Source organism: Erpetoichthys calabaricus, chromosome 9 (assembly GCF_900747795.2).
Source record: "Erpetoichthys calabaricus chromosome 9, fErpCal1.3, whole genome shotgun sequence".
Lineage (NCBI taxonomy): Eukaryota > Metazoa > Chordata > Cladistia > Polypteriformes > Polypteridae > Erpetoichthys > Erpetoichthys calabaricus.
This window is the reverse complement of record NC_041402.2, coordinates 136,229,705-136,351,600: the sequence shown is the minus strand read 5'-3', so window position 1 is coordinate 136,351,600 and position 121,896 is coordinate 136,229,705. Positions and strand designations below refer to the sequence as shown.

The 121,896-nt window shown below is 38.7% G+C and overlaps 2 protein-coding genes across 12 annotated transcripts in view; both read right to left on the bottom strand.

Moving 5' to 3' along the window:
- Positions 1-3,071: 3,071 nt before the first annotated feature.
- inpp5e (inositol polyphosphate-5-phosphatase E) lies at positions 3,072-60,890 on the bottom strand. The gene is made up of 11 exons (XM_028810209.2): positions 60,695-60,890; positions 49,170-50,340; positions 36,691-36,814; positions 26,691-26,788; positions 25,631-25,755; positions 23,490-23,609; positions 20,180-20,287; positions 12,817-12,978; positions 10,833-10,948; positions 9,608-9,744; positions 3,072-5,583 (listed from the first exon to the last, which is right to left on the bottom strand). The coding sequence occupies exons 2-11, from the start codon at positions 50,012-50,014 to the stop codon at positions 5,451-5,453; spliced, it is 1,968 nt and encodes a 655-aa protein (XP_028666042.1). The 5' UTR covers positions 50,015-50,340; positions 60,695-60,890; the 3' UTR covers positions 3,072-5,450.
- Positions 60,891-75,617: 14,727 nt separating this feature from the next.
- The window catches only part of sec16a (SEC16 homolog A, endoplasmic reticulum export factor), a 257,384-nt gene continuing 211,105 nt past the window's right edge, over positions 75,618-121,896 (bottom strand). For 7 of the 11 annotated variants that reach the window (XM_028810200.2, XM_028810203.2, XM_028810202.2 and 4 more), the window contains 4 exons: positions 120,408-120,476; positions 117,964-118,023; positions 116,763-116,840; positions 75,618-77,402 (listed from right to left, as the gene is read on the bottom strand). In XM_028810200.2, the coding sequence (XP_028666033.1) occupies positions 77,334-77,402; positions 116,763-116,840; positions 117,964-118,023; positions 120,408-120,476 (276 nt within the window). In that variant the 3' untranslated portion in view covers positions 75,618-77,333. The remainder of the gene's footprint in view (positions 77,403-116,762; positions 116,841-117,963; positions 118,024-120,407; positions 120,477-121,896) is intronic. The other 4 variants (XM_028810204.2, XM_051932345.1, XM_028810205.2 and 1 more) reach the window with 2 other exon arrangements.

Here is a 121,896-nt window from a genome sequence, read left to right as displayed (position 1 = left end):
CCCCCCAACATGCTATTCGGTGTTAAGTTGTGCATATCCTATGAATCTTCGAACAAATCCGCCACCTCACCCATTTTTTCAGCGGGCACAACAAGCACAACACAGGCAGATCTTTTTTTTTTTCCCCTCTCTAAGCGCTGGGTAAAGTATTAATTAGATAGATAGATAGATACTTTATTAATCCCAATGGGAAATTAATTAATTAATTATTACTGGAGGATCTCTTAAATTTTTAGTCTCACATGAATTGCTCAACTGATGGAGTTTTCCCGACACGTTGGTTCACGTGGGTCTGCTTTAAACCTGGAATTATTTTGTAAAGACTTTTTATAGAAGGTAAAAAGCTCTGTAATGTTTGCACGTTCACGTCTCGGTAATCTATAAAAAGTTCAATTCAGACTGGACTAAATTTACAGAAGTCTGGTAATAATTACTCATTGATTCCTGGGATCAAACTAATTCCGTCAAAATAGGGCTTTATTCAAAGAAAATTTTGCTTGCAGTAATGATGGCTGCACGTACACCATATTTGTCAAAGCAATATTTGCAAATGGTAAATCTAATTGTAGATAGCACTTTGACACACACATACACGGTGAAGTACGCAGCTGCAGCCAGGACAGTTAACTAACTGTATTACGTATGTTAGCAATGTCTCCTCACAGCTTCTTGAGACTAACTGTGGATGGATGTTGGCTTGTTCATGGTCTCTGTGGAGATTGCATGTTCTCCTCTATCGCTGTGGCACTTCAGTTTTTCTGCCATGTCCCAGATACGGGCAGGTTAAGTTGACTGGCATCTTTAAATAAGCCTGGCACACCTGCGTATGCCAAGTGATGGTCTGACACCCCATGTACGGTTTGTTTCAGCCTCATAGCCATTACTGCTGGGATAGGCCGTTGCCCACCAAGATGATAACCTTGTAACAAAACTGGGTGTAGTGAATGGATAATGTGTGAAAGTGAAATGCAGGACCGTGCCACTCTGTTTGGCTTTACACAACGCTAGAGCATTCTTCACAAACCTGTTCGTCATCACAGTGAAAGCACACACACATTTCAAAGACTCAATCCAGTTTTAAGCCTCCCTAATATAATTCTGGATCACAAAATGTGCAAAGCTTCTCATCCCAGCAGCATCAAGTGCAAGGTAGGAACCGACCTTTGGAATGACAGATAAAAACCGAAACACTTGGGGAAAGACCCACATAGTCCATTAGTGGACTGGGATTCAAAACCCGCCACACTGAACGGTGAGGAGACAAAAAATACTAAATGTAACTAGCAATGACTTGACTTGAAATAAAATCACTTCATTAGAGGCCGTGGTGGTCTGCTGCCTTGTGCTAAACTATTTATTACCTTTTCTATTCCAGGCTTTGCTCACTTGGTGGAATATCAGCATTAAAGCCTACTCTCTGAGAGCAGTCCATACTAACAGGTTAGCCTTTATTTCCTGGTGTAGTCTTCTCTAGTACCCACATTTATTTTGTTTCCTGTTTCCCAATAAAGAGAGAAATAAAGAAAGAAAGGCACAAATGACATTTTGATTTACATTTTTATGTATAATAATTTATATAGTAGGCTGGTATTTTACAATGTCAAATAAGTACAAAAAGCTCCATAAAATGTAAAAAGAAATTCAACATCTCAGGCACTGACATGAATGGAATTAGCTTGACACACTTATCGAATGAAGAATAAATAACAAAACAGTAAGGAATGGTTGGTTCACCTTCTGCTGACAGATGTATTTTACAGGGACGCCAATCACAACATTTATTTACAAGAATTCTGATACAACGCTGCCGGCCAGGCAGCAGCACTGTACCAAACGCAACAAGCGTAAGACGGCGCCATGGAGTGGTTGAGGTGTTGCATGTTGACTCGACATGCAAGTAAGAATTTCACCGTACTCTACACACATGACAATACTACAAACGTTTGTACCGCTACATAATACCATACAATACTGAAATGCGCAGTTTCATAACTAGTCGTTCTTCTGTCACCTCCCTCAGTTACGTGTTGGTAGTACAGTGTAAGAAAATGGCTGACAGGAATGTGTCTCCAGCAGCGCATGTTGATCAGATGCTTTGTGAAGGAGGAGATCCCTGCAGCTGACATTCACTCACCTAGAGTGTTGATTTGTTGCACTTTAGTTGGACATTTAAGTAAGAATTTCAGTGTAGTTGCAACAATACTGTTACTGCTACTCGAAACTTGCATATAGACACAGCTGAATGAAAATGAAAAACCGATGTGCGCAATGGTGGTCATGCGATAAACTGCCTCTGGCAAGAGTGTAGAAAAAATAGACGTCACTTAACTCCGATGCTCCCATCTAATAGTCAGGGTTTGTTCTTGGACAATTGTGAGTTGCCTTTTGTGTGGCTGGAAAGAACTCCGTTACAATGAGATCTTCTAGAACTGGCGCTAAAATGCATTATTTTGGATGGGGAGTTTGTAGAAAACTAAGTAAGCTGAATATCCTAACAATCTTCATTGACTCGTGAGATTTAATATTCGGTTTACTTTTGGAACACTCTTTGCACAAACATCAATCTGTCTCCAGTCACTCTCTCTTTTATGTTTTGATTGTAGTTAAGTATGCATAGGGTGGTCCACATCTAATTATGCAACTTTTAATGCAATGCAGGAAAACAATGCAAAACAAAAGAATTGTTCGAAATATCTTGTAATAAACGAATGCAGGGCAAGTGCTGCCATCTATCGGCAACAAAAATAATGTTTTGTGAATTCTCTATGTAGTAAACTTAAGTTATAACGTAATGAAAATTGCATAATTAGATCTGGACCACCCTGTATTACTATCCTGCACTAATTTATGGCCAGCCGAGTTGAGGCCGTTCATACTTGTGGCCAATGATGTGTTTACTTTTATGACTGATTTCTGCAGTCCCACCACACTACACAAGCTTCCTCCCATGAAGTATCTCTGGCCTCAAAGTACCAGCAAATAAACAATTTTTCTTTGTGATGTAATGAACACCTTGAAGCACCAACACATGAGGGACGAGCATCCATGTTAAAGTGACAAGTAGTGACAAGTACCGGTGACAAGCAGCAGGTGCCTCTGACTGACACGCGTCCCAAATGAGCCATAAGTTGGCACCTGACTGCACTTGCTTATTTCCTCCTCTCCATCACAGTTGGACTATTGCAATGGTGCAGTGCATCACAGCTTTACCACGTGATCATTGAAAGCTATCAAATCATATTTATTATGTTCAGGATACTCAGCAGTGAGTGCCTCACAAAACTGAACCCTAGGTTAGTAAGTCTGGTCGAGGTAAACTGTGGGCAGAGATGGCATGTTGTGTTCACGTGGGTTTCTTTCATTGCAGAGATTCGAGGTTTTTAAAGTTGTACTGTGATTCTGGGGTCCTGTCCAAGCTTTTCGTTCATTAGGAATATGACATTTACATTAAGTTTAGAACTGATCTAAATTTTGAGATCACATATATTACAAACTTCAAATTTTTTAATTACGATTTATTTGCAAACCTTTTAAGGTATTGTAACAAACTGTTTAAATCTAAAGTTAAAATGTACAGATCATGATATTCATTAAGCATTAGGAATCGTTCATTTATATGGCATATGAAGTTGTATGGTCACCATTCAGAATTGCACAGAGAGGGGGAAATTGTGGTGTCACCACCTGTCCAGGGCTGGTCAGTACTGGCCTTGTGCCTTCTGGGAAAGGTGTCCTGCAGCGCAGAACACTGGCTTGAGGACTGCATTTAATTCTTGAGCTTTCTAACATTAACATTTCGTTTAAGTATAAACAGAGGCTCATGTTGCTTATTTGTAAGTGCGTCAGTAAAGTTGTCGGGCTTCTCCATTTCCATTGCTAGCTTGTGACAAATTTTCATTGGGATCTGAAGTTGGTTTATTCATTTATTTCTGCTCTTACTGTACGGTAGGAATGGGGTGAGATTTGGCGTTTGAAGCTTGCAAGAATGATTAAGCGCTTAACTAACCAAAATGATCAATTCTTTAACCAAGGAAACGGTTTCTCTTTGAAATGTATTGAGGTGGAAAAAAAAAAATCTATATGCGGTTATAAAAATACATTTTCTCAAACTTAGTCCTGTTTTATTTATTTTTAGTCATGTTTCTTTCAGTGTAGCGTTACCTTCTAGAGTGTTTGTTTCTTCTAGAAACTTGATAAATAAATAAATAGAGACAAACTAAATACCCTCTAAACTATCACTGAAATAGATTCATGGCACATTTAAAATGCAAATGTTAAAAATCCTCTTCACCATATTTACAAAATTTGGTATATTTATTTTAAAAGTGCTTAGAAATATTTGATGTCAGATATAATTCTGTTCCCATTTGGCCCATACATTAACACTGTAACACTGAATAAATGATATTAGTGTGTGTGTGTGTGTATAACAGACCTGTACACAGCATTACTAAGGGCCTTAATGTGTGAGGCTGAGCAGGTTTGCAGCTCTGTAGAAATGGGCGAACAAGACACTGCGCTAAATTATTATTGACACCGTAGATGTTTCTCTTCATTCCGTTGTTTTATGTGACAGTATTCTCTAATCAGCTAACATTATTGTTATTGATATTTAATTTAACAATTTGTTTTTTCTTAACTCCAAATCTTGTGTTTTTCCAGACTAATGCCAGTGACTCTTTACCTTTTCTTCTCGTGGTAGTTGTGGTGGCACAGCGAGGTTCTGCTGTGTACTGTGGACTAGAGCCCTGGTGTGTGTTGTGCAGCGAGACAGAACACATTTACAGAAAACCGAGTTGAGCGCGTGTCACAAAACGTACATTTACACGTATACCACCACTTGTGATGGAGCAAACTGTAGAGTACAAATCCGATCATGGTGAGTTCCCTATAATAGTTACTGTGTACTTGATAAGAATTAAGTGGCTTTGATTACATATGTGAACTGACAACTGGAAAAATAAAATCTTAGAACAAGCATGCTACATTAACCAGTAGTTTTAAAATGGACAGATTCACAAAAAAAAAAATATTACGAAATTAGGTTGTCTGAGAGAGGATTTTTCTTATACCCTGAGTCCTGTTCAGAGAGCACCCATTGCAGCGAACACCACTAGTGACATTCAAGTGAAACGAATTAGAAACAGGCCAAGGTCCACTGCCAGGAATGCTCGTCACTGGAGGAAATCCAAAGACGTAGTGCTTAAAAACAATCGGACAGATTTTGCCCTAAGACTTAGAGTTGCAGTTCAAAAGGCTGCATTTGCAGTAAGGCTGATCAGTCCTGAAATGTAAACATGGGAATCTTAACATGAAACCTTTTTAAATATATAAACCTTGCTTGGATGAAGTATATAAAGAAAAATTATAAAAAAAATAAAAGTTAATGCAGCAGTTCCATTGAGCTGGCACACATGGATCAGTTCTGTTGTGTACCAATGGCTGGTAAGCTAGGAGAGTGTACAAAAGGCGCTGCTTTTCTGGTTTCGCAGTGCCTGCTTGCGTTGAAGTTCTCGAGAAATCCGCCTCTTGATCCCTTCCAGGTAGATGTCCCTGTTGAACTGGCCAGCACCAAGGGGAATGCTGAAAAGACACAAAACCGGAAAGGCAGACCATTTACTTGAAATAAGTTAGTGATTCCAATTTTTGTGTAATCCTTAGTCGCAGCAAAAGAAATTTAGACTCGAGTTTTAAGTTTATAACTACACAACATGATCCAATTCCTATTCCATAACAAAGGCAAGTACTGTGGAGCCTTAACAGATGGAGTATGACACTTTGAAACAAATTGCTGCTTGGATTGAGACTGGTCTTGGTGTGAAGCTGAAAGCTACAGTTCTTATAGTGAGAAAGTGAAAAGTAAAAATCAAAGATGGATGTTTATCTGTGGGACTAATGCTGCATTCCACTTAAACTGGGAAGTTACTTTGGAGCGCCTCATCAACTCTGATCTCAAATTTCAAGATGGCTGCACTGTGTTATCAACAGCAAGTAAAAGCTGTAGTAGTATATGGTCTGTTTATTAGCACATCTATCTGTCTCTGTCTCATTAACTCAGTCATACATACAGTATTGTCCCTCTTGTATCTGTGGCCATGTTAGTTTTCCAAATGTTTTAGTAAAACAGTCATTTCTGGCTCTGACATCTGTAAATGGAAAGGAACAGATCTATATTTGGAGTTATTACACTGAATTAACTAGAATGTCACTTTCAAATGAGGGTGGTATCCATCTGATTGACAATCTGGTAGTTGTACTTTCCTACTAATGAATATACAGTAAGTTTGCACCATGGGTATGAAATGTTGAAAGGCTGGGGATGGGCTGTGATGACATGAATGTCCTGAAAGCCTGGGCTCTACTTAAGTTCTTGAGATCATTCACCTACTCCACAAGCCAGCTTTAGCTCTCCTTTCAAAGGTTTTCTTTGACTTGTGTTCCATGTTGGGGTCTACATCTTGCACTCTCTTTCCCAGCTTCTCTACATTCTTTAAGTCTGTGTAAAGTGTGCAAAATAAGAAATGACCATTATCACACAAAATAGCAAACTTTTCCACTGCACTGAAAAACAAAAAATTAAAACCCCTCATTGTCTCTGTGTGTCATGTTCAGTCCTTTTCTTTTTGCTCTCAGTACCTCATTATATAGCCCAATGGTCCCAATGAGTGCAGTTTCATTTTGGATTTAACCCCCCACCCCCCCCCCACCCCCCAAAGCAATTGATAGAAATTTAGAATATCCTTCAGTCTGAGCTGGGACATCGTTGGGGGGGTAGGGGGGGGGGGACATGAATGAAGTATAAAACCTAAAGTATGTTCCCGTTTAGTGCTGACATCTGTCCATTACAATGTATAATGCATCCTGACTGGGCTCAAGAAGCCATCACAATCAAATAAACTGAACCTGCGCACTTTATTCTGTTATATAAAGGTATATGCTGGAGTTAGGCTTGAGCACAATGTTAATTTCACATTTTTAAACAGTACTGGTATTATCCTTTCTTTTTGACTTGTTGATCTTGATCTTGAAGCACTGAGTTCACACCGAGATTTTCAAATGTTTGAATTGGCAGCCACTGCTGGGCTGCTCTGACAGCAGATGAAGCGGTGGACAGAATGGATACCTTGTAGGACAGGGGACCAGATTCCAGATCCTGGAAAAATGACTGACCCTGTGGAGTTAATACATTCACCCCTCATCTCCTTGGATTTTATTAAGGTTTCCTTCCATATCTTCAAGCCATATATTAGGTTAAATGGTGATTATAAACCATCTCCATATTAATGAGAGTTGGTGTATGTATAGTTTGAAGTTTTGCATCCATTTTAGAGCTGGTTTCTGTCTTGGGTCCAAAGCCATGCTATAAACACTGAATGGAAAATGTGGACTCTTAAAATGGTTGGATAGAGTTGGCCTCAAAGAACAAATCTTGTACATAATATAAGTAGTGTTTCTAATGACATTGAAATTATAATCAAAAGAGAAAAATTGATGTTGCTTATACACACAGACACACAATGTCAAGTTTTAGAACATCCCCATTTTTTGTTTTCCAGTTTTATTGAAATTTTATCAGTTCAGGCCCAGTAAATAACCTGCAAAGGTACCAAGTTTAAAAAGGGAATTAGGCTACTAAAAATGTAAAAGAATGTGATTTTCAGACTTATAAACAAGGCCCTTTTCAAGGAACAAGCTTTTCTGCAACACAAGGACCCTAAAAGTTGATGCAAACTGCTTGTACGACAGACACCTCATAGGACAACAGTCTCAAGCACAGCTTAACAGTTTCAGAAGTAAGCCAGTCTCACGGTCTATGCTCTAATTTCAGAGTACATTGAAACATGATATTCATTTTTTCACATGTATGCAGGTTAGAGAAAATCGGGGTCTTCTTACAGCCACCTGACATAACAAACCTGCAACTTTAAGTCATCTCTCCAAGACAGGTTGACATCACGAATTCTGGAGATGATCACTTAGTACCGTGTTCAGCTCTTAACCTGTACTTGTAACTGTTACAGGAACTGGTTGGCTGGTAACTCTGCCAACGGAGGAGGGAGGCAGGCAGGCAGGACGGAGGTCTTCTGGGAGGTAATCTCTACAAACAGAGGCTGAGGTTTTAGAGCACCTGATTCTAGGAGTGACGGTTTTGCCCTTGGGACAGAATCTCATAAAGAGTGCGGCCTTTCCAGTGCACAAGAACGCCTTTTAGGACATGTGGAAAAACTTCTGTCCAGAGCTGACGTCAACTAAGTTGTTACAATCACATAAGCAAAGGTGTAGCAGTGCCAGCTGAGCCATTCATTTATTTTGGTCACATAACATTTTTCTGTTTGTACTAAACATTTGCTGTAAGTGTACAGTATATACACGTGTGGAACTGTATTATTGTTCCTGAGAGTGACGACTCAGTAAGTATAGTGCTTATTTTCAAAGATCACAGAAGTGAGGCGAGATACAGGCAGTGACCCCTTATGTGCAGTTCTTGTTTTTTGTCATTTCTAGACATCAGTTTCGTCTCACTTTAGGACTGCTGTCTAAAAGTATGAAGGACCAACAGATAAAAAGTGAAGGTAACTGGTTTTAAGTAAACGGTTGTTGCATAACCTTCCCACATAATTTTCTACCTGTTATATCACTGATGTTCTCCAGCACTCCTGCCATCTCCTTTTGCTATGAATAATCAACATGTAAACTCTGTCGTGTTGTGGTGCTCAGTACATTTGACACTTGTGTAAGGAGTTGTAATGGATGGGGAACAGACAATCCGTGAGGAGTACTGTAGCAAGTGTTTTGTTGTAACTTACTGGCTGGCTGGCTGACTGATCAGTTATCGGTTTGTTTTCTTTAGTATACCATAGCATTTTTATAAATTAAATCTGTGTTTCATTTATATCACGTATTGAAGTTATTTGTAGGGAAGGCAGAACCAAATAGTGCATTGTTGCTTCCTGAATTTTGTGTTGAACAAGTTACAAATATACACCGATACCACATGAGTAGGTGTCAGGCTTGCATGCCAACCATCCAAGAGATACACTTAGGGGGACGAAGAATAAAAAAAACAAACGGGTCGTCTTTTTAGGTTCTACCAGAGCCACATGTCAATTTTTTCAATACACCATTAGAATAGTGAGATTTAGGAGACTGTGGGTTAATGTTATTTAAAAGTTCATTGACTCTGCCACTCTGCCCTGAATAAATGCGGTAGACCATTGATGGGTAAGTTTATTTGAATTATGTTTCAGATTTTATGTTAAATGGAAATAGAGATGTGACTGTAAAAGGATTAGTTTGCATCGACCTTGTGGACTGAGTGTTACTAATTGACTGATTTTATTATGGATTAAACATCTCCAAAATTTAAAATCTCTCATATGTAATCATCGTTATATAAAGGAAAATATCAACAACTTCTGTACCCTCTATAGATGCACGGAAAAACAATCAGTAATAAATTAATTGAAACAAAATGGAAAATTGGTTTAACTAGTAGACAAAGAAGGTTATACAGATGAAGGTATCTCAAGGGGTTTTTCAATAAAATGCTTACTTTAAGACGTCATTACAATATTTTAGCTGCTGCTGATGATGATGATGTACTTACTTGTCCCTTCCTGGCCTCAGTTTAACCTGAAACACTCCCACCACCGGTCTGTGATCGGATGTTTTAATCGTTGAACAGCAGCTATACTTCACCACCTTAATGTCATCTTTATGGCGACTTTTGTATAGAACACGATCCTTTGCAATGATTATTGGGAAAGAAGAAAAGTGAAAACCTGTGTCAGTGGTTATACGAGATGAAGCAAAATGCATAACTACAAATTTAAGCTGTAGGATTAATATGTAGCTCCAGCAAGTATGAAAATTAACCTGATGATAAGTGTCTGCTGAAGGAGACTGACAAAACATAATCTTTCATCATTCATACAATTCAAAAAATACAATAAAATTATAATATTATGGTATGATGAAAAAGATTGCCACTGCACATATTATTTTGGACCAGCTTTAACCATTTACTCTAAAATAAATATGAGCACATACATAAGCCGCCATCAGAAAAAACACTATACTGGAACAGAGACAGTAAGGCAAGCAATTTAAAAAAAAAAAAAAAAAAAGATTTTAATAAAATATATCAAAAATACTGAAGTTACATTTGAGATGGATTTGTATAACTAAAACTGTGCCTGAAACAATAAAAGAAAAAAAAAAGTTTAAAATGGAGCTAGTAATAAAAATCCAAAATAATGAAGCAAACTTTGACTGTCAACTTTGCAATTTTCTATGTGACATCATCAACTTAAATCTGCTACTTAAGTTTTTTTTTCAGCTTTTCTGAAGGTCACCAGGCACATTTTCATGTTGACAACTCAAACCCTGTGCTATAGTTTGGTTGTTCTTTATAAAAAGTCGCAGACCTGCCTCGCATTGCGACTGTCGTACCTAAAGTGTTGACTGAGCTTCAGTTAGTCTGTAGTTTATCATGGCTCTGACCAATGCTATAGTGAACTTAGTGCTACAAATACTACATTTTAGTAACTTAGTAGCAAATTACTGAAAATGTATTATTACCTTGCTAAGAGTGTTCTTATTAAAAAAAATAGAATAATAAATGGGGGGAAACTTCCCAAGTGCCCAGTTGGGTGTTTAGTTCCAACACCTTCTTTTTTTTTACAATAGTTTACACTACTTATGTTGCAGAAAGTAAAAAGCTTCAGCCAATCTAATGACTGCAGAGGGTAGGACAGTCCCTTTTAAAAAGTTAAAAAGCTTTTTTGGTGTCTGGTCAGGGGAGAACTATGTCCTTTTTTTGTTGTCCTTACTGTGTATGATGGTATTCTTTGCTTGGTAGTGCTGTCATAGATGTCACATCCAGTATCAAATTTGTATGTTGGTGGGAACTGAATCACAGCCTCATTGAATCCTTTAAAAACTGAACCTATAATTAAAAAAATATACTTGTTAGAATATTAGCTTGTATGCGCCATACAGAACTTAACAAAAAATGCATAAAGTATTGAGTAGCACGGTGATGAAGTGATTAGCAATACTGCCTTACATATTCAGTTCCCTGACTTGAACTCACACACCTAGTTGCTACCGGCATGGATCGGTTTTTCCTCCCAAATTACAAAGAAGTGCAGGTTCGGTTGATTGGCAGCTGCAAACTGGCCGAGTGCAAGTGCGTTTTAGTGAGCCCCGTGCTAGAATGGGATTCTCTGCCTTTTATGCAATGCTTGAGAGAAAGACTCCCAATGCCCAAAGAATATTGCTGTCCATTGAACTGTCTGCCATCCTGTGAGCTCACTTCTTCCACAGGAGGGTTATGGCGCGCTGAAGCGTGTTAAGTGTGAATACGTATACCTAGATTTGAAATAGTTAAAATGGTAAAAAAAAAAATAAAAAAATTGTCAAACACGTATGACTTTCAGATTTGGGCAGAAAAACAGAATTTGACTGACTGTCCTGCTGTATTCCTTGTTCACCTACAATTATGTGGACACACAGCACCATCTTCATCTGGAAACACTATAAATGTAGGTCTGATCATCAGGAATTTTGTAGAGATGAGACTCCCCTTTAGATACTTGTGCTATAACAGCAATATCAGTCAAGGAACTGGTCATAGATTGCTTGGAGCAGGAGTTTGATGACATATTTGCAGCTGGAGATCCACAAAGGGAGAAAAAAATGAGTCACGTATCATAAAGTAGTTTTTATTCCTGTCCGAGTCTTGGCTATCAAATGAAAACACCATCAACAGACACTTGGACATAAATCCAGCATATGCTAACTTAAGAACATGTACATAATAAATAAACTATACAACCCCATCCCCCCCCCCTCTTGATCATACTGACTTAGTCACCTCCCCCCCACTGAATGTGTTGCTATATATTGCCTTTGATTCTTGTAAGTCTAAGCATTATCCTCTGATGAAGACCCCTGGTAGGGGTTGAAAGCTCAGGAATAAAAACTACTTTATGATACGTGATTCATTTTTTTCTCCCTTTGTGGATCTCCAGCTGCACACACACACACACATATATATATATATATATATATATATATATATATATCCTCTTTAATAAAATCCCTGTGTGCATCCAGGTGTCTGTGTGTGTCTTCTGGTGAAGTGCGCATGTGCAGGGCACGGTGCGATGCGCGATATTACTGTCAGAGAAAATTACAGGCATTTTACGGAAATACAAACCAGTAATACTGCGAGAGGAAATTAAAGGTACACAATACAGTGACTCATATTACAGCCACATACAAGCCAGTATTACTGTCAGAGAAAATTAAACGCATATTACCGATGCGCACGCCTGTATTACCGCCAGAGAAAATTAAATGTATATTACGGACGTACAAGACAGTATTACTGTCACAGAAAATTAAAGACACACAATACATGGCGGCAGCCCACGAAGAATGGTCAGCTCAGCAAGTAAACATCAACAAAAGAAAGGCTGAAAAACAAATAAAAATATGACCAACAAACAGAATGAGGTCAAAGTCCCTTGCCATTTAATATAGACTGTTCCTACTAATGTTTATGCACTACTGTTCTAGTGCCCGTTATTGTAACGGGCTTAATGACTAGTATATATTTAAATAAATAATATTAATCAAATTCTGGTCCTTGAAGTAGTAATGTAAAAGTGCTAACTACTGTACTAGCATGCTACACATACAAAAATACCTTCTTTATTAACTGAGTGGAAAATCTCGTTTTATGGTGGGGTCAGATTAACATGGTTTTGACAGGACAAAAATAATAAGCAGTAGCTATGAATCATATACCATCTTTCATTTCCTTGGCCAGCTGATCGTACTGCAGAAGTCTACTCATGTCTGAGCCGAGGTCTTCTTTCAAAATGACATCAACTGAGCCACGATCTTTGCTGAGTCGGAAGTTAAAGTCACCAAACCAGAACACCTCATCATAACGGGATGTGACATCAGCTATTCACAAAAAAAAAAGAAAAAGTTTTTATTTTACATTATTTATTTATTTATATATAAACAATAAATGATGCAATCTAAAGATCTTTTGAGGTTGTGTTAAAAGCTAAAAATTCTAATGTCATTAAATTAATATGAATTATTATTTTGCCTTCCAAAAGACTAATACACAGTATTCAGAATTATGACGATACACTTATAATGAACAATAGGAAAATTAAGCAAGATATTAGGTCACTGAATATATAAGGAAGGGTGTGAACTTTTTGAAATACATTTTACAAGAGTAGCTCTTTTAGGGCGGATGTCGACTTTTGTCGACAGGAGGGGTTGAGGGCGAATGTCGACAAAAGTCGACATCCAGGGATAGGGGGCGACAATCAGCTGTTAATGGCGACAAAACTCACTGTCACGTCGCAGGCATTCCCTCTGTGCTTGGAGGAATGCTAGACTCGTTGACTCGGCAACTAATCCTTGCGTGTGCGTGAGTTGCGAAATGTAAACAAAGGCAAGATGGCATCGACATGTCACAAGGGAGCGAAGCGAGTGCAGAAAAGAAAACACTCGGCAGACCATGTTTTGCGCATTATCGCGGAGTCGGACTCTGATTTTTCAGAATTGGATTTTATTGACAGCGATCAGGAGATCGAACAAGAGAGTGAGAAGCCGGCATCAGCTGATCGGACACCAGCCGATGCCACGCCAGCTGATCCGCTGCCAGCTGAACAATTCGTGCAGCCGATGCATCTACGGCAAAGTTCGCGTGGGAGGAATACAGAGACATTGATCCGTGGGCTACCGGACTTCACAAGACGGCATGGCTTGCTGTTGGACACGACAGATCACCAGCTGCTGAACTACTTCAGGCTGCTCTCTCCTGATGCTGCTTTTCAGCTACTGTCAGATGAGACAAACAGGTAGGCAGAGAAATTTTTTGAATCGCGGGCTGCGCTTGCATCGCATTCTCATTTTTCAAAGTGGAAACCCACAACAAAAGACGAGATGAAGCGCGCTGTGGCATTACAAATAGAGATGGGACAGAACTGGTGATATAACTTCAGAGAGCATTGGTCCAAACGTGCTTTGTCCCCTGGTGGCTTTGGACAGGTTATGCCGCGTGATGATAGGTACATGCTGCTGCAAAGTTTTATTCAGAAAACTTGGTGGCAGTGGCATGGCACGATGGCAAACGGGTGACTTGTCTCTCTACAGTACACACTAACAATATATGTGAGAAAGTACAGCAACAGACAATTGAAAAGTAGGCACCAAAGCAACACGTATTGTAAGCAGTGCAATCTGGCAATGACTGAAATTGGCTGCTTTGAGCGAGATCAGGCTTTGCAGGACTTTGCTGTGTAAAATGTATGCGATATGTATGTGAAATCATAGAGTATGCAGGCTCATACAACATGCAAGACAGTAACATTTGTCAAAAGTAAATATTTTTTGTTGATTTCAATTGCTTTGTGTTTTTTTTTTAAAAAAAGTTAGTTTTTGGAAAAATATTCAGCCCTGGGAGAAAAGAAACAAAAAAAAATTAGCCCTAAAAGAGTTAAGCAGTGTTTAGTGCATATTTCATGGAATCAATATAAACTGGAAATGAGCTTGAACATGTACAATACACATTTGTGAAGTTGTTTCACATAAGCTTGAGAACCTTGGCAATAACTTGGATTTGCCAGAGCCCAAGACAGTGATACCATGGGGTCTTGTGTCATGGAACTTTGTCTAAAATCATTATGGGTGAACAGACCCGTCTATTCAACAGATAGACACTGACATTGATACTTTTGAAAAAGGGAACTCCCCAAATACCTTTAGTCCATCTTTGGTCTACAGAGGAGCCCAGGCTGTGAACACAAGGACATTGGTCTACAACTGCAGCGCTCTACCAAATTTGAGTAAAGGATTTTTTCCATAATAAAAAAAATACAAGGTGTGTATCTTATGGACAGTATATGATGGCAACCAAATTTTCAGCAATGTTGAAGATACATGCTAAAGTAGGTGGAGCACCAACTATCAATAAGGCATCCACATTACCACATTTTTATTTAAAATGATGATTTTTAAAGAAAAAGGATCTCTGTTCATACTAGTGCTTTCACATAGTTTATGAATTTCTCTACACATACTATAATGACCGAAAATGCATACGACATGGCCATTCACCTACACTGGGCATGCATGTATGGGTAAAGGATATGTCCTGCATGTTAGACATTCTTTTGCAGTTTGCTTTTACACATTGAGAACAGCAATTGCAAATATGAAAAACAAAAAAATCTAATTGTTTTGTTTGGACTGATTATGAAGTAGGATTTACAGTAATGCATGAGGAGAAAGGGGTTGAGAAAATGTAATGAGCAGCATGATGCAGTCAGGGAAAGGCAACACAGTAAGTATGAACTAATCAGAGCGCAATTAGAGTCGGTATTTTCACCCATCCACATTACAGCACTGAGCTGGTGTTTTTAGAAGGATATGGCTCTGAAGAGCACTTTCAAAAGTCTCCATTTTCTAGGGTTTAAAATTCATGGGAAGTGTGGACAAAAGGCAATAATAGAGGCAAATGTCTGCATTTTAAACAAACTTGCAGTAATGTGTAGAAAGAAAGAGTCAGAAAACTGGCTGGCATGAGTACACAGGTCAAAGAGGTCAGCTTATAAGTAACGTTGCTGTGTACACAGCAGGTGTTAATGTCTTGTAATAATTGCTCAGTGCTGCTCACAGCGACATATTTCCGTTATAAACACAAGCAAAACTTGTCACAATAGCTGTCCGTATTATTTGGGGGATTGGAATGATTATAGCAAACAAGTCCTCTGAGAGCAAAAACCATGACACAGGGTTGTACAAAACATTTCTTTTTGTGTTCTTTCACCCTTATGTGACAAAAAAATTAACTCTTTATTAGTTTACAGCTTAAAAGTTTGTGAAGCCCTATTATACTTTAAAAAAAGCAAACTTTTAAAATCATTTTTACTGGCTTTAATAAATTATAATACATTTAAATAATTCTAAGATAGCCAGAAAAACTGTGCTACATCTTTTGTAGATCAAATCGATGTTCTCTATCCTACCCATCTAGAGATCAAAAAGTGGTAAGATTTAGAATTCCTAAAGATTAGCAGAGATTCAACACGCAACATTAAGGGCAGCATTCATAATAGCCTGTCAAATTCGAATGAAATTCTGGCCAGGTCCTTGTAAAGTGACAGTAAAAAAGCACATCGTGTTTCCCACTGTGTTATGGCAGATGGACTAGGATTTTTCCAGTTCAGTAAGATAAGGTTAGAAGCTAGTAATGAGGGGCAAGTCACCACAAGAGAGTTTTCAATACACAGAGAGGTCCTTACAGGTGTTTAACATCAAATAATGCTGTTAGAGTTTCAGGGATATTGTGATTTCAAGATTACCTCATAACACAACCTAAAAATCATGTACACAAACACACTCTTCATTCTATTTGCAGTCATACAATTTCTTTCTATTATAAAAAAAAGTCTTGGAAGGTTGAAAGGAGACGAGACGTGATTTTCTCAGAGAGACACTATCACGTCCTGCGAGTCTTTGTGCCAAGAGATTTAACCACGCCCGGGTCCGGAAATAAAGAGTAGAACGTCGTAAAGAATTCAAAAACGTTGGCACAATACACATGCAGAGCAGGTTTGAGATAATGGAAGTACAAAAATTCGAAAGTCTCAAAAAAAAGGATAGTAAAGATCGCATTAGCGTAAACAAACGGAAATTATTACTTGTGTGGCACGTGACTGGGTGTGGCACCCAGCCGGCCGCCTATATAAGGGGCCACCTCCCTTCATTGAGGGCTGGAGTCAGGTGAGGAGAAGGACGAGGTCTGGAAGGAGGCAACGAGAGGCCTGAAGAGTGAGAGAAAAAAGGCTTAATATGAGGCCTGGACTTTGGGGGAGTCTTGGGGTGTGTGTGCACTTTTTCGACTGTAAATAAACGTGTGGTGGTGCAAAATACCATATCTGCCTGTCTGTGTCCGGGGCTCGTTCCACACTTGGTGAAATAACGGAACAGCAAAAAGAGATCGAATATATTGTTCAGATTTAAACTTTAAGTCGGATAATTGTAGATTGTATAATTCGTGTTGCCATCAGTGGGAATAAAAAAAAGTATTGTTTCTTCCCAATGAAGAGGCATATCCGCGAGAATTAAAAGATTTGTTGTTTGGTGAAAGTGAAATCCCACGAGAGAAATCATTTTTCATTTGTGTGAATGCTATTGTCAGACACATTTCTTGTAGAAAGAAAGAAACGATATTCACTCACGGGCAGTTATACGTTGCGTTGTCACAATGTAATTCCAAACACAGAATTAAAATTCAATGCGATATTGATGAAAAGGCAAAAGTGAAAAGAGATGGTTGATATAACAAATGTGCGCTGTGCGAGACGCAGATCACGCAGCACAGCAGCAGGAATCCAGCAGCTGATTGAGCAAAGAGGAGGTATAACAAAAAACTATTTGTTCCCCATTGTATCACCGTTTAAGAGGGGGTTTTGAAGGAGCGAGCACACCACCTTGGGGTGCGTTCATCCCCCCTCTTCACAATGCGAGCAGCAAAGATGCGAAGCGGCTGGCACGTAGCGCAGGCTGGGGGGGTTGGCAAGAGAAGCAAGCAGGGGGCAAAGCCACAAAGTATTTTAAAAGGAGCAGAGCAAAAAGAGGACTGTACATACTATTGACAAGTTCAGCTAATGTGGTGTCAAATTATGTAGTTAGTTAGGGCCATATCATTCTCATGAAGAATACTTTGGAGAAGGTTAATACAAATAGTCCACAAATGGTGAAAGTTTAAAAGGTATACTCCACCCAAAAATGATTTTTTAAAATATTTTACTTACCCCAGTTATTATGTAGTGATGGGCGAGAACATTTTTAGATCTCGTTTTCATGCATTTTAAAAACAACAAGGTTTTTTGGTGTAATAGCAGTTTATGGCGACCCATAAGCCAACCGCAAAGTACCAAAAATGACAACAAAAAATTCTGACGTTACTTGTGCCATAAAGTCCACACGTAACGTTGTCCAGCTGTATGGTCACAATAGCCCAAACACATGTATTTTTGCTAAAATTATTAAATAAACCATTACCAAAAAAGCTTTCTGTGAACAAGCAAGGAACGTGCTCAGATGTGAATGAGCATTTGAATTGAAGACCCCCTCACCATTCACTACTGTTACACCAGAAACCCTGCTACCTCCATTCTGCATGAAAACAAGAGGTTAACATTTTTTCCTGGTCATGCCTGCATAACACATAGGGTAAGCAGCACTTACAGTATCTCACAAAAGTGAGTACACCCCTCACATTTTTGTAAATATTTTATTATATCTTTTCATGGGACAACACTGAAGATATGACACTTTGATACTATGTAAAGTAGTCAGTGTACAGTGTACAGCTTGTTTAACAGTGTAAATTTGCTGTCCCCTCTAAACCGCTGGCAACAAATGTGAGCACACCCCTAAGTGAAAAATGTCCAAATTGTGCCCAATTAGCCATTTTCCCTCCCTGGTGTCATGTGACCCATTAGTGTTACAAGGTCTCAGGTGTGAATGGGGGGCAGGTGTGTTAAATTTGGTGTTATCCCTCTCACACTCTCTCATACTGATCACTGGAAGTTCAACATGGCACCTCATGACAAAGAACTCTCTAGATCTGAAAAAAGAATTGTTGCTCTACATAAAGATGGCCTAAGCTATAAGAAGATTCCCAACACCCTGAAACTGAGCTGCAGCACGGTGGCCAAGACCATACAGCGGTTTAACAGGACAGGTTCCACTCAGAACAGGCCTTGCCATGGTTGACCAAAGAGGTTGAGTGCACATGCTCAGCGTCATATCCAGAGGTTGTCTTTTGAAAATATGAGTGCTGCCAGCATTGCTGCACAAGTTGAAGGGGTGGGGGGTCAGCCTGTCAGTGCTCAGACCATACACCTCACACTGCATCAAATTGGTCTGCATGGCTGTCGTCCCAGAAGGAAGCCTCTTCTGAAGATGATGCACAAGAAAGTCCACAAACAGTTTGCTGAAGACAAGCAGACTAAGGACATGGATTACTGGAACCATGTCCTATGGTTCTGATGAGAACAAGATAAACTTATTTGGTTCAAATGATGTCAAGCGTGTGTGGCGGCAACCAGGTGAGGAGTACAAAGACAAGTGTGTCTTGCCTACAGTCAAGCATGGTGGTGGGAGTGCCATGGTTTGGAGCTGCATGAGTGCTGCTGGCACTGGGGAGCTACAGTTCATTGAGGGAACCATGAATGACAACATGTTCTGTGACATACTGAAGCAGAGCATGACACCATCCCTTTGGAAACTGGGCCGCAGGGCAGTATTCCAACATGATAACAACCCCAAACACACCTCCAAGACGACCAACTGTCTTGCTAAAGAAACTGAGGGTAAAGGTGCTGGACTGGCCAAGCATGTCTCCAGACCTATACCATATTGAGCATTTGTGGGGCATCCTCAAACAGAAGGTGGAGGAGAGCAAGGTCTCTAACATCCACCAGCTCAGTGATGTCATCATGGAGGTGTGGAAGAGGATTCCAGTGGCAACCTGTGAAGCTCTAGTGAACTCCATGCCCAAGAGAGTTAAGGCAGTGATGGAAAATAATGGTGGCCACACGAAATATTGACACTTTGGGTATAATTTGGACATTTTTCACTTAGGGGTGTACTCACTTTTGTTGCCAGCGGTTTAGACATTAATGGCTGTGTGTTGAGTTATTTTGAGGGGACAGCAAATTTACACTGTTACACAAGCTGTACACGGACTACTTTACATTGTATCAAAGTGTCATATCTTCAGTGTTGTCCCATGAAAAGATAGAATATTCACAAAAATGTTAGGGGTGTACTACCTTTTGTGAGATACTGCATATTTAAAAAACATTTTTGGGTGGTGTATTCCTTTAAGACTTCCAAAGTTGAAATAAAATATTCATTTCAAGATTTCTTTCCAAAACACAATAAAATGTATGGATAAAAACTGTAGCTGTTTACTAGAAATAAAAGGTGTTAAAATTAAAACCTACATAATCAAACCTGAAATTCATGTCATTTTTTTTAAATGAGTATGTGTAAACTTTGCTAATTTTATGGTTTTAATTAATAGTGGGAAATTTGGCCTAAATCTGAGAGAAGAAAGGGAACTTACAGTTACAGGATCGATAAGGATTTGTATCAGGAAGAATTCTGGGAAGAGTTAAAGCTTCTATGATCTTGTTGTAGTCCAGAATTCTTTCATACACCTTTGAGTCTCCGGCTAGAGGGCAGAAAACAAAATACAGCAGACCCCTGAAATGATCTGTTCAAACTTTATACCTCTTACACAAACATTATAATAACCACATATTTCAATTATTGTAACATAACCGAGCAGAGTATCATTGGAGAGTATACATTTCAAACCACCATGAAGTTTTTCTTTACCGGTCTAACTTAAAACAGGATGACTTCATCTTAATAGTTCCGTATAAATATATTTACTTTGAGGATGATAGTAATAACAGAAAAGCCTTGTTGGGCAGGTCTAAAAAAGTACATAAAAGCGAAATGAGCATCAGCCTGAAACTGAGTGCTGAATAACAATATTGGGATACAGTGATCCCTCGCTATATCGCGCTTCGCCTTTCGCGGCTTCACTCCATCGCGGATTTTATATGTAAGCATATTTAAATATATATCGCGGATTTTTTGCTGGTTCGCGGATTTCTGCGGACAATGGGTCTTTTAATTTCTGGTACATGCTTCCTCAGTTGGTTTGCCCAGTTGATTTCATACAAGGGACGCTATTGGCAGATGGCTGAGAAGCTACCCGGCTTACTTTTCTGTCTCTCTTGCGCTGCCTTTCTCTGATCCTGACGTAGGGGGATTGAGCAGGGGGGCTGTTCGCACACCTAGATGATAAGGACGCTCGTCTAAAAATGCTGAAAGATTATCTTCACGTTGCTATCTTTTGTGCAGCTGCTTCCTGAAAGGACATGCTGCACGGTGCTACGCATACTTAAAAGCTTGAAGGACACGTATTGATTTTTGAATGAAAAACAAACTCTCTCTCTCTGCTCCTGACGGAGGGGGTGTGAGCTGCCGCCTTCAACAGCTTTGTGCCGCGGTGCTTCGCATACTTAAAAGAAAAAACAGCCCTATTGATTTGTTTGCTTTCCTCTGTCTTTCTGACAGACTCTGCTCCTGACGCGCACTCCTTTGAAGAGGAAAATATGTTTGCATTCTTTTAATTGTGAGACGGAACTGTCATCTCTGTCTTGTCATGGAGCACAGTTTAAACTTTTGAAAAAGAGACAAATGTTTGTTTGCAGTGTTTGAATAACGTTCCTGTCTCTCTACAACCTCCTGTGTTTCTGCGCAAATCTGTGACCCAAGCATGACAATATAAAAAATAATCATATAAACATATGGTTTCTACTTCGCGGATTTTCTTATGTCGCGGGTGGCTCTGGAACGCAACCCCCGCGTTGCGAGGAGGGATTACTGTACACGTGTAAATCAAAGATTTATGCTTTTATGACTTGGCGGGACTTAGGGACTGAGTGCAATTTCTACTATTTACTACTTCGTAGTTTTAACTGATTTACCATGGGGCATTTCCATTTTTTTTCTGTCTTTGAGGTTTGTGCTCAGATATATACATTCAAGGTGAGGAATTTGATTGCTGCTCTGGCTTATGGTTCTGCAGGAATTAACATAGATGGAAATTGCAGGGTTGGGGATGTGTGCTGGTTCTAGGAATCCCCTTAATAAATCATTCTGGGCACAGTAACTATCTACTGAAGCAGCCGTCATCTGGTTATAACACATGCCAAACTCATAGTCATTGCTCAAATTTTTGTTAGAAGAAATAATCTGGCATTGCAGTTAATAAGGTTGCCTCTGCACTGGCCCATCTGCTTGAAGATAATACTTGAGTCACAGATGTGGTGATGGCAGGGACTGAAAACAGAGGCCACAGTATAGTGGGTCATGGCTGTTTGCAGTGAGTCCTTGAGAAAGTACAACTATTTAGGAAATGATTTTTAAGAATCATCTTTGTAATGCATTATGGAAGGTGTTAAGGGGACAAGAAAACTATGTCCCCAAGTAGACAGACCACATCACTTACAATCCATCCTAAATCTAATTTTCCATTGGAGTATCTCAGAGGCTATCCTGTCCCGGCAACACTGGGTGTAAGGTATGAACAAAACTTACCTGCTCTTACACCTATACTCACTGACACCATGCCAATTAATGTAACATGCACATCACTGGGATATGCGAGAAAATGCAAAGACAGGAATTGCATAAGTTCTTTGTAGACAGTCTAGCGGCTGTGAGACACTCCGATTCAAACGGTCTTAAAAACAGTGTTTTGTTTATTTTATTGAGGGGACCTCAGGAACACACCCAGCCCAGACTCAGCTCGCGCACACACACTCTCACACCCAGAGACACATACCATGACAGTTCACTGCAGTCTGATTCAGCACTGCTAAAGCAGTGACTTGCTGTGAAGCTGAACCCAAGTCCTAGGAAGTAGGAGTAGCAGCACTAAATACTGTGCCAACACATGTATAGTAGGAATGTTTATATTTGCAAACACAGATTAAAATATTAAGATTCCAAAAATTCACCAACTACAGTTTTCTTTGTAATGATGTTTTGTTCATTTAGCTTATAATAAACAAAAATACAGCAGGGGTGTCCAACTCTGGCCCTGGTTGGCTGCAGTGGTTGCAGGTTTTCATTCTAACCCTTTTCCTAATCAGTGACCAGTTTTCACTGCTAAATTACTCCTTTCCCTTCATTTTAATAACCCTGTTTTTAAGGATTCAGTCCTCTGAATTGCTTTGTTTCTTCATTAAAAGGCAGCCAAACAGAAATGAGATGTGAAACGAGCCAACAGATAACCAGCTAAATTGGAATGTCAGACTCCAGCCAATTTCATTCCAACCAGTTTTGTAATGAGAAGCCAATTCTTGCTGTTAATTAAAGCCGTCATTGAATATCTTGACTTGTTGCTGCTCTCATTCTGCCTCAGCACACTGTTGATTTTCTGTTTTTTTTTTATGACCACAGTCAAGATGTTTTGGTGACCTGAGCAGACCTACATGACCGAGACCTTCACCTTTCTTTATTTTCAGGTGAGCTGGTCATGTGGTGGCTTGTTTTGTGTCTCATTATTGTTTGGTTGCTCATTAAGGAAAAAGAAATAATTAAGGGGTGTGAGTCACGTCAATTAAAACTAAGGCAAAACAAGTTAATCAGCAGCAAAAACCACTCTTTAATTAAGAAATGGTTAAAAAATGTGGCCCACCATGACCAGAGTTGTACACCCCTGCAATAGAGTAAAAAAAAAAAAAAAAAAATTATAAAAAGTACAAATTGAAAAAGTGAAATATTTCATGGCTCAATTTTTTTCTTCCATTTCTACTCTGCCCATAATAGCATACCAAAAATTAGCAACTTACACGTGAAATGAGAAGTGATAAACAGGAACGATGTACCAAAAAAGGTGAAGCCAATTCCAATGGCTCCTTTAGTTTTGATCTGAGAGATGATCCGTGTTGTAACGGTTGCATGTTCTACTTCTAAGAAGAAATATAGTATCAAACAAAACCACAAATAATTAATGAAATCCTTAAACAAACATTGCTATAAATGTTGCAAGAAATCTCCATAATTAAATAACAGACTCTCATATCATTTACCTCAAGTATCTTTAGTTACATGTTTAAATTCCTATTTCTGCAATTTGAAGTGGGCTCCTTAGCAAAAGCCTAGAATTGTAAAAATGTAAAACATTCGAAGTAACATTTCCTAAAACTGATATTATGGGTCCCTGGTTAGTGGCTTCTAATTAATACCATAAATATTAGCCAAAAACAGTAATTCATATGTTGTCTTAATTGCTTCTAGTAGCTTGCATTTTAGAGAGATAATCCGCTCACTTTCTGCTGACCTGGGCAAAATTAGCCTTAAATCAACAAAGCGTTTTAATACCGTTTAAATCTCACAAGTCTGATTTTTCCCTTTTGGCAAATTGTGGAAAGATTTCAAGTTTATTTCTTTGATTTGGTATGCTGTACATTATTTTGTAGATCAGCTAAACATTTCTTACTTTAATATATTCCAAGTTTAGAATCTGAGACAATAACTGTTAAAACAGTTTTGGGGGCTAAATACTTTTTCAAGTCATTGTATATCTCAGGAAATGAGTGCAATGCCAGGAAAGACAGAAACGTATCTTCATTGTAGCCCAGGTGCTAGACTAACATTTTGCATTACGGAGTAAAATAAAGCAACAGATCGACTGTAATAAAGTAATATAGAAATGCAGGCTGACAGATTGTCATTTAGAGATGTGAACTAAAAGAGTCTCCATGTACAACAGAAAATATGTAGAGGCAATTAGAAACTTGAGAGAAATGCAAGGATGAACAAAACTTGTTAAAAGGTTATTATGGAAAATGATGATGAAACAAATTAATGGGACCTGAAAAAATGCTAGAGGAGCAAGTCAAGCTTAAAAGGAAAGCTAATGAGAATGAAAAAACAATGCAAAAGAAGAAAAAGAGTTTATATTTAGACCATTACAACTTGCCTGAAGAAGGGGCCTTTGTTGCCTCGAAAGCTTACATATTGTAATCTTTCTAGTTAGCCAATAAAAGGTGTCATTTGGCTTGACTTCTCACCACATCCATAATGGCTAACACGGTACAACACCCTAGTATTTAGACTATGTCATTTATTGATTAAATCGACAATTTTGCCATGGCACAGTTTCCCATTTATGATGGTAAGATAAATTAGTCCAGCCTTAATGAACAAGTGTTGTTTTGCAAATTTAGATGAAGGACAAGAATTTTTATAAAATAATACCTTATTTAAGTGTAAGAGGGCATATTTCTACACATTTCTTGCAAAAAGGACTAACCGTTTGTAAGAATGTAAATAGCTATGCTAATGTACTTGTATTGGATAAACATGCAGAGAGAACCCATTACCTTCAATGACTGACAGAATCCGAGAGAGACAGACAGATGATCTTCAGCACAGGAGTCGACTGCCCCATTTTTGTACATATACAGGTATTGCGTTTTCTAAAAGTTGACAGTTTTCACTGAGCAGCAATAAAATCAGGCAATCGCATTTAAACAACTTGGTGCATTAAACTGCCTACACTCCCAGCAGTGCCCTAGACACCTATGCTTTCTTACTCGTATAACCCAATGCAAAACTGTGCCACCAAAAAACTTTTGCTCATTTTGGAAGCTGGGAATACTCATGATAGGGATGGATGTTTCATATTTTATTTTTCCCAATCAGTTATTCTAAAACATTTCCAATATGTCAGTACTAATCTGTGCTGTATTAAACAAGATCTGACTTACAATTTAAATGTCACATCATGCAAATCAAACTATTGAGTTTATACACATGTACAACATGTTAGAAATTCTTTTTCATCTGTAAAAATAAATGCCTACAGTAAAAAAAATGACTAACAATTATCAAGTCTTCTCCTTCTAGTTTTCTTACTGACCCCTACCTGGTACTCAGTGTTGACTGTTTAGTGCTGTGATAGCAGAATGTGGCATAGCAGACGTACCTGAACAAAACCAGATAAGGTCTCTCCTAATGAACAGTGTCATGTAAAGCACTCCATGGGCAGCAGTGTACAGCATGACATAGTAAGGGCCTAGCGTTTCTTGGAGACGAATTTCCCATTCTCCTCTGTAAAATAAGAACAGCAGCCTTAAGTATTACAAACCTTATGCATTTCAAACATTCACTTGCATCCAAAACTGTGGTCAGTCTGTAACTTTAGGAGAACAGCCAATTCATATAAGCAAGTGTGCAAAGTAATTTACTGGTACGGAGACTACATTTTCTACTCATGCCAGAATGAACAACTTTGTTAAGTATCTTTTGTTATCTTCTTTTTTTCTGATAATAAAAGATTTGCAAAACAGCTGTAAGTTAAAAGATTTTCAGAAACATTAAATGTGAATGCACACTTGTGTCACTATTAACAGCTAGACAATGTGTTATTGTAAAAATCCATAATTTAACAAAAAAAATCCAACAAGTCTCTTGTTTATATAACAAGTTAGGCCAATACAAAGCTTAAGCGATCCATTGCAAAGTCACTGTAACAATGGATTATAGTCGTCAAAGGAATAAAAGTAATAAAAATCAGTTTATCAAAAAGCATACACAAACATGACCATACTGGTGAAATTTATCAATATTAGTCTCCTAGAAAACACAGTTGAGTTGGCAGACTAAGGTATAAACTCAAACCAAGAAGCTACACAGTTTAAAATCCAACCCAACATTAAGGGGAATCAAAGTCCTGCAGCTATACTGCGTCACTCAATCATAAAATCCACCCTAAAAGCTTCCTTTATAAATCATATTTCTGTTTTGTGTGGAGCTCCCGTTCTGCCATGCTGATTAGAATCTCTAAATTGACTTAGTATAATTGTATGTATGGCAGCACCCTTACTGGAATGAAGATCAGGAATCCCTTAAGCCTGAATTGAAAAAATCGATTATGAAAATTAATGGATATACAATATACAAACTACATTTGCTTTCAACTCCTACTAAAACTGGCCAATTTAAAGATGAATATTTAAAAACATAGTTATTAATCCTTACTATACCTGTCTGAACAACCTTCTTGGATCCCAATAACATAAAAGTCTTGTGCAAAATCATTGTCTGTGGGTAAGAGAAGATCATCCAGATTTTCAGGAATTTCCTAAACAAAAACATTTAGGCAGATTTAAACCCATATAAAGAAACATAACAGTTTAATGTTATATTTATCAATGTAAAATATTTGTGTTCTTATGGAAAATTAGGTCAGTAAATGCTTATATTATACCAAAGCAAGTCATGTTATTACATTTTTTTCCAACATAAACACTGAAACAAATGGTCACCCTTGCCTTATCTTTTCTTAAATGGCGGGTTCAATATTCTTACTCACATTCTTCAGGTGTTTTTAGGTAAATTTTATATAATTAGTTTAATAATCTTTATTCTTTTTTTCTGATAAGTTAAAATTACTACAGTTTTAATCATGTACAGTACAACCCAGAATTAGATTATGTGGAATGAACAGATAGTTGAGAGTTAAAGGAAAATGTAATAATAATTCTTTGTATTTATATAGTGCTTTTCTCACTACTCAAAACGCTCAGCAATTGCAGGTTAAGGGCCTTGCTCAAGGGTCCAACAGAGAAGTCCCTTTTGGCATGCGGGATTAGAACCGGCAACCTTCCGATTGCCAGTGCAGATCCCTAGCCTCAGATTGATTCATTAAATAAAGCTATACAATATCCAGTGTCAGAGAGCACTGTGGCGCAGTGGTTAGCGCTATTGTCACATCCTGAGTTTAAATCCTGCACCAGCTGCTGACTGTCTGGTACTTGCATGGTGATCTGTGTGGGTTTTCCTCTGGGTGCTCTGGATTCCTCCCACACTCCCAAAAACATTCAGTTTCATCAGACTGTTAGCTCCAGATTTTTTAGGTGTTTACATGGTTACTGCCCAAGGTTCTTCTCCCTTGTATCGAAATGGATTAAGCAGGTTTAATAATAACTGACTTATTATCCAGTATCCATATGAAAAGTGATTGCTCTTGTAGAATCAAGCAGAAACTTGCGGAAAAACATTGTATGCTTTTAAAAAAATGTTAAATTTGTGGCTTGAATAGATTATTCTAGATTATTATGATTTACTCACTTACTGGGTTTAATTTCCTGATTCCATGTCTCGCTGAGCCACAATAACTGCCCCTCTAGCACTGTTTGCTATCGAGTTACCTTTAGGTATCCCATTCCATTGTCAAAGATAACTATTGTGAAGCTGGCACATGTAACTCCAGGTGAATTGCTTAGCATGAAGCAGCATCGTCTTGTTACATTATCATTTGATCATTGATTCTGTATTAAAAATTGGTCTTGTGGCGAGTTGCAAATTATTGCAAGATGTTTCAATGATTACTGACCCCGTGCATCATGTCTTTACCTGCAGATGAACTGAGGTGGTACCTAGCAGACATGCATTTGCATTATACCTTGTATATCAAAAAGCCAATTTTTCTGATATTTACAGAATTATTTTGATTACGGCAACAGTGACACTGCCTTTAAGCTGATACTAGTTTTAGAAACAAAGAGTTTACACATTAAAAAATATATAAAGTATTCTGTAAGAATAGACAGTTAATAAAAGGCAAAAAACAATTGATAATAAAGTGATTTTGGCTTGTCAAATAAGAAGTATGATTAACTGACAAGTTCTATAAGCCCAACCAAAGCAAGAATAAAATAAGAAAAAGGCACTACAGTTTTGTAAAGCTTCTTAAAGTAAATCTTTACAAAAACTACATACTAGAGCTATCCTAATTTTAACAATTGTTGAATAGGCACTATATTCAATAAATGCATTTTTTTTTTTTTTTATACGTTGCGCGTGTTAAAGTTGTCTGTGAAGGGCTCCCTGTTTAAACGCGGCTGCCAGTCGTGAACTGGGCCCTTCGTCACACAGCATTATGATTTTTTATAAGGGAAACAAAATTACGAAACAAAACCCTTGGACATTGATTCGATAGGAACGGCCTACACGGAATCACTGTCCGAATAGTAATTATGTCGTGGTGGAGGAGCATTTCTGCTTCTCTCCGTTCACAGTCCGTCTCGTTTTCATGATGCTGTTGTTTCCTCTCACAATCTCTTCTCAACCTTTCTCCAATCTTGCAGGTTGCTTTGTGGCAATCCAAAGAGTAAGGAAGAAGCAATGTTTCTTTCTTGAACTCCAAACGGCGACTGATGGAAAATCACAGAAGTGTGTCCGACTTATATACTCTGACTGCCGACTCCAAGAAGTGGGTGAACATTCGATTTGGACGAAGTGCTGCCGATAGAAACACAAAAAAACACAGTCTCGACAACGAAGCAGGTGTCGACGCCAGATCTAAACACAAAGCATGGTGTCGACAGTGTTTGTAAACAAAAGTAACAACCAAGGTGTTGTGTATTCAGCCAGTACAAACAGCACGTAGTCTCCTCTAGTTCAATCCTCTTTAATCACCACACTCCAACCTCATCCAACGATCCTCCCCCTCACTTCCTCTCCTCCTCCATCACTACTGCCCTCTACTGAACACAGCAGGAACACCACACAAGGCAGTGAATTCGCAGACAAACAAAGATCAAGATCCAAATGAAGATTATATATAAAGATAATGTTAACAGTGTTTTCCATAAAATATTTTAATATTTCAATTAGTGGGTGGCATTGGTTGCTGACCTGGGAGTGCTGTGCAATGGTTCCTCTTAAAGAGGTGGCACCAACACCGTATCCAGTGCCACCAGGATAAGATTCAGCTTCCCACAAATCCTACATTAAGTGGGTTCATAAAATAGATTCCTTGGAGATTGATGGGTAACTACAGCAACTGTCTTTTTTTGCAAAATATTCTAGACTGAGAGTATCAAGATTATACATGAAGACATCATAATGATACATCAGTTCACAGAAGTCCTGCAAAAATCACTTCTTAATATAATAAGTTGGACAGCTTCTGTTGAACATAATTCAGAGAAACATTTTATAACATATGATATGAAACACTGAAAAATATGGGACATGGGCATTTTACAACATGTAAACATTTTGTGCTACTCCAAACACTTCCTACATACCTACAGCTGTTTCTGATGTAAATCAATTAAACTGCCCAGATGAAACAATGTAAAACCTGTTCATAAAATGCAGTATTTGAACATTTGGACACAATTACTGAACTCTAAGCAACTTTACTACAAATGATTTATTGTTAAAGACAGCCTATAAAGGTAATTAACTTTATGCAAAATATACATTTTTTATTATTTAAAGCATGCATGCATTTAGTATTAAAGTATTTTGTACCTCTTCACTTTTTTATGTTAGATTTTAGGAAGCATTGCCTGTACCCTAAGAATAAATATATGTACACACACACATTTTATACTTTTTTGTGTGTATATTCAGTTAGGTCCATAAATATTTGGACAGAGACAACTTTTTTCTAATTTTGGTTCTGTACATTACCACAATGAATTTTAAATGAAACAACTCAGATGCAGTTGAAGTGCAGACTTTCAGTTTTAATTCAGTGCGGTGAACAAAACGATTGCATAAAAATGTGAGGCATCTAAAGCATTTTTTAACACAATCCCTTCATTTCAGGAGCTCAAAAGTAATTGGACAATTGACTCAAAGGCTATTTCATGGGCAGGTGTGGGCAAGTCTGTCGTTATGTCATTATCAATTAAGCAGATAAAAGGCCTGGAGTTGATTTGAGGTGTGGTGCTTGCACGTTTGAAGATTTTGCTGTGAATAGACAACATGCAGTCAGAGGAGCTCTCCATGCTGGTGAAAGAAGCCATCCTTAAGCTGCGAAAACAGAAAAAACCCATCCGAGAAATTGCTACAATATTACGAGTGGCAAAATCTACAGTTTGGTACATCCTGAGAAAGAAAGCAAGCACTGGTGAACTCAGCAACACAAAAAAGACCTGGACATCCACAGAAGACAACAGTGATGGATGATCGCAGAATCATTTCCGTGGTGAAGAGAAACCCCTTCACAACAGCCAACCAAGTGAACAACACTCTCCAGGGGGTAGGCATATCGATATCCAAGTCTACCATAAAGAGAAGACTGCATGAAAGTAAATACGGAGGGTGCACTGCAAGGTGCAAGCCACTCATAAGCCACAAGAATAGAAAGGCTAGATTGGACTTTGCTAAAGAACATCATCTAAAAAAGCCAGCACAGTTCTGGAAAAACATTCTTTGGACAGATGAAACCAAGATCAACCTCTACCAGAATGATGGCAAGAAAAAAGTATGGAGAAGGCGTGGAACAGCTCATTATCCAAAGCATACCACATCATCTGTAAAACATGGTGGAGGCAGTGTGATGGCTTGGGTGTGCATGGCTGCCAGTGGTACTGGGACACTAGTGTTTATTGATGATGTGACACAGGACAGAAGCAACCAAATGAATTCTGAGGTGTTCAGAGACAAACTGTCTGCTCAAATCCAGCTAAATGCAGTCAAACTGATTGGGCGGCGTTTCATGATACAGATGGACAATGACCCAAAACATACAGCCAAAGCAACCCAGGAGTTTATTAAAGCAAAGAAGTGGAAAATTCTTAAATGGTCAAGTCAGTCACCTGATCTTAACCCAATTGAGCATGCATTTCACTTGTTGAAGACTAAACTTCAGACAGAAAGGCCCACAAACAAACAGCAACTGAAAGCCGCTGCAGTAAAGGCCTGGCAGAGCATTAAAAAGGAGGAAACTCAGCATCTGGTGATGTCCATGAGTTCAAGACCTCAGACTGTCATTGCCAGCAAAGGGTTTTCAACCAAGTATTAGAAATGAATATTTTATTTTCAGTTATTTAATTTGTCCAATTACTTTTGAGCCCCTGAAATGAAGGGATTGTGTTAAAAAAAATGCTTTAGTTGCCTCACATTTTTATGTAATCGTTTTGTTCACCCCACTGAATTAAAGCTGAAAGTCTGCACTTCAACTGCATGTGAGTTGTTTCATTTAAAATTCATTGTGGTAATGTACAGAACCAAAATTAGAAAAAAGTTGTCTCTGTCCAAATATTTATGGACCTAACTGTGTGTGTGTGTGTGTGTATATATATATATATATATATATATATATATATATATATATATATATATATATATATATATATACACACACACATATACATACACATATTATATACATATACATATCTCTCTATTATAAAAAAATCTTTGGGAGGGAGACGAGACGTGATCTTCTCGGAAGACAAATTGAAGTCCCGCGAGAGACACTTCAACTTGCTCCCAGCTCCTAAAACAATGACAACCAACAAGCAAAACATGTAGCTCGCCAGCAGCAGAAAGCCAGCAGATGATCTGACCACTTCTCCTTAGTGTGCGTTCAGCCACCCTAAACAATCCCCCCCCCCCCCCTTTTCAAAACGTGACCGGCAGAGACACAAAGTGGCAAAAGGACAGCTGCTGTACAGGCTTTGAAATGATCGGGCAGTGAGACAAGCAGAACACGCAGCTCGCCAGCAGATGATCCGACGGCATCTCCTTACCGTGCGTTCAGCCGCACCCCCTTCACAACGCAAGCAGCACTATACGTCCTGTGAGAAAGAGTTGTAACCAAGCCCAGGGGCGAAAATAAACGACAAGTATTGTTTTTACAAAAGTTTTAAAGTAAAAGTGAAAATAATGCATATATGACAATTGCCATTGTATATCCGGTAAACCAAACCCAGGGGTGGGCGAGCGAAGCGAGCAGGGGGCTTGGCCCCCTAGTGTGTGTGTGTGTGTATATATAGACACACACATATACACTGCCTGGCCAAAAAAAAAAGTCGCCACCTAGATTTAACTAAACAAATAGGTACGAGCCTCCTATTGGATAATTACTGCATGGGCGATTATCTTTCAGCTGGCAACAAGTTATTTAACCCCAACTGGTGCAATGAGTTGCTTCTCATTTCTTAAACAACCATGTCGAAAGACATCTCGTGGTCGTGGAAAAGATGTTAGTCTGTTTGAGAAGGGTCAAATCATTGGCATGCATCAAGCAGAGAAAACATCTAAGGAGATTGCAGAAACTACTAAAATTGGGTTAAGAACTGTCCAACGCATTATTAAAAACTGGAAGGATAGTGGGGACCCATCATCTTCGAGGAAGAAATGTGGCCGGAAAAAAATCTTGAATGATCGTGATCGGCGATCACTTAAATGTTTGGTGAAATCAAATCGAAGAAAAACAACAGTAGAACTCAGGTCTATGTTTAATAGTGAAAGTAAGAGCATTTCCACATGCACAATGCGATGGGAACTCAAGGGATTGGGACTTAACAGCTGTGTAGCCGTAAGGCACGGGCATATTCCAAGATGACAATGCCAGGATTCATCGGGCTCAAATTGTGAAAGAGTGGTTCAGGGAGCATGAGACATCATTTTCACACATGGATTGGCCACCACAGAGTCCAGACCTTAAGCCTATTGAGAATCTTTGGGATGTGCTGAAGAAGGCTTTAAGCAGCGGTCAGACTCTACCATCATCAATGCAAGATCTTGGTGAAAAATTAATGCAACACTGGATGGAACTAAATCTTGTGACATTGCAGAAGCTTATCGAAACAATGCAACAGCGAATGCGTGCCGTAATCAAAGCTAAAGGCGGTCCAACGAAATATTACAGTGTGTGACCTTTTTTTTTGGTGGCGACTTTTTTTTTGGCCAGGCAGTGTATATACTTAAGTTGTGGGGCTGGTTTGTACTTTGATTACCTCAAAACAATGCATTATGAAATCCAGACAAGGTTAACCATAAACTTAACAGTCAAATACAAGCTGTGGCTCTGTGAGATACACCGTTACAAAATAATTGTTATTCTGATGACCACGTTACAAGAAAGACATAGCAGCACTTGAAGCTGTGCAGAGGAGAGCAACCAAGCACATCATGAAACTAAAGAAGAAGATTATTATGTTTTAATAAATACCTAGCCTGTTCTTGTGTTTTATATAAAATGGAGGTCAAAGGGCACATGTCCAAAAATGAATATAAAACATACTAAATATGTCCGCTTTGAAGTGGCGAAGAATGTAAGAAAACATGCCTTCCATGTTTCTGAGGCACGTTTATGATGGTACAAGAAAATCGATGGTATTATTATTGAGGTCATGATATGTTTCTTGCTTGCTCATCTGCTTACAGCAGCCATAGTAGGTGGAGTTTTGACATTTTCTATAGGAACAGGAATTTCAACATTTGCTGCTTTTGTCTCCCTTTTTCTCTGTTTCATGCTATGGGCTGACTAGTAGTTTTGTAAGTTGAGTAGCTTTTTTACTAAATGGTTGCTCATACAATCCCTATTTCATGCTACTCTCAAAAGCTGACGGTCATTTTTATCACTTGTCAGATCTTAATGCTATTATGTCACTGGTTCAGAGCTTGGCAAGAGTAGCACATATATCTAACATATATAAGCTTCATATGTAATGGAATTTCATACCTCAGGAGGGTCAAACTCAGTACTACACAGGCACAAAGGTTGATTTAAAATCAAATCAACCCTATCCACATTGTTAAATATTTTATTTTATTTTGTAATTATATTTATGTGATCTTCTGACAACTATGAACATGTTTTCATAGAGGTCAAGTCTGTCTTTACTTCTGGAATTACCAAATCATTCAACTCCTTCAGAAATTGAAAAACAATTTAATCTTTCTAGCAACTGAAACATCTGTATATGAAAATTTTGGGGGTACATTTTATTTCCACGGTTTGATAACTTGCTGATAAATTATGAAACGTTCATGGAATAGAGCATGTAATGGTTATACCACAATCTACAACACAAGAGCAATAAATGAAGACATTTATAATGGTGCTTATGATATTTTTTCTATAAATATATATTATTGTATGTGTGTGTGTATATATATATATATATATACAGGTGCTGGTCATAAAATTAGAATATCATGACAAAGTTGATTTATTTCAGTAATTCCATTCAAAAAGTGAAACTTGTATATTAGATTCATTCATTACACACAGACTGATGTATTTCAAATGTTTATTTCTTTTAATTTTGATGATTATAACTGACAACTAATGAAAGTCCCAAATTCAGTATCTCAGAAAATTAGAATATCAATTAAGACCAATGCAAAAAAAAGGATTTTTAGAAATGTTGGCCAACTGAAAGGTATGAACATGAAAAGTATGAGCATGTACAGCACTCAATATTTAGTTGGGGCTCCTTTGGCCTGGATTACTGCAGCAATGCAGCGGGGCATGGAGTCGATCAGTCTGTGGCACTGCTCAGGTGTTATGAGAGCCCATATTGCTCTGATAGTGGCCTTCAGCTCTTCTGAATTGTTGGGTCTGGCGTATTGCATCTTCCTCTTCACAATACCCCATAGATTTTCTGTGGGGTTAAGGTCAGGCGTGTTTGCTGGCCAATCAAGAACAGGGATACCATGGTCCTTAAACCAGGTACTGGTAGCTTTGGCACTGTGTGCAGGTGCCAGGTCCTGTTGGAAAATGAAATCTGCATCTCCATAAAGTTTGTCAGCAGCAGGAAGCATGAAGTGCTCTAAAACTTCCTGGTAGACGGCTGCGTTGACCTTGGACCTCAGAAAACACAATGGGTCAACACCAGCAGATGACATGGCACCCCAAACCATCACTGACTGTGGAAACTTTACACTGGACCTCACGCAACGTGGATTCTGTGCCGCTCCTCTCTTCCTCCAGACTCTGGGACCTTGATTTCCAAAGGAAAAATTTACTTTCATCAGAGAACATAACTTTGGACCACTCAGCAGCAGTCCAAAGGCGAGACGCTTCTGACGCTGTCTCTTGTTTAAGAGTGGCTTGACACAAGGAATGCGACAGCTGAAACCCATGTCTTGCATACGTCTGTGCGTGGTGGTTCTTGAAGCACTGACTCCAGCTGCAGTCCACTCTTTGTGAATCTCCCCCACATTTTTGAATGGGTTTTGTTTCACAATCCTCTCCAGGGTGCGGTTATCCCTATTGCTTGTACACTTTTTTCTACCACATCTTGTCCTTCCCTTCGCCTCTCTATTAATGTGCTTGGACACAGAGCTCTGTGAACAGCCAGCCTCTTTAGCAATGACCTTTTGTGTCTTGCCCTCCTTGTGCAAGGTGTCAATGGTCGTCTTTTGGACAACTGTCAAGTCAGCAGTCTTCCCCATGATTGTGTAGCCTACAGAACTAGACTGAGAGACCATTTAAAGGCTTTTGCAGGTGTTTTGAGTTAATTAGCTGATTAGAGTGTGGCACCAGGTGTCTTCAATATTGAACCTTTTCACAATATTCTAATTTTCCGAGATACTGAATTTGGGACTTTCATTAGTTGTCAGTTATAATCATCAACATTAAAAGAAATAAACATTTGAAATACATCAGTCTGTGTGTAATGAATGAATCTAATATACAAGTTTCACTTTTTGAATGGAATTACTGAAATAAATCAACTTTGTCATGATATTCTAATTTTATGACCAGCACCTGTATATTGTATATTATATATATATATATATATATATATATATATATATATATACATATATAAAAAAGAAAAAACACTGACCTAATGATAGCGCAATGGACAAGGAATGGAACACAAATCTTAATGTAGGGCAATCAATTTCATACAATACTTAAGACAAATATTTATGATGAATGCTATGCCTTGCACCAACACTGCACAATTGTAAAAAAAAAAAAAAATTAAAAAGAAAAAAAAAGCAGCTTTGTAAATTTTCCAGAAGTAATTTCTCCCAAGACACAGAACTCCATCCTGTTATTATTTGCTTACCCTGAACCTTGTAAATAATGATAATGACTAAGGATCTGCACCTAGCAACAAGTGAAGCTTAGACACATGTAGGCATGCACTGTGTATATAGTAACACTTCCTTAACAACAAAGCACAGCAGAAAGGTGATTGATTCAGAACAGGATTCAACTGAAGACATATTTTTCAGCAGTTAAAACAATTCATATCTAAAAAGTGAACATACTTTCTTTCCTTGCATGTTCCAAGTGACAATATAAATTCCCACTTGCCGATCAGGAAAGTATCGATCCAGCTCTTCAGCCCCCAATAATGCACCTCGACTCAGAAGACTGCCCTCCAGAAAACTCCTGTGATCAAAAATTTAAAAAAAAGCTCAAAATAAGATAATGGACAATTTTTAGTTTTAAGATTTGTACATTTTCACAAATCACCTACTGATTCCATGACAGTAAAGCCAGCTACAATCATTATAATTATTTATGGTACACCTCATATTGCTAGCTGATGGTAGGTTGCATTCTGTACTGATAGACAGCTCTAAATTGCCCAAGTCTTCTATGATTTTTGTGTGATTTTGTAAAATATGCAATTGTATACTTTAATCTGTGCTCAAATGTGGATATCTTTATTATTCTGCCGTGTTGCAAGAGGTCAGGAAAAAACATGATGAAACATACATTAGGTCTCTTCATTTAAAGAAATGTAAGTACTTTTAAAATCATTGATTGACTTGTAAAATGAAAACTACAGCTCAGGTGTCACATTGTGGTACCACTAGTGTTGTGGTAATATTTAATGATAATTTATGTTAGGTGTATATAGAGAATAGTCCCCTGGACTATTAATTAAGCTAAACTAAAGTGAATTGAAGTCATAAATGACTGATGCCAAATGTTCCTGTTAAGACAGCAGTAGGCCCGAAGAAACAGACATGTAAAACATATGACTTGAGACAATCATAATTGAATTTGGCTTAAACATGGGTGGGGACAGCACACTGATTTTGAAAATTCTAAACCAATCCAATGATTCATGAAGGCAGAGCTCAGAATAAGGGGCGCTGATATAAATAGAAAAGAATAACAGCGAGCTTGTTAACCTAGTCAGACAGATAGCAAGCCTGTGGTCCCGATGGATAAATTTATGGCTAAAACGTCTCCTATAAAGACCTTTGATAAACATAAAAATGTGTGTCATGTACATGGAGGACACTTCTTGTGTTAAAAATAAACAACCTTAATCTTCCGAAGTCTGTCCAGAAACTGCGGTGATGTCACATCCATCCTGCAACTGCTGCCCTAGATCTCCGGTGACGTATGGTGCTGTGGCTCTGCAAGTGGATATTATATGGGGCTGTATGTGGTGCCTGTCACAGGTAATACGTATTTGAATTAAACTCAGTGTCATCATATCGACTTAAAAGCAGATGCAAAGAACTGCCATTAAACGAGTTGTTAAAGAAGAGCCACTGGAGATGCACTTTTCAGTAAGCAATACATCTGAAACGGAAAATGTGTAGTGATGCGAAATGATGCAACTGTCAAAATGGCAGCAAGTTATAGAAATTAATTAATAAGCTTCAGGTACTGAGCTGTTAAATTGCTAACAGCAAGTATTTTGTTGAGTTTCTTTTGCTCTCTCTGTCTTTTCATTGTTATTTTACAACATTTTTTTTTTTTACACATGAGTAGAAATGGCCCACTGCAAACCTGAGTGTTTACAGTGCACAGATAGACACTCTGTGGGTGAAGCCTTTTAAATGGTGGATTTCACTACCATTCACTACAGACTTTTTAGTGAGTTGTCCCACATACATGACTCGGACAGCAGATAACCAAACTATGTTTTAACTATCCAAGGTCAAAACTGTCCACACAGTATTGATTTTTTAAGCAATTTGCATATGCAGTACAGATATTTTCTTTACCTGCATACTCAAACTGTAGGCTTTCAAAAAGACAGCATATTCCAGAAGCATCAGGCACTAGTCAGAATACAACCAAGGGTAGGCACCAGTATATGACAGAGCACATTCATGCACACACTCTCACAAACTCAAACTATGCCAGTTTTGAGAAGCCAATCAAGCTAACCTGCTAGTCTCTATGATAGGAAGAAGAACTGGAAATAATCCAGCAGACGTCGAGAGAATATAATGATCCATATAAAAACAACTCCAACTGTTACTTTGCTAGTAAATGTTCAAGATACAAATTGCAAAAAAAAAAAAAATCAACAAACCTAAGATTACATTGCAGCACAAATTCGAAAAATACATCTTCTATTACTCTAAGCAGTACGCGTTGTGATGTTTCTCCAGTCACTGCTGTTCACATGTAAATTAAATTAACAGCAAAGCTCAGCTGATCAACAATATAAGCATGAAATGAATTGGAATGTTGATTTTCTCTGCCTAGCTGAAAGTTGCCAAGAGCCTAATCATTCTTTGTGTTAAATAAAGTAACTCCAAATTGATAAAGATGGTATTGTTGTCCTTCATTGTGCACACTACAAGATAAAAAACGTCCGAGTGCATAATGTAGGGACGCTCCAATTAGGCTTTTTTAGGGCCGATACTCGTCACCAAGAAATACCACGTTACTGGATCAGCAGATTCAGATACCATTGTCTTTTTCTTCTTTATCTTTTTAAAAAAACTTTTACGCTAAGCTCCTACATAACCAGACTTGGAGAAACTTTATATTCTAAATTAAAGTGTTAACATTAATTTTTTAAATTAAACTACAAGCCACAGATGTTACCTATTGATTTTTTCTATTAAAAAAACATTTTGTATTTGTATGCTTAATGTTCATTATGTGACTCTAAAAATGCTAAAATAAAAACATTCTCTTAAAAAAACCTTATTATTTAACTAATAAAATATGTAGAAAATATATTTACCCATAATACAGCTGTATTATTGTTTAATTTATTCAGTAATGTAATTATCTGAAACAAAGCTTAACCATTTGTCCAACAGAAAATAAGTATATTCTCACAAATTGATTCAATTCATTGATACTGGCAGTGTAACACTGCTAAAATGTAAATATACATGCAATTCTATGTTTTAATAATTTTTAATCATTAATTGCACTACAGCAGGGGTGGGCAAAGTCATTCCTGGAGGGCCGCAGTGGCTGCGGGTTTTTGTTCCAACCCAGTTGCTTAATTAGAAAACAATTTTTGCCAATAATTACATTTCATGGCTTGGTTAGGTGGATTGGCGATTCTAAATTGGCCCTAGTGTATGCATGGTGTGTGGGTGTGTTTGTGTGTGTCCTGCGGTGGGTTGGCACCCTGCCCGGGATTGGTTCCTGCCTTGTGCCCTGTGTTGGCTGGGATTGGCTCCAGCAGACCCCCGTGACCCTGTGTTCGGATTCAGCGGGTTGGAAAATGGATGGATGGATGGCTTGCTAGTGCTTTAACTCTGCTATGTCAATTCATTCTCATATCCTAGATTTTTTTCCATTCTAAGGATATCATCCAAATACTCTGAAGTGTAAAACGGATGGGTAATTCTCAATCCTTCACTTTTTCTCTTCTCTTTCCTTCCAAGTATTTAATTAAACCAAATAGTGCATGATAAATACACACAGGTGTAAAGGGTAACAAGCAAAATGGATAACTGCTGGTTTCTTTTGTCATTTGCATCTTATTGCTAATAAGGAGCAATTAAAAACCGAGATTGCAGCTGTTTAAGACGTAAATAAGCAATAAGGGTTCAAAATCTTAATGAGGGAGATAACTAAAATGAAGCAGAAGTGTTTCTAGAGCAATAAGTGCTTCTTATTAAACAATTGGGTTGGAACAAAAACCTGCAGCCACTGCGGCCCTCCAGGAATGACTTTGCCCACCCCTGCACTACAGCATTTTTGCTGTTAATATACATTTATTATACTTTATTTTTTCTCAGTGTACCAGCTAGACAGTCCTAATTCTTGAGATGTAATTGATAAATATGGATTAACATTTTAAATATGCAGTACTTGTTTCCTATCAGTATAATCCTTTAAAAAAGCTGGCCATCAACACAAATTGATAAATATACACAAGTCTGGTCTGCAACCGAAATAAAATCTTGCTGTACTTCTTTATGTGCCCTACTTTGTGTCCCAGTAAATAGAAACCATTGTCAATATACCAATAATCCAATTGTCCATCAATCATTCAAAATATGGAACCAATGTATGAAGCACTTTAAGACAGAGAAGCTTTTACCTGTTGCACCTCTGCATTATAATCACCTGTTTCTATCCTCTCAAACATACACAGTATTTAATGTTTGGAAAATGTCTGGGATTAAAACACGTAGGAGATTTGTTTATACATAATGTCTTTGCATCTTATGAACAATTATGTTTCAAACTTCTCATCAAAACAGTTTTTCCACTACTTTCAAATCAGAAACTTTGCTAAAAGAAACCTGCCCAGTTTTCCTCACCTCCTACCCATTTCTATTCTAGAGGCAATACTGATAAGTCTTGAAGACTCAGACAGAATCTCAATAATATATAAAAATATTTTAAAGTCTCTTCCTTTCAAAGATCCCAGGGTAAGAAGGGGAAAGGATGTTTCTCTTAACATTTCAGAAAAGGAGTGGAAGGCAGCCATGCACAGAATACACTCCAGCTCCATATGCGCAAAGCATTCAATCATCCAACTTAAAACCTTTTATCAAGCACATCTATCTTGTTTACAATTGCCCAAAATGTGTCCAGGGCAAGATTCAACCTGTGAACATTGTAATCCTGCTCCAGCCTCACTGGGCCACATGTTTTGGGTGTGCACCAAATTAACATCATTTTGGATAAAAATCTTTGCATGCCTATCAGACAGTCTTGGTGTCACAATCTTTCCTAATCCATTAACAGCTGTGTTTGGTGTACTCCCAGATGGGCTTAAAGTGGAGAAGGGCGACTTGACTGTAATTGCCTTTACCACACTGCCAACATGCAGACTTTATCTTGCTCAGCTGGAAGAATCCCATCCCACCTCGGTTAAGTCAGTGGGTAAGTGATATTCTATACTATTTGAAATTGGAAAAAATTTTAAATTCTAAGAGGATCTGTTCAAAACTTTTTTAAAAATATGGCAAGATCTAACTAATCAAATCTTAGAATAAAAATTTTCATTGGGGAAAAATTCTTTGTTGTTTTGAAAGATTTGCTGTTGTTGTAGGATCTCCTCTCTTTCTCTCGGACGGAGGTTGAATTCTGGTTTGTTAAGTTTGACATGGATTGTATGGAATGTTTTCTTCAAATAAAATCAATACAGTTAAAAAAGAATAAATAAAAAAGCTGTAAATATTATAAATGTTCATGAAGATGTTTATCAAGAAGATACGAGGCCAACATAGTTAAATTCACAAATAAACAAATTTTGATGTTAAGCTAACAAGCCTTTTGCATACTAAGCAGCAAATTTGAATTTTTCTTTATCTCTTCTATCTCATTTTGAAAATGTGAGCTGCTGTACTTAACACAAGCTCCCTCACCGTCCAAATCCTGACAAGCACTGTCCGTGTTTATTAAAGGACAAAATAAAAATGTCTGAATTCGTTAAAAAAAGCTTTTGTCTAACTGCACACAGGACTCCTCCAACAATTCCTTTTTCTCAGTTTATTTCTCCACTTTCTTTAATGTAAAGGCTTTCTCTCTCTCTCTCTTCCTCCCTGGTGAAGTCTGCCTTGCTGCTCTCTATTCACAGGTAGTCTACAGAAAAACAAAATGTGTGCTAGCTCAACACCACACAAAGGAGCATGACAACTAAATTACCATAAAGCTTAGAAAAGCAAATGCTGAAAAAATCATTTTTGTGATTGACCAATTCACAAATTATGTCTTTCTTCAGTGAAAATCAACCGATTTAGAGCTGCAGCCGATCAATCACGGCATCACCAGTAAAATCCTTTGAATAACTAGAACTGAAATTACTTTATGGTTTGCCGACTTTAATTGTACTAATTTCACTGCCCGCCTATACCTTCTTCTGATTTTATTTCTGGGTTAGCTGACCTGTTAACATCTTTCTGTTCCTAATGTCCAAATGCCGCACTATTAGGTGACTTTAACATTCATGTTGATTCTAGGTGGTGTACTTTTGGTGCTGATTTTCTGAGCCCGTTACAGTGTTTTGATCTAATAAAACATACTAATTTTGCCACTCATTCTAATGGTCATACAATGGATATTTTTTCATCGTTCTGTTTCAGATCATAAGGCTACCTTATTTACTGTGCCTCTCATTGTTCTTGCTGCACAATAAATGCAGAGGTTAGAATGCAATTAGTTTACCTTCAGTAGTGGAGTTGTTTAGCAAACAATCCAGCTCTGATCATGCCACTTCATCTGGACTGGAGCAAGTTTCATATTGCCTGCCACTGTGTTCAGCAGCTGACTTTGACAGCCATGATTTTCAGGACTGCTGTGACCTGGCTGACAGCTATTAAAATTTTTCAGTCTGTTTAAAGGAAAACTTGTCCATGCTTTTCATTTGGTTAGTCGTATTCTTCAAATCTGTACCTTTTGATTTGTAAATGTATATTTTTATATAAAATTAGAGAAATATTTTACAACAGTGCCAGAGTAAAGACTGCCAAGATTTTATCATTTGCTTCTTAATCACATACAAAAGTATGCAAAGGAAAATGAACAACAACACAATGAATACACTAGCAGTCAAAGGTTTAGACACAAAAATTTTTAATGTTTTTTATTGAAATTGATCCCCTTTTTACCAAGCTACTGTTATACTGATAAATACAGCCAACATGTTAGTAGCGCTGTAATGGTAGACTTCCTTAGCTTTTCCTTAATTAGTCATGTATAAATGCTAATTTAAACCCAGCCACAGGGGATGCACAAACCAGTGTGTTTCTTTGTGCTGGTCCCTAGCCCAGATAAATGGGGAGGGTTACATCAAGAAGGGCATCCGCTGTAAAATTTTGCCAAATCAATATGCAGACAACAATACAAATTTCCATACCAAATCGGTCGAGCCCCGGGTTAACAACGACCGCCACCAGTACGGTTAGCCAACAGGGTGCTGGCGGAAATAGGGCTACTGTTGGCCGAAGAAGAAGAAGGAGAAGAAGAGTTGGGAGACGGGTCTGGAGGCAGGAGGAGAGGAGTAAGGTAAAGAGAGTGGAACTGAGGGTAGGAACTTTGAATGTTGGCAGTATGACTGGTAAGGGGAGAGAGTTAGCCAATATGATGGAGAGAAGGAAGGTTGATATATTGTGCGTGCAAGAGACTAAATGGAAGGGGAGTAAGGCCAGGTGGATTGGACGTGGATTCAAATTGTTCTATCAGGGTGTGGATGGGAAGAGAAATGGGGTAGGAGTTATTCTGAAGGAGCAGTATGTCAAGAGTGTTTTGGAGGTCAAAAGAGTGCCAGGCAGCGTAATGATTATGAAGCTGGAAATTGGAGGTGTGATGATGAATGTTGTTAGTGCATATGCACCGCAAGTTGGGTGTGCAATGAGTGAGAAAGAAGATTTTTGGAGTGAGTTGGATGAAGTGATGAACAGTGTACCCAAGGGACAGAAAGTGGTGATTGGAGTGGATTTCAATGGGCATGTTGGTGAAGGGAACAGTGGAGAAGAGGAGGTGGTGGGTAGGTATGGTGTCAAGAAGAGGAATGAAGAAGGTCAGAGGATAGTGGATTTTGCCAAAAGGATGGACATGGCTGTGGTGAATACGTATTTTAAGAAGAGGGAGGAACATAGCGTTACGTACAAGAGTGGAAGAAGATGCACACAGGTAGATTACATCCTATGCAGAACAGTTGATCTGAAGGAGATTGAAGACTGCAAAGTGGTGGCAGTGGAAAGTGTAGTTAAGCAGCATAGGATGGTGGTCTGTAGGATGACATTGGAGATCAAGAAGAGGACAAGAGTGAGGGCAGAGCCAAGGAACAAATGGTGGAAGCTGAAAAAGGAAGACTGCAAGGTTGAGTTTAGTGAGAAGGTGAGACAGGCACTGGGTGGCAGTGAAGAGTTACCAGACAGCTGGGAAACTACAGCAGATTTAGTAAGGGTGACAGCAAGAAGGGTGCTTGGCGTGACATCTGGAAAAAGGAAGGAGGAAAAGGAAACCTGGTGGTGGAATGAGGAAATACAGGAGAGTATAAAGAGGAAGGGGATGACAAAGAAGAAGTGGTATAGTCAGAGAGATGCAGAGTGTACACAGGAGTACAAGGAGATAAGGCACAAGGTGAAGAGAGAGGTGGCGAAGGGTAAAGAAAAGGCGAATGATGAGTTGTGCGATAGGTTGGACACTAAAGAGGGAGAAAAGGACCTGTACTGATTGGCTAGAGGGACCAAGCTGGGAAAGATGAGCAGCAGGTTAGGGTGATAAAGGATAAAGATGGAAACATACTTACAAGCGAGGAGAGTGTGTTGAACAGATGGAAAGAGTACTTTGAGAGGCTGATGAATGAAGAGAACGAGAGAGAGAAGAGGTTAGATGATGTGGAGATAGTGAATCAGGAAGTGCAACGGATTAGCAAGGAGGGAATAAGGTTAGCTATGAAGAAGATGAAAAATGGAAAGGCCGTTGGTCCAGATGACATACCTATGGAAGCATAGAGGTCTTTAGGAAAGATGGCAGTGGAGTTTTTAACCAGATTGTTTAATGGAATCTTGGAAAGTGAGAGGATGCCTGAGGAGTGGAGAAGTGTACTGGTGCCGATATTTAAGAATAAGGGGGATGTGCAGGACTGCAGTAACTACAGGGGAAGAAAATTGATGAGCCACAGCATGAAGTTATGGGAAAGAGTAGTGGAAGCTAGGTTAAGAAGTGAGGTGATGATTAGTGAGCAGCAGTATGGTTTCATGCCAAGAAAGAGCACCACAGATGCAATGTTTGCTCTGAGGATGTTGATGGAGAAGTTTAGAGAAGGCCAGAAGGAGCTGCATTGCGTCTTTGTGGACCTGGAGAAAGCATATGACAGGGTGCCTCGAGAGGAGCTGTGATATTGTATGAGGAAGTCAGGAGTGGCAGAGAAGTACGCAAGAGTTGTACAGGATATGTACGAGGGAAGTGTGACAGCGATGGATGCATTCAACATGGAGGTGGGATTACATCAGGGATCAGCTCTGAGCCCCTTCTTATTTGCAATGGTGATGGACAGGTTGACAGACGAGATTACACAGGAGTCCCCGTGGACTATGATGTTTGCTGATGACATTGTGATCTGTAGCGATAGTAGGGAGCAGGTTGAGGAGTCCCTGGAGAGGTGGAGATATGCTCTAGAGAGGAGAGGAATGAAGGTCAGTAGGAACAAGACAGAATACATGTGTGTAAATGAGAGGGAGGTCAGTGGAATGGTGGGGATGCAGGAAGTAGAGTTGGCGAAGGTGAATGAGTTTGAATACTTGGGATCAACAGTACAGAGTAATGGGGATTGTGGAAGAGAGGTGAAAGAGAGAGTGCAGGTAGGGTGGAATGGGTGGAGAAGAGTGTCAAGAATAATTTATAACAGATGGGTATCAGCAAGAGTGAAAGGGAAAGGGTCTACAGGACGGTAGTGAGACCAGCTGTTTTATATGGGTTGGAGACGGTGGCACTGACCAGAAAGCAGGAGACAGAGCTGGAGATGGCAGAGTTAAAGGTGCTAAGATTTGCACTGGGTGTGACAAGGATGGCTAGGATTTCAAATGAGTACATTAGAGGGTCAGCTCAAGTTGGACGGTTGGGAGACAAAGTCAGAGAGGCGAGATTGCATTGGTTTGGACATGTACAGAGGAGAGATGCTGGGTATATTGGGAGAAGGATGATAAGGATAGTGCTGCCAGGGAAAAGGAAAAGAGGAAGGCCTAAGCGAAGGTTTATGGATGTGGTGAGAGAGGAAATGCAGGTGATGGGTGTAATAGAGCAAGATATAGAGGACAGGAAGATATGGAAAAAGATGATCCGCTGTGGCAACCTCTAACAGGAGCAGCCGAAAGAAAAAGAAGAACAGCAGCAACTTACATGATTAGCAGTAAATCATAACTAAAGAAAGGAAATTCTGACCAAATAGCATACTTAATAGCCAAGTGCAAAAGGCTTCGCAGAACTAATGAGAGCTTAATTTGTCCAGCTGCTATTGCAGAGGAAAGTTGTGCAAGGTGCTAAGATTGCTCGCCAGCTTGAAAAATAAATAAATAAATCTCCATTAGGTGATACAGTTGTGCAATGCACTGACTTGGCATAATACATTCAAGGTCAGTTGATTGAAAGAGTATTGCAGATAGAATAATGTGCACTCCAGTTTGATGAATCAATTATTTTGATTGGGTCTGCTCAGCTTCTTATATTTGTGAAATACTGCTTTAACAAATTCAACTTATTATAAGTTATTTCTTTTAACAACTATGTTAAGGGGAAGGGGGATTGCCAGTTATGACCATCATGTTACAGGTGGTGTGGGAAAAAAAAGTTTAAGAACAACTGGTCTAACTGGATAATTTGAGAAGAGATCCTAAATTTAATTGTATGGTCTTTATTCTGCCGCTATGGCAAGCTGGCATATTCTTTCTTCTATAAGTGTCTTTAAATTTTGTGGCTATATGAAGTTTGCAAAGTGAAATACTGTATGTTTAGTTTAGCTCGACATTTTCTATGTTTCAGTTTTATTTGTGACATCACTTATTCACTTGATTTTTTTCCCCATCTAATTACAATATAATGTATTCATCACAATGAATTTAATCCCATTATATTATTTTCCCCTCATTTTTGTGTTGTTTTACTGAACAGAGAGAGGGGTAGGGGACACAGACATGTCACAGGCCAAGGCCACCTGATTGGGTTAATCTGGCCCTGGTGATGTTTCTAGTTATCTGCATCAAGTTGATATTAATAAGCAAGTGGGCAAGAAAGAACTTAAAAAAATACTGGTTAAGAAATATAGAAATAAACACAAATAAAGGTCTTTTCATTCATAAATATCCATTTATTTATAACTAAAAAGCAAAAAGTACAAAAAAGCCAAAGCCAGCTTTTTAAGTACAAACTTTCCTTTAGCACACTAAAAAGTGGGATATCAAAATTTCAGTCTTTGAATAAAGATATTGAGATCCACATCCAAATTTTAGAATCTTAAGAATTTTAAGTTGACTGAATTTTTTAATGTATAAATACAAAACTTACCCCGGTTCATTCAAGCTACTTCATGTTGTTTTAGCTAACTAGGTAAACAAATAACACCGTATATGTATAGAAAAGTACATTTTGCACACTATTTGTATTTATTTCACTATTTTTTATTGAAAGTTTTCTTTGTTTTGAATGTATCCAGTCTGTAAAAAGTGTGACATGGTGGCACACAGCTCCAGTGTCCTGGGTTTAAAGCAGGGTTCAGGCTCCGCCTGTGTGGATGTTACAAGTATTCCACCTATCTGCTTTGCTTTTTTCTTGCGTCCCAAGGCACACGTTTTAGATTAACTGGTAGCTCTAAACTGGTTCAGCATGAGTAAGTGTGCCCTGCAATGGACTGGTAAAGCCTGACCACAGCTGGTCATCTCCTCCTTACACCTAGTTACCTGAGAGTTGCACTAGAAAGTGCTCTAAGATGCTTGTTGAGATAGCGCTAAGTAAAAATGATTTATCATTACTTTCAATTTCACAAAACAATGAAAATTTTAAACTAAATTTACTCTTACAGTAACAGTATAGTTCCAAGCACACCACCACTTTTAGACTTTCAACCACAACCTCTACTGCAAAAATTACTAAAATATAGTAAAATCATGCAGTTCACAAAAATGTTTATTTGGTAGTTCCTGGCTCAAATATGGTGTTTGTAGTCTCAATGATTTTTAACTTGGGACCAGAACAATTGTGCCACAAAGGTAAGACCTTCAGCTTCATGACACTGGGTTTGAAAAACAGCTAAATCAGTTTGTATCTCCATGGCTAAATACGTTTTCTACTCAAACTCCAAAGATGTACACACGTTAGGATAGTCGGTGACTCCGACTAACTTTCTGTGAGCAACTGTTTAAGTACACCCTGTGAAAAGTGGTTTCCTGTGCAAAATTACTGTAGCTTCGGTCTTGCACACATTGCTGTTGGGATTGGGACTGGCTCTGGTTCATTGTGAAACAGAACAGGTGGTCTCTGTAAATAAATGGATGCCCAAAACACTTTCTTCATATATTTGTGTCTAAATCAGGTCAGGTGCCATTTTGCCACTACTGAGACAGCTTTCATATGCGTATGGAACATTTAATATAAATTATATTTGAAACAATAATTTTCTAATTTTGTATTTATAATACAATTCACTGCCCCTAGAAACTCACTGTCATGTCAGTTAAATGATTTTTTGAAACTGGACACGCTGGACAAGTCAGGCTCCTATATTATCTTTAGTTGAAGAGGCCTTCCAATTTGTGCTAATAGTATACTGGTCATGTAGAACAAACATTCAGCATTAATCTAATTGTTAAAAAATGCCATCTAAACATATTCTATTTTTAAACGTCTTAAAAGTACTAGTAAATCTGCCCAATAGCATTACTTGTTAATACACTTACAGGCACAATTATGAAGACTGCCCACAGATACAAATGATGCAAATACCTATTTAAAACATAACACATCATTCACTTTTTGCGAAAACTGCTCCCAAACAGTCAATGTTAAGTATTTTCTTAAAAGGTTGAATAAATGTATAATTCAAACTTAATTAACAGAAAAACAAACTCACCTGTCTCGCATGTCTTTAGATCGTATAGGATTCAGTACACTGAGAGTGGACTTCATGGAGCTGGTGGAACAGGTGTCCGACACCAAACCATCAAGAAGGCGGCTGTCACTAAGGTTGCTGCTCTGTCTTTGGAGAATACTGTGAGCTGCCAGGCCATAATCCACACAATCCTGATCTATCCTATTAGATGTTCTTAAGGCTGTAGATGCCACATTGATTTCCACAGCAGGGAGTGGACCAGCAGGCGGAAGAGGAGACAGCTTTTTTTTATAAGGTTTCCCAGCCAAGCCTTGTTTGGGTTCAAGTGCCACTGTAGGATCTGTACGATCTCTGTCATCCTTTCTAAGACTATAACCCAGCTCCTGTATATTTCTTGAGTCAGCAGCATGAGAGGTAAGCCAATTACCCAGTCGGCCTTGAATGTTAGGGGTGCTGTTTCTAATTTGGAGGCCTGTAAGGTCACTGGGAATTGATTCAGCAGAAGATGAACCAGTCCCTTTAGTACTAACCAAAGTATCTTGGTTGCTCTTAAATTTCCTTCTTCTAGTTTTTTCCTCTAGGGAAGAAGCTCTTTGTAGTCGGGGGTGTTCGGGAGGCTTGGGCATAAGAGGCAATCTTGGTAAGACAGGACTTCCAAGTGCTCCTTGTCCAACTTCATCTGGGGGGAATCTTAAAGTGTCATTTAGAAAATTTTCACAACCAAATTCCTCATTACTCAAAGTAGGTGCCTCCAGCTCCAGCTGCCTTATCTCCTTGGACTCCAAACTCCCTGAATCCTTTTCCTCTTGAGAACTTATATCCCCCAGATGCTGGAGCGGGACACCATTATAACAGTTCATTCTCATCCCTAAACCGACGCTTATTTCAATAAAACAATACAGCCACTGTTCTGATCAACAAAATATCAGGCAGTTACATCATGGATTATGAGGCTGCCACCTTCGAGTAGCAACTGAACAGCTCCATGACATCTGAGGAAGTCTCAGAAGTTCACTGAATCATTTATAATCCACAGAGTCCAGTGTTAAATATTCATTACTTTTCCTGAGTGCCAAAGTATGCAATCAATGAAAACACAAGCAGCAGAGAAAGCCTTTCAAACAGATGCCAGCTCTGGTAGTAGCTGAAATGTGTTATCATCTTGGCCAGCACTCACTTTTTTCATGATTTCCTGCAAGATATGATTATGTACATCAAATTACAATAAAAAAGTAAGTTTTAAACAGCAAAATATAAATAAATGTTCACACTTCTTTCCTAGAAGCAAATGGGAGTTCACTTTTCATTATATCCAAGAGATAAGAAACAACTTTTAAAGCACAATATTCTAATTTCTAAAATTCTGTTATTAAACACATAGTGTGGTATGTAAAACTATATTTTACATTATTATAATTATGTGTCTATCTACTGCCTTTGTCTAAAACAACGTACAATATCCTGATTCATTACAACTATTTACAGCTATTTTTTTTTTTTACAGCATAGGCAAGTTAAGAGATTTTCTCAGGGTCACACAAAAAGTCAGTTATTACCTAAACTCATAAGACTGACTTAAACTCCGATGCTTTAGCTTCTACACACAAAAAGAGTCGTGGGGCTACAAATGAAATTGTATCTTACTAAACAAAATCTGTTAAAGACTGTCAAAAAAAGACAAAACACCTTTCATTTTGTAAAACTTAACTTTGACAAAACACATTGCATTAAATACGTGAACTGAATGTACAAAATTAAATAACAGGTAAGTTGTCGCACTGATTATATTCTTTTAGACGTGTTACAGATTACATCACTTGAGGAAGATTGTTTGCATTTGGAATTAAGATAGATGATACCGGTTTCTATTATTACAGCTAACCAAACACACCCTGCTATTATCTAGGAGCAACTGGAAATTCCAATACATGTTTAAAAATACCTTTGAATGTCGGAACTAATACTTTTGGTTTTGTCCATTTTATAAGTGCAGTGGCATCCTACACATATAATAATAATAATAATTAATAATTCATTACATTTATATACACATACATATATATATAAATACACACACACTCATATAATATATATCATAGTCACGTCCCTGGTAAAGATGAGAAAAAATGGTTATTAAAAAGTCACCTTTTAGTGAATTACATTAAACGCGCACTGAAACAAATGAGCAATCTAGTCTGTAACTGACCTAAATTTATTCTGAGAAAAAAAAAATTCCTCATCAAGAAATAATTTTTAATAAAATCACACATGCATTTAATTCTTTGTAAAACCTCTCTTTTTCAATAAAATAGCATGTACCCTTCTCCTATAACATGTTATAAGGTTGGAGAATATTTACAGCAGGGACTCAGACTTTCCTCTTTACAGATTCTTTCATGATCATCCAAGGTCCTAGGTCCTCTCTTGTGCAGAGAATTGGACCAGACTTAAATTTAAAATCTCTCTGGCATTTCATGGACTTCATGATGCAATTCGCCCTAACAAGGTTCTCAGGGCCTTTGGAGGAAAACCAGCTACAATGGGGATCAGATTCTTTTCAGTATAGCCATCCTTTTTATGGGAAACCCATCTTGAACGTTTGTTGCCAAAATCCTGAACTTCTGTTTCATCTAACCATAGAGCACAGTTTCAATCAAAGTTGCAGTCACGTTTAGCAAACTCCAGGGGATTACAGTTGTGGTTAAATAACAAGAAATGCTTTTTAGTGGCATGACTTCCACATAATCTGTTGGCATGGAGGTGGTTTCTGATGGCAGTTTATGAGACCTGGTGACCCCAAGATGCTATTTATTTCTGTATTTCTCCAACAGTGATCCTTTGGGATTTTTTTTTCTACCTCTCTTACTGTGCATGGGGACAACACAAACTTTGGAGCTCCTCTAGGGAAGTTGATAACAGTTCTAGCTGATTTTTTAAATTATTGCTCTAACTGTAGATATGTCCATTTTCAGGCGCGTAATAATTTTTTTTATAGTTATTCCATGATTTATGAAGGTCAATGCTCATTTCCGTCATTTGAATTAGGTGTTCTCTTATCTTTCCCATGTTGATGAATGAATAAGGGAATTTGACGTCTGTGCCACCACATATTTATATTCCAGTGACACAAAGTCATAGATTACTGCTTGAAAGTTCCTACACACTCTGATGAACTTAAATACAATCAGATAAAAATGGAAAAAAAAATGCTTCAATTAAACTTCATAAGTATTTCTGCTGGCATCAAAAAAATCACAGCACGTGTAGTTTTGTTAAAAAAATTAATATTTCATTTTGAAGGATTATTTTTACTCAGAACAAATTTACTTCAATTAAATAGTTAAATCTAACTTTTTATTACTATTTTTCTTAACCAGGGGTGCCAATAATTGCTAAGGGTACTGTGTATGTATATATACACACACACACACACACACACACACACACACACACACACACACACAGTGTTGTGCAAATGTATTCAATCACCTTGAAAGTCATCATAATTTTCTGCATGACAAAAGATTTGTACACATATTTGTCCAGTCAGTATGTTTAATGTGATGCTGTAACAATACATTTCCAAAGTCAAAATAACCAATTTAATGTAGAGATTTAACTAAAGAAGAAAAATGCAAAAGTTAGTGTTTGCATTAAGTATTTAAACCTCTGTGCTTTGGAAGCTCCATGGTTATACAAATGACAAATGAATCAAACAACACAAAGGTGACAGTCACTTATAATTAAACATAATTAGGTACTATTTGCAAGTCCTTTATATCTCTATGGATATAAAAAGCACCCTTTGTAAGGGCCATGGTCTTTGTTGTACAATTACTGCAGAAATGAAGACAAAGGAACATTCTGCTGATGTGAGAAACAAAGTCATTGAAATGCACAAGTTAGGAAATAGCTACAAAAAATATAGAAGAGTTTGAATGTCCCGTTAAGCACTGTTGGATCCATCAGCAAAAAGTGGAAGGTTCATCACAGTACCCAAAATCTTACTAGAACAGGCCATCCCTCAGAATTAAACATCAGAGCATGACGTCGACTGGTGAGAGACACTACTAAAAATCCAACCGTCACTCTTAGAAGTCTGCAATGCTCTTTAGTTGATAATGGAGTGAAAGTGCACAGGTCCACAATTTCAAAAGTTCTTCATAAAACAGGCCTTTACGTGTAGCAAGAAATGTCCACATAAAACCACCTACGGCATTTGCTACAAAAAGCCCAAGAAAGACCCAGCTGAGATGTGAGAGAAGGTTTTATGGTCAGAAGAGACCAAAATTGAACTTTTTGGCCAGACTGCACAGAGGTATGTATGGAGTAAAACTAACACTGCCTGTGCCTCAAGAAACACCATACCTACGGAAAGGTGAATGTTTTGGTATGGCCAAGTCATAGCCCTGTTCTTAACCCTATTGAGAATCTGAAGCACTATTTGAAAACTGCTGTCCAGAGGTGCCATTCCACCAACCTAGAGGATCTCTATAAATTCTGCCAAGAGAAATGGAGAAGAATCACTTCTGAAAATATACAAAAAGGTTCATACTTACGCCAAATGAATTAAGGATGTTATTGTAGCAAAAGGGTTCACAACAAAGTATTAGTGTGTAGGGCTTGAACACTTACGCAAATATTAACTTTTGAGTTTTTCTTCTTTGGTCAAATATCTACAGGAAAAGGTTTATTTTGAATTTGGAAATGTATTGTTACAGCTTAAAAGTTCACATTAAAAATACTGAATGGATAAATGTGTACAAATCTTTTGTCACGCAGAAAACTAAGACAACATTCCAGGGAAGTGAATACTTTTGCACTACCCTGTAGCTCTGTTGTCCGGGGCTTTATGCCCCTGGTAGGGCCACCCAAGGCAAACTGGTCCTAGGTGAGGGATGAGACAAAGAGCGGTTAAACAAACCTCCTATGATGGAAAACAATTTTGGACGGCGTTTTCCCTTGCCCGGACGCGGGTCACCGGGGCCCCACTCTGGAGCCAGGCCTGGAGGTGGGGCTCGATGGCGAGCGTCTGGTGGCCGGGCCTGCACCCATGGGGCTCGGCCGGGCACAGCCCGAAGAGGCAACGTGGGTCCCCCTTCCCATGGGCTCACCACCTATGGGAGGGGCCAAGGAGGTCGGGTGCAGTGCGAGTTGGATGGTGGCCGAAGGCGGGGACCTTGGCGGTCCGATCCTCGGCTACAGAAGCTGGCTCTTGGGACGTGGAATGTCACCTCTCTGAAGGGGAAGGAGCCTGAGCTAGTGCGCGAAGTTGAGAGGTTCCGGCTAGATATAGTCGGACTCACCTCGACGCACAGCTTGGACTCTGGAACCAATCTCCTTGAGAGGGGCTGGACTCTGCACCACTCTGGAGTTGCGCCCGGTGAGAGGCGCCGAGCGGGTGTGGGTATACTTATTGCCCCCGGCTTGGAGCCTGTACATTGGGGTTTACCCCGGTGGATGAGAGGGTAGCCTCCCTTCGCCTTCGGGTGGGGGGATGGGTCCTAACTGTTGTTTGTGCGTATGCACCGAACAGCAGTTCGGAGTACCCACCCTTTTTGGAGTCCCTGGAGGGGGTGCTAGAGGGCATACCTTCTGGGGACTCCGTCGTTCTGCTGGGAGACTTCAATGCTCACGTGGGCAATGACAGTGAGACCTGGAAGGGCGTGATTGGGAGGAATGGCCCCCCCCAATCTGAACTCGAGCGGTGTTTTGTTATTGGACTTCTGTGCTCGTCACGGATTGTCCATAACGAACACCATGTTCAAGCATAGGGGTGTTCATATGTGCACTTGGCACCAGGACACCCTAGGCCTCAGTTCGATGATCGACTTTGTGGTCGTGTCGTCGGACTTGCGGCCACATGTCTTGGACACTCGGGTGAAGAGAGGGGCGGAGCTGTCAACTGATCACCACCTGGTGGTGAGTTGGCTTCGATGGTGGGGGAGGATGCCGATCAGGCCTGGTAGGCCCAAACGTGTTGTGAGGGTCTGCTGGGAACGTCTGGCAGAGCCCCCTGTCAGAAGTAGCTTCAACTCCCACCTCCGGCAGAACTTCGACCACATCCCGAGGGAGGTGGGGGACATTGAGTCCGAATGGGCCATGTTCCGTGCCTCTATTGTTGAGGCAGCTGACTGGAGCTGTGGCCGTAAGGTGGTCGGTGCCTGTCGTGGCGGCAATCCCCGAACCCGTTGGTGGACACCGGCGGTGAAGGATGCCGTCAAGCTGAAGAAGGAGTCCTACCGGTCCCTTTTGTCCTGTGGGAACCTGGAGGAAGCTGATAGGTACTGGCAGGCCAAGCGGAATGCGGCTTTGGTGGTTGCTGAGGCAAAAACTCGGACGTGGGAGGAGTTCGGGGAGGCCATGGAGAACGACTTTCGGACGGCTTCGAGGAGATTCTGGTCCACCATCCGGCGTCTCAGGAAGGGGAAGCAGTGCAGTGTCAACACTGTATATGGTGGGGATGGTGCGCTGCTGACCTCGACTCGGGACATTGTGGGTCGGTGGGGGGAGTACTTCGAAGACCTACTCAATCCCATTAACATGCCTTCCAATGAGGTAGCAGAGCCTGGGGACTCAGAGGTGGGCTCCCCCATCTCTGGGACTGAGGTCACCGAGGTGGTCAAAAAACTCCTTGGTGGCAGGGCCCCGGGGGTGGATGAGATACGCCCGGAGTTCCTCAAGGCTCTGGATGTTGTAGGACTGTCTTGGTTGACACGCCTCTGCAACATTGCATGGACATCAGGGACAGTGCCTCTGGACTGGCAGACCGGGGTGGTGGTCCCCCTCTTTAAGAAAGGGGATCGGAGGGTGTGTTCCAACTACAGAGGGATCACACTCCTCAGCCTCCCTGGAAAAGTCTATTCAGGGGTCCTGGAGAGGAGGGTCCGTCGAATAGTCGAGCCTCGGATTCAGGAGGAACAGTGTGGTTTTCGTCCTGGTCGCGGAACAGTGGACCAGCTCTATACCCTTAGCAGGGTCCTGGAGGGTGCATGGAAGTTTGCCCAACCAGTCTACATGTGTTTTGTGGACTTGGAAAAGGCATTCGACCGTGTCCCTCGGGGAATCCTGTGGGGGGTACTCCGAGAGTATGGGGTACCGGCCCCCTTGATAAGGGCTGTTCGGTCCCTGTACGATCGTTGCCAGAGTCTGGTCCGCATTGCCGGCAGTAAGTCGAACCCATTTCCAGTGAGAGTTGGACTCCGCCAGGGCTGCCCTTTGTCACCGATTCTGTTCATAACTTTTATGGACAGAATATCTAGGCGCAGCCAGGGCGTTGAGGGGGTCCGGTTTGGTGGGCTCAGGATTGGGTCACTGCTTTTTGCAGATGATGTTGTCCTGTTTGCTTCATCAGGCCGTGATCTTCAGCTCTCTCTGGGTCGGTTCGCAGCCGAGTGTGAAGCGGCTGGGATGAGAATCAGCACCTCCAAATCCGAGACCATGGTCCTCAGCCGGAAAAGGGTGGAGTGCCCTCTCAGGGTTGGTAGCGAGATCCTACCCCAAGTGGAGGAGTTCAAGTATCTCGGGGTCTTGTTCACGAATGAGGGAAGAATGGAGCGTGAGATCGACAGGCGGATTGGTGCGGCATCCGCAGTAATGCGGGCGCTGCAATGGTCTGTCGTGGTGAAAAAGGAGCTGAGCCGCAAGGCGAAGCTCTCAATTTACCAGTCAATCTATGTTCCTACCCTCACCTATGGTCATGAGCTGTGGGTAGTGACCGAAAGAACAAGATCGCGAATACAAGCGGCTGAAATGAGTTTCCTCCGCAGGGTGTCTGGGCTTTCCCTTAAAGATAGGGTGAGAAGCTCAGTCATTAGGGAGGGGCTCAGAGTAGAGCCGCTGCTCCTCTGCATCGAGAGGAGTCAGTTGAGGTGGCTTGGGCATCTGATCAGGATGCCTCCTGGACACCTCCCTGGTGAGGTGTTCCGGGCACGTCTAACCGGGAGGAGGCCCCGGGGAAGACCCAGGACACGTTGGAGGGACTATGTCTCTCGACTGGCCTGGGAACGCCTTGGGATTCTCCCGGAAGAGCTAGAAGAAGTGGCCGGGGAGAGGGAAGTCTGGGCATCTCTGCTCAAGCTGCTGCCCCCGCGACCCGACCTCGGATAAGCGGGAGACAATGGATGGATGTATATATAAAGCTTTCTTGCATTCTAATTAAATCATCAATGCAATACCTTCAGCTTACTTTTCAACAAACCAACTTAAACCAATCAGCATCTACTTGAGCCCATTTTTCTCTATAAAGTCTAAATAATATATACCTTCAAAATTAAAAATATCATTTAAACATACAAATAAGCATATGCATTCATTCACTTACTGTGCTCAGTTTTTTCTTCAGTGAGGTGGAAGATGATCGGTGTAAACTGGGGTGAAAGTGTCAGACGAAACAGCAGCTTATATTCCTTTCAGCAGGAAAAAGCTCCATGAACCCCCAGAATCCACAGCCTCAAGCTAATATGATGCGGCCCTTTGACAATGACCTGCTAAGGGGTTCTTGTGCCCTCAATATTTTGAGTTTTCTTCCTGGACAGTCATTTGATATCAATTGCATTTCCACAGGGAATGTAAAATTAATTCACTGCTTTATAGGTAAACTATATTGTTAACTTTGTTTTTGTGAATATGTGCTTATTATAAATGATACCCAGTTTTGGTCTTGAACACAACTGTCATCCATGCAATAATATACAGGGAGCAACTGCGCTTTCTGGCATTACAATATCAAGACCCATAACATTTCATTGTAATGATGTAGGACTACATGGTGCACAGAATCTGAAGAGAGTAATGGAGGAAAATGCAAAATGAAAACAGTCTGCATTTTTAGGTTTAATGTTTCTGCTGAAAGTTTTACACACAGCATTTAAATTAAACAATGCAGTTCACTGAGCACCACCGACTATTAATTTCTAGGCAATAAAGATGAAACCCCTGTTTTTCAATTATTTGTTACACCCTCATCTTGCATACAGTGTGGCATATTAATTACCCAAAAAAAAAAACCTCATTCATCACAACTGGCAAATCAATTTCACTGTTCTATGGAGCAGAGGCTACAAATTATTTATGCAAGCTTTAGATAATTTGGCCCACTAACCTGTACAGAATGAAGAAGGTGTTTGTATAGTGATGAATGATTTATTTCCTGTCAGAGGTAAAGGTTGGTTGATACATTTCACGATTACAGTTGCTCTTTTTTTTTATTAGTTAGAGAAAAAATATGAAAGCAAACAGCATGATTACACAGGGTGTGCCGTGGTGATGATGCACTGTTGTTGCGGCTGTTTTGTAGCGTAGCCACTATATGGGAGTCATCTACATTTCTGGATTAACTGGCAAGTTTTAATTAATCCTGTATTGTGCGAGTATGGAAGTGTGCATTAGTTGGGGCAGTGACGGGCTGGTGTCTAAAATACAGTAGTTTCCTGCCTTGCACTTAGTAATGCCAGCAAAGGGACAAAAATAATTCAATAAATCAACAAGTGGTTCCAACAGACAAAACGTGAACATATTTTTGTAAACCACTGAATCATTGGCTCTATCTAACTGACAGGTTTAAAAGCTAAGGAATGAAACCTCTGCTAGGAAACTATCAAAAAGTCATTAATAACTTCAAAGGATTTGTTTCAGCTCAACAGTGACAAGCAAATACCTCAAATTACATTAGCATAAACTAATGAGGCATTTATTTAAATAAATCTCAGAGCAGGGTGGAATTGGGGTTGTATAATGTACAGTGTGGAGAGACCGCCCAGTAATGGTATTGATGTCCTGGCCTCCTCCAAAACGCAGTAGATGAATTATTAGGTACAGCAGAATGATCCAAATGGTACAAGAAATATAGATGGAATGTGTTCTTCTCATTTGTAAATGCAGCTCTCTGATGAATTCTCCTTTAAAAAGGGTACACAGAAGACACTCCGAGATCCAGTGTCGCACAAGAAACACTAAACTCAACTGTTATGCCTTTTCTATTTTAAACAAGGTATTGTTAAGCTGTGATGTTTTTGTGACATTTCCTTTTACAAACAATACTATACCATGTATAAAGACCATCTAAATTCCTTTCTACTTTATTTTTATTAGCATTGAAATTATCAGGTGGAAGGATTCACTTATCAGATTGGATGTTCAGCACAGACTCCACTATAGAAAATCCAGGGTGGCCACAGTTCATCAATTAATTAATGGATAGATATTGCTGGTCTCCATTAATGTTTAATTCATTTCTACCTTGTTCTCTGTGTGTTTTAACAAATCTACATTTTATAAGTGGACCAGTTCTATATTTAGTAATTAGTATGTTTTATACTTGTATTTAAACTAAGAATTGTTCACAGCACTCTGCACCTGCACTCAGTGAAGAGCGCTATACAAAAATCTGTTGTAGGCCTAATTGTAATTTAAACTACACCATGAATGGTTGTGTCACTGCATTTAAATCCCATATTTGAATATTTTCTACATGATCTTTCCCCGGTTTTTCCCCCTTGGACTTGCTTTCTGCCAGGTTGACTGCTCAAGACCCTGCCTCTCGCATACTGCAATTATCTCATAAATGTATGGAAAAAGTTTATAAAGTGAATGGTTAAAAATAATTTAAAGACGCACATTGCATAAACTGATATTGTACCTGACTGAATAATTGGCATTTCTGTCCATGAATCTGTCATACATCGCTATCGCCATTCTTAAGACATGACAGAATTTGCAGTCCCATACCCTTGTCTTAGTGATCCCTGCTGCTGTTGCTGTTTGCTCCAAACAATACAGTATAGTAGGTCAGTTTGTCACTTAAATTACTTTAATCTGGAAATCCTTAACAGACTACATTTTTTAAATCGTTAAAGAAACACTCTGTGCTTTATATAAATGGAGTAACTTTTTGTTGTTTTATTTCCATCTAAACGTTATTCCAAAGCAGTCCCACTAGTATAATGTCTACATGACAGAATGAATTGTCAACTATGTCTATATCTGCTCTTCGCAAAATGCTATTTTAAAAAGTCGTTAATTTAAATATCACGGCAATACATATAAACCAAAAGGATTAATTCAAATAAAACAGAGCAATAGTGGTGAGAGTCTGGCGTATTGCGACAGCACACCCCTTTTGAATATTCGTGCACAGGTGACCTAAGTAATGTACAGTAAATAGGCGACGACTGATGCTGTGTGGCCGTTAAACATGTTTAATAAAGGAAAGAAAGTGGCCAGGAAGTCATTAATCAAAACGAAAAACCCGTGCCATCGAATTTCATACGTCCTCTGAAGTACAGCTGAGGTTCTCCCTGGGGATTGTTCGGGTTTAATGTTGGACGAGAGTCTCGGATTAGTTAGGACAAGTTTAGGCAATTCAGTGTATGATTCTGAACAATGAGTAGCAAATGGATTTTCGAAGAGGTCAGTTGCATAGTATATGAATAGATGAATATACATTCTACGTAAAATATCTGAAATACAAATCGCCATCCATAAAATTCACAAAAGCAAGCTCAATTCCAACTAGAATTTGAATATATACAATTTTAGGCCCATACCGTCATTATGCTGGTGGTCCGCTCATTCATCCGAGCTGTCGAGCCACCACCGCCCAGTCCTATGCAGGTGCTGCTGCTCAAAGCTCCGCCGCGGCTTCATTTTCTTTCTGCTTAATGCAAGCGAACGCACTCTCCGTCGCGTCGCTTCCCTGGTAACACTTTAGTCCAACCACTGACGAGAGAGCGGCCGAGAGGAGACAAGGAGAACGCGTCAAGCGGCCAAACGGAAACGCGTGGCACTGCCGCCCAGTGGCTGGCGTGTGAAAAACATGTAGAATTTACAGTGGCGTATTTTGGCATGAAAATACTGGTGGGGCAGTAACTGAATTTTCCTGTATGTCTGCAAACTTCTGTAACGTAAACATTAACTTGCCTAATTATTCATATCAGTCACTCTTTTGCTAATGACTAATGAAACACACAAGTTCAGGCTTTTCACATCACGTAAAAATTAATCAAGTGATAGAATACTGGTCTGACTCGAATGGTATCAGATTATTGCGATACTCTCTGATATCAACATCATTTCACAAATTATGTAGATATATGTGCTAAGTAATGTGAACCACTTGCTGCACAGGAAAATATATTGACCATGAACTGTCTGAATTGAAAGGAAAACAGCTGAGAGTGGAACAGCTTTATGGTGAAAAAGGACAAGCCACAATAACATGGAAGGAGTACACACATAGCATGACTCGAGCTGTACACTGCACGTTTGGTAGCAGCGCTAACCACCCTGTGGCCAGGTGTCTAATGGGCATTGCGAGTATGGCAAACAGCTGAAAAAATGATTTCCTACGTTCATATCTGTTCTTTCCGCAACAGAGATTTTCTGATTGTTTGAAAGATGGGCATCATACTGCTGGCTTCTTTTCAGGAGAAGAACATGCAAGCTTCTTTGGTGGCCCGGTCAAATTTAGCGCAACCTTCCTCAGTGGTGGGTGAAAATCAAGATGCAGTGTAATTCTGTCCTGACATCGATCTCCTTTTCTTTTCAAATAACAGGAGGCACATAGTGCTAGTTCTACCATAACCACCCACAACAATGAATACAGAGAACACTGCAGGGCCAAATGGTCCAGGCCCTCAGGTAGAAACAGGCTGGTAGTACCCAACACAAAGACAATTTCACATACTACAAGACACAATATTTTTCTAGAAAGGTTATCGCATTGATCATATGATTAGTTATTTTTCAAGTCGGAGTTATTTCTTCACAGTCATGGTATGGTGTTTATTAGTTGGTCACATAAAATGATGTCCTAATGAAGCATATTTTATACATGTTAAAAAATAACTAGCCAAAAACTTATGGGGCTAATGGGCACCAGGGTCCCATTGCGAAGAAAAGCCTTAAGACTTACTGAATACGTCCACTTTGAAGCGGCAAAGATTTTGAATCTAAGAAGATGTGCCTTCTGCATTTCTGAGGTGACTTCTGACAACAAAAGGAAACTGACAGTAATACATTTTATCACAGATTCTTGGCCCTAGTTTTTAGAGGTTAGGATATGTTTCTTGCTTGCTTGCTTGTCTGCTCACAGCCTCCCCCATTCGCCATGCAATATTCCACTTATTTTCCTACTTTTGCTTCTGCAGCTCTGTTTCTTCAGCGGTTATGCTCTGCCATGGCTTGTAATAAGAAACAGACATGCGCTCAACTCATATACATTTTACCTGCTACATTCTGTGTTATTTTACATGGTCCACAGAGTGACATTCATGCGATGTGGTAGTTTTAAGATGCGAGACTTTCTTTATACTTGAACTAAACTGATTACTGTACTACGAATTGAACTCATTACTGTTATGTTGAGATTTGGAGGGACCAGGCAAAGGATGTGAAATCAAAACAAGTCAAAATCAGGAGGTCAGAAGAAAAACGCATGTCAAGGACAAACCCAAGTGCAAGAAACAAAGTCAAGGATGTAAGCAAATGGCCGATACACAAACTACAGAAGCATGAAGAACTGTAGCAAGCAGCAGAATTGTTTTTTTGTTTTTTTTATTCACAGAAGACCTTTCACAGTAATCAGGTCGTGACCCCCGAAGACCAGTGATATTTCACTTCTGATATTAATTTTAGTTTTTATTTTATTTTATAAAATTAATTTTTAATTTTTTTTTATTTCGTTCTAGTTTTCAGTGGAGTCAACTATTTTTATTTTTATTTAGTTCTGTGTTTAAAATTTTAGTTTATATTTTATTTAGTTCTGGCCTTTTTATATAATATTAGTACAATTTTAGTTTTTTTTTCTGTTGCAAGACCACAAATGCTGGCCTACACATATTTCAATGCAAGTTATGTTTCAATCAACAAAATACACACACAGTTCATAATGTTGTTAAACACAGCTTGACTATCAATGAGCAAACAGATTAACTGGCCTAATGAGTATAGTCAGCAAGATCAAATGTTTCAACCCAAGAAACCAGTCTGTGCAAGCACATTGCTGTTAAGCTTTAAACAAGCACACAGTTTGAGAGATTTGTTCATGTTACAATGATGTCCATTGCACAGATAGCCACACAATGAAAATATTCACTTGACGAGCGCTTGTAATGCAGGTGCACAGACGAGGTCCTCTGCACTTTGAAGGGCACCAGCAAGACTGTATGTTAATGATTTCTACTGCCAGTATTGAAGCAGTGACGTGTGGTGAGGTTCGTGAGGCACTGACTCCTTCAGAATCAGATTTACAAATACCTGCATATGAACCCATATCTTATTCACTATTCGATTGGCAGCATGCACATTGACTACTGGTCATGTTTAATATCTCATCAGCATTCTTTACACACATATTTGGCAAAGAAACAACGTTACATTTATAGCGGCGAGAGAGAGAGCGCATTTGCTCTGCACCCTCCATATGTTCTAAATTTGCCGTTGCAATTTCACACTTTATACCCATTCAATACAAACAGAAGTATAGAGTGGTGTACAAATAACGGATTTCAATTTTGACCTTAATTGAAATATTTAGTTGTTTTTAAAAGATTTTAATTCTTATGCTTTAATCAATTTTAATAAACGGTTCAACAAAAGGATAACAAGAAAAGCAAACGAATATTTTATTTAAGGTCAAAATCTAGTCTTTAAATATTGGATTTTTTTTTTCTTAGTCTGATCCCATTTTTTATAAAATTGAAAACCATTTACGGTCTTACCTTTATTTGTAAATGAAGTCCATGCGCCTATCCTTCTCCACGAAAATCTCTGTCACTTTCTTGTAAAAGTCCTCCTTGTTTTCCTTTAGTTTTAAAAGTCTTAATCACCCGTTAGGTTTACATTAGGGATGGGCGATACCACTGTTTTTGAAATCGATACAAGTATTTTATGTGTCAGATTTTCGATACTGATACTGAGTATTTTTTTAAAAAGCTTAGGAATTTGTTTTCAAATTATGATAGTGTTTAGAATGGCTAATATTAATGGGCCATTCTGCATTTAAATAAACTAATATCACAACACAGTATTAAGGTCACCATAAAAATTTATTACAAAATTTATATTGATAGAATGAATATGGAATGTCATTTTCTAACCGGTTTACTCCAGACCAGGGCTATGGGAGGGTGCTGGAGCCTATCCCAGCTGCCATAGGGTACAAGGCAGGAGCAAACTCTGGACAGGGTGCCCATCCATTACAGGGCAAACACACACTATGGCCAAGTTACGGTTTCCAGGTCACCTAACCTGCGCATCTTTGGACTGTGGGAGGAAATTTACACAGCCACAAGGACAACATGCAAACTCCACACAGGAAGGATATGGGTAGCAAAGAATGAACATACAAATGTAATAACGATAATATTAATTTTTACATTTTCATAAAGATTTGGTTATTCACGAATGTACTTAAACTGATCTCCTTAGAACACTAACATTTAGAAAAAAAATATTCCCACATTTGCATTTTCTATTATATTCTGCCCTTCTGTTTTATTAAGAAAGATTTTGTCACATTAGCTTTACATTTAGTTAAGTTTCAAGTTTGTATTTAGAAAATATAATGCCGACATTTTTATGCTTAATACTATTTTGCCTCTACTGGTGCAAGGCAGGAACAATCCCTGGACAGGGCGAGAGCCCATCACAAGGTGAACACACACACACACACACACACACACACACGAGGGGCCAATTTAACATTAGTCCACCTAGCCTGCATGTCTTTGAAACAGGAGCGCAATACAATTTTAATAATACAAAATTAAACATAAACATTATATTTTATTACACTAGATGCTGTTACTAATGCAATTAAAGTACTTTTAAATCCACTAAACTTGCAAAATAATTAATATATTTTTTAACATTTACTCAGGCCCTTATTTTTTGGAAAGAAAAGCTACTTTTAGTGAAAGTTTTCATCTTCAAATTAGGCACAGCTAGTAAGTATTTTGCATAGTGTTAAGACTATTTAACATGCTTATTTAAGTATTTTCGTTGTACTGTACCCTTTGTTTTAGTTAGCTCTGACAGTTATGCTTCACTATTATGAGTCCTCCATTATGCTAACAACGTGCTTTACGTTTCATAGGTATTAATGAGTGATAAACGGTAAAAAATTTTACTCAACTATGTCTTCAGTAAATTCCTTTCTACATAATCCTGCTGGCAGCAGAGTTACCTGAATAACGTCTCGTGCATCTTTGAAAACTTCCTGCACCCTCCCTTATCTGGCACTGATTGCAGGTAAATCGCCAGGCTTCAGACTTGCATCGCTTTGATGTTTTACAAACGTCTTTCTGCTGAACAGCATATGTGCTTTTTAACTGTTTAAATGGGTTGATTGTTTTGCCACTATATTGTTTATTCTTCTCACAAATATTGCATCGGGCAGCTGTATTCTTTTTCCATCTGTAAAAAGTAGCAGCTTACAACTAAGCTCTCAGTCTGCCATTGATCAAGGGGCGTGGGTTTATAGCGCTGTTGCGTGACAACGCGCCTGCTCATTTCAGTACATGAACGCGGAATGTGAGTTAATACAGTAGTAATCGATATTTTTGAATGTTACTCGATACCAAATGAGTACGGCTCGAGTATCTTAGTATCGATTACTATGGTATTGATCTTCCCATCCCTAGTTTACATCTGCACCCTCCAGTGCGGCACACGGTACTGTCTGCCTTAACGTGTGCCTTTTCACTGTGGTTTTATGCCCGAATAGCAAGACTAGATATGTCACACACATTCATAAAAGATATTAGCCAGACTGTAGAAAGTCAGGGTATATAATAAACGTGTCTGCAAACATTATATTGGCGACACAGAGAGAGGCAGAAACAGCCATGAGCCAATTGCATGCATCAACCCAGTGTGTGAGGGATAGCACAGTACGAGCTGAGGCCCCGCTCGTTGCTACCGCACCTCGCGTTTCTCCCTTGTATTTGATTAGGAAATGTGCAGCAATTTTGACGGTAAAAAAGAAAAAAAAACTATTGGAATCATACAGAAAACAAATTTATAGCACATTTATTTTATGTTATTGTTACCGACCTCAGGCCTAGGGGAACCTGGGCCAGGTACAAGCCACTGTTGCTACAGGGCGTAGCCACAGCGATATGGTGTAAAGCATGAAAGAAACAGACAGCAGTCCCGAATCTCAGACCATACTTCTCTGTTCTCTTCTTTTTTATTCTCCTTTTCTCTGAAATATATATATGCTTCAATTTCTGCATAGATCAACATGGTAATCAGTGAAAACAATGGTGCAAGCCAAGTTCCTCTGTATAACAAATAGTGTAAACACATTTATTTTGAGTACTTGATTAGAAACCAATGTCCCCAGAACTCGTTAATTTTCCAAGGAAGCAGAAAAGTTCTGTATCCCCACATTGTGTGTAGATGAGATACTAAATCAAAACAGTCTGACTATTCAAAGCAGGTGACTCTTTAGCAAGACAGGTAAATATTTATGTCCTGTAGTTACAACAACAACAACAACATTTATTTATGTAGCACATTTTCATACAAAAAGTAGCTCAAAGTGCTTTACATAATGAAGAAAAGAAAAATAAAAGACAAAGTAAGAAATTAAAATAAGACGTTAGTTAACATAGAAAAGGAGTAAGGTCCGATGGCCAGGGTGGACAGAAAAAACAAAAAAAAACTCCAGAAGGCTGGAGAAAAAAATAAAATCTGTAGGGGTTCCAGGCCACGAGACCACCCAGTCCCCTCTGGGCATTCTACCTAATATAAATTAAATAGTCCTTTTTGTAGTTAGGGTTCTCACGGAGTGATTTGATGCTGATGGTCATACAGACTTCTGGCTTTTAATCCATCCATCATTGTTGGAACATCATGGTGCTTTCGGTAGATGGTGGTGGTGCAAGCCACCACCAACAGGACACCGGAAAAGGAAACAGAAGAGAGAGTAGTTAGCCATCAGCAATAACCTGTAACAGAATTTTCCAGAAATTCTGCCTTTTCTTTAAAACACTGGTTTACAGCCCATTACACTAAGCAACACACCGAAATGTCATTTTCTTTAGAATACTGAATTCTAGCCCATTCCATTATCATTACTTTTTTTTTTAACTTTTCATGCCTCCCCCATCGCATGTCCCTGTACTGAAGTGCAGTTATGGTGCCAGAGAAGTGCTGGATTTCCACTCCAAAGATCCAGTTTGTCCTGCACTGAAACTCCGAGACTCTTTTCTTCTTCTTGCACGCTACAATTGCTTTTATTATCAATTGCGCTGTTATAAAAGTAATTTATACTCGTTACTTTCGCGCTTTCTACCCACAAACGTGTGCAAAACACGCCATTGTCAACCATACGTGCTTACTGCTTCAACCCAACGAACCAAATGTGCGCAACAAACAAACAATGGTCCTTTAACAGAAGTTGCGCCACGTGACTATAGTAAGCCCTAGGTACGAGATCACGCATAGTAAACAGCGCAATGTAACTGAACGTTCTGGGTGACTGAACTGGATTGAACAAAAATGCTATTGCTGTTTTTTCGTTTTTACTCAATTTTTGTTCTCGTTTTAGTTCTCACATATCACTATTTTTTATTTAGTTTTAGTTTCTCTGTTTGCCTTAGTTTCAGTTCTCGTTCTTGTAAAACGAAAAACAATATTTTTAGCTCTAGTTCTCGTTATGAAAATACTAGCAAGCCCGCGATTCTCAAAAGAATCGCAAATCCAAGAATGGCAGTCACTTTCTGTTCCCTCCGATATTTGGAGGGATGAAATATCATGGAGGGTGGGTGCGTCCTGGGAAAGTTCATTTAATTAAATAAACATATTTGTACTAAAGCGGTTTCTTTTTGGAGCTGTGACTCATCTGGTTTTGGTGTTTCAGAAGCGCGTTGTAGGCGCCTTCATTTATTGTTTTTATTCATGCAGTCTTTTTTGTTTTTCTATGGCTGTGTCGTCAGCGACAAGTCGTTTGCTGACGGCGGCAGATTCGCGTGCTGAAGTGACCATGGCGGCGGATCCGGGAATGGAGGGCCACATTACTAAATGAACATGGTATATGCGGTGGTGTGGGCGGTCGCGTTCGGCGGCTGTACAACCTGGCGTGCATGCTTTACCTCAAGTTTAGTTCACAGGTCGTAGCCATGGTAAAGTTTTCATTTAATTAAATAAACCTATTTGTACTAAAGCAGTTTCTTTGTGTGGGCGCCTTCGTTCATTGTTTTTATCCATACGGGCTCGTTTACAGGTCATAGTCATGCGGGCTCGTGTTTGTATTACTAATCGTTGAGCTCCTTCCATTTGGAGCCGTGCCGCCTTTGCCTCTGCTGTGTCAGAAGCGCGTTGTGGGCGCGCTCGTTCATTGTGTTTATCCATAGTTGAGCTCTTTCATTGTGGTGCCGTGACGTCTTTGCTTCTGGTATGTCTGAAGCGTGTTGTAGGAGCCTCCGTGTATTGTTTTTATCCATGCGGTCTCGTCTTTGTTGTCAGGAGCCGTGAATTCTTTGCGTGTGGTGTTTTTAAAGCGCGTTGTAGGAGCCTCCGTTTATTGTTTTTATCTATGCGGTCTCGTCTTTGTTGTTCTGTGGCTGTGTTGTTAGGTAGACGTCGTTTACTGTTAGGAATCATAATTGAACATGCCACACAGACAGCTGGCACAGTGGATTAGAGCAAGTTTAGTTTACAGGTTGTGTTGTTTGGGCGCCACCTACTGACTCTGGGAAGCCGCTGTGTTTGACTCTGAGCCATGGATGTGGACTCTGGCCTTGGGTTGGCTGTAGAAGCTGGAGGCTAGTGTGGCATACAGGTTCCCCTCTTACCACCCCAGGGGAGAGGAATGCCTGGCGGTGTGTATGCACAGGCACTGGGCTTAAGCTGGAGGGAGTAGGTGGATCCATAGAAATCCTCAGCACTGTGGAGGAGCAGTCGATGAAGGCAGTAGCAGGTCTGGCTGCTGAACAACCCAAACATCCTTTGCTGGGCTAACTTGCACCAGCTTTCACAGAGTGTGAAGTCCACTCCTTCATCCCTCAGACCCCCCAAATCGTCCCAATATCATCTGATCCCAGCATTTACAGTGCATCCGGAAAGTATTCACAGTGCATCACTTTTTCCACATTTTGTTATGTTACAGCCTTATTACAAAATGGATTAAATTATTTTTTTTCCTCAGAATTACACACACAACACCCCATAATGACAATGTGAAAAAAGTTTACTTGAGGTTTTTGCAAATTTATTAAAAATAAAAAAATTGAGAAAGCACATGTACATAAGTATTCACAGCCTTTGCCATGAAGCTCAAAATTGAGCTCAGGTGCATCCTGTTTCCCCTGATCATCCTTGAGATGTTTCTGTAGCTTAATTGGGGTCCACCTGTGGTAAATTCAGTTGATTGGACATGATTTGGAAAGGCACACACCTGTCTATATAAGGTCCCACAGTTGACAGTTCATGTCAGAGCACAAACACAAGCATGAAGTCAAAGGAATTGTCTGTAGACCTCCGAGACAGGATTGTCTTGAGGCACAAATCTGGGGAAGGTTACAGAAAAAATTCTGCTGCTTTGAAGGTCCCAATGAGCACAGTGGCCTCCATCATCCGTAAGTGGAAAAAGTTCAAAACCACCAGGACTCTTCCTAGAGCTGGCCGGCCATCTAAACTGAGCGATCGGGAGAGAAGGGCCTTAGTCAGGGAGGTGACCAAGAACCCGATGGTCACTCTGTCAGAGATCCAGAGGTCCTCTGTGGAAAGAGGAGAACCTTCCAGAAGGACAACCATCTCTGCAGCAATCCACCAATCAGGCCTGTATGGTAGAGTGGCCAGAAGGAAGCCACTCCTTAGTAAAAAGCACATGGCAGCCCGCCTGGAGTTTGCCAAAAGGCACCTGAAGGACTCTCAGACCATGAGAAAGAAAATTCTCTGGTCTGATGAGACAAAGATTGAACTCTTTGGTGTGAATGCCAGGCGTCACGTTTGGAGGAAACCAGGCACCATCCCTACAGTGAAGCATGGTGGTGGCAGCATCATGCTGTGGGGATGTTTTTCAGCAGCAGGAACTGGGAGACTAGTCAGGATAAAGGGAAAGATGACTGCAGCAATGTACAGAGACATTCTGGATGAAAACCTGCTCCAGAGCGCTCTTGAACTCAGACTGGGGCGACGGTTCATCTTTCAGCAGGACAACAACCCTAAGCACACAGCCAAGATATCAAAGGAGTGGCTTCAGGACAACTCTGTGAATGTCCTCGAGTTGCCCAGCCAGAGCCCAGACTTGAATTTGGTTGAACATCTCTGGAGAGATCTTAAAATGGCTGCGCACCGACGCTTCCCATCCAACCTGATGGAGCTTGAGAGGTGCTGCAAAGAGGAATGGATGAAACTGGCCAAGGATAGGTGTGCCAAGCTTGTGGCATCATATTCAAAAAGACTTGAGGCTGTAATTGCTGCCAAAGGTGCGTCAACAAAGTATTGAGCAAAGGCTGTGAATACTTATGTATAGTACATGTGATTTCTCAGTTTTTTTTATTTTTAATAAATTTGCAAAAAACTCAAGTAAACTTTTTTCACGTTGTCATTATGGGGTGTTGTGTGTAGAATTCTGAGGAAAAAAATCAATTTAATCCATTTTGGAATAAGGCTGTAACATAACAAAAGGTGAAAAAAGTGATGCGATGTGAATACTTTCTGGATGCACTGTATGTCACACTATTCAGAACTTTGAATATAAAAGACAAACTAAACACATTAAACTTGAAATGTTACAAGGGGGCCTTATTTAGTGAAGTCATTAAGAAGGGCTTCAGGAGTGTTTAACCACTCTACTGCAAAGCTTACAATTGTTAGATGGAGGCAGTTGCAGTTGATGTCGAAGAAAACACACTCTGGAGGACTTCAATGTTACCAGTCCCAGCACAGTGTCAGGTGCCAAACCAAGCCCTTCTACACGTGTTGTCGGTGTCCTCACACAAACGATACCGTGGATGCAAAGAGTAACAATCACAGCCATCCAAGAAATCAGGGGGACTAACGGTCATTAAAAGATCTTGTTAGAAAGTATACCTGTGCACCCTCTTTGTTCATTTCACAAGCAACGCATCACATCGCTGAAGCCAGATGTATAGTGTAATATATATACATTCAATCATACGGGGTGATTCTAATGGGAGAGGGCCCTGAGTTATGAAGCATTATTGTCTTAATAATGAGGCAATCCAAACAAAAAAAAGATCACAGTATTCATGGAAAAATGTATGAACGAGTGAGTGTACAAGAACAAGCCTTGTACACTGGAACAATTAAAGTGAAATCCTGAACAGGAAATTGCTGCCATCACCCCTACAATGCTTGCAGATAACTTTGCCAATATGGAGTGCCGTGTCGATCTGTGTTTGCAAGAAAAAGGCGACCATTTCCAACACCAAATGTGATTGGATAGTTTACACATCAATGAAGTTATGCACTGTATGTATTTAGTATGTAAATATAAGGGAGTTGAGGAAGTCCTTCTAAGTGGTGGGTCGAAATATCTCCCAACACAGCATGAGGCTGATCAATAAATACAGGAAATGACTGATTGCAGGTCATTGAATTCAATTGAAGCGGTCAATAAATTGACCACAAGGGCTACTGGGTATTGAACAGTTTAATACACAATACAAGTTATTAAAACAATGAAAACATTTACGGTATGGATCATAAATGCACAATATCAGAAGGCAAGTAATCTTAAGTCAAGGTGAGAATCAGTGCATGAGCGAGTATAACAAAAATCCAAGGATGAATTTAGGACACACAGCAAAATAAGGAGATTAAAGAAACACTGTGAATCTATCACTGTCTAGCAACATCAGATGGTCATCTTTAATAATAAAAATTAAAAAAAAAAAGGGGGACAGCTGACACTAAAAGGTGAAAAACATCACAGCATGAAAATTGATTTAAGTGGGAAGAAAAATCACCTAATGATATAAGGCAGAGAATTATTTAAAAATGAAGTCTGGGACCAAAACTTTGAAGTGATCAAATATTCAATGATGAATGCCTACTTGATCATAGTAGAATTAATAAATATGCACATATTTGCAGTTAAATGTAATTTAAAATACCGTCTCAAATTCCTGTGTTGAGCTTCACAGGAGTACTGGAAAAAGAAAATACTAAATGGTGGATGAATGAAACTATGGCATAAATTAATGACAAATTGTAATGTGACTTGAGGTAAGGTTCATCTAACTTTAGTTCCCTGTGAGGACTAGAGGATAGTTAGTTATAACTTTGTATATCAGACCTTAGAACTGAAAGGGGGGTTGCTTTCTTTATCACAACATTGAATTTAATTTCCTGCATGCTGTTGTCAATGTACTGCATGCTCCCCAATATTTTAACTATGCTTTTAGTACCAAAAAAAATTAAATAAAATTTAGGATTGTCTTTTACATTATCAAGAACTAGCCATGGTACCTGTCAAAGACTTGGATTTAAATTGAGTGACTGGCTTGGACATTAAAAACATTTCCCTTTTTAGCTTTGAAAAATGCCTATGTTACCTTAGCAGTATGTTTGGGATCATTATCTTGTTGTAGGATGAAGTGCAGTCCAATGAGTTTGGCGACATTTACTGGAACTTGAGCAGATAACACGTTCCTGTTCACTTCAAAATTCATTGTGCAACTGCAGTACATCATCAATGAAGATAGGTGTGCCACTAACTGTGGCAGCCATACATGTCAAAGCTGCATGTCTTTGTCCCAAACATTATGGAGGGAACTGTGTACACACACAGAAAAGAACTTGATCCCCACTGTTAAATATGGTTGACGTTCTGTGATGTTATGGACTGTTTTTTCCTCCAAAGGTACTGGAGCCCTTGTTAAGAGTACATGGCATCATGAACTCCATGAAATACCAGGTCATTTTAAATTTAACTCTTCCAAGTAACTAAAACTGGGTTGTTGCTGGATCTTCCAGCAGAACAATGATCCAAAACATATGTCCAAATCAACACAAAAATGATTAAGGGATTGGTTCCCAGACCTAAACCCCAATGAAAAACTAGTGGAGAGTGGTGAGCTGAATAGGACAGTTCAGAAGAGAGGACCTACATTCCTGGGTGATCCAGAAATTGTTTGTAAAGAGAAATGATTCCCTGCTCCATATTCTCCAGCCTTACAAGGGGTGTCAGAAAAAGAGTCAGTACTGTTTTATTGGCAAGGGAGGTTTTACAAAGAACTAAATGGTGGGGTTACAATAATTGTGGCATGTGTGGTTCTCTTAAAAATCATTATTTCTTGGAATTTTTATTTTTCTCATAATACGCAAGTTAAAGGTTGGATTTATCTAGTTTTTTGAGTGTGAAATTAAGGTAATTCATCAAAAGGTGACTTTTCAAAAACCATTTTTACTCAACTTTACCAGGGGTGTTAATTATTGTGGAGAGGGCTGTAATTTAATCACTGGAGAAAATATATATAAACTTAATAAAGATGTCGTGTTTATATAAGATTTTTCTGTTGATATTGTAGTTTTCCTTTAATCGTCACAAGATGATGATTAAAGAGTTACAAGATGCCTGCCCTGGTATAAATATCTAGAAAAAGGCAAATATGCAACTCTGTCCAAAATAAAGCTAAAACCTGTATTTAAACAACCTGATCATTTTTAGCTAGCCTGTATACTGAAATACAAGTTTATGACAACTGGAAAGTATATTTAGCAGACTAACCAAATGTATTTATTAGGGCTGGGAATAAAAAAAAAAAAAAAAAAAATCATATAAATGTATGTAATTAATCATCATAGTTAAATGCATCTAACACTAAAACATAGTTATAAAACTAATACATAAATCATGAAGCAAAAACATATTGAATTAGAAATTTAACACAGAATCAACGCAATAGAATAAAAAAAAATAATGGCATAGCTTAAATTTGAACAATGACCTTAAACCTGAACGTTTAACAAAATACTACTTGAGCAAGTATACTTGAAGTCGATTGTCTTTCTAAAAGGCAAGTTGAAAAGAAGTCAAAAAGAAAACAAGGTCAATGTATTATCAAGTTGGCATAGCATATGAGACACAGTTGGGTCAAAGTAAAACTTAACAGAAACGACTGTTTACTTTGAATGCACTAAAGATTAATTTAATTGAAAGAATAAGCATCTCTTAAATAAGCAAACATTAAAACTTGTGTTAAAAGTCTGCAAATACTATCCTCAACTGTTCATCACCATCAAAGACTTGATAATTATACTCTTCACAAGTGTTTTTTAACTGGTGTGCCGTGGAAATAACGGTGTAGTGCCCCTGGCTCAAGACCTGAGACGGACATGCTCCTCAGGGGGTTGAAACCTGTTGAAGGAGACAGGACTAACTGGAGAAGCCAACATAAAAGCAGCTCAGTGATTGCCATTACTTTAATTGCACTCAAGACTCATCCAACTCCCGTATACTGTGATCCGCTTTAGCGTTACGGCGCAGAAGCACATGTCTACTTCACTCTCACTCTCCCTGTGGTGTCCGCACCTACCCTGTGTGACTCCTGCACTCCATAATTAATGCTAACCAAAACTGACTCCATTCCAGCACCTTCCACACTCAAATCCATCTCTTGCACTCCTTTCACCCTTCTCCCGGGATTTCCTCCTCTCATTCAGATGTATGTGTAATGCACTCTGGCCCTCAGAATCTCCAGCCTGATCATTACAGTATTTCGGAAGGTAAAAAAAAAACAAAAAAAAAAAAACATGAAAATGCCACCCTGGCCAAAGCACTGCCTGAGGCGTTTGCCTTGTTGCCAGCCCCAGATGCAACAATATTATTTAACGCATTAAACTTTTCACATTAATCACAAAAGTGAATGTGTTAACTTTCCCAGGCCTAGTATTTATATATTCTATCAAAAAAAATACCCATAGATCTAACATTTGTTGCAACACTACCCACTAGCATAAATTCCACAAGGCAGTCAGCTTCACATCACTAAAAACAATTTTCACATGGCTAAGTGAATGTACATCGATTACTTACACTGCAGAAGTCTTGTCATGTGCAACAGCTTTAAAGAATTTCCTCTTCAGATTTCTTGCTTCTGTGGAATACTGTCAGTTTTACATAATATACAAACAAACATCTCCTCAGCTTTTCTAATGAAATTCTCACACGGGAGACACTTTTGGGGGACATTTGGAAGAACTGTCCTCTACAGAACATGGCAGAACCAGAACATCACAGCATGTTGGCATACAATGTGTGGGGAGAGGCATGGACAATTAGCCAATTAAAAAAATTAAACTACATTTAATTTTTTGTACCAGTTAGTTGATCAACGCAATGCAGCAGCTCTACATAATTGTTGTTCTTACTCAAAAAGTATTGAATTAAGATGAGGAAAAAAATCAAATGAAAACTAGTCTGAAATATGAAAAATAAAAACAAGCATACATTTCCAAAAATGAATAAACATGACAACACATTCCAAGGCATTCCAGAGCACAAAATATTGTTTTATTGTAAGAATTTTACAGTGTTAATTCTAACACTTTATAGGAAAAATAGGAGCTCCCCTGAAACAAAAGGAGCCTTCTGTGTTAAAACTATCAGCAGTCTACACTCAAATTCAGGCATAGGAACTACACAGAAGCAAGGTTTGTGACTGAGCTAGAAAAGACATAGAAAGGAAAATAATCACAAGAACAGAATATCCCATCATTCCCCATAAAAGAAGAATGAAATAAAGAAAACAGACAGTCTGAGGTTAGATGAAAACCAGTCCTCCTTTTCTCCTCCTCCTCTGGAAATGACTGATTAGTGCATACAGTAAATTAGTACTGAAAGGTGGATTTGGAAATCACATTGTTTTGATCAGCTATTGAAGTCAGAGGTACCTTGGGACAAATTGGATTTTGCCAAAGGGTTCAAGTTCAGAAAACCCATATGTATTGCCAATAAGGCAATCCACTTTTCTTATACACACATTTGATAACATGGAAACAGAACTGAACCTCAATAACTACAAGTTTGTATATGATGGACTGGCAAGTTAACACTGTAGCATTATAATTCAGTCAACCCTCTTTCTTTCAGTTGAGTCTGATTTTCAAAATTAAGACCCTGATCATCTGCAGAAGAGATGTACAGACCACTCACTTGCATATCCTGTTTTCACAGTGAAATGAATGGAATGAAATTCAATTCCTTGTGTCTACAGTATCATTCTGCCATTATATCTTTACCACTACATATTAAAATGAAAATATTTATAATATTGCACTTAACGAAAATTAAAAAAAAAAAAATTTCACTCAGATTCTCAAGAACTGCAGATTACAGATAGGCTGAATTTGTAAAAGATGGCCATCTGGAATTACAGGTTAATTACATACATATGGGATAAAAACAGCATATCTTATTTATATCCGGTTTATTCTTTAAATCTTTAATGTTGTCACAGTATAAATAACATAAATTGCCTGGAGGGAACTGACTGGGTTCTAAGGCCGTTCTTATATTCAGTGATAAAAAAAAAAAGAAAACAAAAAAAGAAAAAAAAAAACAAAACAAAAAAACAGCTGAATCCTTCACTCTTCAGCAAGAGCTCAGACTTTACAAAGCCCTTCTTTATTCTCTCAGATAATCTTATGGCAAAAAATTGATTTCAACATCTGACATGTCAAAAGACACAGGATCAAGCCATAAGCTTCAGCGTTCAAAAATTACACCTATTTTGGTTAAATATAATGGACTTTGTAATGTATCCAATTATTCAACATTTTACAGATTAATGACATTTATGACAGAGGAGTTAACAAGGCTCAGGGCAGCCCAGAGGTCACCTTCCAAACATGGAATACAACTCACTAACAACTATTACAGCTGGATCATTAGCATTTGTCTGGTAAAGGAGAATTTCCTTATTGTTTTACTTCTAACCCAGCAGAAACAAAGCAGCACTTTAATCAAGTCCATTCTTCTAATGGTCTTTAAAAAAGGTATTATAAAATCCTCTACCAGACAAACATTAATGATGTTAAATAATAGTTTATACTATAATGAGCAATGCAGATCTAATGATCAGTCTCCTCTGCCACAACTGAACATGACTAAAACATGTCTGATGTTTTCCAGCATTTAATAATGTTTGAAAAGCAGTGATATTGCCTTTCATCATCATTTCTGCTTCCAGGAAGTTCAGGCCTGCCTCACTTCAGTGTTGGGTATCTTCTCTGGTTGATCCTTCCAGCTCTTGGGCCCAGTGGTTGTGTTGTTTGCTTTAAGAAAAAGAAAGAGAACATCAGCTTCCTTAAGTTGGAAATGAATGAAATTAAATCTGTTCAATCAAACTCGCGTAAAAACAGTAGAGTGCAATGGAGGGAATTCAGTATTTAAAAAGTACAGCCCACAGTCGACTTCACTTCTGCTTTCCACTACTGTAGTAAAGTTATCCTGCATAACAACAGCAGCAGCCTAGAACTGTAAAAAAAAAAAAAAATCACATCATTTACAAGACCATTTGTTATCATATGTTGATTTGTTAATTTAATGCGTAATAATAATTTATGATCAGTGTTGTACAGCAGCAAAGTACAAATTCTTTGTTATTGTACTTGAGTATTTTTTGAGAATTTTTCTACTTTACTTGAGTATATAATTTTCTGTCTACGTTTACCTTACTATATTTTCAAAACGAAATGGCTACTTTTCCTCCGATATACAGGTGCTGGTCATAAAATTAGAATATCATGACAAAGTTGATTTATTTCAGTAATTCCATTCAAAAAGTGAAACTTGTATATTAGATTCATTCATTACACACAGACTGATGTATTTCAAATGTTTATTTCTTTTAATGTTGATGATTATAACTAACAACTAATGAAAGTCCCAAATTCAGTATCTCAGAAAATTAGATTATCAATTAAGACCAATGCAAAAAAAGGATTTTTAGAAATGTTGGCCAACTGAAAGGTATCAACATGAAAAGTATGAGCATGTACAGCACTCAATATTTAGTTGGGGCTCCTTTGGCCTGGATTACTGCAGCAATGCGGCATGGCATGGAGTCAATCAGTCTGTGGCACTGCTCAGGTGTTATGAGAGTCCATGTTGCTCTTGATAGTGGCCTTCAGCTCTTCTGAATTGTTGGGTCTGGCGTATTGCATCTTCCTCTTCACAATACCCCATAGATTTTCTATGGGGTTAAGGTCAGGCGAGTTTGCTGGCCAATCAAGAACAGGGATACCATGGTCCTTAAACCAGGTACTGGTAGCTTTGGCACTGTGTGCAGGTGCCAGGTCCTGTTGGAAAATGAAATCTGCATCTCCATAAAGTTTGTCAGCAGCAGGAAGCATGAAGTGCTCTAAAACTTCCTGGTAGACGGCTGCGTTGACCTTGGACCTCAGAAAACTCAATGGACCAACACCAGCAGATGACGTGGCACCCCAAACCATCACTGACTGTGGAAACTTTACACTGGACCTCACGCAACGTGGATTCTGTGCCTCTCCTCTCTTCCTCCAGACTCTGGGACCTTGATTTCCAAAGGAAATGCAAAATTTACTTTCATCAGAGAACATAACTTTGGACCACTCAGCAGCAGTCCAAAGGCGAGATGCTTCCAACGCTGTCTCTTGTTCATGAGTGGCTTGACACAGGGATTTCGACAGCTGAAACCCATGTCTTGCATATGTCTGTGCATGGTGGTTCTTGAAGCACTGACTCCAGCTGCAGTCCACTCTTTGTGAATCTCTCCCACATTTTTGAATGGGTTTTGTTTCACAATCCTCTCCAGGGTGCGGTTATCCCTATTGCTTGTACACTTTTTTGTACCACATCTTGTCCTTCCCTTCGCCTCTCTATTAATGTGCTTGAACACAGAGCTCTGTGAACAGTCAGCCTCTTTAGCAATGACCTTTTGTGTCTTGCCCTCCTTGTGCAAGCTGTCAATGGTCGTCTTTTGGACAACTGTCAAGTCAGCAGTCTTCCCCATGATTGTGTAGCCTACAGAACTAGACTGAGAGACCATTTAAAGGCTTTTGCAGGTGTTTTGAGTTAATTAGCTGATTAGAGTGTGGCACCAGGTGTCTTCAATATTGAACCTTTTCACAATATTCTAATTTTCCGAGATACTGAATTTGGGACTTTCATTAGTTGTCAGTTATAATCATCAACATTAAAAGAAATAAACATTTGAAATACATCAGTCTGTGTGTAATGAATGAATCTAATATACAAGTTTCACTTTTTGAATGGAATTACTGAAATAAATCAACTTTGTCATGATATTCTAATTTTATGACCAGCACCTGTATACTGGTCATGTTGAACAAACATTCAGTATTAATCCAATTGTTAAAAAATGCCATCTAAACATATTCTATTTTTAAATGTCTTAAAAGTACAGTAATCCCTCCTCCATCGCGGGGGTTGCGTTCCAGAGCCACCCGCGAAATAAGAAAATCCGCGAAGTAGAAACCATATGTTTATATGGTTATTTTTATATTGTCATGCTTGGGTCACAGATTTGCGCAGAAACACAGGAGGTTGTAGAGAGACAGGAACGTTATTCAAACACTGCAAACAAACATTTGTCTCTTTTTCAAAAGTTTAAACTGTGCTCCATGACAAGACAGAGATGACAGTTCTGTCTCACAATTAAAAGAATGCAAACATATCTTCCTCTTCAAAGGAGTGCGCGTCAGGAGCAGAGTCTGTCAGAAAGACAGAGGAAAGCAAACAAATCAATAGGGCTGTTTGAGAGAGAGAGAGAGAGAGAGAAAAACAAACAGTCAAAAATCAATACGTGCCCTTCGAGCTTTTAAGTATGCAAAGCACCGTGCAGCATGTCACTTCAGGAAGCAGCTGCACAGAAGATAGCAACGTGAAGATAATCTTTCAGCATTTTTAGACAAGCGTCCGTATGTCTAGGTGTGCGAACAGCCCCCCTACTCACACCCCCTACGTCAGGATCAGAGAAAGTCAGCGCAAGAGAGAGAGAAAAGTAAGTTGGGTAGCTTCTCAGCCATCTGCCAATAGCGTCCCTTGTATGAAATCAACTGGGCAAACCAACTGAGGAAGCATGTACCAGAAATTAAAAGACCCATTGTCCTCAGAAATCCGCGAACCAGCAAAAAATCCGCGATATATATTTAAATATGCTTACATATAAAATCCGCGATAGAGTGAAGCCGCGAAAGGCGAAGCGCGATATAGCGAGGGATCACTGTACTAGTAAATCTGCCCAATAGCATTACTTGTTAATACACTTGCAGGCACGAAGACTGCCCACAGATACAAATGATGCAAACACCTATTTAAAACATAACACATCATTCACTTTTTGCGAAAACTGCTCCCAAACAGTCAATGTTAAGTATTTTCTTAAAAGGTTGAATATTACAAGGAATAAATGCATAATTCAAACGTAATTAACAGAAAAACAATCTCACCTGTCTCGCATGTCTTTAGATCGTATAGGATTCAGTACACTGATATTCTAATTTTATGACCAGCACCTGTATTTTGCTGGACACATTTATTACTGCAATAGAGTAAACCCCCGCAAAGTCGTGGTTCAGAGTTCGCGGCCTCAGTCATTTGCGGATTTTTCCTTATATCTAATAATTATTAGCAGAAACCGCAAATATCCTCTGCAATTGTTATGGCTTTAATCGTGGCAATACTGTAATGTAGAGAGAACAGGAAGCAACTGTAGCGGAAACAAGGCTTGGGATGGTGAAAGTAGCCAACAGAACTTGAAACTGCGACTACCAGCAGTCCCTGCAGTGGCTCTGATTAGTCTTCTGCTGAGGGTGCTGGGGCTATTGGGGTCAAAGGATGTCAGCGTGGCTTTTACAAAGGGGGCCGGTGACCAAAAGCAAAAAAAAAAGTTTTGTAATTTGTGTTTCAAATTCCTGTCTCTGCCTGCCTTCTGTTGGGTTACCTGTACTTATTCGTTTTGTGTTTGGCGTCTGCATTGTCTGCCGTCTGCCAGTGTACATGAGGACTGTAAGTGGATTCATGGCCATCCTGCAAAGAAAGAAGCTCTCCTGAACCCATCTTCACCATTTCAAGAACTAGCGGTAGGACTATCTTTATATACCCATTCAACGAACAGATCTCTGGACTATCTATTTTCATCATTACATTTCATCAGTTGACGTTTTTCATGATTTACTGTGTGTTTTGTTGGTGCTTTGTTGTATTTACTGTAATGTGTAATCGCTGTAAGGGGAACAGGGGTGGAATAGTTGTTTTCATTTATTTAATTTGTTTTCATTACATTCTTTATCTGTGGTTTGATTACCGGATTGCTTTGTTTTTGTCTCTGTTTCTGAGTGTGTGCGGGTTGGGTCAAGGCTGGGTGAGTCCCTGGAATCTCCACCATAAAAATAAATCGCCGTCTTATTAGACGGTGTGAATCTTAGCGGCACCGGACTGCTACAGCGTTATTCATTTCTCCTTGCTGTTGATTGACTGTGATGCATCTCCAGCTGAGTGTTCTTGTGTTTTCCGTTTTGTTCCTCTTAACCCTTAAACCGTCACAACCAGCTATAATCGTTTCCCAGTGCCATATGCGAGCACGCAGGAGCTGACTTAAAAGCCTGAACAGCACCTGTCCTTTTTGGCTGATTGCTTTGTTTCTCTCTCCTCCCCCAGACATCCACTGCTCCTGTTGGGGGTTGAGCTCCCCTATGATGTTGTTCTGTTCTTTAATCGATAACTAACTGCATACTGAGCTCGTTTAACTTCTGAAAGAGACATGTTTGTTTGTTTGAAGTGTTTGAATAAAGTTCCTGTCCTGTGTTTCTGTGCAATTCTGTTACCCAAGTGTGACACACTGCAGCCTCACTACCTCTGGGATTGAGATAGCGTCAGCGTTCACCTCTGTGTGTTTGCGTGCAGCCAGTTCAAGTGCAGTTGGCTCGATGATTTCTTCCATGTAGTCAGTTGCACCTTGTACATATTGTTTCAGTAGTTTTTTTAAATAGTTTTTACAGTTCATTAGCAGTGTGTAAAATGATCAGTGTTGCATGTGATGTTGCAGGTCTGCTCCACGCTTCTAACGTCCTTATGGGAGCCCTGACCCCGACACCGTCAGTAATGTCACCAAGATGAGCTGACAAATAAGGACACTTCTCAAATGAAGCCAGGGGATATTTCCAAAAAGTGCCAAAGTGCTTTTACTAAAACCAACAAAACAGTGTCCAAACAAAAAGTGCAGTGCATCCTAGTTTCAATAAATATTCATAAAAACAGTGCAAAGTGGGGATAAAAACAATCAATAAATAAACCCTTTAAAATCAGAGGTTAAAAATGCAGTCTCTCTCGTCCCGATCTTAGCCCACCTCCGTCTCTCATTCTCCCTGGCTCACCCATAACTCCCGCAGCCAGCGGAGACTCAACAGCCACGACCTCCTTTTGGCTGACCTCCGTCTTAGCTTACATAAGGACATCACTGCCAGACCGTCCGAGGTCGGCTCTCCTCCCTTCATCCTTCGTTCTCACGCAGTCGCTCCTCAGATCCCTCGGGAGGACACCTGCCTTGTTCACCCCACTCCAATAAAACATTCAGTGGGGCGAACTAGCTCCTAGAGCGCCACAACCTAACGCTCCTTCGCGGGGCCCCAGCTCATTCTGTCTCCTCCTTACAGCCGGCCAGATCGTAGCTGCTAAGACTGCCTTTCACTTTCTTTAACCTCTTTTTTCTCTGTCTTTTCCTCGATCGATCTATCCATCCATCTATATATCTCTCCATTTATCCATCCCCCTTCCTTACATCGACCCGTATATATCCACACATCTCCCCGCGCCTCCGTGGCCACAGTGCCTTAATCACACACCGCAGGAAGCCAATGAAGCAATTGAGAACGAACGCACCCACACGTGCAGGTGCGACTCGGTCCAACTACCTCATTAACTCCCAAAGGTCTAGCAATCGCGCCCAAAGAGAATGACATAGCTATACAGATTAAAACCTGGCCCTTTTTTTTTGAAGCCGCGGACCCGCTATACCACATTGCAGTAATTGTGATGCTCTTTGCATGGAAAAAAAATGTGTTCTATTAAAATTTCACTTTTTCTTTGTGAATTATGACGTTTACTTAAAGTGCAGCAAAAAAGTATTAGGCGTCCAGGGATGCATTAACCCCCAAGTATGTGGCAGTTTAAGGGTTAAAGCCCCAAGATGCCGCTGAAACGCCCTGCACCTTCTAAGGCTTCTGGCAATGAAAACGCGCTTGCATGAACTACAGTACATATAGCGGTAACATTGGTATTTTACATACTAGCAATGCGGGAGACATAGCAGTACAGTATACAGGTTTACCGTTACATTCTTTTTTTTAGGTAATGCATTAAGCTGAATTTGAAATTAAATAAAAGTGTTTTGGGAGCATATTCTGCGGTGGGTTGGCACCCTGCCCGGGATTGGTTCCTGCCTTGTGCCCTGTGTTGGCTGGGATTGGCTCCAGCAGACCCCCGTGACCCTGTGTTCGGATTCAGCGGGTTGGAAAATAAATGGATGGATGGATGGATGGATGGGAGCATATTTAGGGTTTAAACTATAAAAATAGGCATTTTTAACCACATCCAAAATTCACGGTTTTTCACAATTCGCGGGTGCTCTAGGAACGTAACCCCCGTGAATTTTGGTGGTGTACTGTATTAAACCAGAAATCAGAAAGTCTATGCAAATGCACACAAAGTTTTACTCAATTACTGAAATTCAGACTACTCTGCTTTAGGATAATTTGTGTATAAGAATAATATGGGATGATTTTCAGAAAGGTATCTCTGCTTTTGTATTAGTGTTTCTCAACCACTGGATCGCAAGTAGGAAAAAAAAAAAATGGCAGCAAGTCAACCAGTTCGCTCTTGTGTCGGGGTATGCGTGTGCATTTTACCAAGTGGTACCCATGCTTTCTTCAGTTTTATTTGCAATTTCTACTTGAGCTTGTTTAGTCAAGTCATCCTGTCCTCCACACTCTTTCATTTCCCAACTGGGTCAAAAACTAACATTAAGTAGGTAAAACTGGATTTCGACCATAAAGGTTGAGAAAGATTATAAAACATTGGTTATGATAATATGTTAATAACTGGGATGATTTTAGGGAATGGCCTGGATTTGTAATAGAGATGGCCTTCATCCTAGCTGCAGGGGATCTTTTGGGCAGCAAAATTGGCCAGCTGCCTCTTAAAGCACCATCCAGGTTACAGCCTTGTGATCTGAAATCTTTAGCTTTCTTTTATTCCACTTGTTACTGTACCGTGCCTTGAATTATGAAACAACTCAAAAAACAGAGAGCATAATAATACCTAGAATTAAAATCAGATCTACCATGGGGGGTGTATGTATTAATACCTTAATTAAAACTAAAATCATGCATCTGTGCTTGGGTTGGTACTTGTCAATTTTTTTTACTTTTGACTACCGGCAGTTATCATGGTTATCCAATCCGCTCCAACGACCACCAACAAAAGCCAAGTCACTACGAAAAGCAGGAATCGATCTACTACAGGTATGTTTTACTCATGGACAATTGTGTATAGCATATGTTCAAAAGTAAGCAACTCCACTGACTTAATAATATATTATCATTACTTGACTGATACTTTTATTTTTTTATCATTTTATTTATTTTTTGATGCAACTTACAACATTTAAGATACAATTGGGTATTCGTTATGTTTTTTTTCAATTGGAGCACAGGCAGGTGAAGTCATTTGCTCATGGTTGCAGGAAGGAGGATTTGAACCCACAACCTCTGGGTTTGAAGTCCCAGGTCCAAAGCCTTAACCACTTTTAAATAAATAACTGGGTCTCAGAGAATGCAGGCTCCGAATGTGTGTGGGTCTGCACATGCCAGTGCTCACTTCGGGGTTGACTGGGGTGCTTGGCTGATCACACATTCAAGCGCAAAGGAGAGCAAGTCAGTAAAATGCCTCGTTCACAATTTGGAGAAGGCGGAGGATCACTCCTGTACCCAGTTGGGCAGTATAAAGGGAGCCTGCATAGCAGAAAGGGGAGAATTTTTTTTATTTGTATTGATTTAATTAGAAACAGAGAACATTCCATACAGTCAAGTCAAATTTAACAAATCAAAGCAACTGAAGTTACTCTATAAAAGGAGCAAGGACAGAAGGGTATCCCCTTCCACGAAATGGAAGCTAATTCTAAAATGTTATTGATTAGATCCTGCCATATTTTTAAAAAAGTTTTGAACAGACCCTCGAAGTAAGAATTAGATTTTTTTCCCAATTTCAAGTAATATTACCCACTGACTTAAGAGTAGTGGGGTGGAATTCTTCCAGTTGAGCAAGAGAAGTCTATGTGCTAATACTGTAGTAAAGGAAATTACAGTCAGTTTGTCCTTTTCCACTTTAAGGCCGTCTAGGAGTACACCAAACACAGCTCTTAATAGGTTAGGAATGATTCTGAGACCAAGGCTGTCTGATAGGCATGTAAAGATTTTTGTCCAAAATGTTGTTAATTTGGTGCACACCCAGAACATGTGGCCCAGTGAGTATGGACCTAGAGTGCAATGTTCACAGGATGAATCTTGCTCTGAAACATTTTGGACATTTTTCCCTTTTCCCAATGTACTCCGGGGTTTTTGAAAGGAAGAGACTTTTAAAATATTTGTATTAATTGCAGAGATGCTATCTGAGTTTTCAAGACCAATCAGTAATTCTGCTGGAATAGAACAAGGTAGAAGTTGAGAAAAATTGGGCAGGCTCTGTTTAGCAAAGTTTCTAACTTGAAAGTAGTGGAGAAATTGTGTTGATGAGAAATTGTACTTGAAGTATAATTGTTCGTAGGATACAAAGACATTTGAGAAGTTGTATTTGAAGCGTATTTGTTCACAGGATGAAAAGACATTATCTATGAACAAGTCCCTAAGTGTTTAAATCCCAGATACTGAATAATGTGTTATATTTCAGAGAGTGGAAAAAGGTGGTTGTTATGTAGGGGTGCAAAAGATAAAAGTTTTTCTGTCTTAAAGTGCTTCCTACATTGGTTCCATATTCTAAGTGAATGAAGGGAAATTGAATTATTAGTGTAATGACGGTAGTTTTTATTAACTGGTACATACAGCAAGGAATATGAAAAAGCACTGCAAGCATTAATTTGTATTGCAGACCGGGCTTGTGTATATTCATCAATTTGCATCAATGCCCAGATCTTTACTGCTTGTATATTTGCCACCCAGTAATAAAACTGAAAGTTGGGTAGTGCAATGTCCTCTTCTGCTTTAGGTCATTGTAGAGTTGCCCTTTGGATGTGTGGATGTTTCAAATTCCAAATAAATGAAGTGATGATTGAGTCTAATTTCTTAAAAAATGATTTATGCAGAGCAGCACTTTAATCACTCCGTTACTTACACAGATACCTTGGACAACAAATCTTGAAGATTGAAGATCATTTATATTGAAGTCTGTATAAGACGTGCTGCGGCGCATGCATATGTTCATGTTCCTGTTTGCCAGAGTACTTTGATAAACAGTGTGCATCCTCATTATGTGGAATTGTCACTGTCTTTGTTGACACTGCTTACAGTAAAGCACAAAGTTATTATACACGAGTACTTAGGTATTTCACGTGTACTATAGTTATTTCAATATTTTTATAAAGTAATACGTATAATTTGCTCAGCAAGTACGGAAAAGGTAAATCAATAATTTTAGAAATAAAAATGAAGATTATAAAGAGGACAGAAGTTGGAAAAACAAAACTCCTAGATGCAGAAATATTGGTGTTGGCACTAAGCTGTGAAAGGAATTAGGAGAACGTGGAAGATGTGCTGCGGATATAGAGCACTTAACTGCAAGCAAAGGCTGGTACAATCCATTGGAACATGTCCTTAAAGATCCTGGCTTGGACTGGGTCACAGAGTTGGGGAAAGCATGTACAGATGGTGTTGCCTCTGAACCCAACTGGGGTACAAGTCCTAAACAAATGTATGAACATACACAAAGTGGACAAAGCAGATGAGTGTCTGCGAGGCCACAGACATGGAGCCTTGGAAAATCAGGCCAGCCAAAAAAAAAAAAAAAAAAAAGGAGCAGTTTCGGCCATAGAATAAAAAATACCTAAGGACCCCATTCAAAACCAAAAAAACAAAAAGGGCCAAAAGCAAAAGTTTGGGTCAAGGTTATTATAGTAACAAAAACTAAAATCAAAACTGAAACTATTATTAAAAAAACATTTTCGTAAACTGAAATAAAATAATTAACAAAACCGAAATTAAAAACTAAAACTAAACGAAACTATTAAAGTAGCTGGAAAGACTAACTGAAATAAAATAATAATTTACTAAAATATTTAGTTTTCGTTTTTGAATGAATATTCATGCTGTTAGTCTTTAACCCTTGTAAGTTTTAACTCTAAAAAAAAAGTCACCACCACGAGCCGCCCGCATATACTCATCCAGTGAATGGGGGCTGGTGACGGAGGGCGGCTGTTCACACAGCATTTGCGGTGACAGGGCAAGCTGAGTTCGGGTGCGTAAAGCATGAGAAAAGAAAGCGATTTGCGTGCCACCTTTCTTTGTGTTTGTTGTATATTAAGATGTAATTCAAACGGCTGAAATCAGAATGTGCTGGTCAACAAAACGTTTATCATATGGACAGAAAAATTACGAGTGAGTAACGTTTCAAGTTTATTTCTCAGGTGCCTGCTTTTGTTGCATAGGAGAAATCATTTTTACTTTCTCATATACGAAGTATAGAGAAAGTATAGTAATCATGAAAAAATTCGACCTCGATATTTTGATGAATCTTGACATTATAGACTAACCAGTGTCCAACAATGCTGTTTTTTGGAATTGTGTGTGTATGCGCATGCGTGTATGTGTGTGTCTGTCTAAACACGATAACTCAAATACGCAACTAGATAAATGGATGAAATTTGGCATGTGGTTGTTACACCACAATTATAGATTTGTATTAACTTTTGGGCCAAATCCATCACCCGGAAGTGGTACTTTACCTGAACACATACTTGATTTGTTTTATTTATACAGCTGCAGAGTCAGATTTATTCAACTTTACTTTTATAATAATTGGTCAATATATTATTAATTTGATTTGTTGTTGCTGGTTTCTTAATGTACATAATATAAAAATATAATCATTGTCTTGTGGTTTACTCCTCAAATATCCATCCCAATATCTGAGTATACAAGAAAGTCGAGGGGAGAGCACTCCCGGTTTTTGAAAATAAAACAGCACTGATTGAAAGACTGACTAGGTCATCATACAAGATCAGCATATTGTTGGTGACCAATCACTTTTGCTTTAAAAACATTGTTTAACAACGAAACGATACAAACAAAGGTAGAGAGTCTGACAAGTGATGAAAAACTAAACATACTGATGGGTTTTTGTATTTATTCCATATTTATTAATTTATGTTTTTTAGTTCGTATGCACAACTCAAAATACCTGATATTATGAAAGTAATCCATTAGCAGAATTATATTTTAAAATATTTGTCTGCATTTTTCCAATATTTTTCTCTCTCTCTCTCTCAAAATAGATTGTTGAAATATCATATTCTTTTTGTTCTTAACATTAGCCTTATCATACATATGGCATACCAGGGGTTTTTCCTGCCTTGCATCCAAACATGCTGCTGTAGACTCCAGATTTCCTGCAATCTTACTCTGGATAAACAGGTTTAGATAATGTATATGCTGTTCTTAATCTCAGACGCTGTCTCTGTTGTTTTATGCCTGTCCGTACTCCTATTACCTGCTCATTATGGGTTTACTGTCCTTTATGATGGTCTATTCAAGACTCACTGCCCCTAACCTTGACACTACATGCTTGTTGTTCTTTGATTCCCTCAATACGGCTAGGTGGGGTCTGCACACTGATTCAAGTCTAAGAGCCCTGTTCTTCCGAAGCCCCTGTGATTTTCATGAGAAAATATTTTAAAAATTATAAAATTGTGTAAAATTGTTCATATTCAGTGTCTAGTTTTGATTATGCTTGTTTTTATCAGACAAAAACAAAACCAGATAGTAAACCAGGCAGTGTAGTAAGCTTCCACTAACATTAAACTCATATGCAAATCTGTTAAGTGTACAGTTCTGTCTGACTGTGACACAAAACTAACTCCGTAGGCACTCCATGCCATAATTACTAAAACTGAATCTAATAGATATAAAAATAAAATAGAACCCCTCTTGAAAATATCACAGCTTATAAATGCTTTTGTAGCCAGCTAAGAGTTTTTCAGTTCTTACTTGAGGTATTTCGCGGATGAATCCTTGCAAAAAAAGGCTTCTAATTCTGCAAGATTCTTTGGCCTTCTTATATTTTCTGCTCTTTTGACATCTATCCACAGATTTTCAATGATGTTTACATTGGAGAGCCTTGGCAAAGACATCAGCTTGCACCTCTTGAGGTATTCCATTGTAGATTTTGAGGTTAGTTTTGGATCATTATTTTGTTGTAGGACCCATCTTCTTTTTAAATTCAACTTTTTTACAGATGGTGTGAACTTTGCTTCCAGAATTTGCTGGTATTTATTTCAATACATTCTTCCCTCTACCAATGACTGGTTCCCTGTGCCACTGGCTGCAGCACGAGTCCAAAACCTGATCGATCATGCTTCATAGTTGGATAGGTGTTCTTTTCCTGGAATTCAGCACTCTTTTTTTCTCTAAACATACTGTACCTTTCCACACTGAGGCCAAAAAGTTCTATTTTAAAATTATCTATCCACAGGACCTGCTTCCAAAATGCATCAGGCTTGTTTTCTCCTGCTGACTCTACAATGAATGTCATATTTGTTTAGGTGTCACTGCACAGAAGAACAGTACACCACCACTCCAGAGTCTGCTAAATCTTCCTTTTGCAGTCAAGCAAGGGTTTTTATTTGCCTTTCTAGCAATCCATAAAGTTTTGTTGGTCTTCCAGACCTTAACTTGACCTCTGCCTTTCCTGTTAACTGACATTTCTTAATAACATTATGAACTGAGGAAACAGCTACCTGAAAATGCTTTGTTATCGTCTTGTAGCCTTCTCCTGCTTTCTGAGCATCAATTATTTTATTTTTCAGAGTGCTAAGCAGCTGCTTAGAGGAGCCAGTGGCTGCTGATTGTTGAGACAAGGTTTGAGGAGTCAGAAAATGTATACAGCTTTGCAATTTGCATCACTTGTGGTTTCCCAACAATGACTGTGAACAAGACATAGCCCTAATGAGCTAATTAAGGTCTGAGACCTTGATAAAAGTTATCTGAGACATCAAATACCTTGGGGTGCCCAAACCTTTGCATTCTGCTCCTTTCCTTTTTTCCATTGTACAATGGTACAAAACAAAAATACACTAATCTTGCATAAAATGTTACAAAAAGAAATGTGTTATCTTTAACTTTACGCCTTTTGATGATCAGCTCTTCTTCTACTCACTTAACGTCACAGTAATAGACATTTTAAGCAAGGGTGCCCTAACAATTGTATGCCACTGTACGTAATGATTCCTTCCATGGTACTTTTAACTCTAATAATGAAGGTTCTTATAATGAAATAAAGTCTGGGAATGTATCTATGATGTTAACTAAGGCATTACTATAATTGTGTTCGTAAAACCATAAGAATAGATGGATGATAACTACTTGTTTTTGAATTAAAAAACACACAGAATAGTTAGTTATGCAACAATGTCTGGTCACTTTTTAACTCAACAGGTCCAAACCAGGGGTCGGCAACCCGCAGCTCTTCAACCCCTCTGGAATGGCTCTCTGTAGCATTGAACAAATAAGACATGGAAACAAACAATGTTTATTATTGTTTTAAGTTTATTCATTTTTGTTGCACAGTGATTAATCTTTTCATAGGGAACAGTTCTTAATTTCTTTGGCAATTTAAAAAAAAAACATTTTAATATTTTGTCCACTAAAATATGTGTCACATTCTGTGTAGGCACACTTCTAGGCACTTTTCCCCACTGGTAGCTAAAGTGCAGTTCTGACCCCAACCCTCGGTAAGCCATCATGGATAAATCCAAGAAAAGTGTCAGAGGAAAATAGAGTGTTTAATTCTCCGTGGACAGATTCATTTGCTTTCACTGCCAACGATGCTGGCTTACCTGTATGCTTGATATGTGGCAAGAATTTAGCAAACAACAAAAATCTAATGTTATAAGACATTTACATAACAAGCACACAGCATTGGGTGACAAATACAAAGCTGGAGATGAGCGAAAAAGAGTGATTTCTGAATTGCTGCGGCAAGCACAGCAGAGTAAATGTGCTTTCAAGAAATTGATCAAGTCTCCAAACTCAACTACTGCTGCTAGTTTTGTGGCAGCTCAAGAGATAGTAAGGTGTGAAAAGCCGTTTATAGATGGAGAATACATGAAAGAATCATTCATTAAAATATTAGAGCATCTGTTCTCAGACTTCAGAAAATTAGAGATATGCCTCTCTTTGTAAAGGTCATCAAGGACAGGACTATAAAAATGTCAACAAACATCACTATGCAGCAAACTGAAGATATCAATTCAGCTCCAGCATACTCGATTGCCTGTGATGAGTCGAGTGATGTAAACAATAATGAGCAGTTAGCACTGTTATGCAGATATGTGAACTCTGATGTGCCACAAGAAGAAATCATTGAGTTGATAACGATGAAAGACCACACACGGGGGGTGTGGGGAGGGCACATTTGTGAGGCTGTTGTGAATTATTTGAAAGCCAAAGAAAAAAAAACAGCCATTTGGTGTCAATGGCTACTGATGGTACACTTTGTATGAGAGGAACACAGAAGGAGTTTTTTCTTTACCTCAGAAGACAATGGATCGAAAGCTGCTGACGTTTAACTGCATCTTGCACCAAGAACTATTGTGCACTCAAACATTTTCCCAGAATGTTCGGAGGTGATGAATCTCGTTATTCAGATAGCGAACAAAATAATTATGAACAGATTAAACCACCAACAATTTTGTTCATTGTTAGAAGTCAATGGCGCGTATTCAGATCTGTTGCTGCACAACAAAGTCCAGTGGCAATCCAGGGGAGAACTGCCAAAACGGTTTGCTGCCTGTTTTTGACACGTGAAAACTTTTCTGGAAAGTAAAGGCCTCGCCTATCCCAAACTGGAAGATTCAGAGTCGCTGGAAAAGTTTCACTTCATGGTGGATATGACATGTCACCTAAACACGCTGAACAAAAACCCTGCAAGGAAAGGGAAGGATGGCCCTACAGATGCTGGAAGATGTTTTGGCCTTTGAGTGAAAGAAAACAGCGTTTGCCACAGATGTACAGAGAGGTATGCTCTTTCACTTCCCCTCCCGAAGAAGGTTCAAAGAAAAAAAATAAAAACATCGAGTATTTACAGTATGCAATCAATACAATGCAAACTGCATTTGGGAAAAGATTCAGCGAGTTCAAAACAAAAAAAAAAACACATTATCCTTCCCGATCATGCCCCTGAACATCAACCCATCCCTATGTAATCAGAATAATAAGTTTAATGTCACTGTGCTCTGTACAAAAATCCACTCACATGTACAGGACAGGCCAAAGTTAGCACACAGGGGCTGTCAGCATTTAGAACTGCTAGGCAAGCATTTGAAGAGAGAAAGGTACAACTATGAAAATGGGCATTGTACTATTTTTGTATGTTAGAGATGAAATTGAATCCTCTCCTGGCCTTATTTGGAACCTAAGTAAGGGCCTGCACATGGAGAAGACAGTATAAAAGACTTGGACAGCAGCCAAATACTTTGAAGCCAATGGACGGATGGGTGATATCGTCATCCGTCCTGAAAATCCTTTCAGCGCAGTGACGAAAAACGACAAACTATACACAAAGTGATGTCATGGCTTCTTTCGTCTGTTATACCGCGTAAATCGTCATTAAAGAAAGCCGTTATTTTCTCTTTTGTGATTTTTACTGCTTTATCACTATGGGAGAGATATCACCTTATTACATTATATTTATATAGTTTCAGGTTACTTAAAACGCCGCAATTAAAAATAACTTATTCCAACTAGGGAGCTACCGCCCCCTAAAGGAACACCCTACTGAACAGTCCACATTCTCTGGAGTAAGTTAACCTGATCTTGAAGCTGAACTGGCAGACTTAGCTGATAAACACGTCTGGGTGTCTAAGTTCAAAAGCCTGTCAGCTGATCTTGAAGATGTTGCCTGTCAGATGGCCACTCTCACGCAAAAGCGCAGATGGAGCAATATTGATAATGTCCCCAAACCCAACATACTTCTGTTTGAAACATGGAATGCAATTCCAGACACATATTTAAACATGAAAAAATATGCAATTGCAGTCTTGCTCATATTTGGATCAACATACTTATTAAAGCAGGTTTTCTCAAGCATGAATTATATAAAATCCAAGTATCTCTCTCGCTTAACAGATGACAGTCTGCAGTCCTGCGTGAAGACCAAAGTCACATCTTTCAGCCCTAATATAGAGAAGCTCTCCAGTGAAGTTCAGCAACAGAAATCACATTAAACAGGTAAGAATACTATCATTTATTTAGCTATTGTTTTGTAAAAACATTTATTTTAGACCCTGAACTGATGTGGTTGTGTTTTGTGTTCAGGTGCAATGATTAATTGCTGTAAGTGGCTGAGGGGAAAAAAAAAACAAACAAACAAAAAAAAAAACAGATGAAATCACACTGAAATGGTCTTAAGTCATAATTACATAGCCTACAAACTGGACTCATTTTAAGCTTATTTTTTTTTATTAGGCTGGACCTATATATTTATTTAAAAATGGGCTACTTTCTAATTTTATTAATTTTCCTCAAATATGGGAAGGACTCAAATAGGCCTGCATAGTTCTATGCTCAATTTATTTCAAAGAAGGCTATTTTTGTATCTCTTCATAAGAGCTGAATGCTTGATGTTATCCTTTGTCCTTTATAATAAAATGTCAAGAATTTCTGTATTGTATTTCTATAATTTCATAAATGCACTATAAACAATAGTTTTTGTATATAAAGAATAACTATATACAAAATTATATAAACTGTTATCTTTATTTTAAGGGCCAAATAGGTTTTGCGGCTCCAGATGAATTTTATTTTGGGGTGGGGGTTGGGGGTCAAATATGGCTCTTTTGATAACAGACCCCTGATCTAAACATTAGTTTAACTGAATCAGCACACAACTTAGGTATTATCCAGTATGTTTTTATAACACAAATTACAACACAATCTAAAAACATGTTTTGGGCTTAACAGTGGAGAAGGACAAACAAATTGTAATTACCTTTACTACACTATTGGAATGCAGACTTATCTTCCTCAACTGGAAGAATCCTAACTCTCCTATTCGAAGTCAGAAAAAAATCAAAAATTCACACTTAGAGGATCTGTACAAAACTTTTTCAAAACCTGGCAAAATCTATAATCAATAACATTTTAGAATAAGCATTTAAATCGAGGTAGCAGGTTCTCTCCCATATTTTACTCTATCTTTATTCATTTATTAATTTATCCATTTACTTATTTTTACTAGCTTAAAGTTTTACTCTGCTGGCCTAGCTCTCTTTCTCAAGGGTGGGGGTTGATTTGTTTCAAACCTTTTTTTTTTGTAAAACTTGTAATTTGTATGGAATGTTATTTGATTTTAATAAAATCAATTAAAATAAAAATAAAAAAAGGATGAGAAATTAATTGATCCATTTATTTCAAGTAGAACTTACTGATGCATGTGTTATTCACAATCTGTACAAAGCATTCTATATACACCTTTCAATTAATTCAAAATGCTGCTGTAAGAATACAGTAATCCCTCGCTATATCGCGCTTCGCCTTTCGCGGCTTCACTCCATCGCGGATTTTATATGTAAGCATATTTAAATATATATCGCAGATTTTTTGCTGGTTCGCGGATTTCTGCGGACAATGGGTCTTTTAATTTCTGGTACATGCTTCCTCAGTTGGTTTGCCCAGTTGATTTCATACAAGGGACGCTATTGGCAGATGGCTGAGAAGCTACCCGGCTTACTTTTCTGTCTCTCTTGCGCTGACTTTCTCTGATCCTGACGTAGGGGGATTGAGCAGGGGGGCTGTTCGCACACCTAGACGATAAGGACGCTCGTCTAAAAATGCTGAAAGATTATCTTCACGTTGCTATCTTTTGTGCAGCTGCTTCCTGAAATGACATGCTGCACGGTGCTTCACATACTTAAAAGCTCGAAGGGCACGTATTGATTTTTGATTGAAAAACAAACTCTGTCTCTCTCTCTTCCTGCTCCTGACGGAGGGGGTGTGAGCTGCCGCCTTCAACAGCTTTGTGCTGCGGTGCTTCGCATACTTAAAAGCAAACAGCCCTATTGATTTGTTTGCTTTCCTCTGTCTTTCTGACAGACTCTGCACCTGACGCGCACTACTTTGAAGAGGAAAATATGTTTGCATTCTTTTAATTGTGAGACGGAACTGTCATCTCTGTCTTGTCATGGAGCACAGTTTAAACTTTTGAAAAAGAGACAAATTGGTTTCGTCCGTTTATAGGAGATGGACGCCTGAAGCAGAGCTCCGCTAGCAGCGGCTTTATTTTCCCACGTATTTCATATTATTTAGAGGTATCCTGTATTTAACCCAACCAAGGAACTTCCACTACAATATACAAGCATGAGTAACAAGAAGAAAAGTCAGAAAGAACCAGAAAAGAAACTTAAAGCTGCATCAAAGTCCGGACAGACTTCCGGCCTGAGTGCAAGTGTAAGGTATGGCCTCACGGAGACTGACCTGGAACAGGCAGAAGAGTGCGCAGAATTCCTGGGACCCCGCTCCATTGTATCGTCTCCAGTCGAGAGTGAATATGGGAGCGAAGGCGCAAGTGATACAAGTCGCGAGGGATCGCCGATTTCTGAGGATCATTCGAGACTAGAAAGGGCTCTGCAGGACGTGCTCTCATCTACTCATCGTGAGCCTGTAACAGGAGCTGCATTTTCACTTGCGGAGCACGAAAGCCGAAGCGAACTGTCCGAACTGAAAGAGATGATCGCTACACAGTCAACTGCCATGGTTACGGCCATGAAGGAGCTTAAGAAAGATAACACAAATGATCTTAAGAAGGTGGCCATTGAGCTCAAGAAGGATAACAAAGATAAGGAAACGCGTCTATTTAAACGTTTTGACGTGAACTTTAAAGCTATGTTGGAGAAATTAGTGGAACACATTGAAGAAACTAATTCCAAACTGAAAAGGCTTGATGATCATATTAATGACGTTTCAGATCAGCTGGAAGACGTTAAGCAGGGACTCACGGCTCGAGTGGAAACAGCGGAACAACTGGCATCTAACGCCGATGAAAAAGCCACAGCTGCGAACTCGGAATGCAAAAAACTTGGAGACAGACTTGCAGCCCTGGAGGATGGGTGCAGAAGAAATAATATAAGAATTGAGGATATACCTGAGAAACGAGAAAGCTCAAGCCCAGTGAAATTTGCAGTAGAATTACTGTCTAAAATAATTGGAGATGACTTTAAACTCGACAATGAGATAGCCACGGCTTATCGCACAAAGATATCAAGCGCCTTTAAACCTAGGTCTTTTATTGTCTGCTTCGAGCGACTAAGATGTAAGCTTGATGTGATGGCACTTCTCAGACACAAGCAAGAGATTATATTCGAAAATAATCTTATTCGTATTTTTCCCGACTTCTCACCATCAACAGCTGCAAAACGCAGATCCTACAACGACATTAAAAGGATGCTACGGGAAGCCGATATCAAATACAGCCTCTTGTATCCTGCCAAACTGAAAGTGGAAGTTCAAGATCGACATTATATTTTCTTCAGCAAAGAAGAAGCTGAAAAAGAATTAAAGAAGCTGTTTCCGACACTTTTTTGAAAGTTAATTAAAGAGCCGTATTCTATCAAGGCACGGGAAGGACCTATGATCTGATCGCTGGATCCATGTTTAATGAGACTGGTATTATAATTATACATCCCTTATTTTCTTTTTTTTTTTTTATCTGGACTTTATATGTTATATGTTTATGTTTTAATCAGAGTTATACAGATATAGACGTGAGTGTGAAAATGTGGAAGTGATTAAAGTAGGATTCGTTTTATTTTTTTTAATTTATTTATTTATTTTATTTTATTTTTTTTTATTTTACTATACCTTAAAGTAGACTGTTTAACTTCATACCGTTGGTTTATTGCTTGTTCTACTATTTATATAATTACCATTATACTATTACAGTAGGAATTACCAGGTTTATCCTAGACTAGTTTTTAAAATCATTCCCAGGGTTTTTTTTTTAAATCTTAATATCTTAACTTAAAAGCACTGAAGATTATTTCAAGCTTAAATATTGTTAATGAGAACATTTTCGGCAGATAGTATTAAGAATTTAACTGCAAAAGATATCTCTGTTTTAATTCTGTTACGCCGCTGCAGGGTGGGGTTTGTTCTGTTTTGGACGTGCTCTGTCTCTTCGTATGTCAGAGGACTGGAACATCGCGAAGTGGGATCTAGCCTCATGTGGGGAGGCAAAATGGGGGGGTGGGGGGATAAAGGGGGGAGAGAAGGAGAGCAGGTTATATCTAATCTATTCTTGCAATTCTTATAATTATAAATATCAATGCAACAATAGGCTAAAATGCAATAACTCATGGGGAATCTTGAAACTAAGATTAAAAGTGCCATATTACCAATTAAAACTATAAATGACATTAAAAACTCAGAATCAATGTCTCCATGATGGGACAGTTAACTTTGTGAGCTGGAATGTTAAAGGCCTGAATCACGAATTAAAGAGAAAGAAAGTATGCTCTCACCTAACAGGCTTAAACGCTAAAATAGTATTTCTACAGGAGACCCACTTACTAACCAAGGATCAGTTCAGATTACAAAAAGACTGGACTGGCCAAATGTTCCATTCTAGCTTTATAAAGAAAACTAGAGGGGTGGGAATTCTCATACATAGAACAGTTCCATTTGTAGCATCAGAGGTAGTGTCGGACCCTGAAGGGAGATATGTGATGGTCATGGGCAACTTATATAACAGTAAAATGATTTTGATAAATGTTTATGCACCCAATGTTGATGATAAGGAATTCATGCAAAATCTATTTGCATCCATTCCCAATGTGAACACTCATAAAATTATAATGGCTGGGGACTTTAATTGTGTTTTAAATCCACTCTTAGATAGGACTCCTGTGAAAGGGGGGACGACATCTAATACTGCAAAGATAATTACACAGTTTTTAAATGATCACAACTTATCAGACCCCTGGAGGTTTCTTAACCCAAACTCAAGAACATATTCGTTCTACTTACCAGTGCATTATAGCTACTCAAGAATTGATTATTTTTTTATAGATAATAATTTCCTGCCTACAATTAAATCATGCAAATATGACACAATTGTTATCTCTGACCATGCCCCTCTAGTCTTGGAGCTAAAATCATTAAGCCCTTCACACTCACCTCGCAGATGGCGTCTTAACCCTCTTTTATTGGCAGACGAGAACTGCACAGAATTTATATCCAAACAAATCAGCTTCTTCCTAGAGACAAACACGTCCACAGAGGTTTCTGCAGGAACACTCTGGGAAACTTTAAAGGCCTTCTTAAGAGGCCAGATTATTTCATATCTTTCCCATAGAAATAAATTAGAAACCAAGAAAGTGTCAGAGCTAAGAAATGAAATTACTAGAGTAGATGAAGAACAAGCCAGGCGTCCAAGTGAAGCTCTTCACAGGAAAAGGCAGGCCCTGCATACAGAACTTAACATCTTAACAACTAAAGAAACTGAACAACTTATTTATAAGTCTAGACAGCATTACTATGAACACGGAGAAAAAGCTAATAAGCTTTTAGCTCAACAAATTCATAAACAAGAAGTTCACAATGCAATACCAGTAATCACCAACAAGAATGGAGAAGAAATCATCGACCATAATAAAATAATGCACACATTTAGAGATTACTATAAGTCTTTATATTCCACTGAGCCCAAAGAAGACAACACGCAATCTAATGCATTTCTGGATAATTCACAAATACCACAAATAGATGCTTTAAGTGCTGAGGAACTGGATAAACCTCTAACGCTAACAGAATTACTAGACGCTATAAAGTCACTACAAAGCGGGAAATCATCAGGCCCTGATGGTTACCCCGTAGAGTTTTATAAGAAATTCTCCACTCAGCTAGCTCCACTCTTATTGGTAACATTTACAGAAGCTAAAGACCACCAAATACTACCTCAAACATTTTGACAAGCATTAATCACCGTCTTTCCTAAACAAAATAAGGACTTGTTACAATGTGCATCATATAGACCAATTTCACTCCTGAATAATGATGTTAAGATACTCTCAAAAATCCTAGCTAGAAGGATGGAGAAAGTGCTGCCCTCGGTAATATCACAAGATCAAACTGGATTTATTAAAGGCCGACATCTATCTTCAAATCTCCGACGCTTGTTTAATGTTATATATTCACCAGCAAAATCAAACACCCCAGAGATATTACTATCATTAGATGCAGAAAAGGCATTTGACATGATCGAATGGAATTACCTTTTCACTGCATTGGAGAAATTTGGGTTTGGCCCGAATATTTGTGCTTGGATCAAACTACTGTATACCAGTCCAGAAGCTTCAGTTTGTATTAATAACATTTGCTCAGACTACTTTAAACTAGAATGTGGTACCAGACAAGGATGTCCCTTGTCGCCACTGTTGTTTGCAATCGCTATTGAACCACTGGCGGTTCACTGCCGAAATTCTTATCAGATAAAGGGGATTGTCAGAGAAGGACTGGAACAGAAAATTTCTCTATATGCAGATGATATGGTCTTATATATATCGGACCCAGAAAACACTGTCCCTGCTGTTTTAACAGCACTAACAGAATTTCAAAAGATATCTGGTCTTAGAATTAATCTGAATAAAAGTATACTCTTTCCAGTGAATTCACAAGCATATAATATTAAATTAGACACCCTACCTTTTACCATAGCAGATCAGTTTAAATACCTAGGGGTAAATATCACAAGTAAACATAAAGCTCTTTATCAACAAAATTTTGGTGTCTGTATGGAAAAAATTAAGCAAGACTTGCATAGATGGTCAACCCTTCATCTCACTCTAGCCGGAAGAATTAACATTGTTAAGATGAATATCCTTCCTAAACTTCTCTTTTTATTTCAAAACATTTCAATATATATCAATAAATCGTTTTTTAAACAGTTAGATTCAATAATAACCTCATTCATTTGGAACTCAAAACACCCACGTATCCGAAGAGCGACCCTACAAAGACCTCAGGCAGAAGGTGGCATGGCTTTACCTAATTTTCAGTTTTATTACTGGGCAGCAAACATACTAGCCATAAAAACCTGGACACAAATAAATGCACATACACAGGCTTGGTCCACAATAGAAGTAAAATCCTGTAGTATTTCTTTATATTCCCTGCTCTGCTCTCCAATAAATGAAAGTTATCGCAAATTTACTAATAACCCAATTGTGCTTTACTCACTCAGAATATGGAACCAAATTAGGAAGCATTTTAAGATGGAAAATCTTTTATCAGTGGCACCTCTGCAAGAGAACCACCTCTTTCAACCTTCGCAAGTATATCCAGTTTTTAATACCTGGAAAAGTTTTGGGATTAAAATGCTCAGAGATCTTTATATAGACAACATATTTACATCTTTTGAACAATTACGTTCAAAATTTAACCTCCCAGCTACACATTTCTTTTACTATCTTCAAATTAGAAATTTTGTTAAACAGAAATTGCCCGATTTCCCCCACCTTGCACCCTCCACACTGCTGGAAAAAATACTGCTCAATTCCGAGGAAACAAACACTATTTCCGCAATATATAAAATCTTATTAGAGTCCCTACCTTTCAAAGATCCAAGAGGACATTGGGAAGAAGATCTCTTAATCAATATATCAGAAAAGGAGTGGAAGGTAGCAAAGCAGAGAATTCACTCGAGTTCTATATGCGCAAAGCATAGAATTATTCAACTAAAAATTATATATCGAGCTCATCTGTCTCGCTTAAAACTGTCCAAAATGTTTCCAGGCCAGGATCCAACCTGCGAGCGCTGCAACCAAGCTCCTGCCTCACTGGGTCACATGTTCTGGGCCTGCACCAAACTAACATCATTTTGGACAAAATTTTTTAAGTGCCTCTCAGACAGCCTTAGTATCACAATCCCTCCTAACCCACTAACAGCTGTGTTTGGTGTCCTTCCAGATGGACTGGAATTGGAGAAGGACAAGCAAACGGTGATTGCATTCACTACACTCTTGGCACGCAGACTTATTTTGTTAAATTGGAAGAATCCTAATTCTCCTCTTATAAGTCAGTGGGAAACCGATGTTTTATATTATTTGAAATTGGAAAAAATCAAATTTTCAGTTAGAGGATCTGTACAAAATTTTTTCAAAACATGGCAGGATTTAATCAATATTATTTTAGAATAAGAGAAATAACTATTATTGCATTTAACTCCCTTCTCCATCTCGTATTTATATAGATATTTACTTCTCCCCTTCTTTTGTCTAATGTTGCCTTATTAAAAAGCTTAAAGAAATTTTCCTTTAGCTAAGCTCTCCTTCTCAGGGGTGGGGTTTGATTTGTTTTCAAATTTGTTGGGTTATAAATTGATCTGTTTGTATGGAATGATTACAATGAAAATTAATAAAATTAAAATATTAAAAAAAAAAAAAAAAAAAAAAAAAAAAAAAGAGACAAATGTTTGTTTGCAGTGTTTGAATAACGTTCCTGTCTCTCTACAACCTCCTGTGTTTCTGCGCAAATCTGTGACCCAAGCATGACAATATAAAAATAACCATATAAACATATGGTTTCTACTTCGCGGATTTTCTTATTTCGCGTGTGGCTCTGGAACGCAACCCCCGCGATGGAGGAGGGATTACTGTAATTACAAGAACTATAAAGTTCATCTACATAAGTCCAGTTCTTAAGTCTTAGGGCTAATTTCAAAATCCTCCTTCTTACAAATAAACTTTTAGATGACATACGACTCTGCTTACCTGGCTGAACTTGCTACATACAGACAAGAGCATGCATTAACATCTACTACTAAAGATAGCTGTAGGACAGACTGACATTACCACTTTGCTTTGAAACATGAGTCTTTGGCTGCCAGACCTTCCTTCACTGATACTAAACTTCAGTTAAGACCTTGTGAATCGAACCGGCTGAACAACCAGGTGTGACAAGCATATTTCAAAGCCATTCATAAACAAATTATCTAAGAATTAAGGAAATAAAATTCACAAGTTATGTGCCTTTTACTTTTGTACAGAAAATGATCAAATTAAGCTAGTGTAGATTTGTGTGAAAAGCCAGCTAACAGAGGAGACATTGGCCCCTCAGAATGACGTGGAAATTCTGGGGACGTCACATGACTGAATGTCATCATCAGGTGCGGCGGCAGTCTGGGATGAAACCAAGCCCATTGAGGTTGGTGCCTATCCTCTCTCGCAACTGCACTTTCAATTTAAGCAAACTCTGGCTTCCTTTAAAAGAGACCAATGGAACGATTTGTCTTAAATAATTACTTTCTCTTTCAGGTAGTGGAGTCCAAAGGGATGGTATGGTCACTATTGTTAGTCCCACGGTCCTACCTGTGGCAGGTCTGGGAACTAGCACATACCTACCTCCTGGGAGCCCACCTAGGCGCCACAAAAACCCTTGAGTGTATTAGGCTCCAATTCTATTGGCTGAGAATAACTGAGGAGGTTTGCTACTTTTGCACGTCCTGCTGAGAGTGCCAACTACGCCAAATTCCCAGAAGGGACCAAGCTCCTCTGGTTCCCATTTCCCTTATAGATGTTCCATTTGAACGCATTGGGGTCGACTTAGTAGAACCCCTAGAACTCTCGGTTAGAACACAAGTACATACTAGTCATAGTAGGTTATGCTACCCAATATCCTGAAGCTGTTCCTTTGAGGTCGACCACATCCAAAGCTATCACACGTGAGACAGTAGGGGTCTTTGCGGGAGTTGGCATCCCTAAAAGGAAGTATTGACAGAGAAAGGAATGCCCTTGATCTCAGAGATGTTCAGGGAAACTGCCAAGTTACTTAAGATAAAGCATTTAAAGACTTCAGTGTATCACCCTTAAACTGACGGTCTAGTGGAGTGGTTTAATCAGACCCTTAAACAGATGGTGGTTAGCAGGGATGGACGGAACTGGGATCAGCTCCTCCCCCTCGTCTTTTTTACATATTGGGAAGTCCCACAAGCCCCCTCTATGGGATTTTCACCATTTGAATTACTGTATGGGCAGCAAACTCTGGGGCATAATGGATATTTTAAAGGAAGATTGAGAGAAGGAGGCTCTCCCCTCGACAAATATACTACAATATATTGCGCAGTTACGCGATACATTCACAAAAATTTTACCCATTCTAAAAACACACATTGAGAAGGCACATGCAGCTCAGGTCCACTATTATGACTGTGGCACATATCTGCGGGTGTTCCGCCTGTGAGATTGTGTCATGGTCCTCGTTCCTACCTTCCATTCCAAATTACTGGCCCACTGGCAAGGCCCTTACGAAGTTAAGGAGAGAAATGGGCTTGTCAATTATTTGGTGACACAGCCCAATCGTCGACCAAGTGAACGGGTTTATCATGTGAATCTGCTGAAGCCGTGGAAGGAAAGGGAGCCTGACCCCTCCTCAAGCCAGCCCCATTGCCTTTTTACTCATAAATTAGAACTTAACTACAGCCCCATTTTGACCCCCAAACAGAGATGGGAGCTGGAGGTAGTTATCCTTTCTGTCCTGGAGGTAGTGAGCGAGAAACCTGGATGTACCTCCTTGACTGCGCATGACATCATGACCAAATCCGTGGTGGTCATTAGAGAACACCCATATCAAATCCTTGAGGCAAAAGAGCAGTAGTGGAACTGGAGATCAAGTGCACACTGGAACTAGGTGCGAAAGAGGAGACTCATAGTCACTGGTCCAGTTCTGTTGTCTTGGTCTCCAAGCCTGACCGAAGTTGGAGGTTTTGCAATGACTTCCGGTGGCTTAATCAAGTCTCCCAATTCAATGCCTATCTGATGCCACAAGTAGACGAATTCCTCAAGCGGCTAGGACAGGCTTAATTCTTGACCACACTTGACATGATAAAAGGGTACTGGCAGGTTCCTTCAATAGGCTCTGCAAAGGCTAAAACTACATTTAGCACCGTGAGTGGTCATGGGCAGTATCGTGTCCTTTCATTTGGGTTACATGGGGCACCTGCAACCTTCCAGTGTCTGGTGGATAAAGTGCTCCATCCTTATAACCCCTATAGTCCTGCTTATCTGGATGACGTGGTCATGTTATCATGAACATGGAAGGAACAACTAGAGCTGGTCAAAGTGGTACTGCAGGAATTAGGAGAGGCCGGTCTTTGGATTAATCTAAGGAAATGTTTCTTTTGGGTAAACAAAGCCAAGTATTTAAGGTATCTGGTGGGCATGGGTACTGTGAGTGCTACAAAGTGGAAGCCATATTGAAATGGCCCATTCCAAAGAGCAAGAGGCAAGTCCAAGTCTTTCTCGACTTAGTCGGCTACTACCACTGGTTTGTACCCCAATTTTCAGAGAGAGCGGCGCCCTTGATTAACTTAAAGAAGAGGCCCCGAACTATGTGGTATGGGATGCAAACGCAGAGACTGCATTTAGTGACATAAAACAGGGTCTTATATTGGCACTGCTCTTGAAAGCTCCTAACTTCTCTTTGCCTTTCATCCTCCAGACAGACACTTCGGACACAGGTCTTGGTACTGTACTGAGCCAAAGCGTAGAGGGTGTCGAGCACCCCACCACGTTCCTGAACTGGAATCTGCTGGAACGGGAAACCAGGTATGAAATGGTGGAACGGGAATCCTTGGCGATCAAATGGGCGAATTATCTCCTGGGCCATGAGTTCATCTTGGTTACAGATTGTACACCTTTACAGTGGATGACCCTACACAAGGAAAAGGTGCCATGTTTTCTCTGTCACCTCAATTCTGTTTTGGACTAGTGTCTGTAAAGACTATTGCTCAAATCTTTGCCTTTTTACTGCCAGTTCTCAAGTATACGGGGTGTCTGCCCCAAACCTTTTTGCAGTATCGTGTGCATCATTTCACAATGTAGCTTGAAAATTCTGGGAGCACATTCTTATTGTTTGTGTTTTTTCAATATTTCTATTTTTTGTTCATGGTGCAGTTGTGTAGTATTATGTTCCATGTGAGTATTTATCCTTTCTTTTTTGTCTAGCCTTCTGCAAATTTTTGAGACTGAATGTTTTCAGGTCTTTAACTATAAGCAGCTGGGCAAACAAACACAATTTTACCTGTCATTTATTAACAAACTTAATTAACACCAACTTGGCAGCATGTGAAAAAGTAGTTGCCTCTGAATTAAATCAAAGTTAATATATCTTATTCTGATCTTATATTATAGTCAAGCTGGCAGGTGAAAGATTTAACAAGCATTTAATTCCTCGATAAAGGAAATTCTTCAAGAGGTCACAAAAGGAAAGGAATTTCTACAGCCCTGGAACACTTACTAACCACAACGTGAGCAATACTTGCCAAACTGAAAAAACTTCGAATAGCAGCAAATCTTCTCAGGAAAAAGTGATTGAGTAAAAAAAAATGAGTAAAAAAAAATAATTTTCCTACAGACTGTTACTACAATTTGCCACAATTTGCTACATTACAATCAAAAATATATGGTTTAACAAAACATTCTTTATATTTTGATGGTTCATATTTTGATGGTTGCATTATACAAGTAAATAAAAACATATTACATTGCGAACAAAAATCTCTGAAAAGTATTTCCACATTAAGTCCTTATGCATTTCATATTATGTACTGATTACAGTTTCGAGTGTTTTATGGTATGCTGCAATCCAGTTTTTCACATTTTGAAAGTTTATTATTTGATAGCTTTTCCTCAGAAAATCGAGAGAAAAGCCAAGCAAAATGACACCTTTTATTGGCTAACTAAAAAGATTACAATATGCAAGCTTTCAAGGCAACTCAGGCCCCTTCTTCAGGCAAGATGTAATCTGAAAACTGGGAATTAATACTGTAGAGCAATGTTAACCTTTACACACTAAAAGGATTTTGGCATTACTATACCCAAATTATATACCCAAAAATAAATGGCTATTATTCTACTCATGTACTACAGGAGCTGTTAAATGGCTGAAGAGCAGATAGTATAACACTCCAAACATTAAAATAATTTATATCATTAAAAACATTTGTTTCCACCAACATCATTTAATTAAAACACAAAACAAATTTGCATTTTAGGATTTCTGTTCAAATAAACCAAATCTGACAGTATATAATCAAGACAATTTATAATGCACAACCCTGGAAGCAGTTTTCTGTTGAGCCCCAGTCTGTCAGCTATCATTGAACCAAGTTTAGATGTCATATACGATTGCACTGCAAAGACAGACTGTCCGGAACAAGGTGTCCCCTTTTTGGAAACATTTAGTCTCTTGCACCTAAACCATCTTTCAAATCAAGTATTGCAATTGCAGTTATATATTTTTTAGGTACACGTATAAATGTCTGCTGGCAACAATGAAGTATAGTAGATGCTGCCTGCAGGTTTGGGGCTCCTTTAAAACAAATAATGTTGATAATTTGATCAAAACTGTTGGTTAACTTACTGCTAAAATGTACAGGCAGATTCTTTTTCATCATGCAATACTATCAGAGACAACCAAAGTCTGCAGTGGAACTGTGGCAAGTTCTCCAACAGGCTTGGAATAAACTGTATGAACTTCCTCTTTTGTTGCAAAGATATGCAGGCTAGTTTAACTAGTGTTTCTATGGAACATGATGGACTGCACTATTTGTCAGGGCTGTCTGTGACCTTGTACTTTAAGTTGATGGGGTAGGCACTAGTTTCCCATGACTCTGAACTGGATAAACAGGATCCAAAATGGATGGGGTTATCAGATTGGAAAAGTGCTACCAAGGAGCAGGGGAGGTATATAAATGTGGCTTGAAATAGGGGCCAAACAGAGCAATTAAAACCGATTTGTGTACACCATCTCTAGATGCCAGGCTGGATAAGAAGGCACATAAAGGGTGCAGTATAATGTGTCACTACAGATGGTGTCTGAAAATGGATGCTCTCAAACCAGTACAGTAAGACTGGAGACATCAGCTATAAAAGATAGAAAATTCAATCAGAAATCCTCCAGTTTAGGGTCAGCAAATGATATCGAATGGGCTAAGGCAGTGTTCTCCCCAGAAATTTTTTCCAGCCGGGTTGCATGAAAAAGTAGCCAGGCGGGACGGGGAAATTTGGTGGTGGGGAAAACTAAATGTGCACTATTTTTATTAGTTAATTATTATCAACTAGTTGAAAAGCCTGCTGAAGCAGGCAAATGTATATTTTATGGTCTTTTATTATATGGTCCTGGTTTCTATCATGAATGATCGCCAATGACACTATTGGTGCTTGCAGATTCCGTGATGCAGCTTCCGCGAGACATTGCTGCTCCACCTCATACAGCATTTTACATGCTTCAGCAAAAGGATTATTGTCGCTCATGAATGAAATGAGCAGGGTCATGAGGTTGGGGTTGCATTTAGAGTTCTCTTTGATTTGCATTCTTTGTGCAGACGCCTCATGAAGATCAAGGATATAAAGTTGAGCAAATTGACGATGATCATCATTTTCAGGATGTAGAGCCCCAGATCTGTGATAAATCTGTGCATGAATATGCAAGCAGTAGGGCCCGTATCCGGAAGGAGGAGCAATTTTAGCACCCATTAAAGCAAAGGCTAATGCGCTGTTAAATGACCTTATGTTGTCCATAAAGTTTTTTGAGTGTTCGTGTTGTCCCGTCATGAGGCTCTTCAGTAAAGCACATACTCGTATCGGAGGTAAACTCACTTTTCCTTTGTGGCAACAGATGTTAAACAGTTTATCTGCTGGTTGTTCAGCAGGGAAATGTTTAGCACCACAGAATGTGCACTGTAATTGTAAATTTCCACAAAAATGTTGGTCAATGTTGTCCTCAATAACATATGTTCCGGTGGCTGCATGAAGATGCTGAGGTGTAGGTAATTGCGTGAGTGTTGCTCTATGATTGCGGTCTTGTTGGTTTCGTCTTTCGCGTCAACGGGATGCTTCCTCCTGTGTTGCATTTGGGCGTCGAGTGTGGTCTTTTTCGTTTCGTTGACGTTCCTGTTTGGAAAAGACCGCTTCTTTTAGCGGTCTTTTGCGAGGCATAATCGTCTAAGGTTTAATATAACTCGTTCACTATTGTGAGGAAATGGTATACTTTACCTGGAATGTGTGTCACTAAACTCTTGACATGTGTACAGGTATTCCGGAAGGGCCATTAGAATACGATACAATTCCGTAGTCCAATGTTAACCAAAATTAACCAAACGTTCTCAACAATGTTAATATTATTTTCTAAACAAATATTAATCACCTGGCAACGCAAAACAGTCCCACGTTTATTCAAATTGTTATCATCCAGCCACAAAAGGTTTAAACAAATTGTTATCACCTAGCAACGAAAGGGAGACGTACGTACGTACGTACGCATAGGCATTTTATATATATGATAACTTTCCAATGCTCAATATGACTTCCTTTTTTAACAGGTTTGACACTTGTGCCAGAATATTTTTTATTAAATTTAAGAAGTATCCAATTCAGGATCACCCTAACAAAACTTTTAAATAACAATTGTTATGACATAAACCAAGAGGCACAAGTATTGTCGCTGTCGGGAAGAAAAGTGAAAACAATGAAAAAAATTAAAAATATTCTTCAAAGTCAACTTGCATATGCAGAAGGTGTCTTCAGTTAAATATTTATTCTTCTTTTCTTCCTAGAAAAGGAACAACCCATTTCTTTACAGTGTTCCAACAGCTGTTCAAACAACGTTTTATGTGGCAACTAATTTCTTGCCAACCAATACAATAAAGCTCCCACAAAGGTATCTCTCTAAGTTATTTAACACAGATATCTTTCAATTTGACCGATTTCAGTTTGCTCTAGTACACACTTTCCGAAAAGGTCAGCAGAAGACTCAATGTCCGTTTTACTTTTTTCATGGGCCAGCAAGCTTTCTTTTCGAATTCTTGTGCATGGCACATTTATCTAAGGTAACTCCCTCCTTGGGGGGTGTTTGTTTGAATATTTCATGCACAATGAGCACCACATACCATTTTCTTTGACCATTAGCCAATCAAAATCTTTAAACCATTGGTTATTTATGCCGGATAAGCAGTGCTTAGATTTATCAATTGGCAGAGTGTGTGCTAAAGAGACTTCCCCTGATGGACCAGCTTCTGCAATGTTTTTGTCTGAAATTGCCACGTGAGGAGTTGACGCTGCACCTTCATTAGTTTGTGGCGTCTCTTTTCTGAAATAACTGAGCAGTGTTGTTTTCTGAACACTTTTTTGCTCATGTTGGTAAAATGTTTGGAAAAAATTAAAAGTACCTATGAATAAGACTTTTGAGTGGAAAAGTGAGAGCATGTTGGATATTCAATGCACACTTGCACTACGGCAGGGCAAGATATGAACGATGGGTCACTTTAACAAAACTACGGAAGTGTCTTAGGGCCACGGTGAAGAAAAAAAAAATACGGGCACATTGAAGAAAAAAAAAAATATATGTCTAGAATAAAGTCGACACGTTGACTTTATTCTTGCCGTTTATGTCGAGATTAAAGTCGACATTTCCACTTTATTCTCATAGTTTATTTTGTCATTAAAGTAGAATGTCGTAAACTATACTTCATCTTAAAATCAATGTTTAATTTACTACATTTTCTCAAACCCCGTCATAAGGTAGTATAATGCATTAAATGCTTTGTGTTAAGTGTTCCCTGACCGAGTTGTTAATCACTACGCACTTCCTCTTGCACTGAGGAGGCACCGGGAGGGATCATCACACAGAATACATTCACTTCACTCTCTGAACATTTACAATGCTAAGATACATACTTGATATCATTTTCATGATGAAATGCATTAAAGCATGTATTAAACATGCATGGTAGTGTGGCGGTAGTGCTGCTCCTCAGGTGTACGTTCAGTGAAGAGAACTTTATGGCAGCTGTGACAAGGCTCCAAAAAACTGGATGTATGAATGGGTATTGCACAGGTTTAACTTAAAAATTGTGTAAATGTTGGGTTCGTGATCTGGTGGTCGGAGACACGAACACAGAATTCAATGGATGTTCTTCTGAGCGGGCTTTCTTTATTGCATGCGTGCGGTCTCTATGTGACGTACCAGAACCCTAATTCCTATCTTTCCTTTTCATTCTCTACATAACCAATCATCACACAATAACACAAAGCATTTCATGCGCTACATAATTAATGACGGGGTTTGAGAAAATCTAGTAAATTAAATATTCATTTTAAGATGAAGTTTAGTTTACGATGTTCTGCTTTAATGACAAACTACGAGAATAAAGTCAACATGACAATGTTAATCTCGAGATAAACAGCAAGAATAAAGTGGAAATGTCAACTTTATTCTCGACATAAGCTTAGCAGCACTACACAGACTGCACTGACACTGAATATACGTCACTTCCTGACACCCTTTTTCTGATATCTGACAGGCTTGTTCCACAAGTCTTTTTTTATTTTATCAGTCTTCCTCTCGCCCGCCCACCTCCACATCCTCTTTGCTTGTGAAGTGCCGCTCCGGTCCTGCTATTAGCATGTACAGTCTCCTCTCACCTGCCCACCTCTCCATACTCCTTGCTACTTTAATTAAACTGCTCCGCTCCCGCTATTACCATGTACACACCCCCCTCTCGAAAGCCCACCTCCCCATACTCTTTGCTTGTGAACATCCCCGCTATTAGGTTTAGCACCGAGTGATCGGCAACATCCCATCCCGCGCCTCTCCCCTTGCAACTTGCGATCCTACTTCTAAAATATTTGCCCACCCGTCCGCTCGTCCCTTACCATCTCTGCAGATCATTAGATCTGCGGCTGTCATCTCACAATGTCATGCGAGATGACAGCTGGGCGCTCAACTAAATTAGCCGGGCGAAGCGCCCGGCTAAAAGACGCTAGGGAGAACACTGCTAAGGGGTAAGGCTTGGAAGATACCATGGAGAAATGGTCTTTAAAGAATAAGCTGAGAGATACAGGATGTCATTAATTCCAAAACCCACAATAAAATTGGCCTCAAAAGTAAGGTGAGACGGGGTGGCTTTTAAAGATCATTTCAGCCAGACCCTTGTAAGTGGGGATGAAGCATCATTGGCAGGTAAGTAAAGGAGGGCACATAAAGACAATGGCATGTTTTTGGTAATACTTTGATGGTAAGAAAGTTGGTGAGCCACCAACCCACTTGATAGATAAAGCATAAGGCTTTATTGACAGCAAAGTAGAACTACAAGGTTTTATTTTATATTCTTATTTTATATCTTCTGTCCCATGTTTTACAGTTTCACTACTTCATTATTTTGCCATTGCTTTGATACAAGATTCTTAGCGTATTATTCTTGTATGAAGATCTGCCCTCTGGTGACAATACAGATACACATGAAACTGAAAGATAACCGTGGTGGTATAAAACTCACAAAAATCATTACATATTCTTTTTTAATTTTACATATTTTCTGTTTTATTGTATATTATGACAGAAAAATGTTCAATTGTATTCAATTTATAGAAGAGTGCTACTTATTCACCTTTATGTCACAACATTCGTATTATTTTTGAAAGAGTAAAGTCAAAATAATAACAGTACAATTTATAAAAAAAAAAACTACCATGAGAAATATATTTTCTACCAACTACTTCTATACATCTTCTACTTCTATTTTAATTGCACTATTTTTTATAATTCAGTATGAGAAACTGCAAGGTCAGTACAGGGCATTTTAAATATGTGTAGTATTTTCAGTGCATGCAGGATAGAACTTTGCAAATTCAATTTTTTGTTCTTTTTCTGCTACTTCATATGAATGCAACCTAAGTAGAGAGAAAGATAAGAGGCACAGATGGAATAGAACAGTGCAAGGTTTTTTTATGGTGGCTAGAGCGCCAATTCTGCCACCAACAACTAAGTTTTCCCTGATGGATGGAGGGCCTACTTGCAGGGCTAGAACACAAAATAAAACTGACAAACATTTAAATAAAGCAGGTTAATGAGCTTTTTAAGGTTTTTTTTTTAATAAAGTAATCAAACAACTTTGAGATTCCATCTATTGAATTACTCTGTGTGTTAAAAACAGGAAATATGAACTTTAACTTTCACTTTTGAGATATTCTCTATATTATTGCGATTTTATACATTTCGTTTCAAATTTTGACTAAAAGTGTAAGAGTACTGTCATTTTCCTTAATCTATAAATAAATTGTAGGCCTAAACTTGGGGTCGGTAAACTAGGGCGTGATGGCTTTTCACAGAAATATCTAATATTCTGGTCCTCAGGAGGTGTTTTTAACAAGATGATGCTACATTTGGATGATGTAAGCTTAATTAAGTTGCCATGCAGTATAATACAAAAGTAATTAAATAAACCAAGCTATTGACATATGAATAGTCACAGTCTGCAGCACTGTAAGTAGGTATGGTTTAATTGCTTGCATGCACGTTTGTATATGAGCGACTGATCTGATTGGCAGTGGCATCACTGAAGGAGAAGCTTCACGTGCACCTTTGGGTTTTTTGCACAAATCGGAATAAATAAAGTCATTTACATATGTGAAAAGGAAGTTAGATGGAGGCCCCTTTTTCGGTAATGAGTTGAACGAAACTGAATATTTCTGTACTTCAGCCTGTGTAGTTGGTGAGACAAGGAGTAAAATTCACGTAACGGCAACGACATCCCAACTGAATGTACCTTCAGACAATTTGTGGGCTTTTCAGACACTTCATCGCCCAGTCAGAAGAGGAAGACAGTTAATGGCTTTCCAGGTAAGCTACTTGCAGTTTTAGAACAGCACTGCTAATTTACATGTTTGTAACTGTTTCAAACTTTACAATAACCCGAGTATGATGCAAGAAGCAAAACCTGTTCATTTTCCATTTCTAATAATCAGTGTTAATTAAGCCAGAAGTGATGACTTATGCAGCTAAGGCTGTCATCCTTCATTGTAAATTTGAATCTTGTATAAAGGACTTTAGGCGCCAGGCAGATTTTGCAGATTTTCCTTTAGCTATTAATGTAGACAATGTTTCAGAAGTCTTGTAGCTAAAAATAAATGAAATCCATTACGATATTGAACTTAAAAATAAGTGTGCCAAAGTTTATGTTCTTGATTTCTACAAACTGCACTTTACTCAGGATTTGTTCCTAAGGCACTGCAAGTGTTCTGTGCACACAGCACCATTATTTGGCAGTACATACAGTTTTGAGCAGGTCTTTTCAAAAATGAAAATTACTGAAAGAAAGTAAACAAATCCAATCTAAGATACAAATCTGCAATTAATAAGTTGTTGTGAAGACATGATTTTTAGTTGATATTTGAGCAGAAACAAACAGCTTCCTGTTCGTAACTAGAACAATGTCATAGTAACATCAAGGTCTAAAATTACTCACTAACTGGCATTTTAGAATTGCTTTAATAGCTTTTAATTAAAATTAAAACCTATCTTGGAGTAACTATTTTAAAAGTTAATGTCGGTGATTAACACGTGTACTAGATTATTTGGGTTTAAAGTCTCATCTAGATTTTATATACGACCCGCCGTAAGAGTCATTAATGCCAGTTAGGCCTGTCACAAAAAAAGTTTGCCGGAGGTTTAGGTATAAATTGACTGATTTGCAGTTTTGTTTACTGTCAAGACAAAGTTTATGACTGTCCATTTTGGAGGCTACACACATTTAAAACTTTACTAATAATGCTGCAATTAATATTGACACGTAATATTCATTTGAACATAAATACTAATCAGAAATCTGTAAGCAAAAACTGAACACCTACATTTTTTGTTATTTACATTTTTCCAAATCTTTCTGAAATGAAGTAAAAACTATTACCAATGTGTGAAGTTTATCCAGATATTCTGAAATCCTTAATTTTTATTACACATCTTAATGATTTTATCTACAACACTAGCAGGAGTACCCGGCGTTGCCCAGGAATCTACAACTGGTGAATTTCCCAAATGAAAGAAACAGAACATAGAAATAGAACAAACAGTTTTCTGATTCACATTCTATTGTAAGTTCGTCCACTTTGGATTGTGTCTGCTGTGGTGTTTGAGACGCCCTTGAAATAGACTTTTCTCTGGCATCTGAAGTGGACCGTGGAATTGTACGTCTTTTTTTCGGTGGCATGGCTATAAGCGAACAACTCATAGACATATATAGATAGACGCCGCATTCACGGTGTTGCCCAGTCTACACGATACGTCAGAGTGTCTGCCCTATTGCGAGTGGTAAAAGTGCCATTTAAACTAATACACATGGACGTGGAAACTGGGTTTTCTGATGAAAAAACAATAATGTTTAAAACAGTATCATTTACATACAACAGATTTTGGCAAATCGTTTAAATGTAATTATTTATATCCATTTATACACTAATAAAGGCAATTATTAAATACTACTAATAATAATAATATTCCTCCCATATAAGTAACATTTCGCGGGCTGCCTTCTTCCATCTCCGAAATATTTCTAGACTTCGTCCTGTTCTTACGCAACACAGTACTGAAGTATTGATTAATGTCCGAGTCACCTCACGTATTGATTACTGTAATGTTATTCTATCTGGCATCCTACAAAAACGTATCCATCGCTTACAACTTCTTCAAAATTCTGCTGCCAGAATAACAACCTGCTGTTCTAAATCCAATGAACATATTACACTGATTCTCTCTCAGCTTCACTGGCTCCCTGTTAACTACAGAATACAATACAAAATACCGCTCTCAACATTTAAAGCTTTCCACAACCTCACTGATCTGGTACAGATTGACACTCCTCTCACTCACTCAGATCCTCAGCTCTACTTTCTGTACCACACATCAGACTCTGTTCTATGGGAGCTTAAGCGTCTCTCATAGTGCTCCTGAACTCGGGAATTCTCTTCTGGCTCATATACATCAGCTCGATTCAATAACACATTTTAAAACTGCCCTCAAAACTTTTCTTTTCAAACTGGCATACCAATTGTGAATTTTGCACTGTTACTGGCAGTTATCTTTGTTTGTTTGCTAATTATTGATGTTTGATTTATCATTCTCTTGTTTTAATTTTACTAATGTTGTTTAATTTTATTGTAAGGTGACCTTGAGTGCTAAGATTATAAAATGGGATTTTCTAATAATAAATATAACCAAAAGAATTGTTCAGCCTCACCTATGAAATGTAATCCCCCGGGATCTGGTTTGGAGCGTACAGCGGTTTGTACAATCCCAAGCAGCACATGCGTGAAGCATCTTTATCCATTACTTCCCTCCACAGCAGTGCCACTCGCAATGTGGTGGCGACATTGACATACGATGGTGCTGGTCATGCGGCGTTTAGTAATTCTATGTTTATGGTCGGCCTTCTCATACTTGGACACTTCCACCATCTTTTGGCAATTTAAAGAAACATAGCGACTGGGAGCCTGATCGAATCTAGCTACAAATTCTACGTTTGTGAAATCCATACTTTCTCTGCAAAGAATTATTTGTTTTTTTTTTTTTAAGTCCTTTAAATGCTTTTGTTATCATGGCACTGATTTGTGCTTTTCGGCCGATGTATTGAAGAGCTTCCTGTTTAAACAGGGCTGTGAGATGTGAACTCAGCTCTTTGGCGCACCTCATTAGATTTTTTCCAGCAAACAAATTTTCAAAACAAACCGTATTTTACGATTCTAATCAGAGTCGGAGTAATAATTATGTTTCCGTGGTCATTTTAGATCTGAAATCGGCTAAAATTTAAACAATGACCGTTGTTAATACCCAGCCATCATTACACAGTTTGCCAATAAATGTAAGAAGGACGGATGCCAAAACTGAACTGCCCAAAGATAGATTTCGACGTACCAAGCAAATGGCGATATGTTCTAAATTACTTACGGTTCCGGAGCTGTCAAAGGGTTTAAGTCAGTCGACGATGTTAGACCTGGAAAGTACGCCCCACCAAACCAATGTTTCAAAAACCAACCGAACTTACTGCTATCTGCTCGAACCTACACCGACTTACTATACTCGGCCGTCCAGCGGCGTCACTGTAGCATTCAAACATTCCTAGCCAATAATGCAATACAGCGTCCGCGTTTGTCACGTTATGTTCTAACTACAGAGGCAGAGTCCCATTGCATGGTTCTAACTTGTATTGAGTCGAGGTATTGACGCGAACACCATACATCGTCATACATACGGGGTATTGACGCGAACACCATACATATGGATACTATCAAATTATATATAAGGATGCTTATCAAACACACACAGTGAGGTACCAAACCGTTTAGGTAGGTTAGAAATAAAGATCTCTGTACTGAACTATGACAAAAGTATTGCCAAACTGTTAATGTTTGTCTGGTGGGAAGATAACTTATTTCTTTAAAAGATCATTAAATCTATTTCACCATTACATTCAGATCAATGATTTGGAAATAGATTTAACCTTATAAAAATAAAAAGTATGTTCTATTTGCATATATCCTCACCACATACCTGCACAAACTGAGAGGGGTTGTAGAAGGTCACTCCTCCAACAGGGGGTCCCCCTTGAACAGTTGGTTGGCAAGAAATCTATACAAAAATAAAGGAAATGTATAATATTTATAACATGAAATATTTTAGAAGACTAGAAAATGACCCACAATTTTAAAAACAAACATCAGAAGATAGGTTATTTCAATATATTTAAATGTATATTAACAAATATTCTTTATTCTCAAGATGTAAAAATCAAGGTTCTAAAATTCCTATTAACATTAATTAATTAAACTGCATTAAAAAACACACAGTTATTAAGAATGTGCAGTAGAAAAGCTGACAAGTCTGATACAAAGCAGAGAGCAAGTAGGAGATCTTGTTAAGCTATAACAATAAAACAGATTACATTAAACCATATTGTAAATATTTTGACTAACAAATAAACAACAGCTATGTGCTTTTGATCAATTCTTTTTATCATCATCGGAAGACGCTTTTAGTCTGTCAAAACGTTCAACTAGAGCATCAGTGCAACCCACCTCTACCCCACCCCTCACCCCCCGCCCCCACCTCCCTCTCCCCTCCCACCCACAATTCATGCTCTGAGGTATGTACAAAATACATCCATACAATCAAGACAGACGAAGAGTGCCAGCTCCTTGCCTTCAGCAACTGCTGTTAAACCAGGCAACCACAAGCTTACAGAAATGTTACTGGGAATAGTATTTAATTTAGATAACTGATCCATGATATTTCTTCCTGAATTCCAAATCAAACCACTGTCATACCATTGTCAAAAGAACAAGAAAGCAAAATGCGGTAACAAATCACCGAAAGGGAATTTTTGGCTTTAACTATTTACCTACAAGAAAATAAGAATTTAGAATTATAATTACTTAGAGTCAATGATAACTTAACCAGACTTAGTCTGATTTACCTAACTTTCCTTATCTTTTTAAGCAAATTAGTAATATCATATAATACACATTATTTACTTATTATGTTTTAATATAAACATCAACTCAGAATGTCCAAAATTAAGTTAAAAGCATTAACCCAGTAACACCTGTGACAAAGTGGTGCAGTATTTACCTTACAGCAACCTTAGTCCAGTTATGCAAAGCTAAAGGCAGAGGCTGTAAGGCATGTGAGAAAAGTTGATGTAGCAATTACAAAGACAGAAAGCATGCAAAAGTGAAGCTGCCACCTGCGGTACCTGATTTAAATGCTGGCTGACTTCACGAGATAATGAACTCATTGAGCTACAACGGGAGAGCTACAAAACAGCAAGATGAACCACAATTAAACACGCCGGCCACAGCCACTTAAGAGTAAGCTCTTGAAGGCACAGTTTATAGAGTTTTTTTTTTTTTTAATTGTTTTTTAAATGCCAAGAATTTAACCATATTAGAAATGAAGATACTTTATGCAGGATGATACAGTATATACAGTGCCCTCCATAATGTTTTGGACAAAGACACATTTACCCTTGATTTAACCCCTCTGCTCCACAGGCTACACAGGAAGTTTCTCAAAGCTGAAAAATGTAAACTTCTTGAACATCCAAGCCAATCTCCCACTTTAAATTTAACTGAGTATGCTCAAGAGAAAATGTAAGGGGACAAGCCCCCAAAACAAGCAAAATCTGAAGATCGCTGCATTAAAGACTTGGCAGAGCATCCCCAGAGAAGATACTCAGAACCTGATGATGCCTATGAATTGCACATGTCAAGCAGTCATTGCATGCAAGGGATATGCAACAAAATACTAAATATACTTAATATACCTGCCATTGCTATGTCCCAAAGATTATGGTGCCTTGAAATGAGGGACCATGTGTAAAAAGTGTCATTTCTATGTGGTATGACTGAAATGTATGCAAATACTCTTAAAGACTAGAATGTGCACTTCAATCACATCTGAATTATTGATTTATTTTAAACCATGGAGGAGAGGGGTAAATCAAGGATAAATGTCTTTGTCTCAAACATTAATCGAGGGCATTGTAAATATGGCCATTATCGAGAACTGTAAACATCATTTCTCCTTCCCTCATGACATTTTCTTCTTTTAGCACTTTAACAGGTCTACTAACAGGTTAATAAATATGTCATATCAAACTGAATGAGGAAAAATCACTAAATGCTAATCTTCTTCATTATTTGTATGCCACAAGATATAAAAAATGGAAATGCTCAAATAAGTATAAACCTAAGTACTATTCAGCAATTATTTAAGGTTACATAATTGCATTTAGGCAGCAATGGCCATAAGGTGAGCACATATTTGTAAGTGTGTGGTATTTTTGAGTTTTTAAAATGAAAGTAATCAAGCAGAAAATTTTCATGAAGACAAAATGATTCACATCAAATCGATATGGAGTAGAATGTCGAAACAAGAATCAATAACCAGCAAAGTTTCAAATTCTTACTGAAGGTTAATTTGACAAGTAATAAAAATTTTTTGAGAGTAGAACAGAATACATGTAGTTAATAAAGGCATCCTGTGTTAGGTATTATTCTGGCCTTTAAAAACACTTAATATATTATCAGTAAACAATGCTGCATTTTCAGACTTGCATATTTACAGCAGGCAAAAATTTTTTCCGCCTTCACATATAGTGTAAAACTATAAAATAATTATAAAAATGATTACATCTAATTAATAGTCAATGGAGAGTGGTTAAGTATACTGAGAACATATGGACCAAAAACCTACCATTTGGGGATCTCAAATGACTGACCAGCAGGGTCCATATCTATATTGGTCTGTATAATAATGAGACTGGTTTGTACTGTCTGAATATTAACATTTTAATAAGGAAGACACAAAATTAACCTTACAAAGTGTAAAAGACTGGTCCAGCATGAAGTCAAAATATATTTATTGCATATTTCATTTGTATCAGCTTTGCCAAATCACATTGTACTCAACCGATGTTGTAATGGCAATAAAGTACTTCTAAAAGGTTTTCTGCAGAAAGTCAGTAGCTAGATCTTCATTCTGAGATTTTATTTATTTATTTAAATGAAAATAACAGAATGAAATTATTGGCAGTGAGCGTTTTGTATACAAGATATATAATTTTTACATTATTGCCTTTGCTGTGCTGTGTATCCCAGTTTCCCTTCATTATGAATATATGGGGGGCAACCACATATCACTCTGCAATAGAAACATAAACTGTTATGTTAAAAATATGCGAATATTATGGCTGGTGCAGACTAACCATCTGTCAGCATTTTATATAAATTTCCCAGATTTATATAAGTCTTCCCAGATATATTTGTAATTTAGTATTTGGCCAAAGAGTTTGCTGGTAAAAGAAACATTTTCAAGACTATTGCTGTTTTTTATTTTCTTCTTCTTTTCATTGATCTGATCAAAAGCAGATCAGTACACAAAACAAATATAGCTTACAAAATCATGTTCCTGTAATCTGAAAACAATTTATGTTACTTAATGTTAAAAAAGAAAAGTCTTTGCTCTAATAGAACAAGTCATTGCCAAATATTATCTTGTAAAATTTCACAAAATGTTACTCTGGGAATGGAGAAAAGGCTTATGTTAATGCATTAATGATTAAAGCTTTAAAACATGCATTTATGCATGCCAGCTAACAAAACTGTAACAAAAAGCAGCTCAATAAAAAGTTAATACCTCGCCAGAATGCGAGTCTTCTGTACTTGCTGAAGCTTCATGGTTTGGAGCAACAGATGGATTAAATAACTACAAAGAAATCAAGATAAAAAATGAAAATTGACTATAGGACTCAATTCTCTTTCAAACAAAGGATATCCTGAAACATGTGTTAAATATTTTTTTCTGAGTCTGATATGAAACAGTCAGATATAAGAACAGGTTGACAACAGTAATTCTTCAAGGGTAGTTCCAGAGTTCCAGAGCTTCGATTTAAAATGAGTGAAGAAGTAGCTAAAGCAAAGCTCTTGTGAATAAATCCAACACTTCCAATGAAGACAGTTCTGATCTCATGTTGCAGTGGACCGCAACTGCTGATTTCTTTGGAATCAAAAGTAACACGGTGACGGTATGGGTTGGCTCCATGCTCCCACTCTTGTCTGAGAGCCTCTTGAACCAGACACAGTCGACAGCCATGACCAAGATGAGCAGAGCAAATGAGGACAAACACATCACACAAGGGGAAGGTGCAAAGTGCTCAGTGCTTTTATTAAAGCAACTAGCAAAATACCCGCGCTTCGCAACGGAGAAGTAGTGTGTTAAAGAGGTTATGTAAACATATATATACATATACATATATATACATATCTACATATACACATATCTACATATTCATATATATACATATACACATCCACATATATATACATATATATATACACATATCAACATATATATACACATACATATACACACATACATAAACACACACATATACATATATACATAGTGCGTTGTAACACGGGCTGTGATTGTTACATGGGAGGGAGACGACAAATCACAGCTTCCCGCTTTCGAATCGGGCCTGTGATTGGTGTTTTGACTGATGCCTAGATCCCACAGTACGTCCCGTTAGGAGAGGCGTTAGGCAAGTGTAATTGAATAGTGGTGCTGCAAGTTTAGCTTTACACCTGTTTTTAAGGCTTATTGACTGAAAGGGACTTTCATGAAAAAACTTAGGGCTTTGCTACAGGATACACCCTCCACAAGTTAAGGAAGTAAAAATAAAGGTATATATTTCTGTTTTACTTAAACCTTTTAAGTTTGTATACGGGTGGCATGGTGGCGCAGTGCAAGGTGCCAGTTAGGAGACCCGGGTTCGCTTCCCTGCGTGGAGTTTGAATGTTCTCCCTGTGTCTGTCTGGGTTTCCTCCGGGTACTCCGGTTTCCTCCCACAGTCCAAAGACATGCAGGTTAGGTGCATTGACGATTCTAAATTGTCCCTGCTGTGTGGGTGTGTGTGGGTGTGTGCGCACTGCGGTGGGCTGGCACCTTGCCCGGGGTTTGTTTCCTGCCTTGTGCCCTGTGTTGACAGGGATTGGCTCCTGTATTTAGGATATAGCGGGTTGGATAATGGATGGATGGACATTTGTATGCATAGCCCCATTTGCCCGTTTTCGTTTTTTTTCATTCTTCAGTAATATTTCAGCAAACCCGGAGCTTGTCAGTT

Bases quoted from the DNA above. Each gene is read 5' to 3' on its own strand.
- inpp5e (XM_028810209.2), bottom strand. From the start codon at position 50,014: ATGAGAATGAACTGTTATAATGGTGTCCCGCTCCAGCATCTGGGGGAT. The intron at 36,815-49,169 runs GTGAGTTTGTTT...TTTTGATCACAG, and splicing joins TCTAAAGACATGCGAGACAG to GAGTTTTCTGGAGGGCAGTC. The intron at 25,756-26,690 runs GTATAGTAAGGA...CTTATTTTACAG, and splicing joins CAAGAAGGTTGTTCAGACAG to AGGAGAATGGGAAATTCGTC.